The sequence below is a fragment of the Theobroma cacao genome, chromosome 1, assembly GCF_053813885.1.
Source record: "Theobroma cacao isolate CCN51 chromosome 1, ASM5381388v1, whole genome shotgun sequence".
Classification (NCBI taxonomy): Eukaryota; Viridiplantae; Streptophyta; class Magnoliopsida; order Malvales; family Malvaceae; genus Theobroma; species Theobroma cacao.
In genome coordinates, this window is record NC_142639.1 from 35,921,923 (window position 1) to 36,061,843 (window position 139,921).

At 33.8% G+C, this 139,921-nt stretch overlaps 17 protein-coding genes, 1 long non-coding RNA gene and 1 pseudogene across 38 annotated transcripts; 8 read left to right on the forward strand and 11 right to left on the reverse strand.

Moving 5' to 3' along the window:
* The first annotated feature begins 449 nt into the window (after positions 1 to 449).
* LOC148764778 (zinc finger BED domain-containing protein RICESLEEPER 2-like) lies at positions 450 to 2,511 on the forward strand (annotated as a pseudogene).
* A 1,297-nt stretch (positions 2,512 to 3,808) lies between these two features.
* DEG2 (DEGP protease 2) lies at positions 3,809 to 22,817 on the forward strand. 2 transcript variants are annotated; one of them, XM_007050714.3, is made up of 21 exons: positions 3,809 to 4,150; positions 4,832 to 5,011; positions 5,614 to 5,664; positions 6,346 to 6,419; positions 6,612 to 6,675; positions 7,503 to 7,547; positions 8,673 to 8,780; positions 9,373 to 9,450; positions 9,624 to 9,690; positions 9,798 to 9,856; positions 10,388 to 10,487; positions 19,337 to 19,416; positions 20,272 to 20,328; positions 20,585 to 20,688; positions 20,909 to 20,996; positions 21,112 to 21,197; positions 21,326 to 21,350; positions 21,454 to 21,525; positions 21,933 to 21,983; positions 22,058 to 22,118; positions 22,198 to 22,817. In XM_007050714.3, the coding sequence occupies exons 1-21, from the start codon at positions 3,944 to 3,946 to the stop codon at positions 22,440 to 22,442; spliced, it is 1,902 nt and encodes a 633-aa protein (XP_007050776.3). In that variant the 5' UTR covers positions 3,809 to 3,943; the 3' UTR covers positions 22,443 to 22,817. The 2 variants fall into 2 exon arrangements, 1 of the variants encoding a protein (XP_007050776.3); XR_001929449.2 differs by lacking the exon at positions 22,198 to 22,817 and having other exon boundaries at positions 21,454 to 21,546.
* A 216-nt stretch (positions 22,818 to 23,033) lies between these two features.
* On the reverse strand, positions 23,034 to 25,576 carry LOC18613468 (putative indole-3-pyruvate monooxygenase YUCCA10). The gene is made up of 4 exons (XM_007050717.3): positions 24,869 to 25,576; positions 24,438 to 24,671; positions 23,692 to 23,814; positions 23,034 to 23,553 (listed from the first exon to the last, which is right to left on the reverse strand). Exons 1-4 carry the CDS (start codon positions 25,481 to 25,483, stop codon positions 23,389 to 23,391), a joined length of 1,137 nt encoding a protein of 378 aa, XP_007050779.3. The 5' UTR covers positions 25,484 to 25,576; the 3' UTR covers positions 23,034 to 23,388.
* A 6,916-nt stretch (positions 25,577 to 32,492) lies between these two features.
* On the forward strand, positions 32,493 to 33,287 carry AGP26 (arabinogalactan protein 26). The gene has a single exon (XM_018114086.2). The coding sequence runs from the start codon at positions 32,661 to 32,663 to the stop codon at positions 33,081 to 33,083; it is 423 nt and encodes a 140-aa protein (XP_017969575.2). The 5' UTR covers positions 32,493 to 32,660; the 3' UTR covers positions 33,084 to 33,287.
* A 299-nt stretch (positions 33,288 to 33,586) lies between these two features.
* LOC18613470 (protein NETWORKED 3C-like) lies at positions 33,587 to 36,861 on the reverse strand. Of its 2 annotated transcripts, XM_018114085.2 has the most exons (3): positions 36,707 to 36,861; positions 36,056 to 36,180; positions 33,587 to 34,536 (listed from the first exon to the last, which is right to left on the reverse strand). In XM_018114085.2, exons 2-3 carry the CDS (start codon positions 36,156 to 36,158, stop codon positions 33,770 to 33,772), a joined length of 870 nt encoding a protein of 289 aa, XP_017969574.1. In that variant the 5' UTR covers positions 36,159 to 36,180; positions 36,707 to 36,861; the 3' UTR covers positions 33,587 to 33,769. The 2 variants fall into 2 exon arrangements, with proteins under 2 accessions (XP_017969574.1, XP_088665587.1); XM_088809461.1 differs by lacking the exon at positions 36,707 to 36,861 and having other exon boundaries at positions 36,056 to 36,650.
* A 1,795-nt stretch (positions 36,862 to 38,656) lies between these two features.
* Positions 38,657 to 46,357, reverse strand: LOC18613471 (sodium/hydrogen exchanger 1-like). 7 transcript variants are annotated; one of them, XM_088803091.1, is made up of 15 exons: positions 46,345 to 46,357; positions 45,353 to 45,498; positions 45,115 to 45,233; positions 44,748 to 44,845; positions 43,845 to 43,904; positions 43,388 to 43,434; positions 43,103 to 43,297; positions 42,208 to 42,254; positions 41,515 to 41,581; positions 41,283 to 41,383; positions 41,028 to 41,129; positions 40,587 to 40,725; positions 40,447 to 40,509; positions 39,800 to 39,883; positions 38,657 to 39,361 (listed from the first exon to the last, which is right to left on the reverse strand). In XM_088803091.1, the coding sequence occupies exons 2-15, from the start codon at positions 45,485 to 45,487 to the stop codon at positions 39,044 to 39,046; spliced, it is 1,575 nt and encodes a 524-aa protein (XP_088659217.1). In that variant the 5' UTR covers positions 45,488 to 45,498; positions 46,345 to 46,357; the 3' UTR covers positions 38,657 to 39,043. The 7 variants fall into 7 exon arrangements, with proteins under 7 accessions (XP_088659217.1, XP_088659215.1, XP_007050783.3 ...); XM_088803089.1 differs by having other exon boundaries at positions 46,209 to 46,350; XM_007050721.3 differs by having other exon boundaries at positions 45,353 to 45,561; positions 46,209 to 46,350.
* Positions 46,358 to 55,418: 9,061 nt separating this feature from the next.
* TLP3 (tubby like protein 3) lies at positions 55,419 to 60,233 on the forward strand. 2 transcript variants are annotated; one of them, XR_016024726.1, is made up of 7 exons: positions 55,419 to 56,793; positions 57,518 to 57,605; positions 57,900 to 58,029; positions 58,109 to 58,288; positions 58,406 to 58,888; positions 59,621 to 59,703; positions 60,120 to 60,233. XR_016024726.1 is itself a non-coding variant. In XM_088803914.1 (6 exons), the coding sequence occupies exons 1-5, from the start codon at positions 56,446 to 56,448 to the stop codon at positions 58,875 to 58,877; spliced, it is 1,218 nt and encodes a 405-aa protein (XP_088660040.1). In that variant the 5' UTR covers positions 55,419 to 56,445; the 3' UTR covers positions 58,878 to 58,888; positions 59,621 to 59,960. The 2 variants fall into 2 exon arrangements, 1 of the variants encoding a protein (XP_088660040.1); XM_088803914.1 differs by lacking the exon at positions 60,120 to 60,233 and having other exon boundaries at positions 59,621 to 59,960.
* Positions 60,234 to 60,658: 425 nt separating this feature from the next.
* On the reverse strand, positions 60,659 to 61,529 carry LOC18613474 (uncharacterized). 2 transcript variants are annotated; one of them, XM_088803918.1, is made up of 3 exons: positions 61,242 to 61,527; positions 61,037 to 61,193; positions 60,659 to 60,946 (listed from the first exon to the last, which is right to left on the reverse strand). In XM_088803918.1, the coding sequence occupies exons 1-3, from the start codon at positions 61,288 to 61,290 to the stop codon at positions 60,862 to 60,864; spliced, it is 291 nt and encodes a 96-aa protein (XP_088660044.1). In that variant the 5' UTR covers positions 61,291 to 61,527; the 3' UTR covers positions 60,659 to 60,861. The 2 variants fall into 2 exon arrangements, with proteins under 2 accessions (XP_088660044.1, XP_007050789.3); XM_007050727.3 differs by having other exon boundaries at positions 61,037 to 61,529.
* Positions 61,530 to 76,678: 15,149 nt separating this feature from the next.
* TIR1 (F-box/RNI-like superfamily protein) lies at positions 76,679 to 80,499 on the forward strand. 2 transcript variants are annotated; one of them, XM_007050728.3, is made up of 4 exons: positions 76,679 to 77,425; positions 78,504 to 78,999; positions 79,269 to 80,089; positions 80,197 to 80,499. In XM_007050728.3, the coding sequence occupies exons 1-3, from the start codon at positions 76,959 to 76,961 to the stop codon at positions 80,067 to 80,069; spliced, it is 1,764 nt and encodes a 587-aa protein (XP_007050790.3). In that variant the 5' UTR covers positions 76,679 to 76,958; the 3' UTR covers positions 80,070 to 80,089; positions 80,197 to 80,499. The 2 variants fall into 2 exon arrangements, with proteins under 2 accessions (XP_007050790.3, XP_007050791.3); XM_007050729.3 differs by having other exon boundaries at positions 76,680 to 77,425; positions 79,269 to 80,499.
* Positions 80,500 to 82,980: 2,481 nt separating this feature from the next.
* LOC148764779 (uncharacterized) lies at positions 82,981 to 83,962 on the forward strand. The gene is made up of 2 exons (XR_016024706.1): positions 82,981 to 83,554; positions 83,761 to 83,962. It is a non-coding gene; the product is annotated as an uncharacterized LOC148764779 (long non-coding RNA).
* A 2,921-nt stretch (positions 83,963 to 86,883) lies between these two features.
* Positions 86,884 to 88,360, reverse strand: LOC18613478 (rRNA-processing protein). The gene is made up of 3 exons (XM_018114443.2): positions 88,043 to 88,360; positions 87,798 to 87,907; positions 86,884 to 87,322 (listed from the first exon to the last, which is right to left on the reverse strand). The coding sequence occupies exons 1-3, from the start codon at positions 88,218 to 88,220 to the stop codon at positions 87,017 to 87,019; spliced, it is 594 nt and encodes a 197-aa protein (XP_017969932.2). The 5' UTR covers positions 88,221 to 88,360; the 3' UTR covers positions 86,884 to 87,016.
* A 4,713-nt stretch (positions 88,361 to 93,073) lies between these two features.
* LOC18613479 (bidirectional sugar transporter NEC1-like) lies at positions 93,074 to 94,477 on the reverse strand. The gene is made up of 6 exons (XM_007050733.3): positions 94,429 to 94,477; positions 94,291 to 94,327; positions 93,984 to 94,197; positions 93,712 to 93,873; positions 93,436 to 93,555; positions 93,074 to 93,328 (listed from the first exon to the last, which is right to left on the reverse strand). Exons 1-6 carry the CDS (start codon positions 94,475 to 94,477, stop codon positions 93,074 to 93,076), a joined length of 837 nt encoding a protein of 278 aa, XP_007050795.3.
* A 5,295-nt stretch (positions 94,478 to 99,772) lies between these two features.
* On the forward strand, positions 99,773 to 105,848 carry LOC18613481 (CASP-like protein 1E1). 5 transcript variants are annotated; one of them, XM_088808964.1, is made up of 4 exons: positions 99,773 to 100,177; positions 103,848 to 104,088; positions 104,203 to 104,450; positions 105,277 to 105,848. In XM_088808964.1, exons 2-4 carry the CDS (start codon positions 104,032 to 104,034, stop codon positions 105,614 to 105,616), a joined length of 645 nt encoding a protein of 214 aa, XP_088665090.1. In that variant the 5' UTR covers positions 99,773 to 100,177; positions 103,848 to 104,031; the 3' UTR covers positions 105,617 to 105,848. The 5 variants fall into 5 exon arrangements, with proteins under 5 accessions (XP_088665090.1, XP_017969490.2, XP_017969489.2 ...); XM_018114001.2 differs by having other exon boundaries at positions 103,848 to 103,900; XM_018114000.2 differs by having other exon boundaries at positions 103,853 to 104,088.
* Positions 105,849 to 106,013: 165 nt separating this feature from the next.
* Positions 106,014 to 110,168, reverse strand: LOC18613482 (B-box type zinc finger protein with CCT domain-containing protein). Its single transcript, XM_018113999.2, has 4 exons — positions 109,474 to 110,168; positions 108,650 to 108,856; positions 107,188 to 107,471; positions 106,014 to 106,499 (listed from the first exon to the last, which is right to left on the reverse strand). Exons 1-4 carry the CDS (start codon positions 110,011 to 110,013, stop codon positions 106,409 to 106,411), a joined length of 1,122 nt encoding a protein of 373 aa, XP_017969488.2. The 5' UTR covers positions 110,014 to 110,168; the 3' UTR covers positions 106,014 to 106,408.
* A 1,236-nt stretch (positions 110,169 to 111,404) lies between these two features.
* Positions 111,405 to 115,951, reverse strand: LOC18613483 (zinc finger (C3HC4-type RING finger) family protein). Its single transcript, XM_007050737.3, has 12 exons — positions 115,790 to 115,951; positions 115,622 to 115,709; positions 115,402 to 115,458; positions 115,275 to 115,307; positions 115,113 to 115,190; positions 114,989 to 115,032; positions 114,827 to 114,867; positions 113,483 to 113,565; positions 113,300 to 113,391; positions 113,142 to 113,211; positions 112,451 to 112,489; positions 111,405 to 111,768 (listed from the first exon to the last, which is right to left on the reverse strand). Exons 1-12 carry the CDS (start codon positions 115,849 to 115,851, stop codon positions 111,634 to 111,636), a joined length of 822 nt encoding a protein of 273 aa, XP_007050799.3. The 5' UTR covers positions 115,852 to 115,951; the 3' UTR covers positions 111,405 to 111,633.
* A 2,029-nt stretch (positions 115,952 to 117,980) lies between these two features.
* LOC18613484 (membrane-anchored ubiquitin-fold protein 3-like) lies at positions 117,981 to 122,334 on the reverse strand. Of its 6 annotated transcripts, none has more exons than XM_018128458.2 (6): positions 122,123 to 122,334; positions 121,559 to 121,695; positions 121,083 to 121,307; positions 120,357 to 120,527; positions 119,075 to 119,149; positions 117,981 to 118,287 (listed from the first exon to the last, which is right to left on the reverse strand). In XM_018128458.2, the coding sequence occupies exons 3-5, from the start codon at positions 121,213 to 121,215 to the stop codon at positions 119,085 to 119,087; spliced, it is 369 nt and encodes a 122-aa protein (XP_017983947.1). In that variant the 5' UTR covers positions 121,216 to 121,307; positions 121,559 to 121,695; positions 122,123 to 122,334; the 3' UTR covers positions 117,981 to 118,287; positions 119,075 to 119,084. The 6 variants fall into 6 exon arrangements, with proteins under 6 accessions (XP_017983947.1, XP_007050803.1, XP_007050804.1 ...); XM_007050741.3 differs by having other exon boundaries at positions 119,075 to 119,114; positions 122,123 to 122,331; XM_007050742.3 differs by having other exon boundaries at positions 119,075 to 119,114; positions 121,559 to 121,732; positions 122,123 to 122,331.
* A 3,653-nt stretch (positions 122,335 to 125,987) lies between these two features.
* LOC18613485 (Thioredoxin superfamily protein) lies at positions 125,988 to 126,725 on the reverse strand. The gene has a single exon (XM_007050744.3). It carries the CDS (start codon positions 126,468 to 126,470, stop codon positions 126,168 to 126,170), a length of 303 nt encoding a protein of 100 aa, XP_007050806.1. The 5' UTR covers positions 126,471 to 126,725; the 3' UTR covers positions 125,988 to 126,167.
* A 1,632-nt stretch (positions 126,726 to 128,357) lies between these two features.
* LOC18613486 (Thioredoxin superfamily protein) lies at positions 128,358 to 129,028 on the reverse strand. The gene has a single exon (XM_007050745.3). The coding sequence runs from the start codon at positions 128,823 to 128,825 to the stop codon at positions 128,517 to 128,519; it is 309 nt and encodes a 102-aa protein (XP_007050807.1). The 5' UTR covers positions 128,826 to 129,028; the 3' UTR covers positions 128,358 to 128,516.
* Positions 129,029 to 131,093: 2,065 nt separating this feature from the next.
* On the forward strand, positions 131,094 to 133,568 carry LOC18613487 (Cysteine proteinases superfamily protein). The gene is made up of 3 exons (XM_018115203.2): positions 131,094 to 131,223; positions 132,064 to 132,174; positions 132,571 to 133,568. Exons 2-3 carry the CDS (start codon positions 132,074 to 132,076, stop codon positions 133,445 to 133,447), a joined length of 978 nt encoding a protein of 325 aa, XP_017970692.2. The 5' UTR covers positions 131,094 to 131,223; positions 132,064 to 132,073; the 3' UTR covers positions 133,448 to 133,568.
* The last annotated feature ends 6,353 nt before the right edge of the window (positions 133,569 to 139,921 follow it).

Sequence of the window (139,921 nt, forward strand, 5' to 3'; positions counted from 1 at the left end):
TGAAGATTTCAATGGCAAGTGAAAGCGATAATCCAGCTCCAGCTTCTACTCCTAGTGATGCTGCTACGCAATCTACTCCTATTGCCATGCCGTCAGCATCACCAACACCAACTACACAGCAAACTATAGTCTCCACTAATGAAAGTGATGTTGTCAATTCTAAGAAACGGAAAGCACTTCCACCGAGGTCTGAAGTTTGGATACACTTCACCAGATTCGTCAATGATCAAGGTGAACAAAAAGCTAGATGCAATTATTGTGATAGGGTACTTTCTGCTAATACTAAATATAATGGCACAACTTCATTGAAGAATCATATGAATTCTTGCAAAAAGTTTCCTAGTTCTACTAATGATTCTACTCAAACTGAGTTAGCTTTTCAATCAGGGGATGGGTCCATAGGAACTTGGAAATTTAGTCAAGAAGCCATTAGAAAGTCTCTAACTAAGATGATCATTAGAGATGAGTTACCTTTCAGATTTGTAGAAGGGGAAGGATTTAAGGAATTCGTGGCAACTTCATGTCCTAGATTTATTGTGCCATCACGATGGACTGTTGCTAGAGATTGCTTTAACATTTTTATTAATGGAAAGAACCATTTCAAGTATATATTGAGAACATCTTCTTTTAGAGTTTCTTTGACCACAGACACATGGACATCAATTCAAAGAGAGAATTATTTGTGTCTTACGGCTCACTTTATAGACAATGATTGGAAATTACACAAGAGAATTTTAAACTTTTGTCCCATTTATAGTCACAAAGGTGAGGCCATTGGAAAAATGATTGATAAATGTTTGCGTGATTGGGGGATTAGTAAGGTTTTCACTATTACTGTTGATAATGCTAGTTCCAATGATGTTGCAATAGCATATTTGAAGAAAAAAATTGAACTTTTTAGGAAATAGCTTTTTAGAAAGCAAATTCCTACATATGAGATGCATTGCACATATCATTAATCTCATTGTCACTGATGGATTAAAGGAAATAAATAATTCAATTGCTTGTATCAGAGGGGCAGTTAGATATGTGAGACAGTCACCTGCTAGGTTAGCAAAGTTCAAGGAATGTGTTGAGTCTGCAAATATTCAATCAAAAAATTTGTTGTGTTTGGATGTTAGTACTCGATGGAACTCCACTTACTTGATGTTAGAAACAGCTCAAAAGTTTGAAGAAGCCTTTACTTTATTTGAGGAAGCTGATTCTCAATATAGAACTGATTTGTTGATGGAAGATGGGATACCTGAACATGAGGATTGGGAAAATGTTAGAAGGTTGAATCTTTTCTTGAAACATTTTTACACACTCACAGTAAAAGTTTCAGGTACTTCTTATGCCACTATTAATACTTTTCTTGATGATATTTGTGGTATTTATTGCATTTTGAGAGATAGACAAGGGCATCCTGATGTTGAGTTGCAAACAATGACAAAGAAAATGAAAGAGAAATTTGATAAGTATTGGGGAAATATAGAAAAAATGAATAAGCTGCTTTATGTTGCCTCTGTTCTTGATCCAAGGAAAAAACTTGTATTTGTGGAGTTTTGTTTGAGGAAAATGTTTTCTAATGAGCAGGCTTCATCGATTTGTGTGAGTTTGAAGAAAACAATGGAAGAGTTGCTTGTTGAATACCAAAAAAATGTACAACCTCCTCTTGAGAAAGTTGGTGACAATAGCCAATCCCAAGTGAGCCAAATTTCAGAATTTAATGATGATGTTGACTCTAGTGCTAGTGTTGCTCTTTTGACTGAATTTAAGAGATATAAGATTGCAATTGGTAGGGAAGAGGATAAGTCGGAATTGGAGAAGTATTTGAGTTTAAATGAGCCTGATGCAACCGATAATGATGACTTTGATGTTCTCATTTGGTGGAAACTCAATAGTCATAGGTATCCTACTCTTTCCCTACTAGCTCGTGATGTATTAGCGATTCCTCCATCCACAGTTGCTTCGGAATCAGCTTTTAGCACCGGTGGTCGTGTGCTTGATGCATATAGGAGTTCTTTAATGCCTAAGATGGTGCAAGCTCTTATTTGTGCTCAGGATTGGCTACGTGGACCTTTCTATTATCTTCATGACACTGAGAATGATTTGGCAGAGCTTGAGAAAGTTGATGAAGGTAAGTATTTTATTTATATCATCATTTCATTTTTGCTATTTCAATTGTTAATATGTTATTGTTTTATTTCTTACATTCTTGTTTATGTATTGTAGAGTTGTCAAAGATTGCAGTGGACAACGTACTTGATAATCTTTAAGGTAATCAAGTAAGGTTTAGTACTTAATAAATGTACTCCTAAATATTTATCAAATTAACAATTTTATATTATTGTATTCTTGAAAAAGTTTAGCCTTTATTGATAGTCTTTATTCTTGAATTTTATATTTTAGGCTGCTGCTGAAAATCCAACCCAAGCACCTGCCATTGCACTTCCCTTTGTTGCACCACTCTTGTCTCCTGCATCTTTCCTTCCATCTGAACCCCCCTCTGTTGTTGTTTTGTATGTTTAATTATCATGACAGTAATGGTAGTTGTTAGTTGTTGGATGTTCTTGTTGTTGTTGGATCTTTTGCTTTTCTACTATGTTGAAATTTATAAGGATCGAAATGATGCGGGTCCTTTTTTCGTTTTGCATGTCTAAATTGTTGTAAAAGTGCAGCATCTTTCCCTGATTTTTGGTTATAGTTGTGCTGCTGTGGGATATTTCTTGCTCTATTTCTTGAATATATTCAAGGGAGTTGTAAGAACTTTTGGGGTACTGGACATTTTTGTGTATATTTTTGTGTCTCTATTAAAGTTGACTGTACCTTTGTTTCATATATTTTGTCACACAAGCCTCATTTGGGAGTAAAGAGGTGCCGAAAGAGAGTAAATAACATTTAATTTTTTGTTTTGTAAAAAAAAAATTATTAAATTCGATTTTTGGTAACCGAACTAATCGAGTTAGTTCGGTTTCGGGTAGTTCGGTTAGTTTTTTACTTTGGTTCGGTTTCGGTTAGTTTTATATAGGAGTTCGGTTAATTCGGTTACTGGATATCCAGTAACCGAATTAACCGAACTACCCGTTTGCACAGCCCTATTCACGTGAGCTTCAGTCAGCTCATCGCACCAGTAATCAAACCATATATTCCCAACGGATTCCCGAAATAACCGGGCGGTGACGTGTCATTTCAAAGGGTTAAAATACCCTTAACAAACGCCCAAACTCCCTTGTATAAATAATAAAATAATAGATAAAATTTATTTATTTTTTAAATTTGAATCGAAATTGCCTAAAATTTTATTAATTTTAAAAATAAATACTTCCTCTTAAGAGCATAAACACTATTAACAAAAATTATAAAAAAAATAAAATATTATTTTTTTATTAATTTAAAAATTATTATTATTTAAAAAAAATAAAAAAAAACACTGATGAATGCTATCCAAAGAAAGGGAGCATCGATGCTGCCTTAGGGAGCTCCCCCTTAAGGGAGCATCGGGTCCCATTTGGCGAGCATCATATTTGGTGTTTCTTGATGGAAATTTTTTTTAATTAATAAAAAAATAATAAAATTATATAAATTAATTAAGAGTAAAGTTGTTTTTTATCTTTAACATGTTAGCATGTTGATAAAAATATTAACAATTGATTAATGATTAGATTTATATTTTAATAAAAAATATTTTTTAAAAATAAATGTGTACTTTAAAAATTAATGTATTTTTATATAATTTGAATCGAAATTTAAAAATTAGATATTTTACACTAAAATAATTTTCCTTATCAAGGAGGCACCTCATTGGTCAAAATGAAGGAGGCGCCAAAATCAGTAACCTAATCTTACGAACCCAGAGGATAAGGAAAAGTGAGAGTGTATGTTCACTCTCTAAAAGCAAAAATCTCCTTTCCCTCACCATTTTCCTTTTAGCCGTTGCAGCGCTTAAATATATACTATTATTATGGCAATAGCAGTCGCCCACTGCTGCTTCTCCGTACTCAGCTCCACCGTTAAATTCCGTTACTCCGTTTCTTACCATCGGCGTTTAGCCACTTCCACCTCCACTTCACAGGCGTCCCTCGACGCGCTCTCTCCTAAAGCCACCAATGACAAGAAAAGAGCTCTGAAGAGTTGCTCGTCGACATCTCCCCGTAAGTTCAACGTTAAGGTAAACTCTAACCTTTTTCTTTTGTTCAAATTCTCTAACCTTTATTTAAATTTGATTTTGGTTTCCCTTTTTTCAAATTTCACTGAAACTGATGCGACTTGGTGTCGTAAAATTTCACGTGTTATCGATGTTTAATTGCTTATAGTTTGATTGGTGGCGCATTTTTTTTGGGTTTATACTTCGAGTTTTCCTCATTTGAGATTGGGCAATTGGAAATGTCGTTTGTGGTTCGTTTCTGTCGTTTGGGGAAGAATTTAATACTTTAAATCGGTACAATAGCGTAATTTGGTTTGCAGGAGAAGGTGGAAGTAATCTTTTAGGGTTTAAGAACAGCCGCTGTTTGATTTTACTGATTATGAACATTATTGTGCCACAATGCATCAAAGTGAAGTGACCGATCAAAGCTTTTAACAATAAATGTTTACTTGTTTTTTTTTTTTAATTAACCATTTTGTATGCGCTTGCAAAGTAGGTTTTGGGAAAGCTTTTATCTTAGAACAAGATGGACGGGATATGTGGTATTGGTGTTAATAAGAGAATGCTCTGTGTCTGAACCTTTCATGCTATGTTCTGTTGATTCCAATGTAAAATTAACATGTTGGGGTTTCTTTCATAGCACCGTGGTCCTCAGATCAATTTGATCCTTATTAACTGGTCACTAATGTATTATTTTGTATTCAGAAAGATCCTGTTTCCCAGAAGAAACTTCCAGGAAGATCAAAAGATGAAAAGTCCAGTTTATATGCTGATGGAATTAGTGGTAGAGGGGACATGGGGCGTCCTCAATCAACAGGTTTTAAATCATTCGGTACGCAAAGAAAAGACAGGGAGGAGTTTCAGCTTGACCTGAGGGAGCAACAGGTACATTTGCAAACATGTAGTTTCAAGGGAAATTGTTTTACTTCAAACAGTTGCTGAATGTGAAGCCTTTGATTACAGACTTGCATGATTGGATTGAATTTATATTCAGTTGTTGCTTGGCTATTTTTTCTCAAGTAGAAACCACAAGTTTAAGCTAGGTTTTTGCATATGCATAAACCCCATTTTCCAGCCATTCAGGACACCTGGGGTCTAATCAATTTTCTTATGAGTTTGTTGTATATTCTTCTCAAGAAACCTGGATTTCATTATGACTTTCGCATCAATTGTTAACAAGGCCCGTGTACAAAGTTACTTGACTTCAATCATTGTATACATGGCACCCAACACTTACAATGTAGAAAGTGCTAATCATGCTAATGTTGGAAGCCCTTGAAAATTTTTGAGAACTTCTTGTTTATTATCTGGAATAGTCATAATTATAATTTTGTTTCTCAAAATTGCCACAACTGTGCTTAATAAAACTCTTAGCATATTTGTAATACTACTTGCCTTATCACATGCTCACTCCTGTTTCTTTTGTGCACTCTTGAAGCTTTTCTGTAACTCTTTATTTGTTATGACCTCTTTCCATTTTATTTCAGGTTGAACCAGGGAATCTTCAGGATGCAACCTTTCTCAATGCTGTTGTGAAGGTTCAAAATAGATTAAAGCGAAAAAAAAAAAAGACAACTTTTGTTATGTTGAAAATTTTCAATATATTTAGTTTGTTAAACAATAGAGTGCCATATTGCCTTTATCATACTTTTGCATTTCTAATTGTTGCAATTTTGAGTGGCTCATGTGCAAGTCTGGTAGCTTTTGTGTGCATCTTTTTTGCTATAGATGTAGTTCATGTTTATGCTGTAGATGGTATGGTCCTTAGTTTTGAGTTATCATACCACAAATGCACGATCATGATCTACCAAGCCTTATCTGTACTCTTTCCCAAAGTGTCTAACACACATGTGCTATGGAAAATTAAGATGGCTAGGTCATTGGGTGCCAGGATAGTGCAATTGATACTGGTTTGGTTTCTCTGGAAGTTTTTGGGTGTGCAGATTGCTTATTTTAGACTAAAATGCCATTTGACGTTTCTAAATATAAGAGAAGAAATTGTTTTAGCTAAATAGGCATTTTGGATGCATCTTCAAGCAGCAAGCTACACATATTCGTTAGGCAGAACCCCATACTGATCTTTATTATCATTGTTACTATTTTTTGAGAATAAATGGTTATTAGAGTGAATATGTTGGTAAGTCAATAATTTACAGAGCTTTTCCTTTCTGTTTATTTGCTATTTGTTAATTATATTCCTTGTTTTATCTCTGATTTAGGTTTACTGCACCCATACTGCACCTGATTATTCCCTTCCTTGGCAAAAGCAAAGACAATTTACAAGCACTGGAAGGCAATATTCTAACTTGTTTCCTGCTCCTGAAGCATACAGATAGATTTAAGAAAAAATAGAGAAAAAAAAGCAGTTTAGTTGGTTCTCAGGCTTTTCTAATTCCTGTCAAGTGGTTTATTGTCTTTCATTCATCTTATGTTGTATTCCAGGTATTAGATTTTAATTGATAGTTATGTTCCTTTTGTCATGCAGTGCTTTCATGATTGGGGATGGGAAACTTTTAACAAATGCACATTGCGTGGAACATGATACACAGGTAATCTATTATAGTTCTCGAGTATGCAAATAGATATTAAATTATCTGTAAAACTTAATGGAAATAAATGTCAAATCATCATTTTGCTGAATAAAAAAGCTTTGGAGTTTGCTGGAGATCATTCTCTAAACCAGTTGTCACAGCTTATACTGTTTATTGATTTTAGAAAGCTGATTGTACCATTTCTCGTCCAGTGTCAACATAAAAGGAATTGGGCTAGAACCTAATTTAAAGGGAGTTTCTAGATGGCATTTGTTGGAGGATTTCAGATTTTAGGTTCACAATTTACTGACAAGAAACAGGGCCTGCTTTAGTTTCCACTACTAAGAATGCAAGCCCGATTAGTTTAGCATCTTTGGCATCTCCTTTACTTCTGTATGCACTTTTAAAATGTGAAAGAAGAATGGCATATTAAGGAAAGTGAAGATCATTTTTGTATTGATTTTGAGAGTTAATAATTTAAAAATTCCACTTACATTTTTAGTATCCTATTCGTTAGTTGGATATCTGCATTATGCTATCATACTGTCTGGGTTTAGATGCACATAGATTGGGATTTTTAAGTTCTCTTCACTGAGACAAGGAGTGTGAAGTGGTTTGTGCCATATCTCATGGCCCTCACTACCCATGTCACAATGGACTTCTTGACCTTGGTTGTTAAGTGAAGTACATAAGGTCATACAGTACTGTACATATTAGCTATTTCAATTTTTCTCTCATAAGTTGGAGTTGTTGTTTATTTGCTTTTATTTCTTGTATGCTTTGATTGCATTTCGCTATTATGTTCAGTTGGTTATTCTATTTGCTTTTATCATTTTTGACAACAGGTTAAAGTAAAAAGAAGGGGAGATGACACCAAATATGTTGCTAAGGTATTGCTCCTAATAAATATTTAATGCTTTCTCAGAATGTTTAGTCAGCAATGTCTTAAATCTCAGCTCAAACAATTTGCTTAATTTCTATTAATGTGGGTTAACAACTTATGATTTTAGTACCATCTTTTTTTCCTCCATATCATTTGAAGGCATAAAACATTAGCCCAATGTAGAAAGGAGTAATGATTAATGATACATCACTATTGGCAAGAAAATGTAAATCAGTTAGTAAATAGCATGACATTCCAGATATCAATGACTTCAGCAGTTTAGTTGCTTAGGGTGGGTTCCTTTTCGTTCACGTTGATTCTTTTTCCTGGTTTTTGTTGCTATGATTTTGAATATCAAGCCCACCTCCTCCTTTGTCCTTCTAACTGTTTCGTTTTATATTTGGGCTGCAGTCTGGCAATTGCCATTTACTTTTATGTAGGCAAAATAAAGAAATCTAGCTGAAAAAAAAATAATTGTCTCAACCACTCAATATACTTATATATTTTCAAATAAAATATATGACCTGATACAAGTACGGTGTTTATGGGGATTTACATACAAATGATAAGAAATTACATCAGATGGTTTTGAATAGATATAAAATGATGGACATGGCAAGTATTAGCATTTATAGAATCTACCCTCAGGCAGGCCCAAGATCTTGATTTGCCTTTTTCAAGTGCTTTTTTGGTTGCTTCACTTTTACCTTCAGGCATTTTTGTGTCTTTGTGGTCCTCAACTATGCTTGCAATGTTATGACTTCAGTTTTTCATATTTCTTAGCAAATCCAGATTAAGTCTGAACTAGTCTTATGGGTGATTGTTGAACAAGTTAAATTTCATTAGTACTTTAGTAGGATAAAAGTATGAATGAATTTAACCTATATAGGTTTCCTCATCAAATAATAACCTACTTCAAATTATTATATTTGTTTAGAATACCCATAAAAAGGATAATTATATTGAATGAAGATTTATGCATGTTGAAGCACACCATTGACTAGCAAGGTACACCAGTTGAAAATATGATAAGTAACTTCCAACTTCCAAGCTGTTCAGATCAGGAGTTGTCTGCTTGTTCACCGTTATTAAGACCTTGCTGCTTACTTTCTTCTCATGATTTGATGAACAGGTTTTAGCCAGAGGTGTTGATTGTGATATAGCTTTGCTTTCAGTCGAGAGTAAGGAATTTTGGAGAGGAGCTGAGCCACTCCGCTTGGGACACTTGCCGGGTCTTCAGGTTTTGAACAGCCCGTCACTTTTTTCTGAGCATAGAACTATTCTCTCAGTCCATGTTGCAATATCTCAGGCTTCATCACGAATCTTAAAGACAGTTCGGTTGATTCAATGCCTCAATGAAATAAGTATCTATTTGGATTCAGCAGAGGACTAATATATCATAAAAGAAATGCCTATGGTCTTTGATTTTTTCTCTGTGTTTTTATTTCAGTAATATGATCTGCTATTTAAAATCAAACAGATATAGCTGAACAATTAAGAATCTAGCACCATTCTAAGTATTTACACCATTTTGTGAGGTCATCTAAGGTCATAATAAGCTTTGTATATCTGTAATGTCATTGTGAGAAGTTCTGCATATCTGCCTGATCTGTATCAGGCATGGGATATGTCATAAAGATAGAAGGCATGAAGGCCCTCATAGCTTACACTGAACTTCAAAATAGTAACATAAAATTTGCTCCATTTTTCCTTTTATTAACATGACAGCCACAGTTCTGCTTTTTCTAAGTTAGATACAAGGTTTTGAAGCTTTAGTGAATAACAATTTCAAGTTTTTTGAGCTGTTTCTGTTCTGTTTTCTTGATGGGCAGGATGCAGTAACTGTTGTGGGATATCCCCTAGGAGGAGACACTATTTCAGTGACAAAGGGAGTAGTATCCCGTATAGAGGTTTGATTCACCCCTTCTAAGTGATAATGAACAAGTATCTATCAGATCTTTCCTTACCTTATTATTACTTTGATGCCTATATCCATGTTTTTTCTTTTTATTGTTTGTATATTTTCTTGCTCACCAACATGTTAAGGGAATAACAGTATTGAGTTTCTAACTGATATCTTCAGGTCACATCATATGCCCATGGCTCATCTGATTTGTTGGGCATTCAAATTGACGCGGCAATAAATCCTGGTCAGTAGGTCATTGAAATTTATGTATCTAAGCCTTGCAACATGTCACTTTTTGAAAGGCGTTACCCATATCATTGTGATAATCATTGCGTACTTGGTAGATTTTAGGTAATAGTGGTGGTCCTGCATTCAACGAGCAGGGAGAGTGCATTGGGGTTGCATTTCAGGTACATCTTTTGTGTCAATTTTGTTTGACTTTTAATTTGTGGATTTATGCCAAAATCTGTTGTGAGACGACTTTTGTTTTTTAATCATTTATTTAGTTTAGTTCAATTTATATTCCCTTTTTTTCATAAGTGCCATTGCATTCCATTTTTCCTTTTGAGTTGTCTCAAAATGATTGTTCATTACTAAAACAAGCATTAATTATTGATTTTTGGTGTCTTACCCTTGCCTTAATTGAATTAGTTATTAAGGCAAATGACGAGTTAAGCACTAAATGTATAACATGCAAAAGTAAAGTGCACTCCTTAAAATTTGTAAACATGTCAAAGAAGAATAGCAATATGTGACAAGGAGAGATAGTGCTTTTATACTTGCTTCCTTTCAAATTTTGACACACTTGTTGGGCTGAATTTTATTTTATCAACTATTATTCTTTTCATCATGTTTTTTTGCTTGTGCTATGTTTAGTCCGTCTCAACCTTTCTCTCTCCCTAACTACCACATATAATGTTTTGATGGGAGACTTCCTTTAGGTTTACAGATCTGAAGAGGCTGAAAATATTGGTTATGTGATACCAACTACAGTTGTATCCCATTTTCTAAGTGACTATGAGAGGAATGGGAAGTACACAGGTGAGAGACTCTTCCATACGTAGTCTTTTGATACTCCTTTTTTTTTTTTTTTGAAATATGTATTTTGCTTGCATTTAAATCTATGTGCATAAGCAAGTAGTCTGTAGCGTTAAGTAGAGACCAAGGTATTCTAGCCAACTTTTGACTCAAACGCATTCTTGGCAACACGGTCTAGTTAAGTCTGGACTCTTATGGCATACGCTGTCATGCTACATTAACAATGCACGATGAATTGGACTACAACGCTAATTCTATAGTGACATGCAGTGGTTAGTAATCAACTCCATGAGTTTTCTGATGTAGAGGATCCACTGGAATGGTAAGTGCAGAGCATATGAGTCATGTCATTGCTTACTTGGTGTGAGCAGTGGTTTCATACAAGCTACTAATTGAGAAGAGAGAGTAACCAAAAAAAGGAGCTTAGAAAAACATACTTGATATTTTATTAGGGAAAATATTACAAGACTAAAATTTGCTGCCTTCATGGAGGAGTTGCCTTATATAGGTATACATGAGGCGCACCAATACGAACTGGTTAACGAGACCTAAAGTAGACTGCTTTGATAAAGCTTACATCATAAGTTCTAATCGTACACAACTTTTGATAAAGTAGATGCTAAAACACTATAAAGCAGATACTAAAAGACAAACGAGTTTGGACAAGCTATCTTGGATTCCTGTGGTGCACTTCTTTTGATACTATTTCTCGTCTTTTGGTGAAACTCTTTTACTGAGAAAGGCATCACAACACATTGACATATTTAGCACACATTAGCACACTTAATTAAAAATAATTTTGATGATCTTAGGTGATTAGTCCTAATCATTGTTAAATGGGAAATTGAGATGGGAATTTTTTGCTCGAGGAAAATCCATATTTGGAAGTCTCAAGTCATATGAGACGGGAGATTTCCATTTCCTTTTGTGTGGGAATATCTTCGTCCGTGGGTTCAAATTCTTGTTCCATGGTTTTTGGCTTGGTGGAGTTGGAGGTTGCCAAGTTCAAGTTTGATGCAGGTTGCTTGATTGGTCCTGGTTGTAGTTTGTTTACAAAGAAATCTTCAAGGTCAAAAGACTTTTCTGAGATCATAGGGGTTTGTATCAAAAGCATAAGGATCTTGAGAGTCATCCCAGTAGATGGGTGGCTTTGGTTGTGGGTCTCAGATTACTAGAGTTTGCCAGTACGGGTTCCATTTTAATGGCTTTAGACGGGACATTTTAAATTCAAATTCAGGGTGGAGTGGTCTAATTATTGGGTTTGTGAACTTTTGCTCATAAATGTGTCTGTCAATGTTCAGCTGTGTGATGTAGTGATTAAGATAGCCCTTCCATGGCGTCTAGTCTTAAGCTTAGGGCCAGATTTCGGAGGGTATGGTTCTATTGAGCTCACAGAGCTGTCTTTGAATCTCATCATACTCCTAAGGGTGAGTAGTGATTTCATCATGGAGGGAGTATTTTTGACTAGTAAGAATGGTCGTGTAGGGGAAAGTACTAGGTAGCACTTACATAGCTACAAAGGTTGTGAAAAATGAGGATAATGTAAGGTTTGTTTTGTTCAACTTATGGTATGTTGTGATTCATTATTTCCAAATGGGTGTGGGCCAAATCCAATCGAGAAAATGTTTGAGATTTTCATGACTGAGGTCAAGAGGATGTCTTCTGGGCTAGACCATGTTGTTTTGGAATTTTTGGATAGTTTTTAAGAGAAGGTTGGGCAGGAATTCTATGGCAATATAATGGAGGTGATTGAAATACCATAGTTAACAAAGGGTTTTTTGGGGGAAGGTTATCCATTGTCTTGTGGGTAAGTAAAATGGATGGATAAAGGGGTATTTGGGGTGTATTTCAATTGGTGGGATTGATGTATCACCATATCTCATGATAATGCTAGATTTATAGTAAAAGAGTTTATCTTTTGTCTTGAAATCTATTGTTTTGTGTGCGATTTCATAAACGAGTTCTAATGGAGTTTTTTAAAAGGGAAAGATTCTTTGTTTAGGTTGGTGGAGGAGAAAAGTTCCATTATGGCAATGATTGGAAGAATTTTTGAGGAGAAAGGTCTATGTGGAGATATGACGGTTGGTTTGAAGAGCATGTTTGGGATAACATTGTCTTTGCCTTTTATATGCTTGCAAGTGATTGAGTACTGCAAAAATCATTGCACCCCATCAAACCAATTGTGCATTGGGAAAGGTTTTCTTCTTGAAGTTAAGTATGTGTTTAAAGGTCGATATGTTAGGCTCAATAGTGAAATGATGACCAATGAGATGGAACTCAAACTTCTGAATTCCATATTTGATTGCAATTATTTTCTTGAAAGTGGAGTGATGGTGGATTTTCAAATCTTTAAATCTTCCACTTTGTATTCGTAAATCTTTCTTTTTCGATTGATTTCTTCGAGTAACACCATATACCAATATTTATTACTTGCATTTGCTTAGAGGATTCTCTTACCATGCGAGAGAATCTGTAGAGTTGGAAGTGACTAAGCTATAGATTTGATAATCTTGATTGTTTTTGTTTGCTTATGTGTCCACTGAGCTGAGGAATCTTTCTTTAACATCAATTGAAGTGGATTTGATATCTTGACAAAATTTGGAATGAATTCACTTATATAATAATTAACAATTCCAAAAAATTATTAAACTTGTCTTTTTGTTAGGTTTTCATTCAAGAAAAATTGTAGCTTTTCGACAATGTGTGGCTGAGTTATGTATTGCCCATTTTTTATATGCATTCCAAATAAATCTATCTCTTAGTACTAATTATTATCTTCTTTTCAGATAACATGATATTGTTGGATAATAGATTGAAATCTTTTCAAAAGGTCATGATGAGCCAATGTCTGATTGAGCCCATGTTTGGTAATGGGCTTGTGAGGCATTTTACGTCAACAAAAGGTTAGAGCAAGTACGTGGGAAATTATGATTGATCATTAATTATAAGCCACTCCATTTGTTCCTAGTAGATGACAAGTTTCCATTACCAAATAGAAAGACACTCTTTACAAACTTGTCAAATGCAAAAGTATTTTCCAAGTTCGATCTTAACGTAGGATTTTGGCAACTTGGAGTTCTTCAGTCTGAAAGATACATGACAACACTTTGCATCCTCTAACACCATTTTCAATAGATAATAACTTTGGTCTGAACACATCACCATCATTATTTCAAAAAAACATGATTTAAATATTTAGTCTAATTCTGGATAATGCTATTATCTGTATTGACAATATCTTACTGTTCTCTCCGATGAGACAAGTTATAAGTAACTTTTGAAAAGATTCTAATTTATTGTCTACAGTGTGATATCATGTTATCTGAAAAGAAGACGATAATTGGTACCACAAAGATTGATTTTCTTATAATGCATCTCAAAGATGGACAATACATAACTCAACCACACATTACCCATGAGCTATAGTCTTTCCTGAGTGAACACCTCACCAAAAAACAAGTTTAACAGTTCCTCAGAATTGTTGATCATATAGGCAAACTCATCCCAAATTTCGCCAAAATATCAAGTCCACCCCAATTGATGTTAAAGGAAGATTCTTAGCTCAGTGAATATAGAAGCATACAAAAGCAGTCAAGATTCTCACATGATAGGAGAATCCTCCATACAGATGCAAGTAATAAATATTGGTTCATGGTATTTCTTGAATAAGTCAATGTAAATAGATTTGTGAATACAAAATGGAAGATTTAAAGATTAAAAAATCAACTATCACTCCATTTTCAAAGAAATATTTATAGTAAAATATGATATGCAAAGGATCGAGTTTTATGTCAGTGGTCGTCCTTTCACTATTGAGTCTGACATGTTAATCTTTGAATACATGCTAAACTTTAAAAAGAAAATCCTTTGCAATGCACAATTGTTTCGACGGACACAATGTTTTCGCAATACTCAATCACTTTCAAGCATATAAAAGGCGAAGACAATATCATTGTAGTGATGCTTTCCAGACCAACCTCCATTTCTCTGCATAAGTCTCTCTAAAAATTCTCTTGATCATTGCTATAATAAAACCTTCCTCCATTAACCGGAAAAAAATGAATCTTTTTTTTAAAAAAAACTCTCGCCAGAACTCATCTTTGAAATCATACACAAAATTATAGATTCTAAGGCAAAAGATAAACTCTTTTACTACCAACCTTATATTATCAGGAGACATGAGAATCACACAATCAGGGCAATCGAAATTGATCCTAAATTTTCATTCCTTCCTTTTTCGTCTTTCTTATTTGGGACACTTCCCACAAGACCTCTTACCATCTTTGTGGTATCTTTGCCAGCTCCACACTATTGCCATTGAGTTTCTCTAACCTTTCCTCAAGTGGGCCTTCGAACCAAGATCTTGAGACAGCCCCTTGCACACCTTTTTACAATGGTTTCATCCACTCAAAAAATGGACTTTTGATCTGCTAGACAGCCTACACAAGTACCCATACCAAAGTATCTTTTTTTACCTTTTATTGAAAATGGGTTTCAGCCATGGACATGGTCCTACACTTCGCTAAATTATTCCCTCTATGACAACCCATTCTCCAAGGCATTTCTTTACTAGGCGGTGTTACACTCCTTATGCATACCTTTTCCACTTTTTCGAATGACCGGTCCAAACACTATTTGCTTGAGTACTCCTCAACACTCAAAAGATATGCTCTCATCTACTTTGATAAATGTTGTTGTTGGGAGCAAAACTGTTGGTATTATGAACCTCTGCATATCAGGCACGTCAACCTATCACTATTGAATCAATGATTCTAAAGAGAAGTTCAACCTGACCCCATGGACTTCAACGCTGACATGGACCCCTTGAAAATTACACCTCATCAAAATTTTGTTTAATTAAGTGTGCTAGTGTGTGCTAAGTATGTCAGTGTGTTGTCATGTCTTCTTTTATAAAAGAACTTTACCAAAAGATGAGAGAAAGCATCAAAAGAAGTGTCACATTAAAAGAAGTGCACCCCCTGGAATTCAAGACAACTTGTCCAAGCTTGTTTTTTTTTAGTATTTTAGCATCTACTTTATCAAAAGTTGTGTATGATTAAGACTTGTCATGTAAGTTATTATCATGGATAGTAACCAGTTCGTTTGTCTCATATATGCTTATATAAAGCAATTCTTCTCCACGAAAGAGGCAGATTTTAGTCTTGTAATATTATTGTTAATTTATGATATGAATTCATTCTTAAGAATTTTAGAGATGGAGCTTCAATATATTTATTTATATTCTTCAAGGATGTCGACGCATGAGGCTCTTAGTTTAAGAGTCACATCTTAAAATCAAGACATGCACAGTCATTTTAGCAATACACTTCAAAAATAAAAAATTACCTTGAAGCAATGCTGGAAAGTAATACAAAGCTTTTCTATGTATCATCCATATAAAAGACTAAAATAAAGTATTCTTCAAAATTTCCTTAATGAAATTCAAAATGAAATCTGATACAACCAATTTAAAAGTTATCGAGAGAAATAATTCAAAAATAGTAACTAACATCATTTACAATTCATAAGATCTCAAATAACTATTAATATCTCGATACTGAAGTAAATTCCCAAATTTGATCTCCTAGCTCTCTAAAAGTTGAGAGCTTCTCCCCATTTAATCATCTGTAAAATATAAAGTAAGGATTGAGAAACCATAACTCAACAAGTGTAGTTACACACACCTTATTGGATAAAGCATTATGTGTGTGTGTGTGTGTGTGTGTGTGTGTGTGTGTGTGTGTGAGGACGGAACCCCACTTCGACTCACCAAGGAGAAGGTAAGTACGTATATGCACAAACACATATGTATATACATATATACATATATGTATACACACTTTTATATATATGGCATATATACATATATGTATATACATATTTTATATTTATTTATATAAGATCATTCAAGAACATTAGTTGATCAATAAATCATGCTTCAAGTTAGTTAAAAAATCATTATAATCAAAATGGATAATTTCACATGTCAATAAATCGTTGGCAATAGATACCATTCTTCAAATATCGTATCAAGCAAAATCATAGATTCAACGTTTAAAACTCAGTTTCGATCTTTCCTATTGTCATTACTATAACTTGTGAAAAGGGTCATATCGACATTATCATTCTCATGATCATTACGTTAATGAGACTGTGTGCTAAATAACCCATTAGTAGGATTGTATGCTAGCTAGTATAACCCATTAGCTAGACTGTCGAACAATTTTCTTAAAGACTGTTTTAAGAAATCATTTGTTTTAAGAACCCACTATATAAATAAATAAAATAAAAAGTAATCATATGTTTGACCTTAGTTCATATATAAAAAATAAAGAAATAAAATATTCAGTTTATTTAAAACAACTTTTATATAAATTTTTATTTATTTATTTATTTTTAATATGTTTATTTTTTATAACTGTTACTGTCATGCGGCTGGCAGGGAGAACTAGAGAAGAACAACGGCATAGAATACAAAAAGGAAAAAGAGTAGAAGTGGGGGCTTAGATTAGGGCTGTCCTTTTACATTACTACTTGGGCTTCGGAAAGGAGTTAATATTTGGCCCAAATCCTCTCCATTTATGTCTTCTTCTAATTGGGTTTATATATATTAACACCTTAGGGTTTGCATGTCTTGGGCTCTTGTGTAGCTATCTATTTATTTAAATGGGTTTGAGTTGTAAGATCATTAAAAATATATCTAATTTTTTATTTATGGAATGAAACTATTTAGAATTAATAAATTAATTTATGAAAATATTTTAAAAGAATTTTTTTTTGTTTTATTGATAAAGGAAAATATGAAAATAAATTTTATATAAAAACTATTGTATCGATATATATAATAGACGTATTCACGTATTCTTTTCTTACTTTTGGATCCTTTTTAGTAGACTCCACAAGTCCAAAACTTTAAGCAAAAGGTGAGTCAAACACTTAGATGCATACCAGTATTGGACATTCATTTACAAGACCATTTAACTTAAGGTATAAGTACTTGACTGAGCAGCCACCGTATCAATTTGGGTTTTATGTTGGAATATTCCTACTAGTAAGGGATTTGTTAGCAGCAGTGCCAGGGGTAATTTTGGGATTTTACTGAACATTTTCTATTTTGAATTATGGTTTGAGCTATATATGGATGGAAAGCCTATTTCATAGTTTCTAACGCATCAAATGAACCATGATTTCAAGTTTTGTAGCCTAAGATATAGTCATTTTAGTGAGTAGTGTGCAAGTCTTCAAATTTATCATTTGGAAGACTTTGTGTCATTTGGGTGGCTTTATATATAAATATATATATATATATATATATATATATATATAAGTTTCTTTAAATGAATTGAATATTTTGTTCCTTTATCTTCTATATATGAAATAGGGTCAAGCATATGATTATTTTTTATTTTATTTATTTATTATGATGGATTTTGGTTTATGAATGAGATGAAATTCTTGTTATGCTTTTAAAGAATATTTTAAAAAAGCTACTAAGTGACTTTGGGAAAGTGGGATAATCAACAGTAGAATTAGTTCGATGGTTCCGCTAATGGTTTATAGTAGTTGACATATGATCTGCTAACGGATTATAATAGTTAGCACATGGTCCAGTTAACGTGTTATAGTAGTTATAATCCTACTAACAGGTATAGTAGTAATGATGAAGAGAATGATATTGTGATATGGCTTTTGTCAAGCATTATAATAGTAACCATAGCTAAGATGAAATTTTATGAATTCTAAATATTGAATCTATAATTTTGCTTGATACGATATTTGAAAAATGGTATGTGTTGCCAATGATCATGTTATAGATATACACACTTGTTGAGGAGCTATACTTGTTGAGCTATGATTGCTCAATCACTCGTTGATATATTACAGATTACTAGTGAGATAGCTTAGGGATCAAACTTGAGAGCTTACTTTAGTGTTAAGGCATTAGTGGTTATTTAAGATCTTATGAATTGTAAATGATACTTAAGTTTCTATCTGGTTTGGTTTATTTCTCTTGGTGACTTTTAAATCGATTGTATTGGATTTAAGATATAAATTTGACATAAGAAAAATTTCACTGAATACCTTATATGAGAAATTTTACATGGATGATAAATAGAAGGCTTCATATTACTTTAGGATAATATAGTTGGTTATCTCAATTGCGAAGCGTGAAGTAAATTGATAGTAGAGCATGTGGCAGCCTGGTTTGGGCTTCTACGTTGTGCTGATGAGATCTTGTTCTTAAGGAGGCGGCCTTGATTGTGATTGTGATGTGTGGTTTTGAGAAGGGCACCAAGAATTTAAGTGGATGGGCTTGTGGTATTATATCCCGATTCTCGCATTTGATGAGAGTGTGATTGTAAAGACCCTATATAAGGGTCCAAGTCAATCACTACTAACAATTTCAACTTAGGATTTTGAGGTTCACGTAGTTTAGACTCAAATAGTTGTAGGGTTGGTGGTGCTTGTGCCCGAGTCCTTACATTAGGTCCATGTTATTTCCTTCCAAAGCCCTAATTGTAGTTACAACTAGAATTTTTTCCTCAATTTTATGTTCACGTATAAATGTTTGTCTATTTTTATAACTGCACTTAATTGCATGATGAACCCAATATACTCTTACAGAATGCAATGACTTTTCCAATTATGTTCCATGAATGACTTGGATGTCCAGCCATCTCTTACAGCCTGCCACTTGCTAGAATTAACCATTATGCTAATATTCTTTTTCAGTCATTGACTCATCATTCTGTTATTGACTTGTGATTCACACCTAGTACTCAAGCATGAATATCATAGTGATGTGACATTTTCTCCAAAAGTAAATATAAAAACCATTTCTTGAGTTCCAGGTTTCCCTTGCCTTGGTGTATTGCTGCAGAAGTTGGAGAATCCAGCACTTCGTGCATGCTTACACGTACAGTCTAATGAGGTAATTTGCTACAACTTACTCAGCATAGAAAGCAAAAATGCACAAGTGCACTTATACTTACATGCACATGCATATATTTTGTTTGCATTTTCCCTGGGGATAGTGGGGATTTGTGTGCACTTGTGTTTGTCGATGGTGGGATACAAGAATGATTTGCATGGTAGGAGTTGGATTTCAGAATTGTGTTGTAGACCTGCTGAAGAGAGATTCAGATGAAGCTTCTTGGAGGAGATGGTGGACACTAACTGATGTGAAAATTGTGTATGAGGATACTAGGCATGAGAAAGATAAAACTTTGAAAAATGAAAAACGTGCAGCAGTAGATCAGTACTGAGAGATTGTAAAGAAATGTAAATTAGGGCCACATTATTTATAGATTATTGTCTAATGGCTTTTTTTTTTTTTTTTTTGTGCTGACCTCCTATAATTCATTCAAGTTCTGGGCCAGGTTTAAAAGCATCATATATGTTCTTTCTAACATTCAAGAATTTGTTAAAGTTTTAATGAAGAAGGTGGCTAAGTGTCAGTAATCAGTATCAAATGAATGTGGAAATATAAAGTATTCTTCATTCAGAAATTGGTAAGCTTTCGAGCTGGAAACATTTATGAGTGGCTGTTATCTGGGTGGTTTTTGTAGACTCCACAAAGCATTTTGTTTTTCCTGAATTCATCATCAGGCCCCATTTTATTAACAAGTTACCTGTTTTCTAACAGTTCACCTGATACAATTTTGCTATTCATATCTCTAATCTTAATAAAAATTGGTAGTGTCTTGTCTGTTGAGTAGTTCATTTCCTTAAATGTTTTTTGACTTTCACAGGTTCATTTCCTGAAATGTTTTTTTGACTTCCACAGGGTGTACTTGTTCGAAGAGTTGAACCTACTTCAGATGCAAATAATGTTTTAAAGGAGGTAGGTTGGCAATATTCACAAGCATCTAAACATGTTGCACCTTTAGTTGTATTTTTTTGTCCATCTCATTTCTCTGTATTCACACCAGCTTTATTAAAGCTTCAATATATATTTATTTCTAGTTCTTTTCATGAGTCCAATTTTCTCACTGATGATAAGAGAAGCCTAATGATAAAGATTTGTTTGGCTTTCTTTAGACATTGTTTATAATTGTGTGTTACGAAAGGAATTTTTTATTTTACTTTTACCTTTCCAGGGGGACGTGATTGTGAGTTTTGATGATGTTCATGTGGGTTCTGAAGGAACAGTGCCGTTCAGATCAAATGAGCGCATTGCATTTCGCTACCTCATTAGTCAAAAGTAATGTCAAGAAATCGCATGAAAAGCTGCTGACATACATTTTTTAACTCAATTTAACAGTTTATGCAATATATTGCAGAATAAACATTCTTATCTTTTGTGTTTTCCATCTTTTCAATCTCCTATTGTATTTATCACTTTTCCAGTCATTTCTTGCGACGTTCATTCTATATGCTTGTGATATAAGTTTGTCTTGCCCCCAATTTAAGCTCTCTTACAGATTTGCAGGTGATGTAGCAGAGCTTGGTATTGTTAGAGCAGGCAGATTCATGAAAGTTCAAGTAGTTTTAAATCGAAGAGTACATTTGGTATGCAATTTAAGTCTTGTCTCTGAACTAAAAGATACAGCTCCAGTAATATTGGTTGCATTTGCTTTCTTTTTAGATGTTAATGATTCAGATCCTTTTATGGCTGGCATTCTAGGTTCCTTATCATATTGATGGAGGTCAACCTTCATATTTAATTATTGCTGGTTTGGTGTTCACCCCACTTTCAGAACCATTGATAGAGTATGTTTTCTCGTTCCCCACACTCCAGCAGTTTATATAACTCTTTTTCCTGGATGGATTAATGATGTAAAGATACCAATGCTGATCATGAAGTAATCTGTATTTCATTATTGATGTCAAATGTTCAGGGAGGAGTGCGAAGACTCTATAGGGGTAAGTTGAAAATTCTAGAAAACTTCCTGAAGCATGATAAAGTTCCACTTTGATACCAAAATGCTTTTGAGGTTTTACATTTAATTTTCATTCTTCTTCTTAGTTGAAACTGCTAGCGAAGGCACGGTACTCTTTGGCAAGGTTCAAAGGAGAACAGATCGTGATACTATCACAGGTGCGCTGCTTATGATATGAGGTTGGACATTGATAGCTAACGCAAACTATCACTTAAGAATATGCTTTCAGTAACCCTCTAGCTAGTTCTTAGTGTCATAATAATGTTTTTATGTTATAAGGATCAAGTGAACAAGTTAATGATTAGGACGTGCAAATTTCGAACTTGGAGGTCTCCAGTTCAAATTTTCGAATATGGGATTGGGGTTTATGAGATGAGACAGGGTTATCTCTTGTTGAGTAGTCTTAGCCTCCAAGAACCAACGAGTCTTCATGTCCCCAAAGGAAAATTTTTTTATTCCCGTACTATGACGTCATCGTGCCGTGGAACATGGGTTGTCTTGATTGGAATTTGGAAACAGTATTTCAGTGCATGTGACCTGACTTTGTTTATCTTGTCCTCAATAGGTTTTGGCAAACGAAGTGAACATCGGATATGAGGACATGGGCAACCAGCAGGTGGGTTTTCTATGTCCTCCTTACAACTTGCGTATGCCAATTTATTCACATGTACTAAAATGTAAAAATTCCAGGTTTTGAAGTTCAATGGAATTCGAATAAAAAACATTCATCACCTAGCACACCTTGTGGCTTGTAAGTCCTAACATCCATTATCTAGTCTTCATCATCATTCTATTAGGTAGTTCTCATGGCAGTTCATATTCTTGTTCAGGTTGTAAAGACAAGTATCTAGTGTTTGAATTTGAAGACAATTACCTAGCTGTTTTGGAGAGGGAAGCAGCTATGGCTGCTTCTTCCCGAATACTCAAAGATTATGGAATTCCGTCCGAAAAATCTGATGATCTTTTAGAACCGTATGTTGATTCACTTGGAGACAACCAGGCCATAGAGCAGGACTATGGCGATAGTCCAGTTTCAAATTTGGAGATTGGCTTTGAAGGACTCCTTTGGGCATAATTATTCCAAGTCGAAGAATTCAGTTTGATCATCTTGGCTAGGAAAGGTCGGGGAATGAAAGAGAATCCTGGCTCGGAAAAGTTATGACTGAGAGCTTAAGCTTGCCACGTCACTCAATAGCTTTTATTGGTTTCTGTGAAGCTGTTATCAAAATACCAGAGTGCCATCTCGTTCTTTCTTTTCCCTCATCCTCCCCGTGGTTGGTCAGGATTTATGATTTGGTTGTAACATTTTTCCCCCATTTCTTGATTGATTAAGGGAAGCACGGTTGCATGCACAGGATCAGAATGAGGCCGCAATGAGCCTAGAGACCGGAGAGCATTTGATGTACACGTTTTGAAAGAATAAAAAATGTTGGATTATCATCTCACTCAATGCGATGTGAAATATACACAAAAAACACTATCCCCAATGCTTTCATCACGCTTTAGGCGGGCCCAGGCCATGTTATAGGCATGGCAAAGAATATTGCATCGATCTCGCATTTTGTTCAAGTGGCCTTTCCATCTTCTTACAACTTGCAATACATTGCATGCAAATATAAATACATACATGTGTACCATAGGAGACACAGGGTCTCAAATACACGTGTTTTTCACTTTTGCTCTTTTTCCTTGTATTAATTAACACACACAAAGGTTGAGAGGCCCTGACCATCTAGCTGGTTTTGGATTTGAATGCAAAATTAATTACACGTCCATTGCTTAGCTTGCGAGAGTTGAAAGAAACTTTGAACTGGTAGGAAATTACAGGAACTTTCAGCATGTAATATAGCTCATAAAAACTGTCTTAATAAACAATTTCTTTTTCCCCCAACACCATGACATGTCTTTTTATGAGCAAGACTGTTTCAAGTAGGAGAGTAGGGACTCATTAAAGAAGGTACCAAACATTACGCATAAACCATTGATTGCATCATAATAATTCCTTCTGTTGAAGGGACTCCTTACAGAAGTGACTTGATATCATTGGCTATGTTCTGAGCATCAGCACTCGCACCATACAATCCTCTTCTTGACAATCCAACGCAGTACAAACCATTCTTTCCCTTCCAATGGTTTGGGAAACTCGGTTTGGGAAGTCCATCATCGTTCAGCAGGTATTCATCTCCCTGCTCAAAGATAAACTTGTCAAATTAAGGCAGTGTTCAATCATTCTTATAAGGTTTATTACATGCAAACTTGCTAGATTTTGGTCTTAGTTTTAACTCCTACTAGTCTACTACTAATGCAAACTCATGTCATTTTACCTTGAGCCAGACATTCGTGGACCTCTTGAAGCCAGTGCAGAAAATAATTGTGTCGAAGGGATGAGTTACACCGTGTCCGAACACCACCTCACTGCCTCGTATACTCGATATAGCTGGCAACACCTGCACCTCCAAATATTAACATACAAAAAAAAAGGAAAGGGGGGGGCGCTGGGGTATCTCTTTTTGCTGCCTTACTATTTAAAAATAATAATGAAACTCCTCGAAATCAGGCCCATTAATTCTTGTATGGACCCATGCCACATGCATCTTTTTTTCTTAAAAAAAGAAAGCATCAATTGTTGATTGCCCCAACCAAGAAAAATTAAAGACGGCGTTTGCTGATAGCAGATGACATGGCAAAGGTAGACATCAAGTCAAACTCATTTGTTCACCAACAACTTGGTTCACGTAGTTTTTAACCAAAGGTAAGAGACCCTAAATCCTGGCATCAACTCCTCATTCCAATTTCCGATTACCCAAAGTTTAAGAAAGGGGGAAGCTAGCATTGAAGTCAATCTCCATGCCTTCAAACGTGGCACCAACTTCCTCCAAGCAATTAAGCAGCTATAAATAACAAGAACGAAACTGAATAGCTTGACGGCTATGTCAATTTACTAGTCTTTTGCAAAAAATAAACATTTTGTCTACAAGTATGAGAAGAAGGAAGAAAGAAAGGAAACCTATTAAGAATAATGTTTGTTGAAATAATCTAATAATAAGTAACGGTCTTTCTTATTAATTACCTGAATCTCCCCGGACTTGATCTTGTTATAGGTTCCTACATCAAAAACAGGGTATTTGCCATAGGCAACTTTCATGAAAAATGGACCCTCCTTTGGCCTGGTGATCCCGTACTTGGTCAAATCCCCGTAAGCAAGCTTGCTAAGCATGACCATCAACGAGTCCACCATGTTGTGTGGAATATACTTCAATAGAATTAACCCCAAGTACACCATCTCCTTTGAAAGAATGTGAACCTGCGGCAGCAGCATATCCCAAGACAAACAGATCAATCGTCATAGATTAGCAGACTTGAGATTCTCGAAATCTTAGACAACTTGACATTTGGTTGGAAATGATCAACGAAATGAAGAGAAATTATTCAGATCAACTTTTTTTTTTTTTTTGAAAAGTATTCAGATCAACTTAGTTAAATGAGATCAATATCCTTTACCGGACTGCGAGCAACTATGGATGTTTTGGCACCGTGATTTGCCAGGTCCAGAGCGATCTCCATGCCAGAATTGCCAGACCCAACAACCAAAACGTTCTGGTCACTAAATGCATTGCCGTTTCTGAACTGGGTTGAATGGAGAACATTTCCAGGGAAAGTATTCAATCCTTCAATCTCTGGTGTATAAGGGTTGCTTGTTTCTCCACTAGCCACCGCCAAAAATCTCCCCTTGAACTCCTCAACCTCTCCAGAACCCAAGTTCCTGGCCTTGACAATCCATTTCTTGCTTGCCTGATCGAACTTGGCCAACTCGACACATCTCCGGTACAAAGGACTGATCTTAAAATGAGAAACGTAATTATCCAAGTAGCTTACGAATTGTTCTTTTGAGATATAGCTCGGATAAGAGTCAGGAAATGGCATGTAAGGAAGCACGCAGAATTGCTTATCTAAGTGAAGATGGAGACGATCATAGGCATATTTCTTCCAAAGCGAAGCAAAACAATCTTCTCTTTCAAGGATTATGCAAGGGATCGAGTGGAAATTAAGGCAAGCCGCTGTGGCCAGGCCGGAGGGGCCGGCTCCGACGATGATGACCGTTTCCTCTTGCATCATTCGACCGACGCAGTTTGGTCTCTCTCTCTCTCTTTTAGCTAGTGTATGAGAAGCAAAATGGCTTTCTCGGGGTCATGGAAAGATGAGATGTGGGTTACTTTTATGTCATCGTATTAAAACGTTATTAGACAAAAACTTCAATTATAAGTTATGGTTCATATTTGATGTATCTTTCAGTTACAAACTCCAAAAATTCAATACATTGTATATAGATTTTTGTCTTTTTTATGCATGTGTTTCTATTCAAAGAATTACATTTAATATTTTATTTTCAACATGCTATTTCATAAATAAAATAATAAAGCAAATCCTTTTACTTTTTTTTTATTCGGAAAGATAACAAATTACATCTGATAAGTTTTTGCATGCCCATACTAGTTTTTTTTATTTATTTGTAAACTAGAAATGCCCACAAAAAAAAATGTACTACCACTATTTGACAAGAAATATGCATTGCAAAACTAAGTACTTATTTGTCTTTATATCTTTAATTTTTTTAATTGATTAAGCACATGTTTGTTATTCTCTCTGTGGTGAAAATTTTGATAAGAATGGTAACAAAGTAACGTTGGATTCAATTCTTAATTTCCATATTATATTATTGTTATGGGGTGTGTCAAATGATGCCAAAACAATAGATATATATATATATATATAATAGCATTCTTAATTTGTGAATAAAAAATTAATGTTACACATTGATGGAGATTAATTTCTCTCTTTTGTTATAGGACTTGTTTAATTTGCTTTGTTTATAATAATCCATTTCATATATCGTAGGTGAAATTTTGACCAGAAGACCTAGCAAAGAAAAATTTAAGCCATCACTTTATTTGTATTGAATACATTTGATTGAGATGGGTAGACTCTGCTTTGAAAATTTGAGGGCCATCTCCATCAACCATCCTCTTCCTGTAAAATTGAAAAAAGGGGAGACTCTAAAAACAGCAAAAGAATAACAAATTTGTTGATAATGGAAATTGAAAGTAAACGGCCAAATATATTATAATTAAGTTTCCAAACCTTATCCCAATTTCATGTACCAAAAAGTAAAAAAAGGGAAACAGATCTTTCACAATGCCAAAGTTGACATTACTTGACGTGCAATTCAGGCTTATGCATCTACCCAATCGACAAATCCGATCATATAAATTTATATATATATATATATGCAGCATGCAGATGCAGTTATGCTTAGGTTGGTAGATCAATTCAACAAAAATTCAGCTGGGGTTTTATATACCAAGATTAAGACACAATTTCTCAAGCTGCTTTTTCCTACTGTCACTTGTCCATGATGAACCCAAGTTTACGTCTACTGTACAGGTTAGGGTAATTAAATCCATATTCTTATTAATTAATAATGAAAATGATATCGTAGCTTGCAATCCCTGTTTAATATTTTTTACTATATAAAACAAAAGGAAGAGAAAAATAATGTTCAAGTAATGAGGAGATAGCGCAAGCTCTATAGGTAGTAGTAATGAGGAGAAGTAATTTCCTTCTGTTTCAAAACGTCACATTTTGACAATGGTTGCATTGTTTTTGGCAAAAAGCAACAATAATGGCTTGAAACTTTCTGACAATTTTTCAGTAGTACAGTTGAATTTTCCTCAAGGTATGATAATGACGTGGTAGCGGACAGGATTAAATGATGCATGTATCCCACATATGCAATGACACCAACACAGACGTGAGAGAGAAAAAAGTCGCAAAAATTTAGAAATTATGGAATGAAAAGATGAGGGTTGCAAAAGTAGGTACTACAGTTGGTGCGTGAATAATATGCCTTTGAGGTTTGAGTTGGATATGAATTTCGCAGAAATGAAGAGTCCTGAGACGAAAAGAAATGTGCGGTTTGGTGTGGAAGGGAAGCAACAAAAATAGTCTCTTGTTCCCCTCTCTGTTTCCTTGTGGTTATTGATATCAACTTTTTTCCTTCATTGTCTGGTCTCTCTTGCTAGCTACTTTCCTAACAACTGAAAAAGCCAAAGTCAATCTAAATGTTTCTTGTGGGTCTGCAAGTCATACAAGAATCCCATGATCCCTTCACGACTAATGAAAGCCTGAAACACATGCAGTAAAACTGGGTATCTCCTGTCCCGGAGAAAAGCAAAAGGGATTTTTGCAGCCTATTTTCGCAGCAATTTACTGCACCCCACCTTGTTCATTTTAAGAAACCATCATTTCCTTCCAGGGAGCATTTTCCCCTTCTCTGTTTTCCTTTGTCGGGCTTTTAAGTCGTGAACGTGTAGGATCTGATATTGGTTACGAAATTTGTGATCCCTCAGGGCACAAAAAAGGAGATGAAAAAGTTGTTTGTACACATGCTGGTCAATGAATTTTTTTCATACTATGATTAATTTCAGGATTTGTTATGCTGTCGGCCAAGCATGTAATGCATTTTTTTTCCCCAACAAGAACCCATTTTACATTTTCCTGCGCGCTTCTTTAGTTTTTATGTTCAGATTTCATCTTGATTTATTAGCTCATGTGAATAGGTTGACATAAAATCCAATAAAAAAAAATTGGCTTCAATCCCAAAAAACTCATGTTCTATGGTCATTTATTTTACAAAACTTGTCATCTTTTATTACATTCAAATATATTTTAAAAATTTTATTTCACTGTTATTAGACTTAATGTTAATTGATTTGGTTGTTTACATGTCATATGATTTGATGAGTTGAAATAATTATGTGCCAGTTAATGTGATCAAATATATCGAAGTTTGTAATATGTCAATGAAGTAAAAAAAAAGATTAATAAGTATATCAATTAATATTCAGTTTAAGTAATAGTTAAATTTTTTTGTTAAGATTTAAGATTTGTTTTGATCCAAATCAAAATTTAAATACCCATTTCAATTTAATAAAAGAGGAAAAGGTTGTTGAATAAATTATCATAAATAGAAAAATAATTTTGTTTTAAGGTTTATGCCTAAAAAAAAATTCTTGAAATGATTGTCCTTTGCCATAGCCATAGGTTGAATTGGTCCTAGCTTTCAGACTTATCAAGACTTACTTAATTGGTAAAGGAGACAAAGACCTGATTAAAGTGTTGCAAAAGTCAACTTAAAAGCCAGGCCAGGCCGGCCCACCGGAGACTGTGCATACGTTTTTGCATTAGCTTGATAACTCGGCATATATCAAGTCAACCAAAAGAGAGAGAACCAAGGACGTTGCTTTTTTTCAGAAGCAAAACCCATTCATCAAAGTTTCAAACTTTTGCTTGCTTGTCCATCATTAGCATACCAAATGGCTTTTTTACTTTAATTAATTATTCCATCGCAGCTCCCCCTCCCCTGTTTTGAGCTGGACCAAGCTCTGTTCCTAATCAATAATTAAAACATTATTGATGATGGAGTTTAACCAGGGTCTTTGCTGCTTGAGAATAATTTGGTTGAAATTTATATATATTTATATATATTGATTGTGGGGTAGAAAATCTGACATTAGTTTAGTTTAGCCAACTACAGGATATATTTCAAGAACCCCATGTTCCTTTACTTCAACTGCCAGTCAAATGGAGGCAAAATTTTCTTAACAAGCTCCTTTACAATCACAAGCTATATGGCTGGATCCTAGGAGTTGACAGAAGGAAGTCATAAATTTGATCTCATTCATTGCACAAGTGAGGGTACACCTCAAATATGAATATGGATCTTTAATTTTCATATATATATATATTATGAAAAACAGATCATGATCTTCACTTCTAGATGTCAAGTTACGTTGCACTTGAACATTTACTTGTTCAAAAAATAAAATTTAAAGTTTTTCTATCTTCTAATATATATAAAAAAAACTGTCAAATTGTATTACAATTCATTCGTTATTAAAAATATCAATAATTAATTATATCAATATTTTTAAAATAATTCAAAAATGAAAATAATTAACTCTTTCCTCAAACACGACTCGTAAGACAATACGTAAAAATCGTGCCTTATTTAAGGATAGATTATAAGAACTTCTTGAGTAGAAAATTAGTGCTATAACATAAATTTCACAATCACCATGTATGAAACTCAAATGAGTGATATTTTAAGTTGTGTTGCACTCATATTTACTTGTTCAAATTGTAAAGTTTAATTTTCTCTATATTCTAATATATATATAAAAAATGTCAAATTGTAATATAATTCATTCATTATTAAAAATGTCTACAATTATTTCACTAAAAAAATGTCAACAATTAGTTACATAAATTTTTTTAAATGATTAAAAATGAAAACAATAATAAGATAATATGTAAAAATTGTGCCTTATTTTAAGGATGTATTATAAGCACTCCTTGAATGTAATCGAGTTATGATATAATAAGTATGAGTAGAAAATTAGTATTATAACATAAATCTCACACCGATTATATGTATAAAACTCGAATGAGTGATTTTTCAATCATCCAATGGCTTAAGACTTAGACTTTTTCATAAGCATAAACAATAAAATGATGATATTTTCAAAATTGTTTTTTTTTAAGTTAATATTTTCAAAATTGTTTTTTTTTTAATTAATATTTTCAAAATTGTTTATGCCTCACATCAACATTATATATATATATAGATAGATATATACAGGCATGAGCCATGTTAGGGGTGATCCTTGTATCCCCTTCTTTGGGGATGATAAGGATGGTTTGATTTCAACTCTCTGAAAAACCCAAAGCGAGTAACAAATCTAAAATCCGAATAAAATCAAGAACCGATATGCTGATGTTCTCAAGAATGAATGCCTCTTCATAATTAGCTGACCAAAAGAGTTGAACCAATTTTATATACACTCACCAATTCAATGTTTTTGGCAAGTTGTTTGTGAAGTAAAAAAACTAGGCATTTAGCCTTGGAAAGTGGAAAGGGGTGGAAGAAGAAACTCATCATCACTCATAAAGCATAGGGCTCTCATTATTCTGTGCTGTTCTCTATAACGACATACTCGGTCCATTTACAGCCATTCTAATCAGCTACTGCCGGGTTTTGAAGGCCAAGAACTTTTACAATCTTAGCCAACAAGGAAAGCTCATTTCTTCTTAATCTTTTATAGCAAGCAGACTTCATTTTCCCTCTCAGGTTTTTTTGACATAGATCATACTTAAGCCAACCCTGTCATCAATATAGTCCAGAAAGAAAGACGACTGGGTATGGAACTGTGGGATATACCAAGAGTCTCGAGTCCACAAAGAAACTTCATTGACTGCATTATCTTGCAAGAATTGACCTGTTTCTTAGCCAATATGCAAGGCACTAACATACTGCGTTACGTATGCATATTGTCCGGAAAGAAAGGGTCAAAGCATTTTTTTAAAGGCACTAACTAAGTCATTAACATATCTGGCCGCCAATCTATGAGCCCAAAGATTTTCATTTTGTCTCGTGAACTTTTCAAACAAGTCCAAGCCCAATCCCAATGCTGGGACACTAATGTTGTCATGATCTATAGCTGTAGGAATTGGGTTTGTCGTCATTTCATTATCCTTGCAGCTTAGCCCATATTCATTTGGAAATTGGGAACCTATCTAATATATAAAAGTCTAACCAGGGTAAGGAAACTGCAATTCTCGTAGACTCACGTTTTTAACTCATGGTTTTTTATCTTACTTAATTGTAGGATGCTAACAATTGCAAGAGTTATATGCTCATATTTTTAACTCATGATTTTTTATCTCACTTAATTGTAGGATACTAACATCCTTGTTACAAGGACTCTTTATTATAGAGGAACTTATAAAGTCAAGAGACCCTTACATTAGTCCGAATTTAATTCGATAAAGATATTTTTCATGTGAACTTACATTAGTGAAGATTTAGATTTGCTTTGATACCATTTATCATTGATTCACATTTTTAATTTAAAAAACATACTTGATAAATGAAAAAATACTTCTATTTGTAAAATTAAAAACTACTCTATCTCTTACTAACATAAAATTTGTAATACAAAATTTCAATTTAACAAATTACAACTGAAAAATACCATTTTGTTTTTCGATGTTTAGGGCAGAGGCCAAGGGCTAAGAGCTGTGACCTTGAGAAAACGATGTTGGAGGGAAGTTAAATCGTTAAATTAAACATTTTCATGGACTGCAATTATATGTGGACCGTAGCCAGGTAGCCAGCCTTATCGAGGATTATGTGGGCTTTCGTTTTGGGTGTTTCCACCAAAAGGTTGATTTCGGTACGAAAGGACAAAATTGTTGAACAGTCCAAAAGCTGGATCTCCAACCTGTCCTTGAAGCAAGTTATATTCCTAATTACCTTTTTGTGAGCTTAATTTTGTTAAGAACATTAACAAGATAAATAAACTACTTGATTGAATGAAATCTCTTTCAATAAAGTATACGATGCAATAAATTAAGCAAAGTTTTAAAATTTGAACCTTCCACTACATAAACTAATGTCCTAGAATGCAAATACTAGAAGCTGTCCACAATCATAGCTTGTGTCCAAATAATAAAACAAGGAGAAAAAGTTCAAAATTTTTCCCTCTTTTCCATAAAATGGACTTTCTTTCTTCACTTTTGTTTTTATCTCATCTCTTTTTTCAAATCACACAACAATTATTTGTCTAATCATTGACTTGCCAAGTTGAGTCCACCATTAACCCTTCTGTTTAACCACTTAACTTTGGATGTTTAAGCTTCAATCCTGAGCAAGCAAACATAAATCAGTTGCTTTCACTGACATTTCCTTTCCCAATTTATTCATCTCTGTTAAGCCTAAAAAGAAACTCTAGGCAACAGAATGAAATGGCACTATTCCGAACTAGACATTACTCAGACCAAATATTAATCAAGGATTTTCGGCTCCATTGTCACCTAAAGCAAGAATGTCACGGATGGAACATAGCAAAGAAAACAATTTATAAGAAAAGGATAAAAGACACCCTATCATCATGTGCTCATGAAGAAAATTACATATCCACATTGTCTCGTAGCCAAACTGTGGAGCTGTATTTACCATAAAAGTTGCCAACAATCTTTTGACATACAGCTCCATCTCTCTCTCACTAAGTCCCCACCACTACTCTCGGCTAACTTTTAAGCCTTAATCATGAACCTCATCACATCCTTCTCATAAGTCTTTAGCATACTCTCTCTCTCTCTCTCCCTCTCTCCATGTATTCATTTATTTGAAGTTTCATAATAGGAGAATTGATATACCATTCATCATCATTCCATGGCTTCCCTTTGCTCACTCTGGGGAATTTTCATGGTCTTCATGGCTTATTTTTCTTCACTAGCTTTTTCTTCATCTCAGTTACATGTAAAATACTCCACTATATCAGCTGCACCCGCATTCTTGCCAAGTGCTCCTCCCGCCCATCCTCCAGGTGCTGCCCCATATATTGAACCTTTGTTCCCTACCCCTCGAGGTATGGCACCTTCTCCAACTGATTCGTCACTGCCTACCATTCCTTCAAACCCCAGTCCCCCGAATCCGGATAACATTTTGGCTCCTGGCCCTGGTTTTGCACTTTCACCATCTGGCTCTTCGCCGGCATCCACTTCGGTTTCTCTAACTTCAGCTGGAGCTCTGAATTTAACATTGTTTCTTGGTTTGTTGGTGGTTTACTTATTGCAGCAGCTTTCTGGTGTGTGAGGTACTGTTGGTGGCTACTCCAATTATTGTTCCATCTTTGTGGTTTTACTCACTTTTTATGTACTGTAGATTTCTTTTTATGTTTTTTGGAAGTATATATTGCTTTAGTGTGATGTTAGGTATATGAAGTGTATGGCATTGTTGCGAGCTTTGATTAGATAATAATGTCTTAAATAAATGAAAGTGATCTCCATTAAAGCAGAACATACTCTTGAGAGAAATAAAGATCTGAGAAGGAATGAAGATTACAAAACAGAACAGATATTGCTTAGGAATTTTTAAATTCTTTAACTAGTGGCTTGTGTATGTCGCTTTGGTCTTACGCTGCACAATTAATCTACGCTCCAGCTCCTCATTTCTTAATCTAGAACTACATAAATCGCTAGAAATGCATACAGGCTTTCTGGTCACCAATAGAAGCTCTGTTTTGTTACAAAAATGCTTATATAAGAAGCACAAAGGCTACATAAGAACAAATGCTTAAAAAAAGTGAAGAATAATAAAAATCAAACAATCGAGTAGCATAAACAGATAACTATTTCAGAAGGTAACACATATTAACTAAGTTGAGTTCAAAGGGGATGATTCCCCCACCTTTCCCCTCCAATGTACAACACTACTTCTTTTGTCAACTGCTATGTTTCTACAGGATATATGCTACTTGCTTTAATGCAACCTAACTAAAACTAGAGAGCAACAACACTGGGATGAGACTTTGGAGATCCATTGAAAAACATCCCAAAAAGTCCTCCTTTTAATTTGCTGAATTCGAGGGGGCTCCATTTCCTGGGTGATTCTTTAACAATCCTCTTCCTGAGCTCCATATTCTCATCCTTGAGCATTTGGACAGCCAAACTGAGTTGTCTAATCACCTCTCTCTTCTCTTCATCTTTCTGCATCAATTGAGCCTTCTGAACCTTGTTCTCTGTTTCAAGTTTCTCTATTTCTTCCCTTAACTTCATCACTTCATCATCACAGACCTCGCTTGAAACTTCTCTTTCTTCTTGTTCAAGTAGGGTTCCATCCTCTTTTTCAACATCTCCTCCTTTCGTTACTGTATTGGTTTCGTATTTGCTTTCCAGCTCAGGATCTGCAACTTCTTCCTCAGTTTCATCTTCATGTTCAGGGTCATCAACTTCTGATTCAGCATAGTCTTCAGTATCAAAAGTAGTCTCAGAGAAGCTATCATAGATTTTATCCATCACATTTGTTGTCTTCTCTGCGCAGAACTTCATGGACGAAAATGGGGATCCCAATGTTGTTACGAGCCGAGTTCCAGGGTCTGATTTAACTTGGTCATACCGCTCAGCCAGTGAACGATGGGCTCGGTAGAAATCTTCAACCAAGCTAATCAGTTCTGGCCGTTTTTTGTAATACATTTCTGCACGTTGGGCAAAGGAATCTGCATCTTCCTCGATCAATTTTAACATTGCCTTTGTCTTCTTGTCCAGCTCTGCCATTGATATAAACTAGTCCGTCATTTAAGTAAATGAAGAGAAAAAAAAACAAGGCATGCTAAAAGGAATTCATTTTCGGAAAGTTCAATAAAGTGGAACTGTTATTGTTCCTCCCTGGTGATCTCCAACATGACAACCACAATGTTCTGGACTTTCAATCAAGCAAAGATCTTTCAGATCGCAAGCATATACAAGGGGGGGAAAGGAGAAAGCAGAAAGACTTGCTGATTAAAAAAAAAAAAAAAAGAGAAATAGCAAGTGCCGATTAAAATATGAGTACAGGGCCCTAACTACTTTTTCAGTTCCTACAGAATCTACATATTTTTATTTAGAGTAATCCCTTTGTGATTAACCAGATTGTAATGGGTCCAATTCATTATTAGCTCATAAAGAGTGCATTTAGAAGCCTAATGACTGGAGCTACAAAGGTACTCTAAAAGTTAATTGGAAAGAGGAAAAGGTACGAAAGACAACAGCGCTTGGTGGGATTTCAATTTCAGGGTCCAATATAGATTGAGGGCCACTCGTATGTACATAACAAGCCTGTCAGATCTCAGGCCATAGAATAGCCGCCCGAACCAAAGTCACGAAGATTAAGATATAAACTCTCAAAACAGGAAGGAACTATAGATCACTCATCCCAGTACCAGCTCATGATGTCTTTGGACTCCCTACACCGTCAGCACATCTGTGGCTCAAAGTCAGACTCCAGTACCAAGCAATTTCACTCCACCAGCTCGTCAGGTCTCTAATTTCAAAAAGTTGTATCATGAACCCTAGAACTAGATTCACTCCTAGCTTTACTGTTGAAATTTTTGAAACAGATAAGATACTGTGTACCGTAAGGATACAGTACATGTCTACCCATACAATAGTACTCCTGGAGAGAACAAACAAATATCTTTCAAGAAAGATAATGACATCTCAGGTTTCCCTTAAGGCTCTACTGGTGGAACCTTCTGTTACCCACATATGGAGTGACTAATGAATCAAAAAAACATAAGGCCCTACCAACCAAGCAGTCAATAGAACACTTCTTACAATTGCTTAGTAATGTATATTATTAGGAGATAAATTAATTTTTTTCCTATCCCTTCAACCCTCCAATTATTATCATGAATCCAGTACAACCCCACCACAGACTACTTTCCCTCGTTAACAAATCCCAAGACCATATATATCTTGTTTTATTCTAAGAAAAAAGTGATCTACCACATCAAAGGGTACCAGACAGTCTTCATTATTTCATTTCACTTGTAAGTCAAATCTTTTTACATGTCCATAAAGTGACACTGTAGATAAAGCATTTCAAAAACTTTTGAAATTTTCAAAAGAAGAAAAAAAAAAGCAAATGCCCCCAACGGTCAAGAAACAAGAAACATCAAGAAAGTTTCAATAATAAAGGGAAACCTTGTATTCCAACTGCTAGTAACAAATGAGGAAATTTTATAGCACAAAAAGAAAAAGAAAGATATCTGAGATAATAAATAAAGTACAAAAGTGAATGGGTTTTACCAGAAAGAGTGGATTGAAGCCATGGAGAGCGCTTGGAACCGTTGTGATGGCTATCAAACCACCACCAGCGTGAAGTTTCCATCTTGTTCATCATTTCCACCATCTCTCTCTCTCTCTTGTCTCCTCTTTACCACAACATGAAAGAATTTTAAAACCAAATGGAAATGCCCAAAGCTCAAAAGCTGAAACTAACCCTCCTTATGCTCATAAAAGCGACAAAACAAGGAATAGATTACGCATGAAAAAAAGAGAAAGAAAGGGCTAATATAGTCAATTTAGACATAAAATCAATATTCAAACCTGCCAAATACAAAAAACCAATCACTCTTAAAAATTTACCACATCACAGAAAAAAAAAAAAAGAAACAAAAGATTTGTAAGGAAAGACATCGTCTGCTTCAATCTAGTATGCCATGGTGACAAAGTCTTATTACCACCCAAGAGAAAAACGACCACGTCACCGCAAAATCCCATAGTCCCATTAATGGAAGAGAGTTCCAACTTCCAAGTTTACGAAACCAAAAAAAAAAAAAAAAAAAAAAGAGAACCCTTCTACGCTGCTACTCAAGAAAGGCTTGTTGCAAACAGGCCAAGTGAATAAGAACAAAAATGTAAAAGAAGAAGAAAGATGGATAGAGAAAAGACGGTTACCAGTAAGACTTCGCTGTCAGGTTGAGGGGCTCGGAGAGACGGAAAATGAGAGGGAGCGTTCCTCGCTTGTCTCTCTCTGCTTGCAGCTTTCACTAAGCCTACAGACACAGAGAGAGAGAGAATACTTGGTTTTAAATACGCCTTCCTCGGCTTTCAAATTTATTTTTGTCTTCTTTCACTGCTAGGATTGAGGTCTGTCCAATCAACTTTCACCACATGTTAAAATGCCGAAGAGTTCGCATGCTCCAATGCCGTGAAAAAAAAAAGATTAATTGAAAATCACTCCCTTTATCTAGTTTGGCTTATTCCTTTTACCAAACTACCCTCCGTATGCCCCTCTATTTGCACCAGGCCCATCCAATTAACTAGCTGGTTAAGTGTGATTAACCATGAAAAGGTGTCTTTGCCTTTGGGTAATTATAAAATAAAGGCATTGGGTGGATGAAAAAACCGAGGTCTAGAACATGGCTGACAGGTTAATGGTTCCGGTGGATCTTACTAAAAATTCTAAACCCTGATATTGTGGTAGTGTCAGTAAGGATGTGCAATTGGGAAGAAAGGCTATTTTGGGGGTTTCAGGTTTATAATTTGGCCGAAAATTGAGTCGGAATTGAATTGTTGCAGGTTTGGACCTCCAGCCAGCGTACATCACCTGGAGCGTCCATGGGCTTAGAAAATGTTTGGGTAACGGTCGAAAATATGAGACACAAGTCAGAACCTTCCGATTCCTGAGTGAACCCAGAAATGGGGACCTATAATAAACGAGTTTATCCCTGAGATCTGGTCGTCTGGCATGAATTAAGAAAGATTAATGCCATACTAGTTGTGCATTAGGATAAACTTAATACTGGGTTTTGCATGTCGTGGTCAGTGAAGGATATAATATATATATATATAGGAAAAGAAACAAGCCAAATGTCGACATCTGGGTCTTAATGGACCAAAGTGATTCAAAAACCAATTCGAAAACTATTAAGAAATATTGAGAGAAAATTGGGGAGCTTTCGATATTCACACTCTTGCCAGACGAAAATGGCAAAAAAACATAGTAGAATATTTGGTACCAAAACAATTATCAACATGGTTTTGCAAGTATGCACATGCAACAATATCATTGAATATTTTAGGCTAAAATATCTCCAAATTCTTGAGATTTCACCATAAGAGTTTAGGAGCAGTTCAAACTCAAACCAACTTTCTAATTTTGAAAAAAGTAATCTTAGCCCTTCACCATGCAAGATCAAATGCAGATAACTCTGAACGATTATACAATTTAAGACAATGATTCTTCAAAATGGGAAAAGATGGCAAACCTCTGGGTGGAGTCCTTATCAGCAGAGAGACAATTCCCGATTGAAATGCAGAAAAAGTTTTGCTTACTAGCAACAAAAGCAGAGCATGGGATTTATACAGCAAGACGGAACCTTAGTGTCTCAGGAAGGTGTGAAACTTTGACCAAGAAATTTGGCAAGTAAAACTACCTTACAAAAGTGGTGATGTTTTTGATGGGTTTTGCTCAACTTCATAAATGCTTCAGATTTTTTGAATCTTTATCCAGATTCGAATTGAATGAGTTAAGAGTTTGTTTTGTATCTGTACAAAATAGTCTACTAATTTACAGTAGGTAAGGTTGTTTTATTTGCAATAAGTATGTTGTGGCAGTTTTATTTACACACTGCCATACAACGTTTTATGTCTTTAACAAACTCATGTCTACCAAACATTTTTTCTGTTATTTTTTAACAGCAAAACATTTTTTCTCTTCTTTCTTAATAACAAGATTTAATTTTGCAAAATATATTATTTTGATTAATAGACCTCACATAAATTATGATCAAACTCTAAACCTTGAAAATAATTTACTCAATATTTTACACTCTTCTTTTTTTTTTTTTAAGTACAATAAAAATATTTATTTCTAAAATAACATGTCAGTCAAAAACTCTAAAATAACGATAAACGCCTGCAAATGATTTTTCTTTATGTACACAGAGAATAAGAGTTATGATTTTATCCCACTCCCGGCTTCATATGACATTCCTCATAAGTTATAACTACAGTCTAGCATTCACATTGAAAATTATAAAATGCTGAAGCCACCTAATTCTAGAATCGAGTGAGTACAAATGCACCATCATCTCTCTCTCCCTCTCTCTTTGCATTTTCTTCCACCTTTCTGTATTCTTTCTGATCAGTCATATTTACACAAGGCAAATTTTATATATATGGGTGCATATATAAATATATATATATATATATATATATGGGTGCATGCACACACGTATTTACACGAAGCAATCCTCCAAATCCCATTGTTTTCAATATTCAGCATTGCAATCAGTGAAGAAGTGGTTCTGTTGGTGAGCCAGGAGTACATGGCGCAAATCGTCTCCCACCAAACACAGGACGCATGACACTATCATCGAACTTCCGCCAGTAGTAGTGGACAGTATGAGCCGGGGTAGTAAGGAGCATGCGTAGGCTGGCTGGACGGAGAATGTCGTCACCACCCATTTCAGAATCTGCAGTTTGCCCATTGGCAATAAGTGGCAGATTCATTGGCTTAGGCAGAAAAGATTCAGAGGACATAGCGCTGCTAAGGTGCTTTCTTGGCAACAGCAGTCTCATTAGAGGCTTAGTCATTAACCCGAACACCTGAAACCGACACAGTCAAACTTCCAAGAAATGAACATTGCTAGTTAAATTTTGTGCAACATTATCTTAGAGCATTCTTCCGAGGATTTGGTTTGAGACAAGCAGTAGTCCACAGATATTCAAGAGCTCAAAAACAGAATGTTATACAAAAATCTCTGAATACAATGGTAAGATATATGTATGTGTTAGTAAAAACATGGTTACTAATTGACCTAGTGCCAAGCAAATAAAATGCTATTGATGAAGAAATTTTACAAGTAATCACAACCAAATGCGACATCAAATTTCCAAATCAAACTATCAAAACTTGGGGGAGAAGTACGGGTGGAGACAAACCCAAGCATTAGGCCAAGCTGATAAAGATAAAGTTTATTTTAACAAAATTATGCAGAGTAGAATTACTGAGAAACAGTCCCAACTTAAGGATAAGTCCCTTACCACAGTACTAAAAAGAACCACTGTGATGGTGCTAGTTATCATAATGGCATTTCCACGCAATTGAGTATGGCCTGATCTAGTAAACTGCATATACATCAAAACAAAACTTTCAACTTAGGGGAAAAGAACTAAAGTGAAAAAAACATAAGAAAACAAATCAGGCGACTATGTCACAATTATTTAATTCCATTCATTCAAATAGAAAAGGATTGTATCCTTGTATAGAAAAGAGTGTTAACTGTAACACACCAATGCAAATGCACATACCAATGACTGCAGTAAATGTATGGAGGTTGCCCAACAATTCACAAACTTTAGGTACAGATTTCTCATTTTACAGTAAAAGCATGATATAGCATTCCTCTTACTAAACATCATTATTTGATCAGGCACTCAGATGCCAAATTGTAGCCATATTTTTCCTCACACTGCAAATCATTATCTCCTCACATGAGGGGAAACATTCAGAAAGCCAGCCAATTCGTGCTGAGAACATAAAAATTCTATCTTACCACTATTATCTTACAATATTGATATTGATGTCAAAGAGACAACATTTTGAATTGACTTACATTCACCAACTTTTGCACAATAAATCCATCAAACTGCAGAGGTTATGAAATCTTACATCCTAGCACCCAATTTACCTGATTATAAGCAAGCGCCATTGACACAGAACCTCGCATGAGACCTGCCCACCATATTATAACCTGTTTGACTTGATAATGTCAGTGTATCAAGTATGTCAGCAGGAAGTAAAACTCAAAAAATTACTCTAAATACTAACCTGTTGCTTGAACGTAACTTTACCACTCTGAGACCTTTTACTTAAATTGGATATAAAGGATAGAGGGAATACAGAAGCTGCCCTTCCAATTAGAACTAAGCCAAGTAGTATTGAGCTCACCCCAGCAGATATTCCAAGACTAAGAAAATACATGTTGGTTATCCAAATTAAAACTGGCTACTGATAGACATATTTCATAGATATTCATATTATTCATATTACTAACTGATACCATTTAAGGAAAACGAAAAAGCACATAATGGTAACTGATGCACATACTATTTTGTGCTATCTCCACCACTTCACATGAAATAATGAATTTTTTTAGATGGTTAAGACTAGGGGTAAAAAGATGCAATATGCTGTAATTATATATGCAACAGGGTAAGCCTTGGCAAGACAAGATCTAATGCAAATGCCCTTTGCCAAAATAGACAGTACCTTTTGCTAACAACTTTCCACTTCTCAATATCCAAAGCATCCATACCAACATACAGGAAGATGAAAATCTCTGATATGAAAGATAATGTTGCAAAAGCATGCCTGCAATGATCAATAATCAGCACAAGAATGTCAAAATATGTCTGTTTAGGTTTGACAGAGGATACCTAAAGGAGGAAATAAGGGAGAGAAAGAAGACAAATATAAACAGAAACAGCATTCAAAAATTGGGAAATAAATTCCAAATTGACATACTTGGTGGTGATTCTTGAACTTTCAGTCACATTGTGCCATGTGTAGTGAGACATAACAATCCCGCAAAAGAACACTGTAAGAATGCTGCTCAAATTGAACAACTGAAAAAAAGAATACAGTTGCCAACTTTGTTATTAAAGAAGATAGGGATATGACACTAATGTAAAGATAGTAGCTGAAATATTACAAAAATAGATCCTTAGGCACGTGACTTGTTAAAGAGAATACTTACTTCAGCCATCATATATGAAAGGTAAGCCATGAGAATCATGAGAGCAACTTCACGATCAGTAGAGTGCCTGAATTTTGGTAGAATATATTAGCTACTTTTGTTCAAAATGAAAAGGAAATATTAACTGTATAGAGCCCTAGGATTCACATGCCAAATGGACAGATAAGATGTCAACAGCAAGCCACTGAGAGGGGGTACTAGAGAGAGAACAACAGATTCTGATGAGAGTCCTCAGAGGTAGCATTGTGGTAAAGTTTCTTAAGTTTTGAGCCATCAAGAGCTCTGCCTACCATCTTACTAAAACAAGTATAACCTAAATTTATCATGCATAAGTTAATAATCCATGACAAACAATCTATTCTGTGAAACTCTAAATTGGTGATAAGAACTTTGTTGATCAGTTTCACAGTTCTAGACAATTGCTGACATCAATAGATTTGCAAACATTTGACAAGCAAAAATATTATAGCTCGTTAAAGCTCTGAACAGAAAATGCCTACCAACAGAGTTGTGGAATTCCAATCCACACATTGAAGCACTCTTAACATAGAGTTAAGTTAATGCAACCGACTAAAAGTTCCAGGCATTTTCATTTTTAACACAATAAACCACATAAACAGGGATAATAAAGTAACTTGCTTTGTCAAAAAGGATGAAACAACAAGAAAAGTTAATTATTTGGCCTTAACATACCTGCCAAAGTACAACTTCTTTATGATGTATGCACTTATTAATCCAACCTGCAAGTGAAATTTATGTTATGGTGCATGCATATATAAAATAAATGCATGTTTTTAATCTCACATAGCCAAAAACCCTTGAAAAAAGAACAGATCCAATATGCAAAGTTATTTATAATTGAAAGAGAACATATAAGAGAGCAACAGATACCACAAACCAGGCTTAATGACACAACAAGAATTGCAATAACACAGTAGGATACTCAATTTATCATCAAAGCAAAGTTTTCATGGAGAAAACAAAGAAGACTTCTTTATGGTTCAAAATAAGCAAAAAAAGCCTAGATTCTCAAAATAACTTCAAGCCAAAGGCTAGTTCATTGATAATCAAAAGATAAAAGAGTTCATTGTGATGGTAATTGGCACTATTTATATGAATAAACCCTAAGCATGTGTAATCACACGTTAACAATGATTAGAAGAAAAAAAATCCTATCTTCTAACAAGTCCAGATTGTACTGAACACTAACTTATTTAGGTCTTTCCTTGGAAAGGCTAAAAGTTTGAACTAGAAATCTCCTTGGAACACCAGCTATGCATCCCTGGCAATAAATTAAATGTAAAGATGATTGCTGTACTTTCCGTTTCAGTTAATTGACTGGTCATATAGGTCAGATACTAGTTTTGGCTAAGGTGAGGATGCAATGTGCAAATAAATCTTCAAAAGATTATAAAAGAAAATTTTATGTAACATAACATTGAACTTAAAGTGTGGATTACTTAAACAAAGAATATATGACCAAATCATGAAAAAAATTTTGCAACCACAAAGAAGATAGAATGCATTTAAAAAGATAGGCAGATGCACAAATGGAAAGACACAAAAAGAGACAGAGATAAGGACTCACCACTACTCCTAGCAATGTGCTAGTAGTAAAAAGGTATACGAAGTTGCCCATGAGTTCCATAAAAATGCTTGAGGTGATGTGAGAGAGATCAAATTTCTGAATTGCATTAAAAAGTACAATTGATGTGGCATCATTTACCACACCTTCACCAAACACTAAACTGTACAGAAGAGGTGTCTCATCCTGATTAAGCACCTGTCACAGCAAATACAAAATTTATCTACAATGTTTGTTCAAATATTCTTTTAACTTCCATAAACAGAATATATATATATATATATATACCTGCAACGTGCAAACAGAATCTGTGGCCGAAAAGATTGCTCCAAGTGCTAAAAGAAGAACGTTATGTTAAGAGCCAAGATAGATAGAAAAATCAAATGAAGCACCAAGTTTGATAAGTTTCATGCCTTTAATAAAAATATAACAAATCACTATGAAAAGTAATATCAGAGCTGGTTTTAAATAAAGCATATGTAGAATGGTTATGTATATGGTTGTGTGTATACACATGTTTTTTGCATAAAATATCTAACCTCCAGTGAGATGAAAAAGTGCATGGAGTATATAAACTAATAATGTGATTCAAATGAAAAGGAATTAAAAATCATTTGTTCCTGAGCTTCATAATGCAAGGATGAACAATCTACTCAAACTTTGAATGAACACAAGGGCATATAAGTTGAAAGTAAGCTTTAAACAAAGAAACATTGGCAGTATTAATTAAAGATGCAGATGGTACCAAGATAATCTCCGAAGTCCAGGAAACCAACATCCAATTTCTTAAATAACTTCATTGAACCTGAGACAAGAGATAAATGTAAAAGTTACAACATGATTAATCCTCAAACACTCTTACCAGGTACAAATCAGGGAAAGATAAATTGACAACCAAAAGGTAGTATATACAATCCTAAGGAACTTGCAATTACTACAGTCAATCTTTGTTTTTGACTAGTACTCAATTTCAACAAACAGTGTGCCATACTAAGATCCTGATTATAAACTTAAACAAGCAGTTGAACTTATGAAGGCAGTGTTTTATAAAAAAACCTTCCTGGATTTAATTGAACATCATCCCATGAACACCTAGAGCACCCATAAATAAAACATGTTTTATTCCTTGGGAAATCCTGACAATATAACTATAATGCAAGACCTCATCTAAGAAAGTGTACAAAAGTGCCAGATATGTTCCAATTCTCAACATCACTTAGAGACTTGTTATACTTGTACGCTTTAGAGGTGAGTAGCCTAAATAAACAACTTTTAAAATATTTCACAATCAACAATCTGAAGATAATCCTTCCTTTGCCAAAAAAAAAATATATACCCATCAAATTATAAGGTTTCATACCACTTTTTAAAGTAACTGTAGGTTAAATGATCTTTAGACAAATTTCTTTGGTTATTCAACAAAATTTAGGACACTAAAGCTTAACAAGGTGCCTAGTCAGAAACAAATTTTGAATCTAAACTCTTGAACATAGCATGTATAAACAGATGCATGCTAATACATGCAACAAGCAACCAGTCAAACCGATAAGGTAAATACATCCACACATTGGCTTCATAACTGCATGAAATTGCAGAACATTATTGAGATTTTGTTAAAAACTAAAACATTTGAAAAGTTTGGATATACCTATGGATATGATGACAAACGATATCAAAGTTCCAACAGCACCAAACAAAATGATCATCACAAAGTTACGGAAAAATTGCTTCTTTTTAACCTGGAATCTGGTGGATTAGAAAAGATCAGATTATCGAGCATATCAGTCCAATAATAATAAGATAAAAAAGGGCCATAGGAATTTCAATTTTCAAGAAAGAAAGTAGCCAATTAAACAAGCCCAACAGTTAAGTTTCCACAACCCGCAAAATTCTTGAACCTTAAAAGAAGAGAAAAAGTAAATATGATGCATCATTTCAAACGATATTTGGAATATAAAAATGTTGAGGGCAGACAAAACCAAAAGATTTGGTAGTTCAGCATAAGTGAGACTTACCCAGCATTGAATATGATAGGAGGAAGAAGATATATAAAGAAAAGCTCCTCATTAAAAACAAGAATGTGCGATCTCCTTCCTTCAGTGGTAAACAGTATAATAATACCAGTACAAAGACCCTGTAATCACCCCCAAAATGGTCACCAAACAAAAAGCTTCAAAGATCATTAAGCAGCATTAATCCCAACCTAACATGACACCAAGGTTAATTAGTTAGGAAGTAATTTGAACAGCTCACGATGGCAAGTGCAGTTATCGACTCATTAAACCATCGATTTTTCTCAAGAAGATGACCAATCACAATGCAGGAGCAGAGGAGTGCCACAAATAAAGTAATAGAATCCACCGAAGCTTGGTCGGGCTCCAGTGCCATCCCTATATACTCTGGAAAAACAGAGCCCTCAAATCAAATACCATGAAATAGCTGCCTCAGTCTGGATAACTCCACTGCTCCAAACACAAATATTCAACTCAGTTCATCATTTATAAAAAATTGATCATATCTCATAAAAATTAGAAATCCAAATTACTAAAACAACTCTTCATTAAAAGTAAAGATAATAAAAACAAGCATTGATCATCACTTAGGTACTATCAAATCATTAGCATAAATGCGTTAAACCATAGAAGCGGCTTGATTTTTTTTTTTTTTGGTTCCCTTAATTTTTAAACTACGTAAACTATATCTAATAAACAAAATTGTAACGACTTGGAACGACATGAGAAACAAAATTCGACTGAAGTCAAGGCAACTGTTTAACGGACCTAAATGAAGTTCATTTTACAGCGGGCCACACGAAAATGAAATAATATTAAAATTTTGAAGTATCTTTTTCTTTTCCACTGCTTTCTCACAAACCAAACAAGAGAAAGAATCAGTACGATAACTCACAGAGTGAGCCTAAAACAGCAATTTGAAATCAAAGGTAAATAACTTCATTTTCTTGGCTACCTGTCCTTTCACTTTAGTTATTAATTACAAAAAAGAAAAGGGAGAGATTAAGGAAACTTAACGCCCAAGTATTCTTTCACTTCTCTCAGCATCCAAACAAAGAAAACAAGAAAGGAAAAGAGAAAAGAAAAAAGCAAATTACCACGAAATTACTCTGCGACTTCGGAGGAAAGCGACAAATTCAAGAGGATTACTTTTTTTTTTCTTTGTTTTTAATGTGAAAATGGGGCTATCTTGAAAAGAAAAAAGGAAACAGCAGAGAACGAGTGGGAAAGCACCTGTAGACAGAATCCGAATGTAAACGAAGACCGCGAAAGGAATGAACGGGAGGAGTTCTTATAAGGTGTGGTTGCGGACACGTGACGCGGTGGGGTTCCATTGATCTATACCGTAGGGTATTTGGAACCAAATCTAATGATGGAATTGTGTAGAATTTGGGGTTAGGGTGGGACCCTCGGAGCATCTTGATGTGGAGTTTACGCTAACTATTGCCACTCGTTAAAGAAAATGTAATTTAAAAAACTATTGAGGTTGTTGAAGTTGAACTATTGACAGTAAAACTCGAAGTAAACGGAGTTTAATCTATTTTTCTTTTTTTGAATGGCCGTATTTAATCCTGGAAGAGATGCGAACTTGTCATTTTGCCTCCTTGCCACTTCACCTACTCTTCTTCTTTTTTTTTTTTTTTTCTTGATTTGTTTTAACTTGGAAAGTCTTCAAAGGATAGAAAAGAGTAAGCATTATTAATTTAGTTAAATCTATTGTCCAAAGATAAGTATTACCTGTAGTTATGGGAAGTTGTTTTGTTTGTGAAAATCAACTTAGTAAATTGTTAGCAAACTTTTTATTTATTTAAGTAATTGTTCTATCTCTAAAATAAAAAAAAAAGGTGAATTTCATTTAAATGCATTTTGGTTTCAATTTTTTTTTTTTAAATAGCACTCTCTGGTTTCTTTTTCCTTACTAGTACAATGTTAATTTTTTTTCAATAAATATTTTGTGGATAACTTCTAGTCTTATAAGGGATTTGGTTGTTAATTTTATTTAGTAAAATTATAAAAATACCTTTTAAGTGTGACGAAATAAATAAAATTGAATTGAAGATATTTTGATAATTTTATTGAATAAATTAACAGTTCTAATTGAAAAAAAATAAATTCACAAAGTATTAATTGACAAAAAAAATAAAGTATCATATGAAAAATTTAAAACTGTAACAATTTTAATGAAGTTTATCATAAAACAAATTGAGATGTGACCTATTATCATTAGATATTAAACATATTAAAGGGCCGTCTTCAATAATAAAATGTTGTTAAAACATTTATTGATTTTTGTTTTTGCTTGTAATAATAAGAATCAATAAATAGGGTACTTTAATATTTAATCAAACAAAAGTCAAGCACACATGTAGAGTTAATCAAGAAAAAAATTCTTTCAACTTTTTTCTAGCAAGCTCTGCAGTAAGGTCATTATTTTGACCTTATTGTAAGGTCAATTAATAAACACCGTTTAATTTATGAGATTAAATTGTGGTCATTGATTTGAAGCTGATAAAGAAACCGATAAACAAATTCAACCGGTTAATAAAAAAATTAAAAAGTCAGGAGAGATGAGAACTCTCGCTAATAGAAGAGTTAGGGGAGATGAGGATTCTCCCCAACAGACTGTGTTCTCTCTAAATGGAGAAATTTTTTTTGAATTATTTTATTATGAGTTTCCTAGCCAAGTTTATTTTCCTTCACCCTCAATTAGCAGGCAATTTTGTTGCAGCAAGTTTACAATAGCACATTTAGATGGCACATTTGCTTTAACTTTGGTACATCCTGACGTTTACATTTTATTGAAATTGGAGTTCAGTGAATATAATGCAATCTTAGTAGATGCACAAAAGAAATGATACAACGTTCCTATTAGCAAGCTTAGAACCTTATTTGATTAACACGCTGACATTGTGACCCAATAGCATAAAAAGCATAGAATTGGTTTTGTTTAGTTTTATTATGACAATTCTTTTTACCATGTGATCTGTAGTAAATTTTTTTTTGTTTGTTTGGTAATTAAGGGAAAAAGTTGTTAAAAGGGAAGGCTTACACGTCAATCTTTTGTCTGGTCAGTCATTATTATCCAGCCAAATTATGTTGCTTTGATCAATGCCTGAACAAGTTTACATAGTCTTCTGATTGTTCTTGCTCAGTATCAACAATTCTTAAGGAAACAAACGAATATTGAAGAAGCAGAGGCGAAAATCATTATCATTAGCAAACAAAAAACATACCAAAAACTATGCTAGAGGGCCATTTTCCTTTGCATCGCCCAATCCAATGGGGGCCCCTACTGATGAAACCAAATAAATTCTTGATTAAACATATCATGCAACAGTCTAACTTCTAACTAAAACTCCACGCTAGATTTACATGACTTGCATAGATATGTATTTTATTTATAAAATCATAAACATGATAATACTATTTAATTCATGGTGATTTAGAAAATTCCTGGATCATTGTTACTTTCCTATGTTTGAACTCGCTGTTCTGAGTATCATTCATATCAACAACTAACTTATGGAAATTGATTTAAAATTTTATGAGGATAGTCTGCATCTGAGCTATTTTTTTTCTTTTCTTTTCTATTAGAATTTTTTAAAAATAATATGGTTTATAAGTTAACAAAAATCTGATTGTGTTTGAACATCATTACTGTATAACTTCTTAATTTATGCTTTGGTATTTGTTATTGATGTTTGTCACAACAATTATTCAACTCATAATCCTATTTAAAGTTGGTTATATTCACTTTGTAATGCAGTTTTATAGATACCGCTGTTAGAAAATGTATGACAACAATAATAAGAGATGTTGAGATTATGACAAAAACTTCTTGCATGGATTTCGTTTTGGAAAAATGTGAAAACCATGAAAACATATATGGCAACAAAGGCCAAGTCATTAACAAATCTTGTCATCCAAAGCGACTTAAGAATGCCTTTGTTTTTTACTAGTAAGTGTGTACATATGTTACTTTTTTTTATTTGACATAATTGTAAGTATTATTGTTCATTACATTGTGAAATTTATTATATATTGATGTTTATGTTGACGATTACATTTAGTTTATAATAATTATTTTTTTCTTGACAATGAATGCATTTGTGGTGAAAACAAAAAAAAATAAAAAAAATAAAATTGACAAATAAGGTGTATAAATATGCCCTTTTGAAATGTATAATTTTAATATAGTTTCAAATTTGAATGAATGATTGTGAATAATTCTTTTATCTTAATTATCTTTTAATAGGTTAAGGGAGATATTGCAAAAACTTTTGCATCTTTTCCTGATGAGAGGAAGTTAGTTTTTAAAATTTAGCAACAGCAGACCATTTGCGATATCTAGAGAAAAAAAAAAGAATTCAATGCTAAGGTAAGTGTTATGTTGATTATTTTATTATAATTTAAATATTTGAATAATATACATTTGAAGTGATATATATTTTTAATAATTTATTTAGTTTTTAGGTATGTCTAAACAAAGTTATTGTTTTCTTCTCAATTTTTTGAATGATTTCATTTTTACTTAATTGTTTAATTTTTATTAATTTTATTAAAGAATTATAATTATAAAATTAATAATGTTGGTCGAAAAGGTAAATGGTGAATGCTACAATACATTTTGTTTACTCATGACACTGATACTATTATATTATAATTTTTAATGTAATGTAGGATTGCTGGGATACACGGTGTAGTCCTTTCTAGTTCTACAAGTTGTTGCAAAATATTGATTCTGAATATAATGATTCAATTCTTAGTATTGGACTTGGAGGCTTGATTCATCTACAAGAGTATAAACTAAACAGAGATATTTGTTTGTGGTTGATTGAAATGGTTGACTTAAATAAGCGATGTTTGAAATTATATGATTATGAGATTCCATTGACATCTGAGACAGTGTCAATCATTATTGGTTTGTCAGCTGAGGGGACTCCTATTACTTTTGTGGAAGATGATCGTACAATTATAAGTTTATGCAATCAATTTAAAATTATTAATAATGGATTCATAAAATTTAGTGATTTAGAAAAGGAATTGCCAATGTTACATAAAGATTCGGATGAGTTCAAAGGTAAATTTTTTTTGTATGCAATAAGTCGTTTGCTTTGCCCATCGGCATCTATCTATATAGAAAAAAAAAATACATATCTTGCCTACATAATATAGGTTGTAATACAATTATGAACTTATCGAAGTATGTGTGTGAAATACTGTTATCAAGAATATCAAATTTTCGCAATAAGATGAGAAGAATGTTGGAAAAACAACGTAGTTGAGTGGATATGTTTTGATTCTTCAGGTTAGGTGCTAAAATAATTTTTTTTTACATTGTGTTATGATATTGTATTTTTTATGAAAAATTTATTTTGGATATTGTATTCTTTTCCTTTTGTGATATTTGTACAAATAAATTTTTTGGATCAAATATCTAATGCACGATTTGATAATAAATATGGTCAATATTTTTTACCTCGAATCGCTGTATGGAACCAAGAAAAGATTGATGGATGGTTGACTTGTATAAAAGATTTTAAAAATCCAAAAAATATTCAGGTGATGTGATTAATCTTTTTTTACAATAAAAGTTAATATAATTTGGTTTAAATATTCTCTCATATTGAGAAGTATATATGTTGGTTGAATCTGTAGGCATATCATCACACAAACTATGGACATGAAATTAGAGGGAAAGTTGTCATTTGATGTTCATTTATCCTCTCAAATCAAAGTACGTATTTATAATTTTAATTTGCATTGTTATAATTGTCATTTACTATAGCTAAAATTTTATATTTCATTTTTGTAGAATATATGTAAGAGTTAATGTAACAAGTCAATTAAGTAAATTTAATTTAAATTTAATAAAAAATAAGTATTTAAATTTATATTCTCGAATAAAATGTTTAAAGATGTACAAATTTTAATTTTTAAATAAAAAATAATAAGGATAAAAATACTTATAATTCAAAGTTGATATGGAAAAGTCTTGACGTAAAGCTATAAGAATTGACGTAAAAACTTGTAAAAGTGAAATAACTAAATTTTAAATCTTAACGTAAATGTGTGAGAATTAACATAGCAAGTCAATTAAGTGAAAACTATCTAAATTTAATGAAAAATAAATATTTAAATTTATATTCTTGGGGTTAAAAGTGTTTAACTATATACAAATTTTAATTTTTAAATAACGAATAATAAGGATAAAAATAAGAGAAAATTGTGAGGAATGACCTTTCTTAATAAAGACATTTTAAAAATAATCATCAAAATAAATTTAACTGTTTTTAACCATATTTAGTCATGACTTGCAAAAATACTCTTTAAACTATTTCAAATAAATTAAACCATTCGTCACAATTTCTCTCCATTTGTGCTTTAGATTTCTCTCTCTCACCATCCCACTCTCTCAAATTTTATCGATTTCTCTCTTTGGCATTCATCTGCTATGTTTTCGATTTCTCTCTCCTACGTTTTAAGATTTCTTTTTCTTGCGTTTTCAAGACACCAAGCAATGATTTTGACGTGTTTGGGTGGGTGGCTATTTGAAAAATTCAATTTTTATGTATTTTAGATAAAACTAAAACAGTAAAAATAATCACAGATGTATGAAATAGCTTTTAATTGAATTAATTCGGGACCTAGACACCAATAAACTCAAAATTTTGAAATTTATAAACCTAGATTTTTAAAATAATTTTTTTTTTATTTTTAGTCAAAGTAAGTATTTTAAATTAAAAAATTTGTATTTTGATTTATGAAAACATGTTAGAAACACTTTAATCGGTGCCAAATTGTCAAAAAAAAAACAAAAAAAATGAAAAGAGTTTAGAGGATTTGAAATTTTGGTTCGTAAGTAACAACAACATTTTAAGCATTAAAGTGTAACAAAATGTTTTTGAATATGTCGTGTAACAACAATATTTTTTCAACATGGCGTGTAACAATCTTTTTTAACTATAGCATGTAACATGTTATTGTACATGACATATAACAACAGAATTTTTTTTCAACATGACGTGTAACAACTTAACCATGACATGTAACAACCTAACCATGACGTGTAACAATAATATTTTTTTTCAACATGGCGTATAACAACCTAACCATGACTTATCACATGTTATTGTACATGACGTGTAACAACCTAACCATGGCTTATCACATGTTTTTGTACATGACGTGTAACAACCTAACTATGGCTTGTCACATGTTTTTGTATATGACGTGTAACAACTTAACCATGACTTGTCACATGTTTTTGTACATGGTGTGTAACAACCTAACCATGGCTTGCTATATATTTTTATACATGGTGTGTAACAACCTACCTATGGCGTGTAACAACCTACCTATGGCGTGTAACAATCTAACCATGACTTGTCACATATTTTTGTACATAGCGTGTAACAACATAGCGTATAATTTCATTAAGGGTAATTTTGTCCAACTTAGCTAAAAATAGTTAAAATTATAAAAAGAGTTATTTTTTAAAACATCTTATCTTTAAGAGTTATTTTTCAAAATGCCCCTAAATATAATTATAGTTCAAAGTTAACAGGGAAAAGCCTTGACATAAAATTATAATAATTGACGTAAAAACTTATAAAAATAGAATAACTAAATTTTAAATCTTAATGTAACAAGTTAATTAAGTAAAAATAATTTAAATTTAATAAAAAATAAATATTTAAATTTATATTCTTAGGCTAAAAGTGTTTAACGATGTACAAATTTTAATTTTTAAATAAAGAATAATAAAGATAAAAATAATTATAATTCAAAATTGGTATAGAAAAATATTGACGTAAAAACTTGTGAAGGTGAAATAACTAAATTTTAAATATTAACGTAAATGTGTGGGAGTTAACATAAAAAGTTAATTAAATAAAAAAATATAAATTTAATGAAAAATAAATATTTAAATTTCTATTTTCTCGAGTTAAAAGTGTTTAACGATATACAAATTTTAATTTTTAAATAAAGAATAATAATGATAAAAATAATTATAGTTAAAAATTAATATGAAAAAGCTTTGACGAAAAACTGTAAGAATTAATGTAAAAACTTGTAAATGTGAAATAATTAAAATTTAAATCTTAATGTAAGTGTGTGAGAGTTAACGTAACAAATCAATTAAGAAAAAATAATCTAAATTTAATGAAAAATAATATTTAAATTTATATTCTTGGATTAAATGTGTTTATTAACATACAAATTTTAATTTTTAAATAAAAAATAATAAATATAAAAATAATTATAGTTTAAAGTTACTACTAGAAGGGTTTGTCGTAAAGTTGTAAGAATTAACGTAAAATCTTATGAAGGTGTAATAAACAGATTTAAAATCTTAAAGTAAATTTGTAAGAGTTAACGTAAATAAATTTTATTGAATTAAATTAATTATATATTTTTTAATATTAAAATAATAATATTTTTATAATTTATAATAAAAAACAAAATAGAATTAAACGTTCAATAACTTAAAATAAACTAAATAAGTTTAAAAATTATCTACGTTATGATCTTAAAATAGATAAGTTTAAAAAATAAATATTTGGTTTATCTGTTAACTTGTTATACAGGTTTTTATTATTTTTAAAAATTTTATTAATTTACCTTACAATAAGGTTAAACTTATTGTAGTGTTCACCTTTTTTTCTTCTTGACTATAATACCTCTTAAGTAGTTAAAGAATCTCAAAAATATTTTTTATATTTTGTTTTAGAAATACAATTAAAAAGTAATAATATTTACCATTAAACTAAATATCCAAATATCATTATTGAACCGATTTAAAAACCTGTTTTGGTATGATGAGTCGGTTTGGATTTTTTTTTTTTTGAAAAATATTTCACTAAAATATTAAAATTCTTTACCCGAGCCACGCTTGGCTTATAGTTTTCACACAGGGTTGGGCTTTACCTAAAACTTGGGGTAAATTGAGACGGGCTAGCCCACAGACGCCTCCAACCCATTCTCACGCGGTTGACTTTCTCAGATTGGGTACCTCTCCGTGTTATTTTATATTTGTTGAACATAGAAATGTATGACGTGGCACACTCATAACAAGAAAAATATAATAATCAAATATAATAAACTATATATATATATATATATGATTATAGTATGTTATATGATCATAATTTGCCATTATATAAATATTTTGTAGTTCAAACTATGTCCACTTTGTTTTTTTTGTTTATTTTTTAGTTAAGTAAGTACTCTATATATATATATGTGTTGATATGAAAAAATTTCATTAACTCAAATATTGTCGCATGCACATTTGTACACCTTTCTCTGTTTTATACATAATCTTAGCATGTTAAAACTTAAAGCTACTTTTCTCATGTTGTCCTTGTTGAGTAAAATCTCTCAGTAGAACGTTTTACACGTGTACTTGGTAGATACAATAATTCATGAGATAAAGATTAAAATAATTTTATATCATGTCGGTTTGGCAAGCTTTCTTACTTTAAGAAAGATGTCGGATGATTCAATTTTCATATAACATAAATTTGTGGGTTAAATATTTTTACTTTCACATTTACTAATATTGCTTATCTTATTTTTAAAAAATAATTATTACATATGGGTATATAAATATTTATTATGATTAAAATTTAAAGATAAAATGAATGAAAATTTTCCAATAAAGGAAATCATATTCTAATGAAAATCATTTAATGGAATTAAAATTCTTATATGTGCATTAGATAATTTTTATTATTATAATTAAAATACAAATATATTAACGATGATAATTTAAAATTAAAATAAACAAAAATATGTTTTTACTTAAATAAAAACTATATTCCTACTTTTATGTTTTAAACATATAACAAATTATCTTATTACCAAGGACTTATATTTTTCTTTAAAATCGTGTATGATACAACAATTTATATAGCAATAAAAGAAATCATGGTATCCTACTTTTAATTTCGTAAATACCAATTTATGTTTTATAGAAAACAAATTGCTATATACCTATAATTTAATTTAATCTTTTTTTTTTGTTAAATCTTATCCTATCTAGTCATCATCTTTTTCGATTTAAATGAACTTACTTATCTAGTATTAATGCCAATCTTAATTATGGGAATATTATCAACACTTGCCAAATAATTTCAATTCATCATATAAAATTATAAATGATATTTAATTAATAATTTTTAGTTTCTAAAAGAAAATTATTTAATTCTTCAAAAAGCAGACGCAGAGAAGAATTCTCGAAAGCATGCAAGCACCAACGGATTAACCAAAGAATGCAGACAAGGTAAAATTCGATTTGGAAGTTCATTAAGTAAGAGAGGAGCGAACCCAAGGTCCCAAGGGAAAGCCGGATCCGGGCGGCCTTAGGCTTAGGAGTTAGGATCAGACAAACAAAGGCCGGTATTGGATAAGGAGCATATGGGACCCATTCTCCCATTGAAATTCTGGTCGAAGTCCCTGACCCCAGTTCCACACTCCACCACACAAAAACAGCACCAAACCCACCGTAACAAAAAGCCCTAACTTTCTCCTCTCTGCAACCGCTATTGCAACAACTTCTTTCTCACTGTCCAAGGACCTTAGATTTCATCGAATCTAAAAGGAAAAAAAAAAAAAACCGGGTCGACCCCATGACCCGAAGCCCGATCCATGTTGACCCGGGATGTTCCTTCATGTGCTTTGATCTTTTTAAGGTTTGATAAATTGTCTCAATTTATAACATCTGGTAGTATCATGGGTCTTGGTTAGTTAGGATAAGGGGAGAGATCTGCGGGTGTTTGTTTGATTATTGCTTTTTTAAGTTTGTTGATCTTTTTTCACGGCTGCGTTTTGTTCAGTTACTCGATTTGTTGCGAAGGGTAAATTTTTGTAGTATACATACAATTCTAAGTATTTGATGCTTAGTTTTGTGTCGTTGTGTTACTTTTAGGTGTGAGTTATGGTCATCTACGTGGTTCTGGAGGGGAATTGGTGATGACGGGTTGCTGACTCACTTCAATTTTTGGATTTTAATCGAGCTTATTTAGACTTCTGGATCATGTTGTTTAGTGCGTATTAGCTTATTTGTGTACGAAGTTTAAGAGTTTTTGGAATGTGGGTTGATTAGACTTTTGGGAGGATATAAGTGCCAAATGCAAATCTTTAGTGTTCATTAGGTTATATTTTTGCGTATAAAATCTGCAATTTTGGGATTTTATGTTGTTCGGTGTAGAGAACTGGAAGCAAATTGGATGTTTTTAGGTACATTGTTAAGTTATTAGCATATTTGGAGGTGAAGTGCGTTGTTAAGTTATCATTTAATTTTAGAGGGTTAGGAGTAAGGAGGTATCAATGTCGTTTAAGAGCATCATCCAGGACATGAAGGGGGAGTTGGGGAGTATATCCAGAAAAGGGTTTGATGTAAAGTTTGGGTATGGTATGAGATCAAGGTCACACAGGGTAGTTCAGGATAGCTCAGTTACAGTTGATGCATTCAAGCAGAGTTGTTGGGCAAACATGCCACCTGAACTGTTAAGGGATGTGTTGATGAGAATAGAGGCATCAGAGAGTACTTGGCCTCCACGAAAGAATGTTGTTGCTTGTTCTGGTGTATGTAGGAATTGGAGAGAGATTATGAAGGAAATTGTGAAAACCCCAGAAATTTCAGGCAAGTTGACATTCCCGATCTCATTGAAGCAGGTAATAGATTTCAGCATGTACTTTTTTCTTTACTCTTAAGTATATGTTATTTATTGTTTGGTTGGACAGCATTCAGTTGGTTATGCATTGATCGTAAAGCAATTCTGTTTAGCCTGGTTGCTTTGAATCTTAATTGTTCTTTTTATTCAAGTTTGATTGCAATAAGAATGTTTTAGTAGCATTTTCAAAATAGTAGCGATTCCATGCTCCTGTTGTACTTCTTGTGTAGTGCTTTCATAAGTAACAGTTGAATGGTGCTGACAAATGAGAAAAATGATGGGCAATATTTTCCTGCTGCTGGTTTGCTCAAGTTGTGGGCTGTATTGCATTCTAGGACTGCTTGGTTATGCTCTTTAGGAAGTGTAGGAATCTAAAGCTGGAAATATGTTAGGTATTGTATCAGCATCCTGCATCACTAGAAGTTTTCTTTTAAAGTTATTGCATCATAAATTTTGAATTCTAGGTGATCAATTGAGAACACGAAATCCTCCTTCATGATGTCCTGACATTTCCAACTATTTGTGCTCTTGAGATGAATCGTGAACTTAAGAGCTCTTTGGCAGTAAAATTGCTTGAAAAGGTATCTGCATAATTTAATATAAAATAGACTATAGGCCTTATGTCCGTACTTGGAATAGTTTTCGTTATTCATCAAATTATCCGTGAATAAGCATCTTCAAAGTTAGGGCACATGTTTATGGTCTTTGGTTGTTTTGTTTTGCAGCCTGGTCCAAGGGACTCCCTCCTTCAGTGCTACATAAAGCGGAATCGTAGCAACCAAACATATTATCTTTACCTTGGCTTGAATCAGGGTGAGCTGCTTTTATTTTTAATGTTTCTTTTGGGGTGGGGGCAGGGGTTCGTGTTGAGAGCTTTACTCTCATTTATAGTCACTTGTGCCTCTTGGTTCTGTTGTCTTCTGACAGAGGATTTTACTTATACTTAATGATTGAATTGAAAATATTGATGGATATTTTATGCAGCTAGGTTCATAGAAAGTTAGTGCCTTAACTATTTCATAATTGTACTGAGGACTTTTTTGTCTCTGTATATCTTCCCTTAGCTGTATATGTGAAATTGTTTTGCTTTGTCTAATTTCTTGGCAGCTTCAAATGATGATGGAAAGTTCCTTCTTGCTGCAAGGAAGTGCCGCCGTCCTACCTGCACTGATTATATTATCTCATTAAATGGTGATGATGTGTCAAAAGGAAGCAGTACCTACATCGGAAAGTTGAGGTATTGTCAACTGGATTATAATTTGACTGATACTTCAATCATTTCAGAAACCTAAACTTACCTTGATTTGCTTTAACAGATCAAACTTTTTGGGGACCAAATTTACAGTCTATGATGCACAGCCTCCAAATGCTGGAGTGAAAGTTACTAAAAGCCGCTCCACCAGGCTAATTAATATGAAGCAAGTTTCCCCTCGAGTCCCGGCTGGCAACTACGCTGTAGCCCACATCTCATATGAATTGAATGTCCTGGGTTCTAGGTAAGTTGTATGTTGAAAGTTACACACTCTCTCTCTCTCTCTGTGCTTGGTATGGTCATCATTCAGCACCTCATTTTTTCTTTTTTGGTATGCTCACTGAATTTAAAATATTCTTAGAGGTCCAAGGAGAATGCAGTGCGTCATGGATGCCATCCCAGCCTCTTCTATTGAGCCTGGAGGTGTTGCTCCCACACAGACTGAATTCCTACACAGTAATCTGGATACCTTCCCATCCCTACCGTTCTTTAGATCAAAATCAACCCGTACAGAGAGTTTCCAATTGGGACCTTTATCTGGCCAGAAAGATGGAATGCTAGTGTTAAGGAATAAGGCACCTAGGTGGCATGAACAACTCCAGTGCTGGTGCCTGAACTTCAATGGACGGGTGACAGTTGCTTCGGTCAAAAATTTTCAGCTGGTTGCATCTCCAGAGAATGGAGCTACTGGGCAGGAGCATGAGAATGTCATTCTCCAGTTCGGTAAAGTGGGGAAGGATGTATTCACTATGGATTATCAGTATCCAATCTCAGCTTTTCAGGCATTTGCCGTATGCCTTAGTAGCTTCGACACTAAGATTGCTTGTGAGTGATTTGCAAACAGGTATGAGTCCAGCTTAACTCTTGAACTTTTAACAAATTAAATCTCAATATAAACATTATCAAAGCATTTTTAATTTTTTGGATCAGGATAAATAGTTAAGCCTGTTTTGCTATCCATTGGTATACAAAATTTCAACCTTTCTGTACTCTGTTTAGTGATTTGTTGTTTTCATTTTTTCTTTAGGGTTTCTTGTTTGCCTGGGAATGCTAGATTATGTGATTTAAACATCCAGATATTAGATATAATACCGTACTTAAAATATCTATGCCTTAGTAGCTTCGACACTAAGATTGCTTGTGAGTGATTTGCAAACAGGTATGAGTCCAGCTTAACTCTTGAACTTTTAACAAATTAAATCTCAATATAAACATTATCAAAGCATTTTTAATTTTTTGGATCAGGATAAATAGTTAAGCCTGTTTTGCTATCCATTGGTATACAAAATTTCAACCTTTCTGTACTCTGTTTAGTGATTTGTTGTTTTCATTTTTTCTTTAGGGTTTCTTGTTTGATTATGTGATTTAAACATCCAGATATTAGATATAATACCGTACTTAAAATATCTATCCAGTAACTGTACCAAAAAAGAAAAAAATCTATCCTGTGACGTGGTTAGCTGTAAAAGTGACTTGCCAATCCTGCTACTATGCAACTCCCAGTCAGCATACTAATAGTAATCCTGCATTTCCTAATGGATCTTAAGTAGTTGAAGCTCCTGGTTTTTAACTGCAGGTTTTGCCAGATGCAAAATAGTTGGTTTGGAGGGTAGTTGTCATGCTACGGACTTGGAATGTTCTGTTACAAAAAATTTCTAGGTACTTCAGTGCTTTCTGGTTTCTATATGAGCAGTTAGGATTTAACGTTTATTTTAGTTCTTTGCTGTACATATAACCGTTTGTATTAAGAGCGAGATATGACCATGCTGTCGGTTCCGTGCTTTGCTAACATGCTCCTCTCTTTGATCACTGAGTGAGAAAACTAGAAATCTGTTGAGTGGTTTCTTGATTTGTTAATGGGATTCCTTGTTGGAGACTTTTGTCCATTTTAAATGTCCACTTCCTCATTTTGCAAATTGTGCCTCTTAAATGTTAAATCAGAACTTCTTTTGACGGTTTGGCAATTGTTGATGTTTGCTTTTCAAGTTATGGGTGAATCTTTTGCCTGTCCTCGAGGCAAATAGTTGCTTTAAGTCAGCCTCCTCAAGCTTGAGACTTTTTTTGTTTTATCACAGGCAGATGGTTTGTCATACACTTTACTAGTGGACGGTTTAATCAGGCAGTTATGGTTAAACGAGAGACGCTATAATCCATCCTTTTGAATGTGAATTTGGTAAAGATGTTCATCCCTTTGGGAATGTAAGATTGGAGCGGTCCTAAGTCATACAACACGCATTCATGTGAAGCTTAATTATATGAAATAGCCAATACCAGAGAAGATAAAGAGGAGATTAATTAGCTGAAAGTTCAGTCAGCATCTCAATTTTCAAACAAATTGGGACTACCAAGTGCCAAAGAAAAAAAAAATATTCAAGAGCAGAATCTGGTTATTTTGCCTGGACATCCACTTATGGAATTTCCTTTAACCTAAACGATTACTCTTTATACTTCCATTCGGGTCTCAAACTTTCAACGTGGGGAATTTCTTTACAGATAAGCAAAGGGAGATGTTGTCTATGTGGCATTCTAAGGTGAGTTGGACAAAAAACAATAAGAATAAAACAGTAAATTCATTGTTTGGCCAACTCCAAACCTCCAATCAAACAGCATCAACTTCCCCAATTGAAATCAGCTTACAACATTTATTAATGCGGATACCAGTTTTGCATAGTAATAGATGAAAATATTGACGATAACAACAACGAACGGAACGGATGCAGTGAAGAAAGAGTAAAACTAGATTGTAATGTTCATGTTTATGGTAAGGCACGACTAAGCAGCAAATGACCCCTGCTACAGCACACAAAAGGAAAGGGATCAGAATGGGGGCCCGGGAGGACCATAACCGCGGGGTCCACCAAAGCAGTCCTGTAGTAGCCAACAACAGCATAGACAGTAGAAGCTGCAAAGCCCAAAATTAATCGGGAATTTAGTGAAAAATCAAAGCGCAGTTAACTAGAGCGGGCATAGGGGAGAAAGATTGATTGCTTACCAAGAAGATATCATGTTGCACAAACCATCAGCAAAGCCACCAAAGAAGCCACCAGGCCAAAAACCAGGGCCTCCAAATCCAGGGCCCCAGGGACCTCCCGGCCCCGGACCAAAGCCGCCAGGTCCCCCTGGACCAGGACCCCAGCCTCCAGGCCCCCCTGGACCAGGACCCCAGCCTCCAGGCCCCCCTGGTCCTCCCCATCCACCAGGTCCTCCTGGCCCTCCTGGCCCTCCTCCCGGTCCACCAGGTCCCATTGCTGTTAATAGCTTTCTAGTCCGTCTTCAGTCTACGCCACTTCCCACCACCGGCAAGCGTTGGCAAAGAGAATATCAAGTCTGCAAACGCAGGACCGTAAAAGATAGAAATATCAAGAGCCGATCCTCCTCCTGAAAATATTTTCAAAACTCTGCGAACAAGTTTGGACGCATTATGCAGAAATAGGAAGGGAGTTTACTTAAGGCGGAAGGTTTAAGTTGCACCATTGTAAAAGACAAGTGCTCGACTAACAAGTCCACCTGTATCTCACAAGACAAAACCTACCAGTCTAATTATGTATTTAACTACTAGTCTTTCATTGACCTATCCATCATTCAAAGCTACACCTATATCAATATATTTATGCACAAGTTACACTTGCACGGGGTTCGAAATTCACTTTTTTTTTTTGGAAATTTGTCCAAGAACACAATATTTAACCTCACAAATCAATTATAAAGAACTATTGATTCAAAGCCTTGGCAAATTCTCGTTGGTCTTCACACGTTAAAATGCTTGCCAGGCAACGTACTGGTTTGCTGCTAACGTAGTGAAGATTGAACTAAACAGCTATGAAATCCTCTTTTAAGTTAAATTCGCGAGTTTGGGTACTAGGTTCAGTTGAGTTGACCTAGGTAATTGCCTAAACAACTTGATCCTCGTATTGGGCACTCTCTCCCTGTAAAAATACTCAAATGATGTATTGCTGCTTTATATATCCAAAGCATGTCCAAATGGCAGTTTGCAAATTCGACAGTCACCTCCGGTTCACTTAAATCAACTCCACCACATTATCAGTAGCTCTTCCCAATTTCTGTTTTACATTTTGGGATGCATATCTTCATTGGACTATCCCCTCCTCTATGTTTATAAAGAGTTCGAAATCAATTAGTAAAAGAAACCACTCGCAAGCCACAAAACCATTCTGCTTTCAACACAAGTAAATATATCTGATTGTTTAGGAAAACAAACAAGCAACATCTTAACCAGAAAAGATTAAAAAGAGATCAGAGGGGGGGAACAATAGCCTCAGATTAGCATATTGGCACATTCATCAACGCAAACAACAACCCGTGCAGAAGGATCAACACGGTGCGCATAATTTGTTGCTGCAGCTCTGCCTCATACGCTCTCATCATCAGCTTTTATTATGTTAAATAATCCACTCTGAATTTCTAAAATAGTTTATAAGATTGAAAAAAAAAAAAAAAACAGAAGAAGATTAATTAAAAAAATCGGATGAAAATTTCAGCTGCACAAAAATCCAAACTCAGCCCAATCCCAACTCTAATTACCCGGCTAACGAACGACGGATTCACATTTTGAGCTTCGGCTGCGATTAGCGTGGAGAGGAGAAAATCAAAAGCGGCCATATATAGAAGCTGTTGGAGAATCGGGGTTAGGGTTTCGTTTTTGGAGTTCGAAACATTTTGGGCTTTGAGCCCGCCCAATTTGTTTTAGCAAATTTGGGCCCTTCTTGGTTGGTTGGGCTTTATGGGATTTTAATAGTTCTTTTAGTACTTTAACCATTCAGGCCCACTATTAATTTTTATTTTCATTGGGATTTATGAATTGTGAGTAAGGAATTTGAATGAAGGAAATGTTGTTTTTCCTCAAAGCCGATGCAACTTTGATGAGGTATCAAATAAAGTGATAGAATTTAATTTGTTGGATGGTAAATTAATGTTGCATTTGATGCATAAAATTACTGATAGCATTGAATAGTAGGACAAGCTATAAACATGTAAAGCCATATACAACAAGTGGTTTCGTGTGACAAAAAAGTTAATATTTCTTATTTTTTCAATGTAAATTTCTTATTGATAATTTTTTTTGCAAAAAAAATTAATATTTGATGTGAGAAGAACTTATAAACCTGTAAAATCAAAAATTATATTTGATTTTGTGCAAAAAAACTTATGATGTACGTTTGTTTATCGATGCAAACTTATTATTCTTATAGATTTTATGTGAAAATAAAAATATGATTGACACGAATAGAACTTATAGAACATGTAAAACCTCAACGAGAAAGTGACTTTTGTATCAATAAAAAAAATATATTTCATATTAAAATAATTATTTAAATCTCGTTATTTTTTTTAATTTTAAAAAAAAGAGACTAAATTGCATCCGAACATTTGATTCATTAATTGACGCATGATCTTTCTACTTAGAGAATAGGTTCAAATCATTCTTCACTTAATAATAAAAAAAAAGTAAGTTGAGAGACTCAATTATACTATATTTTATGTATTCGAAAATGCTTGCCTCTAATTTTATATGGTCCAATTCATAAAAACACACAAATTGTTAATTAAGAGTTATGTAAATATACGATTATATCAGATGAGGGGCAAACTGTTAATTGCAATTCACAAAAACTTATACTAGTAGAATGAAAATGATTTACTTATATAGCTCCAATATATAGCGCAACCGCATGGTTTCATGCAATATAGTTCAATTTAATTAATGAGGAAGATCTCAATACTTAAAATGTAAAAATAATATATACCGTTTATAATACTATCATTGTGACTTTTTTTTTTGTTAATTAAACCATCTTTTTACCTAAAATTTAACTCTTATATATTAAATTTCCAAAAAATATTGAAATCTAATTTTTTGAATAAAAATTATGTAGTAATTATTTAATTAAATGTTTCTAAATTATAAGTCTTTATATATGCGCAAAAAATGTAATTAAAAGCCTAGAATTGCATCAAAATTTTGAAAAATAAAATAAAATCATGCCTGGCCTAGCCTTTTTACCATGATCTGCACATGACGCGTAGCACTAATCGTAGGGACAAACATCCTGGCAGGCAGCCGACCCGACTCAAACTAATGCACCTTGTACAATTTCTTTTTTTTTTTTTAAAGGGGAAAATATAGCCATTGGCTAAAGCCATGATGGCAACCACAATTTGCCAGGGGAGCTTCTGATTTGAGTATTTATCAGTTTTAAGCCTACAAAACAGGAAATTTGTCTTGTTCTCTAATTCAACGATTTTTGTATGCTCTACTTAAAATTATCTTGTACAGTACTAGTAGTATACAACTCGTGCACAGCTAGCACTCTGACAAGTACCTCTAGTTATTTTAAATAATGATGATCAATCATGGTCACCTAATTAAACAATACTAAATTATTCAAAAAGAAAATTAAACAATACTAGTTTCCGTACACCCAAAAACAATCCTGGAAATCCCACTGCTGCGGCTGACCCCTGAACTCATTCCATTTTTTCAATATTCTTTCACATCTGTTCTTATGCCTGCCCTGCAACTGTTGAAACTCCTACAGATCAAAAGAAAAATGATAAAGGAGTAGCACTAGTACTATTACGTGCAGAAAAATTTTGGTGAAAATTTTAATTAGATAGATTTTGGCCCCGTCGCTTAAGGCTTTAATTGCTCGGAAAAGATATGTGCCTTTGTAGAAGTTTCAAAGCTTTGAGTAGCTGACACCTGGTGCCAGTCTATGGGGGCATCAAAGATCTCTCAGTTCCTCATCACCATTGGCTCTCAATGCCCCCAAGGGACCCTACTGCTTAAATGGGTTCTTTTCTCTATGATTTACGCTAACTCTTACCAATCTCACATTTGCATTTCAATCACAAAATTATATAAATATTGCTTGGCTATGCTTGGAAACAAAACTTCACTGATTGTGAGTTTCCCTGCTGGGAAACGACAGGAGAGACGGGGAAGAAGTCTTTATGCGGAACCTCATTTGTTTCTTTTATGTAAATAAACATGGAAAGGACGGGTTAAAAGTAAAGACTGTCCTAAGACCGAACCTAAACGGGGGGCTCTTCTTCTCGGACATCAATATCAGAGTGCATTGTTAAGTGAGAAATAAAGAAACCATCAAAATCAATGACAAGAGAGAGAGAGAGAGAGAGAGAGAGGACCCCGTTGGCTTAAGTATCGGGACATATTAATCTTTTGAATTGGATGCGTGGTCCAACTTAGGGCACCCATTTACGGCCAAAAGTAACTTAATGAATTATAGCCATTGGATTGTAGGAGGAAGCGTGGCTCGATTGGGATGTTCAGCAATCAGGACCACTAAAAATTAGCCATTAATTGAACTAAAAAAAAAAAAAGAGTGTGGGCAAGGCCCATGATAAAAACTGCTCGTATCCTACAGATGGAATTGATAACTCAAAGCTAACATTTTGGTGTGAGGGTTCACCAACTGATGGTCCCATACACTTTACCATTGTGGCAAATGATGTTACCCATTAACAATATTTGCACCCCACGTTAGCTGGTTGAAGGTTTATGAGCATTTATTGTCCAAATCTAGTTCTTTTAATTCATGAAGTCTAAAGTCATTGAGGAACTTGGCAATTTTCGTGGCAACACATTGGGTAGAAACTACTCCCCCCTCCCCCCTTCTCTTTTTTTGCCAATTGAATGATTATAACATTCCAAGCTGATATAGTAACTGATAACTAAATGATTAATAAGCTCACTATAGTCAATAAACATATGCTTCGAAGTCCAATCATATAGTATTTGATAAAAGACACACATGACAAATGGTTATTGATTGCCAAGTAAGACAACTCCACTGAATTTTCCAGCAAATTTTGACGGCCTGCCAGTTTTTATTCAATTTCTTTTTCTTTTTATTCCCCTTTTATCTTTGCCCTGTTTGTTTAATCAATTGAAATTGCCTCAACCTCAAGCATGCTGAAGCTAAACTTGTCATCTAGTGGACAAAGTTTGTAAAGAACTTTCGAAAAGTCTGTCACCAGAACATGATGCTGCCACTTTTTTGGGCTAGCCATGTACTGCAAATTAAGATAAGATAATGACTGATTCCAGATTTATTGGTGAAAATTAAATTTGCCTTAGAACCTTCAAATCTCAGAGTAATTTAAGGCATTGAAATTGAATATTCTTCTTTCTTTGGTCTGATGGATTTATTCCTTCATGTACCCATATTTTTTATTTTAATTTGAAAAAAATAATATTTAAATTTGATTTTTTGAGTAAGCCAATGCATACATATATTATCAAACCAAATACCCAACATATTTGAGAGGAACCTAACTCATCATTAGATTAATTCGAAAGTCAATTGTCTTAGTTATTTGATATGTGTTTCTTGGTTTTTTATGCTTCATTTGTTAAGCATGAGTCGTGCTTGGTTTGCTTTTAGATATAGTTTTGACTTTATCAATATTTGATGGGATTAAATGTTGTAAAAACAATTAAACTTTTTGGTATAGAAAATCACATCAATGTTGAAATTGAAACAACTTATCCTTAGCATTCCCATGTGAGTGAATAATCCAAACCTAAAAAATCAATCTATTCAGAAAGCCTAACTAATTATCACAACCTCATAAGTTGATTAGCTCAGAGCTAACACAATACTTAACCAAAACCCGTCTCATCATTACAATTATGTATCAGCCGCAAACCATGCATGCATTGCTCTATTCATGGGAAATTAATGCGGCTTCTTTTTCTTTTTCTTTCTTAAATTGTACGTATTTGTCGCATTAGGTGCTGGGTTTGGTGAGTGAAGTCTTTCTTTATTGTTTAATATATTAACTTCACCTATTACCAGTATGCATTATTATGGTTATGGAATCCAATTTGAACTGAAATTTTACTTTCAAAAAGCATATAAAACATTATGGCAAAGTAAATTCTTTTGAATCACATATATCTATACATATCATATATAAAAGCTGTCCCATGCAAACAAGTCAAAGCTAATCGGTGAACCCAATGCCACAACAACCAATACCCACTCATCTCGCCATCTTCATTTCAATTATGGAAATTTCTAGTACTAGGGTTCTAATGTGATGGCGCCAGAAATCAGGTAACATCCCCAACTTTGCAAGCAACTTGGTCTTTTGAAATCGCGTGACAAAGGGTAATTTCCCCACGTTTTCTACACCTTTTTTTCTTTGTTTGATAAAACTATAATTACCTTAGATAAACAAGAACGAAAACAGCAGTCAAACTGTGAGGAGATCATTTTATAAGAATAGAAAAGAAGAGGAGGTAGCGAATCAAATGAGGACACGCACGTACGACCATTGGTTAAAGGCCAAGACGGGGTTGCCTGTCGGTCGGTGATCATCATGTCATTGCTGAGGGGGCCTGTTACTTATGTAAAGCTTTCTTTTTCTTTTTCTTTTTTATACATTTCTTGCTTTACGTATATACCATATTTTTGGCCTCTAATTCAACGTTTATTTTAAAATTACATAAAATTTTAAAATGAGAAATGTTTTATATTTTTAATTATAAATTTCAACGAGAAATAGCATCAAATAGATATTTTATTTAAAATTAATAGAAGATCATATTGGAAAAATATATTTTATTTTTTAAAAAATAAGTATTACTTTGAAAATTCCCTCTAATTGATTTTTATTTTTTTCATAAAAAGAATAAAATTTACAATATAAAAAAGTAAATAAAAAGTTAAAATAAATACCAGAAAAAAATAACAAAAATATTAAAAGAATTAAAAATGATAAAACAAACATGCAATAATAACAAATTTTCTAACTTTTTTTATTAAAAAAAAAAGAAAAACAAAAAAGCCTTGGTCCGAGGCTTAAAGCCTAAAGATGAGGTTGCGTTGGATGCGAGTAAAAGGGCGAGGGAAGGGGGCAAAAGTTGGGTGTCTCAACTCACACTGCTGGAGTTGATAGGACAGTGCAGGGGCGGCAGTAGGGGGGCAGACTTTGGCCGCCCTCCAAGTAAAAGTCGAGCCAGTTTTTGTTTCATTGCAATGTCCCTACACTTCTTGGGCTTCTAACCTCTTCGGGTTTTAATTTTTACTCCGCACTCAAGTATATCAGTAACCCTTTTATTTTTACTCCTCCAGTTTAGAGAGCGGGCGTATTCGTCCTAGTACAGTACATTTGGATTTTTAACTGTTCATTTTTTTACTTTATTCCCTATAAAATTTTTCTAGGGCTTTTGGTTTTCTTTTTAATTTTAATTTGATGCATAGTACCCAAAACACAAATATTTCTGCTTTTATGTGAGATCACTAATATGTTAACACTCTAGTACTAATTTCCATTGTTTTCTTTTATTATATACAAGATGCTTGATGTTACATCTCTCTGTTGCGAAAGAAAGAAGAAAAGAGTAGAAAAGGTGAGCTATCGCTTTGTAGAAGTCAATTAAGTCATTGACTTTCTTGGAAAGCAATACATAATAACTCACAAATTAAAAAACAATTTTAATTTGTATACATGCATTTATAGATAACTATACATATACACATGGCCTAAATAAATATAATAAAAAAAAGAAATGGACTGGGAAAGATTAAAGAGTAAGAGGGATGTAATGTTGGATGTTTATGTGAAAAGGACCTGCCTTGGCTACACTTCATGCAAATTAGTGGTCTGAAAATGCCAAAAGAAAAAGGTCGGATGTATATGACAAATTATTAAAATCTATCGTTTCACAAAAATTCAAAATAAAAGATATTCTTTCATTGATAGTGCCAGCCATATAATATATATATATATATATGTAAAGTTCTATGAGATTTTTTTTGAAAAGGTAAAGTTTTATGAGTTGATGTAGTGAACAATGTCATTTTCTCCCCCTGGAGTCAAAAATAATATCTATCCTCGACAATATTCATACAGTCAATGGCTTTTCCTACAACTAGTCCTGCATGTCACATGCAGGCGTAATCATGCAAAATTGCATTTCTATCGTACAAAATTTATCCATGTTTACTATATTAGTCAAACTGCATATGGTTTTCCATTATGATTTTCAGATCTTATTGTTAATACTACTTTCTTCTTACTTTTATTATATTTCATTATCTTACAGGAATTACATACCTGTCTATATATCCTTATTAAGACTACATAAGTCCTATACGCTTGAAATGAATCATATGCTGTCCAATTTCAATTAATAAATAATTTTATAATTTTTTTAAATAAATACTTAATTTTTAACATTTAATAAAGCAAAAAGATTTATCAAGTCACATGTCCTTCTTTTTCTCTTCCTCGCACCTTAGACATGAAAATCCACCATAAGGATGGGGTAAGAACAGCGGCGGAGTTAAAGCATTTGCAAAATGGGGTTAAACAGAAAAAGATATTAAATATTTAAAGAAAATTTTATATATAATTTAATTATCACTCATGTAAAATATTAAATAAATTTTGAAAGATATTGAACATACAAAAAATACACATTAATAGTAATGTTCGTGTCATTTATATATATATATATATATATATATATGACTGAATGGAATTATAAAATAAATCTCTCTTACACTTTACGTGCAAGAATGGAAGAGAAAATAATTTTTCAAATTTAAATGAATTGTCCTTTTACTTTATGTGTCCTAGCTCTCCTCTTATTTTCTATGTACCTCTTAAATTGCTAATTAACATATTAGGTTATTAGATTATATTATTGAGATATAATATATTATGATAGACTATTAGGTTTAACTGTTAAAATATAATATGTTATAATAGGTTTAGATTTATATTAAAACTTAATGGGTTCAGATTAGTAGACTCACTTTTATTTTTTTTGTAAATTTGATAGGCTTAACATATTAGTTTAGAATTTATTTGTTAGGCTTAACTAGCAATATGCTAACCATAATGACTCTAATTTTATCAAACAGTTTGAAGAATAAAATTAATTATTAAATAAAAAAATATTTTGAGAGCCATTAAAAATAAATATAAGAAATAAAATTGTATTGAAAGAAATACAATTATTTTATTTTATCAATTTATATTTATATCTTTGTTACTTAAAGTTTGCAATATACATATTACAATGCATTGATTATTCTGAATAAATAATGATATATTGATGAAATTCTAAGTAATAGCGCAACAGTGTAACTTATATTTGAAAATTATATAATAATTTATTTATTTTTAAAAATTAAAATAATAGAAAAAAATTCACATAATAGAAATAAGAAGAACATAACAAGTAAAAGATAGAATCCACATATGACATAATAAACAAGAAAGAAAAAAAATATGATTGATGGTTTGTATAAATTTGTGAAAGAAAATTTATAGAGATTTAGAATATATGAGTAAATAGAATAAAAATCAATAAAAAAATAAATAATAATAATAATAATAATATAAATTTAAAAAAATAAAAAAATTTAAAATTGAGTGAAGCATATGAAATTATTTTGTTATTCTTTATTTGTATTAATTATTAAATAAAATTTATTTTGGGAGGGTCATTAAGAAAGTTTATAAAAAAAATTTAAAAATTTATTAAGTATGTAAAAAAATTTTAAAATTTTGGGGGGCTTTGTCCATGATGAGGCTCAGCCCCTAGGTAAGAATATAAGATTTACGCAAAACACACATGAAAAGAAAAAAGAAAAAGAAAACGAGGTCACTGCAAGCAAAAGGACCCCAAAATTCCTTTGTTTTTTGGTACTAAGGAAGCCTCAAGAGAAACTAAATATAGCCGGCCTTGCACAAAGCCTGACTCATCTTCTTCATGCAAGTTCAACACCTCCTAAATATACACAAAATTTGATCCGTTTAAAAAGTTCAATTGATTTGATAAAGTAGTCGATTAAGTGAACAATTATGAACTGTTAATTGACTAAATCTTGTTGTTAGTTAACTACCATGATGCAGAGGCGAATTGGAAGATTTCAAGACTAAATTATTTGGTTAAAACCTTCAAATAGTCGATTAACGGTCATACTCAAAAGTAAAAATTTGGTTCTAAAGCATGTTAGTCAACTAATTAGACTAAATAAATCGAATATTAGTTAAAAATCTAAAAACTTTCAAAGGGTTAGTCGATTAGCATTAAAAAAATCTGAATTTTAAATTTGCATGATTATTTTAGAGTTATAAGTGTTTAAACCTTTTCAAAAAGTTATCTTTATATCATAAAGAGTTGCTAATATATGGAACTTATTGGCGTTCAAAAGGTATATTCTCCATATTTATAATTGAAAAAGAAAATTGGTCCAACAACCACCAATTAAATATGTGTCTCTTGAGAAAATTTGTTATAAATATCCAAGATTGAGACCATTTCAATATACAACAAAAGACAACTAGTTTTGATATCAATCCTTTTTTTTTTTTTTCTAAATAGATCAAATCTTTTATACATCTTTTATTGCAAGAAACCTTGTAAGAAGATTATTCTATCTTTCATCAAGAAGTGTTTAGTCGATTGATTTCACTATTACAAAGTTCGGTCTAATAAATATATCATTGTATCATAAAACTATTCGATTAAATCCATTGCACCCGATAATTGGTGAAAGCAAAATACGTATAAAGGGATGTGGCATTTGCAACATGTATTGTTAAGCCATTTCTTTCAGGTGATAAATATACTTTCATCTTATTATTAATAATAATTATTTTTTTGGTAAATCCTACGTGTCAATTTACATGATAATATATAAAACTATCATAATTTTAAATAAACAAAAGTGTCTGATACAAATTTTAATATACCAAACTTGATATAATTTTAAAGAATTAATAGAATAAAATAAATATTCTAATCATAGTAAGTTTCAACTTTTTAAAATCAACATAAATATTTAAATTTAACTAGTTAAAAATCTCTAAATACATAGATCCTAGTCATAAGGGTATAAATAGAATAATAGTATAAGCGGGAATGGAGAGGGACGAGGTAAACTATATACCATAACTACCCCGCCCCACCTATCAAACAAAAACAATCGCCATGTGAAAATCCAATGTAATTTAAATTATTAAAAGAGAGAGTTGTTCTTAACATTATATATATATATATATAAATTTCATTTACAAAATTCAAGATTAAAACATTTAAAATTAAATATATTAAGTCGTAATCATTGTGGTGTTACTTGAAAACATAGTAATATTTTAAAAATTAAGTAGAGAAGAGAATTGGGTAGAATCACATGGCTTTTAGGAGCAGCATTCATACTGGTGGGGGTACAAACTATTCTAAGTTCCAAGCTTCCAATTCAAACCAATACCCATCAAAATGGGATCTCCCAATAATTGGGTAAACGCTTGTGGTTACCAACTCCCATCTACCTTTTGGACATTGCGTAAAGCCAAAGCACCTACCCTCCAAAAACCACACACCTTGGGAAGAGACTTCTACTTAAAACATAGCTTTACATTTTAGGCAATGATATATATGGGAGTAAAATCAAGATTAGTTGGATAGAATAATCTAATCATCTCAGCCTTTTTCCTTATTGATATTTATGTTTGTTGTTAACCTTGAAACGTTTCTACTTTGATGATTATAACCTTTGAAATTTTTCGATGGTTATATAATCAGTCAATGATAACATTAGCTTTTGTAAAGATTCCCCCAAGTGGGAGCCATCAAAATACAGTAGGTTCAAGTGCGTGCCCCCTCCCCTCTCTTTCGTTTGTTTTCTTTTCCATTTGTGGTCAACAAAAGCTTTACCACATCGCATCCTAGTTTATACAAATTGGCCCCACCAATTACCCACTTGGCAAATAAGCTAAAATTAACTTGGATAAAATTGAATTAATTTTAACATATTTTAATTGGATTATTATTTTATATATTGTTCTTTTTTGAAATTTTTAAAATTAAATAAATATGTGACAACATTTTTAATCTCACCTCTGGAGTTTAAAAATTTAATTGCATGTGTATAAAGTATTAATCCCTTCCAATTTCCAGTTACGATTTTAGTTTAATTTTTAATTCAGTCTAAAACTTGATTACTGACTGTTTAGTTAGTTGGAATTCAATTAAACTTATAATATCAAAATGTAAAAAGTTGTTCAATTCTCACTACTAGCACTAGATGAGTATTTTCTTTTTATGATTGAAAATGAAATTTGGTTAAAGTTGTTTTTTCTCTTAACAATTTAATATAATTATTTATGAGATAAGAAAGCATGGTGAAGACTCTTCCACTAATTAGGGCCATTAACAATAATAACATTAACATAATCGAACTTAGCTTTCCATCAGGTGTAGCACATATATTTTATATTATCATTTAAATCATTTGATGCGCCAAAGAGTCGTGGACTCATGGTTTACAATAAAGTGACAATTTATTATTATTCCCTTTTTGTGAAAATAATTCTTAAACTTCTTCGTATCTCTGAAGTGGTGCCTATTGGCTTACTTACTTACTTTTATTTTATTTATTTTTAATTTAAGACAAGCTCCTTTTCCTTATAAAAAATTCATGATCAGTCCTTGTCATTTTTTTAAAATAACACTTAAAAAACTTTAAATTTGTAAAAAAATTTAAATAAGTTCTTATTTTTTTATTTAGCTCAACCAAATTTTTATGTTATTATTTTGAACATGATAAGTTTTTATAATTAATAATTGATTAATTGTTATTAATTAAAACGTAACTTATCATTATATGTTATGTGACTTTGATATGTTATATTTGATATTGATGTGGCATGATGACTTAATTATATAATGTTTTTCACTATCCACGTCAATGTTCGATTAAAATAAAATGACAAGTAATATTTTAATTAATGATAATTAATCAATTAATAATTTTAAAAATTTATTTAATGTAAAATAAAAATATAAAATTTGATGAAATAAAAATTTATTTAAATTTAATTAAATAATTCAACAATTTTTTCAATAATGATACCTTTTTTTTTCCCCTATGCTTCTCTTCACCGAATTCTAAGATTGTTAACATTAAATCTAAGTTAGTTGCATATAAGGGCTATGCGAGTAATGTAAATAATTAAATCACACTGTCCCTACTACATAAATGTACAATTATTATTGTTTGTTGTTTGCTTTTGAAATTATTATTATAAAGTAAAATTAAAAAACAAAAAGCAAAATATAAAAATGTTGGTTATCCATGGGAGAGCATTAACAAGTATTTATTGATCAAAGCATGATAAATGCATAGTAAAGTGACAAGTTAAGTCTGGCGTTGTTGGGGGCATGATTAATAATTGGTATGAGTATAAGCAGGAAGTATTGGTATCAAAATAAATTGGCAATATAGGAAAGAGAGAGAGTGCATTGAATTTATGGGGCAGTGTCAAAAAATATTTCGTTGCTTGAATGTCATTTTCAAGTTGATACATATATTGACAGATGGGGGTGGGGAGGTACTCAGAATCCATCAGTAAATGCATATTGTTGAACTTTGTCATCAAGGACTCCATAGTTGGAAACACCATTAATGCTTAACTTCATTGTCACCGCTACCGGTCTCCAGCAATTATTGGCCCTCTGTACAACCGTCGTTGGTGAGAGTTGAGCTTTTCACTCCCCCTCTCCTCTCCTCTCCCCCACGTCATTTACATCCTTTGAAAGGCATTCGTATAGATTTCTCTCTCTTTTGGAAATAGAAATTATACATATAAAATCATACGTCAGAATCAAAAGCTAAATCTCATTAATCTCCGTAACTTGCGAATGCGATATGTGTGCCCTCATGGATTTCGCTCCTCCGTCAATGCTAACAAACCTCGTTATGCATTTATTTTATGTTTTTTCTCCGACCCTCAACGTTGGATAAAGCGCTTCACGTGCGAAGGATTAACTATATTATTAAGTTGGTATAAAATATGAAAAAAAAAAGATTATATAGGGTTATAGACTGTTTAATGATAGGACCAAAAACATTATAACAAAGTCTTTAATATAATCATCGCATTAAACAACTCAGTTACTTCTCAACGAACAAATCACTCCTCCTCTGTTACTTGTTAATCTCATTCGATTTCCAAAAACATTTTGAAAATAAACGGGTGGGCGGTATCGCTACCAAGCGTACAGCAAAGTCCAAGCCATCCCCACTCGAGGGGGACGAGAGATTCCCGGAGAACCGTGCGTGGGCTTAATAATCAATTACTATTAATTAATCATCATTTGTTAAATCTTAATCGCGATTTCTTCCTATTAAACAATCAGCTTTACGTGCAGGACAACTCAGCTCCCTAATTATTTATGGGATTCAATTGTATTAAACAAATTATTACCTAAATTTCTGAGCAAACTATTCAGAAATTAGTTTTACAAAAAATATCATTAGCAAAAAACTAAAGAGGGTTTCTTTGTTTGCCCTCTTCAGTATAGTACAGGTAGAGACAAGCTTTTACGGTTGCTATCGATAAGGACGCCTACCCGAAGACGCCATCCAACGATTCAGATCTTACCTTTTACCAACTTGAAATCGGGACCGTTGACGTTTTTAACTTCTCTCAGCTTTATCGACATAAAAAGGACAGCTCTATGGACTCCATGCCGAGACAGTGCAACCCCATAATACCATGTCCTTTTCACGAACTGACAACACTACCCTTCCTATTCATGAAATGCCAAGGCCAAATTCTGTGGTCCGATTAGGGATATTTTCGTCATCTCGGAGGGCAGTAAAGAATCAATTATTTTCCCTGATGCCATGTACGTGCAACCTGAGGTAATTGTGGGGACGTTTTAACCTTTTCTTTTAATTTCCTTTACAAAAAATATTAAGTTTTTTTACCATTTGCAGGAAAAATATTTATTACTTGGTGAACTTTTTTCTGGGTTCTGTAATTCGTCCGTACACTGTGAAAAAGGGGCCTGATCTGACGGTCTTGATTAAGATGCATCGTGCACTATTTGTACTTTATTCATTTTTCTGGACTCACCCCTTTTTTTGAATATGAGAAAAAAAATTACAGATGAAAAACTGCTATTTTCGATTTTGAAATATATTTTTACTGCTAAGGGATTTTCGTTTTTTGTTTTTGGTTTAGACAAAAATCATCATCATCATCAATAATAATGAAATAAAATGAATCAAGGCCGTTGGAGATGAATAAATGGGGGTGCAGTTCGAGGGGTGAATGATAGCGTGATATTTTGAATGCAACAGTTGAATATGATTGGACGGCCATGATGTCATGATAACCAGATTTCACATCAGATCATTCCTCATTATTTATTTTTAACCCCTTTCTTGTGGTCCCCGCAATATCCGATCCCTCAGATCCAGCCGTGCTACGCGAATCATGAGATTCCTTGCACCACCACTCTCCCCTGTACATAATAACACTTTATCAGCTCCTTTCCCGTCGTCGACCTTCGCTAGCTACCCCAATATCTCGTCCCTCTCCCTTACGATATATTTCCCCAAAATCTCGCCCACCTCCGCCCCCACACTCTCTTACATACACCCGTTTTCTGCGGCTCCGCTTCGTCGCCAACGGATAAGATCTCCCCCTCCCACCGCCCATCCTACGGCCCACATCTCTTCCCCACCACGTGTCTCTATCCTAAACGTCCATCAGTATCCCCACACAAAAAAATTGAAACCCCCTCCCTTCTTCCTCAATCTTTTACATGACTTATTTAACCATGGTTAAAATCTAACCCTTCTTCCCAACACAAAAATAAAAATCCTTATCCTCTCTTGTATATGTCTTTCACTTCACTTTCTCTCTCTTCAGCTCCAACCTCTCTGCTCCCTATAAGCTTCGTTAATGGCGTTTCAGATCTAAAAACGAACTCAAAAGCTTAACAAAACGCAAATTTCAGCGAAACCAAACAGCAAAAAAAGAGAATTTTTTTCATCTTTTCAATCAAAAGGTTTCATTTTTGTGTGTGTTTTGTTTTCCTTTTCGATTTTTCATTAATGCAGAAGAAAATGGCGTATTCGTTCCCAGATGAGGTGCTGGAGCATGTCTTCTCGTTCATACAATCAGATAAAGACCGAAACGCGGTATCGATGGTGTGCAAATCGTGGTACGAGATCGAACGGTGGTGTCGGAGGAAGATATTCATCGGGAACTGTTACGCTGTGAGCCCTAGGATTATGATCAGACGGTTCCCGGAAATTAGATCCGTCGAACTGAAAGGGAAACCGCACTTTGCGGATTTCAATCTGGTACCAGAAGGTTGGGGTGGTTACATCCTTCCGTGGATCGTGGAGATGGCCGGCGCCTATCCATGGCTCGAAGAGATTCGGCTTAAACGGATGGTCGTGACGGATGAAAGTTTGGAGCTTATTGCTAAGTCGTTTAAGAATTTCAAAGTGTTGGTGCTTTCTTTTTGCGAAGGGTTCTCAACTGATGGACTCGCTGCCATTGCTGCTAGTTGCAAGTGAGTTTGCTTAACTCATTTCTCCTATATTTGGAATTTTTTTAGCTTTTGTGGTGAAAAATAAAAGTTTTAAGTTTGAATCTTTTTGGGAGTTGAGCTTAACTCCAATTTGTTTGGTTTTAGCTACATTTTTCTTAATGGAGTAGTTTTCATTCTGTTTTCAGATGTCTTAAGAAAAGGTAGATTTTTGTTTGGTTTAAATGTCTTATAATGCAAATTGATGGGAAAAAACTGTTCGAAAGCTTTACTTGTAGATTTGAAGCATTGTTTCTTGACTTAGTTGTCTTCTCTTTGTTTTTCTGCTTTTGCTTTTCTCAGATCTGAGATAGGCTAGTTTTTGTATTCTTTTTAAGAATATCTAATGTGGGAAATCTAGCCAAAACCACTTGTTCTTCTTTTCACCTATATGATACCTTGTTTTGTTCGTAATCAACGGATTCGTTTTGGGAGTTTTTTTTTTTTTTCAGATTTTCGATGGTTACTTCCTGGGAATGTGAATTTCTTCTTGCTCTTTAACTAGATTCCTTCTCTCTTGGGATAGTTATAAATGATGAATATCTTTCGAAAACTTTTGTTGATTTGGGGTTGGAGGGAATAATTTTCCAAGCTGGTACTGAAGATTCTGATGGTCTTTTTTTTCCCCTAGTTTTTCTCTTTTATTTGGTCCATTTTGTTTGTTAGAGAGCAGTAAATAATTATGTTATGTTAATCCCGTCTTGGAATTTCTGGATTCTTTATATTGGAGAAACTATATTTTCTGGTTTAGTGATAGTTATGGTTGACCGAGCAATCAGACACGTAAAGAATATTTAACTTTCTTTTCTTGCAAGTTAAATTGTAAAAAAGAAAGTAACTTTAGCGTGGTAGTCTGGTCGTTTTCAATGAAAATGACATTGTTGAACATTCAATTTTGTTCAACAACCTTAATGTTCTTGATTTCCTATGTTTCATTCTTGGATTTAATTTAGTAAAACTATTGTAGTATTTGATTTGGTGGTTTTTCTACGTACAAATTGTTGTTTTTATTCCTTTTTTGTGTCATGTATGTTATTTTTATGCACTCTGCTTGCTGATGTAGGAATCTGAAAGAGCTGGACTTGCGAGAGAGTGAAGTGGATGATTTGAGTGGGCATTGGCTCAGCCATTTTCCTGAGACGTACACATCCCTGGTGTCTCTTAATATTTCTTGCTTAGGATCTGATGAAGTTAGCTTCTCAGCCTTAGAGCGTTTGGTAGGTAGATGTCCCAACCTGAGGACGCTTCAGCTCAACCGTGCAGTGCCTCTTGATAAAATTGCCACTATATTACGTCGTGCACCACAGCTTGTTGAATTTGGCACTGGTACCTATGCAGCTGAGCTTCGACCAGATGTCTTCTCAAATTTGGCTGGAGCTTTTTCTAGTTGCAAAGAACTGAGGAGCTTGTCTGGGTTTTGGGATGTGGTCCCAGCTTACCTTCCAGCTATTTACTCTGTCTGTTCTAGAATATCGTCATTAAACTTGAGCTACGCTACTATACAAAGTCATGATCTTATAAAGCTTGTATGCCACTGTCCAAGTTTGCAGCGCCTATTGGTAAGCTTGTTATGGTATCATTTTTTTAATCTTTTTGTTTATGCTGCTCCTTTGCACTTGACTTGCTATCTATAATTAAAAGATTGGACACTAGCAGGAGTTAATTCCAACCCTAAATATATTGTGAACTTTAAGTGGTCCAAGGATCCCATTTTAACTGGTCCCATAACATGTTCGGGTAGCTGATTGCATCTTGCTTCTCTGCCTATTTCTGAATACTTGTCTCTGTTTATTATCTTTACTATAGCTAAGGAAGGTTATGCTTACAGGTACTTGATTACATTGAAGATAGTGGCCTTGAAGCACTTGCATCTAGTTGCAAGGACCTACAGGAATTACGGGTGTTTCCATCTGATCCATTTGGTGCAGAACCAAATGTATCCTTGACAGAACAGGGCCTTGTCGCCGTTTCTTTGGGTTGTCCTAAGCTGCAGTCAGTTTTGTACTTCTGCCACCAAATGACTAATTCTGCCTTGGTCAATATTGCCCAGAACCGTCCAAACTTGACCCGTTTTCGACTTTGTATAATTGCGCCAAGAAAACCTGATTATGTGACCCTTGAGCCACTTGATGTTGGTTTTGGAGCCATTGTACAGCATTGCAAGGATCTCAGGCGCCTTTCCCTTTCTGGTCTTCTCACTGATCGTGTGTTTGAATATATTGGGACATATGCTAAAAAGCTAGAGATGCTGTCTGTGGCTTTTGCAGGAGATAGTGATTTGGGACTCCATCATGTGCTTTCTGGGTGTGAAAGCCTCCGGAAACTGGAGATTAGGGACTGTTCCTTTGGGGACAAGGCTCTTTTGGCCAATGCTGCAAAGCTGGAGACAATGCGATCCCTTTGGATGTCTTCTTGCTCTGTGAGTTTCGGAGCATGTAAGCTGCTAGGTCAGAAGATGCCCAGGTTGAATGTGGAAGTTATAGATGAGAGGGGACCTCCAGATTCAAGACCAGAAAGCTGCCCAGTTGAGAAGCTCTACATATATAGGTCTGTTGCTGGGCCAAGATTTGACATGCCTCCATTTGTTTGGACGATGGATGATGAAGATTCTGCATTGAGGCTTTCTTGAGAGATCCCCTGTGAATTTAGGTAACATATTAAAGCTCATTTGATCTCAAGAAGGATATATCAGGTACATGCTCCTTATGCTACTCATGGTTCCCGATTTAATTTTATGTAGCGTAATATAATTGCAGAACTGATTGGAGTGGGAACATAATTTGGAGGGTATACAAGGCTTGAGAGCTCGATTGCCATTCATTTTACTCTTGGCTGAGCTAACGGATACCAAGTAATGATTAATAAAGAGATGAAAACTCCAGCTATTGTGTATTAATCAGAGTTTTATTTGTTTCCCCATAGTTACCATGTATACTATTTGCAGACTTCTGTATGTTTATGCATTTGTGTCACCTTTTTCGGGGTAGTAATTATCTTGTGGACGTAATTGTGTCATTGTTAGCCTTTCGGAGTAATAAAAGTTCAAAGTGTTCCATGCATCCTTTTTATTATCATGCTTATGATGTTAGAATTGCGCTTCAGTTGCTCTTAGGTTTTTCCGGCTCTTGCTTCTTTGAAACCTAGCATTTACTTTTTGGCTTCATCACTATCAGATAAGTCCACGTTATGGCAGATTGCTTGTGTTAATCTAGAATTTGTGATGATAGCTAGTGATTTAATTGTTTACGAGTAGTCTTTTCAAAGTTTTAATGTAAAGAATTGGTTCTGAATCCATACTTGTGCGGCCAGCAAGTAACTAATTTGAGTACACACACCTGGTATGGCATTTAGATATCTGTCAGCCTCAGCTGAAAGAGGCCCCAAATACCACCATCTGCCATTTATTGTTGTATGCGCTGTATTTCTCCCCCTTGTTTTTTATATTCTCCTTTGAACCACGGAGGCATCTAGGAGGAGCCAGTGTCTGCCCTAGGTTATCATGTTATTTCCTAGAAGCAGAGAGAAAAACAAAGAGGGTGGCTAAAGTCATGTTAATAGTTCATTGCCGCTGGTCTTCAAATCCTCTCGTCATGTATTTAGTCAATTTGGAGAACCCGACGCTAATATTCAAAGGTTGTTGCAAAAGCTCCATTCCTTGAGCTATTTCAATATTCACCAACTTTGCCATCGTTACCTCGCACTTGGAAACATGATTGAAGACACTTCCACCAGGACTAGAGTTTGTGGGAATGCATGCGAAGCTAATTGTCAAAGGCTCAAAGTTTCCATGGAGTTTGAAATCAACAAAATAAAGCTGTCTTTCTCTGCCAGAAAACCAAATGACTAGGGTTTTTTCTTCCTCCGAGTCCCCCCTCGTTTCAGGGGAAAAAACGGCTTTGCATTAGGAAAACCAGAAGGACTTTTAGAGGATATGTTTGTACGGAGTTTTTGTTTTTAAAAAAACAACCAATAGTACATAATCTAACCTGTTAGTCTTATGATAATCAAACAAAAAGGCAACAGTCGAGACATTAATGATTTACCTCCTCCACATAAAAAGTTTTTACGGAGACAGCAGAATCAGAAAAAGGAGGCAAAGGTGGTCTCAGCTCAGCTTCTGAGATCAGGTATGGTAACTGTCACTTTATTTTCCTTCCTTCAAATTTATGAGCCTCGACTGTTGCGCCACGTGATAGATTCGGTGACATTGGTTAGCGTCCACAACTTTTTGCTTCATTCACGCTCTCTTTTCTACACCACCACCTGCTCTCTGATGACCACTTACCCTCCTCCCGCCTCCTTGGGCTCTTTCATTTCATCCTCACATATGTATAACTCTAAGCATATGATGAAGATGACGATGCCACGGTGATTTATCAAAAAGGCCAAATACTATTCATGAATTAATTTATACGACATTAATTAGAGACAGAAAACAACATATCACAAACACCTTCCCCAACCCCCAACCAATAGCCGACCTAGAATATCTTATAACATATATAGGAAATAGGAGCATTACAAAGTAAGTAGGTACAAGTAAAAGGGATGGGATTTTATCATTTGTGCGTGTGAAAGTAAAGTGGGGAAAAAATGAAGAATGAGGATGGTGGGCACACGTTGGGTGTATTTATGATGTTCTGTGTTACTTATGATTGTTGCTGATTTCATCTCTCCGATTTTTTTTACTGTTTCTCACCCCCATCACGATATCACACGGTCAAATTCTTGATGCTAGTGTGTGCAGGACATCAACACTTATGATGGGTTCAGTTCAGTAAAAAGTGATCCGGTATATAATAAAGAAAGAGGACCCAAATCTATTTAAGTATTGAAACAGAGGCGCCCCAAGTTGCTGTAATTAGAGAATCATGATTGTACAAGGTGGCCTCCCAGGCTGCCAAAATAATTATTACTAATGATAATAACTATATATGCTCTGCATCATTTTTGTTGCCTTTTGCATAGCATTCCATTTATTTGTTTATTTACTCTCCTATTTATTTTTGGCCTTTTTACGTCTCAGGGACAATAAATTTGTGCCACGTCAATACGTAATCACGTGTAGCAGATGGTTGCGACTTGCCAGTTATGACTGGTGAACTTGGGGTTCGTGGGTTGCCATGGAACTCACTGGGCCCTGGCCAACATTTGGCTTGTTTATTTTCATTCAAACATACTGTTGCTGTAACCAATCAGATACTAAATGAGGTATAAAGAAAATGCATGATGTAGTGTACCCATGTCAATACAATGCACCTCAAAATTTTACATTCAGAGACTAGACCAGGACGTTGACATTGATGTTGAAACATAGAGGGTAGACTTCAATTGTGTAAACCCAGATCGTGTTTCATCAAAGTTCAATTGAATCCAAATCGTATTTTCTTTTATAGTTAAGGTTAAATTTTAATGTCACGAATTTATCTTTTTAATTTAAAATATTATTAATTTTAAAAAAATTATTTATAAATATAAGATTCATCTTATTTTTTTTTTAATATAGATGATATATAACACCTAAAAGGTGAAGAATGCAATTCAAACTATATCAGTTAAATTATTTTATCATTTCAAATAAACTAGTCACAACTCACACCTCTAACTTTGCAATAAAAAATCCTAGGCCTCCCATCTATATGCCTATACTTTCATTTTGCATAGCAGTGTCATTGAATTTGCTTATTGGCTTATATTCTCATCTAGTCATTGTCGTGTAAATAGTCAGGGAAAGTCAAGAATTTGCAGCTAACAACCTTTGGAATTTTCCCGGAAGGCGTCCTATAGCCAATGAAACCGAACACTACGATCAAATTTTCCATATCTGACTTGACTTAATAAAAATTGCAAGAGCCGCCTCAACATGAATTAAAGGTGAATCCATTCTCTTCTCCTAAATTCTCCACTGGGGCAAGAAGAAAAAGAGAGGAATTAGCTGGTTCTCATACCGTCGGAGATGGGGCAGTTCTGCATAGATTTGAACGTGGATCTCATGGGACTTTTGCTAGCACTAGTTATCGCTATCGCCCTCATGCTCACCTGTGTCAGTCAACCTCCCCGGCGAGGGCCAGCTATGGTTGTCACACATCGTATCGGTTGACGAGGTTGTGAAAGGTTTTTTCCTTTTTTCCATCGCAAACTTTCCCTGAATATACGTAGCTGTTTCTTTTGGACTTTAGTTTTTTTTTTTTCAAGTTTGTAGGCTTGTCATATGTTGAGAATTCTGGATGGTGCGGCTAATTATATTGGCTTATTTATCTTGTAATGTCTGATACGAATCTAAATTTGTAACAGAGCTTCTACTTGTCCTCTTATTATAGGACATCGGAAGACTGAATTTATCTCGTCCATCACGGAATTCTATGTTCTATGATTTGGTGAAATTTAAGGGCCTTGAGTGATGGATAGTACAAACTCATGTCCCAAAATTTGCATGTTAAGGTGAATTTGTTGATGTAAAACAGCTGTAAGAGGTAATACAATAAAACCAAATTGTAATAAAGTTTGTTTGATGTGGACGAAGAGATTAACTGTTACTACTTGTAAAGAATAAAGGGGATTACCACGCACTGTTACAGATGAAAGCAGCCGGCCCCGACTTTAGCATAAAGCCACCAATGCTTTAGGTCCCATAATTTTATACGTTTCATAATTTTATATAATATAATTAATTATGTTATAAATATATAAAAATTAAAATAATTAATAAAATATTTTTTAAATTAAGTATTTATTAAATATTTATTTTCTTTCACTTTCAATTTTTTTTATTAATTTTTAACTATTTATCTCACTTTTCAAATTATGTAAAAATCAAAATAATTAATAAAATTACATATTCTTTCACTTTCTCAATTATATATCTAATAAATCTCTATTTTTTTTATCATTTTTCAATTCTCATAATTTTTAATTATTTTTTTATTTTCATTAAACGTAATATGTTTGTAATGATATCGAACTAACGATATTTTTTTAATTTTCATAAAAAGGATCTTATTTGAATATTTAAACACTTTACCCTTTAAAATTATCGAGCCACGTACGTGGCTTTCGACCACTTAATTTCAACACACTTAAAAACCTGGAGTCCGAATGGAAGACAATCAACTAAAATATTGCCGAAAGTTTCACCTAGTTTACGGATTGAGAAAAATCAAACAGTCCTAATACATGAATATGATTACTAAAGATACAGAAGAATGCTCAATATTTGTGGAGAAACAGAAACCAAAGGCTTTTTCATAACTCATAAGAAGTGTAGGATTTAGATTCCCTCTTCCTCCTCTCTCTTAGCCTCCCACCATTCACTAAATAGGATGAAAGGAGCCAAGGTTACTTGAAGCCACAAGTTTTTCTTGATGTTGAGATGTTAGCGCCAAATAAACTGACAACTTGAAAGATGCTAGTACATTATGCTAGTTAGGAATTTAATTAACACAAATTATCATTAAAGAAGACTAAGCTTGAAGTCAAAATCCACTGATTATGACTCTGATTTAATGCCAAGGGTGGTCTTCATCTGGCGATGTGCGTCGGTTTGACGCTTTCACTGTCTTGCTTTTCCACGGCAGTCCTTTGAACCTACGACGAAGCCATTGGTTTCTTTCTGTTCATTATCGTGTAGTCATGGAAAGTCCACATTTCGCAGCTAACCTTTTTTTGAAGCTTTCCCAGGAGTTTACATCAAACCAATGGAAACGCAGTTAGAATAAAATTTTCCATATCCTAGTTGACTTCAAGTCCAAGCAATATAAGAACCATAAACATGTATGGAATGTGCATTCCTTTCTCCCAAGTCTCAATTCCAAGCCCTTCTTTTGGGACAGAAAACGGGTAATCGTTGCTCATCCTATCGAAAATGGGGAAAGTTATCTGCTCCGAATTAAACGAAGGCAACGGTTTGGATCTTATGCGATTTCTAATGGCGCTGGTTATTGCTATCACCCTCATGCTCATCTGCATCCCACCACCTCCTCGGCGAGCTGTACTTGTGGCAAGGCGTATAGCCTGAGAAGGTTCTTGATGATATTGGACTGGACAGGAAGGCTCCTGGTCACTCACTTCTCTTCCAAGTTAGTTGTATCAGGGAGTTTTATTTTCTAGTTTATTTGGGGGGAGTTGTCTTCATAAATGTTACCAGAACTCTAGCCTGGTTTACCTTTAGATGGGTTATGTTCACCTTAATCTTGTGGTATGTTCAGATTATGATAGTGATATAGGTTTTGCCATCCTTTCCGTTTAGATTCTTGCAGTGATAAAGATAAACCAGGGAGGTTTCTTGTGGATGAAGACCATGAAAATGGACTCTGCAATCTTAATTCCAAATTTTTGCTTACAAAAATTCAACAATTCATGCAACACAGTTGCATAATGGTAAAGTTTCTTGAATGTGAATAGAAAGATTACCAGTTCTGACTTTGAAAATTGAGTAAATTTCCTAGCAATATTACAAATAAAACTGGAACTGCATTATAGGGAATGGTAAATCAACATCAGCGATAAATATGCAGACAAACTGCTCCTGTTTCATACTTTATATCAAAAAACCAACATGATGGTTTTAGATTTGCTGTGAAAACCCATTTTGGTGAGATGGGAATGTCCGCCAACAGGGTGGTTCAAGTTTAACACGGATGGGCTGCTAGAGGATGCCCGAGATATTTTGGAATTGGGGGATATTGAGAGATGACAAGGGGGCAGAAAAAGCAATCCTTTCCAAAAGGGCGGGGTGGGGGGACGCGAACTTAGCTGAAGTTTTGGCTTTACGAGAGGCATTAGTGATCTTTGTAGCTTCTGCATGGGTGTCTTCAGGCTGCGCTAACATCCAATGTGAGTCCAAAAATGCTGTTACTTGGATAGACAAACCGGATTCATCACCCTGAAATTTGAGGCAATTGATCTTGCAAATTAAAGCCCTTCGAGAAAGAGCGCTTGGCTGGCAGCTTAGATATATCCCACGGTCAGGAAACGATAAAGCTGATAATCTGGCCAAGTTAGGTATGGATAGAACCAATGATTTACTGTGCATTTATCCTTAACTTCATAACGCCACGGCGACATGAAAATGGGAGGTCAAGAGGAGCTCCACCCTTGAACGTTTCCAGGAGAAGTAAGAAGAGGAAACAGGCCACAGGTCATGTTTCTTACTCATACTTGTTCTATTATGGTGGTGTCTTTGGTTTACTGAGACTGCTGTTTACCCTGTTGAGATTTTTCTTGATGTTATGAGTCTGATAGCAAGGATGTGGATTTATGTGCTCTGAGTAGTTTAACAGGTTGTAGCCTGGCTGTTTTTTTGTAAGCCATCCTAAGACAGTAATTGACTGAAGGATCACCAGTTGATCACTGTCTTATTTTGTAAGTAATAGTTCCTTATAATGAAATGATCTTCCTTAATTTTCAAAAACAAAAAAAAGCCATCCAAAAATTCTACAGCAGCATGAAGAAAAACCCCTTTTATGGGCAATTAATACCACATTGCTGAAATCCCCCTGTTTCACCACTATGTTCTCTAAATCAGCTACTGTTTGCACTAATAAAGTACAAAACCAAGAAACAACAGATTCTAGATTACTAATTTTTATTAACTGACGCGCTAGATGAACTTTGTATGGACTGCAAAAGGTGCTGTATTCTGTATTTCATTACCGGTTGACCATGTCGTGTCTTTTTGAACATCTGCTTCTTTCCTGCCTTCCTCTGAGCTTCAGCCTTCTCTTTTTGCTCCTTCTTTGCTTGAACAATTGCCTCCCTCTCCATCCTCGCCTTCTCTTTCTCCTCCTGCTGCTTCTCATACAATTCTCTCAAACTGTGCGAACTATTCTTCTTCTTGTTCCTTTTGTTGGTCCTATTACTATCATCTATGTCTTCATTCTCATCCTGTAACAACCCTTGCATTATTAGACTCAGTATGTTCTAAAAGCAGATATGCATCAAAGATTGTGTCTAGATGCGAGCTAGGTTTTGATATAAAATTGGGGTTAAATGTTTCCAACAGAATCATCTGTCCTTTCAGCTGAACGAATCATCAAGCATTTCATAGAAAATGAATAATTTTTGAAAGACTCATTCAAAGAGTAATTTCAATTTTGGTACTCAATATCATGTACCAGATAGCTCCAAATTCACAAATCCTATATGCTTGCCATCCAACAATATTTCAACGTGAAAGTTAAAAGCTTGGTCATTCATCTAATGAACACTATTAAAGGTTAGAGCTTAATGCAGGAAATTTTTAACAAATTAGGTCTCAACCCAATTAAGAGCTAGACTGTTCCTCCTATAATTTAAACAGAAAAAGAAAAAACATAAAGCATGCTAATTATAATCTAAAACGAGTTAGACGGTAACAAACCTCTGGGGGTTTTACTGCTGAAGGAAGATCATTCCCCTGACTTTGTTGCTTTAGTGACTTTCTATACTTGTTAACAAATTTCGCATTCTTATAGAACTCCCTTTTCTTCTCTGAGAAAAAACAATTCCCAGTAAACAAGATTAAAATAGAAACAAATAAACAGAAATCATAAATCAGGCCAAAAAAGAAATTATCAATATATCAACAATCAAAACCCCAAACAAAGACAAGAAGGAAATTTATACTAATTAAGGCCGGATTGTAGTGATTGGTGGTGGATTTGGCATTAACGAATGCTTGAAGCGAAAGACCAGTTCCTCCCAATCGCTTCATGTTCTTCTGCTTCTTCATAGTTATCGGTTTCGGGCCCTCCATATCAATACGGTCGCCGTTTCCTTTTTCGTTCGGCTTCCGATTCTTCATTGTCGGAAAAACAAGAGTGAAAAACTAAAAATAGCTGAAATTTAAATTGTCTGAGATTATTCAATGAAAACCCTAATTCTTTTCACAGAGGGTAAGTGTTTTGGGAACCAATAAGATCGTCCGACCCGAATCGAGCCCCGTCTCCTTGCCCCAACTACCAACATATATGCCACGTGTTTGATTGGTTGAGTATATTTTTCATTAATTCTTTTTAATGGCACTTGAAAAATGTCACCCGCGCTTTGATGCGACGGTCCCTTTCTTTCCTCTCTGGCTGAGAAATCCCTCCCTGCCTCTGTCTTGCCACAAACCGAAACTCCATTTTCAAGCAAACAATTTATTTTTAAATTTTTTCTGGCTTTATTTTTGTGATTTCTAGTTTTATTAGCATATATTAAAATAATGGCTTTATTTTTTTATTTTGCTTTGGTTTAAAATGGTGACTCTATTTTTTTATTGTGATTTTGCTTTTGTTTTTTGATCGGGTTTTTAGTGGATTTATGGTTTATATCAGAAATAAGTTTTTTTTACAAAATTTTGGTGCTGCAATTTGATTTTTGATTAATGTTTGATTATTTTGTGTCGGAATATGATTTTTTGTAAAAGTTTGTTTTATGTGTGATACATTTTGTGGTTTTGAAATTGTTTTAAATTTGGTGTGGAGATTTGATTGGATCTTATGCTTTTTTTCTTTACCCTTTTTTTAATTTTTAATTTAGAATTTGCTAAAATATAGTGCTTCTTCTCTTTTTCTCTCTCCTGAATACTTTTTTTTTTTTTATCTAGATATCAATTCATTTTGAGATATTTAAATTCGAACAAAAATTGTCTGTCCTTTCTTTATATCCTTTTCTTGTCCAATGTCCAAATCCGGACAAAATATAGTATATGTGACGACAATTTTAAAATTAGAACATAACATGTTAATCAAGGGACAATATATACGATTGATTCATGAGTTTGGGATTACGATAATTCAAGTAAAAAGAAAAGAAAAATGAAAGGACTACTTACAAGAAAAACTACAAAAAAAAAAAAAAAATCTTTAAGATCAGTTGATTATATATTTTCTTATGTTTCTTCTAAAGTTTATAGCAAGTACGATAGACGTTTCATTTTTTTCTTTGTCAGATGCGCTGAACCTGATTCCTAGTGTTATTATTTGTGTTACTAACTTGTGTATAACAATAATTAATTAGATTTATTATTTCCATACATTGTAATTTAGTTAATAAATTGAAGTCTATAACCAAGTATTTTCATGTTTTAAATTAACAAGTATACATATGGAAATTTAATTGATTTTTTTTTTGTTTTGAAACGTTTGCTTTTTCCAATTTAAGCTTGGTGTGGACAACAAGAAAGCTTTGAACTCCATAATTCTCAATGCTTGTCATGTCAGACACTAGAACATTTTTTACCTTTTACTGTAGAAAAAATTACAACTATAAGTGAAAAATATGCTACGTTAAGTTAAAAGCTACACTCAGAAAAAATGCAACTTTAATCAATATATGAAAAAGTTTAATTGCATTTTTAATAAAATTTCAATGTAAAATTAATATGCAGTCATATACTATGTAACTCCAATCTTAAATTATATGATAACATTTAAAATATGCAACTAAAACATATATGATAGTAACACATAACTTTTTAATATGCAATAAAAAGGTGTAAATTTTACAGCAATCTAGAGAGTATAAACCATGTAAATCTTACAAAAATTTATAGCAAATATATATATTTTTAAATGGCATTCTTATAGAACATATATATAGTGAATAGAAAATAGAGCCAAAGTAACTGATAAAGAAATAAAGACAGCAAAACCTAGAAACAAAGACAATATCCAGATGGTACAAGGCTCAGTTCCAAGAGACATGAACAGGGCTCAAATAAAACCAAAAACAAATAGAAAAACAAAATACAACAACCATCAAAAGGAAGCAGAAATCAAATCCTGAACAAACACAAAGTAGGAAGCTGAAGGGAGTAGGAGAGGAGATCAGACAAACATCACCAGTCAGAATCCCAAAATAGTTTGCTGCCATGTGGATAAGAATATATTGCAGAAGAGGCATTACGTAGTACCCTGTAAGTTACAATATTAATTATTACTTTAGCCTTCTTAGTCTAGTTGGACGTTTAAAGGAAAGTAAGTATATTGATCATAAGACATTTCAAAAATCCAATATCATAATTGACAAGTATAAGTTAACAATTAAGAAGAGACTAGTGGCAGTCATCACTATCAAGCTAGCTTCTTTAATCACAAATGCAATCCAAACTTTATTTTTCTATACATTTGAATCCCAAATTCAAAGATATAAAGTGATATTGAAATCTAGATTTATCTTTTAGATGCTAACCTTTGCTTAGATACCATGATTTGAGAAGGAGCATAAGGGTTTGGTGATGGTGTGATCCTAAGAATGCCTATCCTTGCTTAGAAAGCTAAATAAAACAAACCATTTCTATCTTCTTCCAACTTAATTTTGTTTATATGTAATTACAACTCAAATAAGAAAATAAACCAAAAAACAGAAAAAAAAACCCCATTTGTGCTCAATGTGAAGTGCGTGCTTTATTATATAACACTATTTCACAGCTATTAATTTACAAATTCACACTATTTATATTATAATAAATTAATAATATAGCTAGCATTAGAATCTCAAGTTACAGAAAACAAAGAGTAATTACCTTTGAAAGTTCTTTTAAATCAGCCTCTTCTGTAGCAACCTTAGTTCTTAGAAATCTTGATAGAGATGACAGTGAGGACCATAAGAAAGAAACTCGAATAAATTTCATGATACTACCATGTTCTAGGCAATTTGGATTAATCAAGAACGAAAAATTGACACATGAACTACTAAAAACTCCAAAAAAATTCAGCTTAGTTAAATGTAGAACATGATTGATAGTAGAAGATGATATGATAAGTGAACCATATGTTGTTCCATATGATGAGAACTCAATAAAGATGTACCATAGATAATTTGGTCATAAATATTACTGAAGACACTGCCATCAAATCAATTCCCCACATCACAGGATTTTAATTCTTAAGCAATTAGCAAAAATAAACATAAGAACTTATTACACTTGAATTTATACCTTAATTGTTAGATATTTGAGGCTTTTCGAAGTTGTGCTTTTATTCTTCAGAGAAAAGTTGAGGAACATTGACTTCTACCATCTTAAAAAAGTAAAAATGACTTCTCAAATCATAAATATTAAATCATATTACAAATTATAACCTCAATATTGTAAAAAATTTTGAAGTGCTTTCAAGTTACTAATCTTACAAATCTCATGTAGAGATATATTATCAAATATTTGGTAGTTGATTATTTGCTCCATTTTTTGGCAACCGGTCAATGATGACTCATTAAGCTTAAACATATTATAAGTCAAGAAACTTGGGAATCAAAAGGAAATAAAAAATAGTTGCAATAGATAATACCATTTGTGAAGAAGTTAATAGCTTGGGATATTTCCTCAACATTTCTCCTACTAAATTTCTATATGGATAAAAAAATAAAATAAATTACTAACAAAATAACTTACAAGGTAACAACATCATAAATAAAAAATACTTGGTATAATGGAAGAGAAGGGGAAAGATGTAAAGGAAAACACATCATTTGCTTCATCCTTTGTCAACCATAAATAATGTTTGATGCATGATAAGGAGTACCTTAGTAGCTGATGATGCATGAGAAAAATAAAATAAAGCTGGTTGGAATTTAAACATCCTAATTGTGTTTCTTACTTAACTTAATCACCCTAAGACAAAATAATAAAGAATGTACTAATAAATCAGACTAAGGAAGCTAGTCTAATGGCCTATTCATTCATAAAAGTTCACATGGCAATAAAGGAACTAAGTGACTGTTGGTATAAATTAAGAAATAGATTAATGGAAGATAGAAGAAAGAAATGAAGAAAAGACACAGATATGGGATAACTTACAATTAAATTAAAAATAATTAGTTTAGTTTCTTTATTATTTTTTTATATGAATTCATTAATTTGCATCTGATGCTTTACTATCCTCTAGCTTCCACCTTCACAAATGACAAAAAAACTTATTAGCATAGCTAAATCCAGTGTCATTTTGACTTCAACATTGCAAGATACTTAGCTGTCTTTTTCTTTGTCAAAGAATGAGAATTCTTTCTACAAGAAAACAAGTAAAGAATGTGGTACAAGTTAAATCAGAATCTGAAGAATGGAACAAATCTTGCACATTTAAATGTATCATCAAAGTATGTGAGCAAACCCCATTTAACTAGTTGAAACAAAAGGACAGAGATTTCTGTTATACGAAGATCATACATCCCCGCCTTCCACTTCACTTCTCCTTTTTTTCGGTTATTATTGCATAATTATAGCGTTAACCCATCTCTACTTTACAGCCAAAAAATTCTGTAAGCATGACAAAGGAGTATAACTTTTTGAGTTGGAAAAGATTAACTATTAATTAAAATCCATAATCTCATTGAAACGGTTTCCTCCCCATTATTTAATTTCTATATTGTCAAGCATTATACTCAGTTGGCTCATTGATTAAGTAATGATTGAGTTTGACATGTCAAACAGATGTAGAATTCTCAATTTAAAACTAAAGTATCAAAGCAAATTTCAATCCAACAGTACTGTTGAGCATCATTGTGCCATTGTCATTATGAGACTACAAGCCTTGGAATTTATACTTGTGCATAATATTTTTAAGAAAAAGAGGCTACCGTTCTAGTTCTCTTGTCTATATCAATTTCTGTCCGGCCCAAGTGGCTACTAGAAATTTTCAATTTCTGACCGATATATGCATCTAATTAGTTCGATTTTCACACGTTGGTTTCACTTGGCACAATCTGTGAGTTGCTAATCATCCCTCCAACTCCATTATTCATGGCAGCTGCTTCTTGATGCTGGTTTAATGTGCTAAGTTGGACACCATTAGCTTGCTCTTTAGCCTTGCTCTCTGGCAAGGTTTCTTGTGCCTTGATCTCTGGCAAGATTTGTTCTTTTCGTCCGCCGCGATACAGGAGGTATAATATCATCTGAGTTATCCCAAAGATGAATCCCAGAATGTTTGGTGTCTGAAACAAAATTAAGAGATGAAAAATAGATAAGCTAAAAAGGATAGATGATATCTAAACAAGTATGGCCAAAGTTTAATGGGGTTGGAAAGAAGTTTGATTCTTACTGCTATGTAGTAATCTCTCAATGAAAAGCCGTAGAGGAACCACGTTACAGCACAGAGAGTCAAGAAGAATGACAATGGGAACGGCATGTATTCAACGGTCTTCGTTTTGATGACTAACCTCTGGAGTTTATAAAGTAAAATACCAAAAAAAATAAAATGTTATTGCTTGATTATATATGGAGCTTATTATTTTGGAGTAATCACCTTTATTTGAAAAGCAGATGATTTTTTTTTTAATTTTTAATTTGGTTAGATGTTAATTAGTGTAACGCTTACAATGATGCTAAGTGGAGCAGCAAAGACACAGACAGAGAAGACGGCACAAATCCACCCCACAACGGAAATTCGACTAGAGCCCTTCGAAAATATGAATGTGAGTAGTATGATTGATCCTAATGCCCCAAGGTTGAAAAATATGAGCAGCTTTGTCGTGTATACCTGCAAAGGAGTGAACAGACTTCTTTGTAATGCCAGTTGGTTTAAAACATGATCTATGGTAATGAAGATGAATGAAAGAGAGGGTTTAATGGAGAGGAAAAAGGAGCTACCCTGGCACTTTTGGTTGCATAAACCATGTACAATAAGAGATATATGGATTCAATGAAGCAGCCAATTGAATTGATGGTGATGAGCATGAATGCATCATGTTTCTTGAGGAAGGCGTAGTAGAGCAACAACATGGCACTGAAAAGTGCTACTGAATATGGTATGGATTGAAAACCTTCTGTTGATTTCTTCTTGAAAATCCTGTAGAAAGTTGGCCTTGGAGAACGCAAAAGAAAGGAAACATTGTTAAATACAAACAAATACTAAAAAACACTCCATCAATAGTACCTGAGAAAGCAGAAAACCTACAATGGAGCAAGATAAACGAGGAACGACAAAATATTGCCTGCATAAAAGGAGAGTAAAACAAACCAGGTGAAACACATATGCAACTAGCCTAGTACCATACTTGTTTTGGAAAGGAATTAAAACAGGTTGAGTGTGTACCTAGAAGGCCAAAAACAACAGAGAAGCCATGATCGTGGATGTTTGCCATTATTCTTGGTGTGAAGCTCTTTCTCTTAGCTTGGATATGGGGCAGCTTAGAGCAGAAGAAAGAGCTTATATTTATTTCTTGCATTCAGCTCCCATATATATACACGAGAGCTTTGAAGGTTTTAAGTAGACGATGGCACACATAACTTGCTTTCTTCATTTGGCTTTGATGAACAAACTGCCCCGGATATTTTGTGTGGGTAAAGAATTTGTTGAGCTGGAAACTTTTTCCGGCCGTTTTAATTTCACATGTACAGGGTTTTCGCTTTTGCTATATTGATTGCTATTATATATCTCATCACTCCAAAGGTTTCAAGCTTCAGCCTTGTAGCCGCGTATACTTCGGCTGTTTCAAGTGTGAAGCCCCTGCATTCCCAAAAGTGAGCCCCATGCATTTTCTTTTGTGCTATTGCGCGGCTGTAGTTCGCCAATGCCAAGTCCAATGCACTACCTTAGCTAAAGCCACATAAATTAATGAGACATAGTGGAACTAGCTTTTTTTTTTCTCTTTTTTTTTTTTATGCAAAGCAAAGCAGTTCTTGTAAGCATATAATGATATAAAAGAATGTGGGAAATGAAAAAAAAAAAAATATCATTTGTATCTTGACTATCATTATATAAGGTTTTCAAGTTGGTACTTTTGCCAAAAGGAATTGTTACAAGTACAATTGCATGTATCATTAAACATGAATGTATATTATTAGTTCAAATGTAACATGCATGGTAGATTAATATCGATAGTACCAAATCTTTTATTTTAACTGTTTTTAATTAAAGTGAGATTTTTAGTTTTAATGTTTTGAAAATGTTTTGTTTCCATATCTAACTTACTTCTTATAAGTAATAAAAATTGCAACTAATTAAAGTTCATTACTCTTTTAATCTTAATTTTATGCCAATATTGGAGTTTCACATTAGTTATTTACAGATTCTTTCTCAAATGGAAAAGTAATATTTTTTTTAAGTTAAATTCTTTAAGTTACAGGAAAATTTTCAAAATAGAGATGAAAAAATTTCCACTCAGCTAAAATATTTCTTTCCCAATAGTTTGGAACTGTCCTTGTAAAATTTCCGCCCACTAATTATTACAAATTATTTGAAAAATAAAGTGTTCGTTAATTAAATGAAAACGTCTTTTGTGTCATATTATTCACGCTATTCATATTATTATCAATAAAGACAAAATTTTACACGTAATTTCACTATCAACATTTGACTTTTTTTTTTTTAAATCTTGAAATGAAAAAAGAAATCATATATGAAACATTTCTTGAACAACGTACAACTTACATCAGCATTCGTTCTTCCCTCATTAATGGGTATGTGTTTATATAAATTAGCATTTGAGAGAGATTGAATAATTTCTCATCGTAAGCAGATTTGCAAGTGTAAGCTAGAGCGAGCAGCATAGCTTGATTAGATGGGATGGGCATATGTATGGAAGCGGCTTGAGCCGTTTGATGACGTGAAGCAAATGATTGAGAAGAGAAAAGACAAGAAGTGTAATAATTAAATGGGCAATGGGAAGTTGTTTTACGTTTGCCTAAAAGTAAGCTAAATAAAGCTCAAGATGTAAAAGCTAAGGTTGCTCTTTGCACGTGAGATGGCATACCCCACTAGCCGTTACGTTTAAACGGTCTCCACTTGTACGCACCGTAGCTTTTGCCCGATTTTGTATTTTAATTCCTTTTGTTTCAAGCACGCTTTTGGTCATTTCCCAAACTTCAACAAAGATCTGCATGTGAAGATTAATTAATCATCATATCAAAATAATCTAAAGTCCCCGTCATATCAGATTTGTTAGCTGCACATTAACAAATTCGATCAATACACTTGCGTCCAAGTAATTGATCGATCGTAGTACACACATCGATTAGCAGGCTCAATTATTTTCGTAATTTCTAACTTCTTTCAAGAAATCCGAACTCGATTTAGATGGTTATAAATGCCTATAAAGCATGTCCAACAGATCTTGTCTTTCAAGGATCAGAACGCATTGTATGCATACCTTATTGTATGAAATGAGTAATATTGATTTTAGAGATATATAATGCCATATTTGATTCCTATAGTTCAAAAAAAAAAAAAAATCTAATATAGTAACTGTATTAGAATAATATTTAATATGATATCTAAAATTTTATTTAACTTTCGATGACTCTTAACGTGTAATTTTGTTAAAAGAATTTGGTAATATGTCAATAGACTAATTAAAATACATCACGTGAGTCGTGAGTAAATAGATGTTGTATCTAGTTGTTTGATAGTCGCATTCAACTCAAAAAAGGAAGATCGGGAGATAGAAAAGGGAAGGAGAAGAGAGAGAAGGAAAGAAAGGCAAAAACATTGGGATAGGGATGTAAATGAGTCAAGTAACTTAGTAAGCTACTCATATTGACTTTATAAATACTCAAATTCAAATCGTTCATTGTCTAGATGAGTTCAAGCTTGAGCTCGAGTTACTTGAGCAAGGAGTCGAGTCGAGTTTGAGTTTTGTAATATTCAATTTAAGTGACCTACAAATCTTATCGAGCTTTTAAATTTTTTAATATCATATACATATATAAAAATAATATAATATTTATTTATATATTTTAAAATTTTATTTGAGTTTTTATATTGAATTCAAACTTGAGCTAAAATCTAGTTTTGAGTTTTTTATATAAATTATAATTATAATTATAATTGAGTCTAAGTCAAGTCCAACTCTAATAGCTCGATTATTTTTCGAGCTGAGCTCGAGAAAAAAAAAGTAAAAGCTTGACTAAACTCGATTCTCGAGTTCTTTAGTCAAATTTGAGCCTTTAGTTTTATAAGCTTGAGCATGACGCTGAATTGACTTGACTCATTATTTTGAAACGTATTGATGGATGGAATGAAAGTACATATTGTTATCCTATTGAATATATTTTTAATACAAATATTAAATTAGGCAATTATTGACTATAAAGGTTCAACGAGATATTATCCTTGATTTTATATAAACCCTTTTTTTTTTTGAAAGAAAACGATCCAAACCATTCATTAATCTTATTTGGAAACAATGTATAGTAGACACAACCATACAGACAGCCCGATCAACTTGCAATGCAAGTCTTGAAATCCAAAAAGCAAAATGAAAGTGCTAAAATTAACATCCAAGAAAAGATCCACAGTTATGTGATTGATCTGTCTGACAAATGAAGAAAAAGTGCTAAACTCAGAACGATGTGTGTCCAACAGGCCATCCGTTGTCCTAGCAATGCTTCTTTTCGAACAGACCATTTGGACCCCCACGGGAACTCCTTGTTGCGAAAGGGCAGATATGGGTACGCTGGAGACTCTTGATGGTGTTGTTGATTGACTCAAATTAAAGGATATAAATGCAACACTAGATTTGCACTAGATATAATGAAAGACAAGCCAAACATTCTTTGAGTTTACTAATTATACCACAACGGAAATAAACAAGAGAAATGACATAAATATTATATGAGCAACCAGTAAAACCTTCGTTTGTCATAATGAATGGAACTAATAAAGGACGTGTATCATCACCAAGTTCGCGAAAACAAAGTCCAAAGTCAATGTAAAATGTTGGGTTTTAACTAGGCTTGGAGTTGTGGCTTTGCTCATTCTAAAAAAGGTTGAGGGGGGAATGAACTAAGGTTGAAGAGTTGTGTTGCAATGGCTCAACGAGAAGTCCTTTTATCAATGGTAAAGCGAAGGGGCCAGAGAGATATATATAGACAAATACAGTTTCGACATCCATATGCCTTTTTGTCCATTTTGTCACTCTCACGTACTTACTTTAAAAAAGGGTCCATGAATGACTTTTAAGAGTCGGCATCAATTGCTGGCAGCTGGCTTTGGCATCATCCAACCCGAAGAAGAATTTCCTAGCTAGGGAGATTATGCAATACAAATGGACAATGACAAGTATTTGGCAAAAGTCTTCCTATCGGGGAAGTTAAACACGATATGAATAAACTTTATATATATTGCTTTTTGGTTTAAGATTTGGAAGTGTTATTTAGCCTGCCTTCTATAAATATATTCTTCTCCTTTCTGGTTTTTACTCAATCAAGGATAAGAGCAAACCTTGATTACCATATATTTTGGCTACTGATCACCTCAGAGCTATGATGTTGATATTCCTGGAGTCTGGTTTCCCTTTTATGGGGAATGTTCTGGATCTTGGGATATGGAATGGCTTGCCAATTAGCTAAAATCCTGCCTCAGTTGCCAACTATGTATACTGATTACTCACCGAGTCCTTGCCTCTATACCTACCCAGAACATAACATGAAAAAGAAATGAAATAATGAACCCTGGAGGCTGGAGCTCCAACTCCTCATCGGGCTGGGCCTGATGATAAACTTCGTGGTGTCGTCAGTGATGAAAACCCAACCTAGCCTTCATTCGTACTTCAGGCTTCAGCCCACATCTTTTATGGTTTATTATCAGTTAATGACCGCAAAATAGTGGAAAAAAACAAAAAAAGAAATTTTGTCATTCTTTTTGTTCGTTCCTTTATTTATTTTGTTTTCATTGAATTGTTGTGAAGCTAAGAAGGGGTAACGAACACGTCAAATCTACTTGGAACTAAATCTATATTGAAAGGATTTTACATGAATATAGCTTGCAAAAATTATGAGCTATATATAGATGAATATGTTTTGGGGGCTCATCACAAGGATAAGAGACGGTACTCCTTAGCTGGTTAAAAATATGCCTAGTGATACCAACTAATACATGCATGGATTTATTAACTGCGGTTTTGAATGCTTTTTGATTGCAAGATTTTTCTTTTTATCGAATAGATCAAATTAAATTAGAGTGCTTTATATTGAACTTTATATATAATTAATTTATACTAATTTAAGATATACTGGAATGTTATTTGGTGCCTATGGTGGGAGTTTTCTCAGTGAGCAAAGGCTCGGGAGGGTTGGTTATCTTGTGGGAAGTCATTTGGGGAGTTGGGTTGGAGGTAGGATTGGTTTGATGGTTTATGATGTGGTTAATGGAGTACATTACTTGCTTCAATTTGTTCAAATGGAAAAAAACGAAAATCATGAGGCTCTTGTTTATGAAAAATCGAAAGTTTCTGAGGATTCCTATGTTTATGAAAATTCAGATATCTATGAATCTCCACCTGATGAGAGCTCCGAATCAGAAGAAAGTTGGGGCAGGCCAGCCCGGAGGGCCAAAAAATTAAATTAAAAAAAAATGGCCCGTTTCAATTTTCATAAATTTTTTTTAATGAAAAAGAAAATAAGTTACCCAACCCAACAGGCCAACCAGTTCAGCAAGTAGCAACCCGTTCAACAATTCGATTCGGTGTGCCCTTCCCCCTTCTGCCGTTCTTTCAGCCTACAGAGGAGCAGTCAAGTTTCACTTTCTCAACCCATCCCCATCCGGCCATCCCCATCGCCGATTGGCTTTCACTCTTTCAGGCTTCAGCAGTTCGGTTCAGCCCTTCCCCCTTCTGCCTTTCTTTCAGTCCACAGAGTAGACTGAGCAGTCAAGTTTTGCTTCCTCAACCCATACCCATCCGGCCATCCCATCGCCGATCGACTGTCAAGCTTCAGCAGTTCGATTCGGTCCTTCCCCCTTCTGCGATTCTGCCGTTCTTTCAACCTACAAAGCAGTTGACTTTTGCTTTCTCAAGCCATTCGGCCATCCTATCGTCGATCAGCTTTCAGGCTTCAGCAATTCGGTTCGGCACCCCTTCCCCTTTCTGCTGTTCCCCCTTCAAAATTTTTTTTTTGAAAAATATGGGCTGGCCCAGCCCGACCCATGGGCTACCAAGGGGTGGGCTGGGTTGAGAATTTGGCAGCCCATATAAAATATGAGCTAGCCGGCCCTAACCCATATTTTTTCAGCCCACAAGGGTCAGGGCCGGCTCGGCCCATATTGACAGGTCTATTAAGAATCCATATTTCATGTGTTGTTTTCATTTGTTAATCACTTTATTCTCTACTTTATATAGTCTAAGCTTGAAAGAGAAACACTTTATGATTTATATATTAAATTTGTGTGTCTACCTTACATATCTTGAGATATACTTTATGTGTCAAAGACATGTCATTAAGACTATCAATTTATGTCCCAACCTATACTTAAAACTGACATATGTTTTAAGTTTTCACATATACAAAAATGTATATATATATATAAAATCAATTTATGACTAATTAAATATCATTGAATAATCATTATTCATAATAAATGCAAATACATCATCGATGACATGGTTCCAAACAAATTATGCATAAAGCATAAAATAATGTCAAATTAATACTCTCACTTACCAAGTACATTAAAAGATTCCTCAGTACTCATGTCAAAATATGTTTCTTGAAATTGATGAGGAATGGTTCCTTGATCAAAGGATCAACTATCATGTCATTAGTTCTAATATCTTGTACTAAAATGTAGCCCTTTTTCAGAAAATTATTAATTTTAAAATATTTTATCTTTATATGCATAACCCTTATGGTATCTTTATTTTTGCCAATAAATAAAATTATTACAGTATTATCACAATACAATTATATAGGTCTAGAAATAAAGCCAACCAAGAATAATTATTTAATAAGATTTCTCAACTAGACAACTTACATAACTGCTCTACGACATGCTTTAAATTCTTCTTGCATAGTAGATGAAGTCACAAGTTTTGCTTTATATTTTTCCAAGATACATCACCAATCAACATAAAAAAATGTATCTCAATGTGAATTTCCTCCCATTTGAATAGCTAGTAAAGTTAGAATCTGTATAACTCTCTGGCTTAAGATTTTCAACCTTTTGATAAACTAGCATATCTTTAGTTTTATTCAAGTATCTCATCACTTTTTTTGAAGCTTTGTTATCACTATTGAGATTAGATAAATACCTTCCCCAAAAACCCATTGCATAAGTAATGTCAAGCCTCATGCACACTTAAGCATTACATCAAGCTAAAGATTTCAATTATTTCATTGATTCAACCAATTTGTTTACAACACTTAGTTAGCTCAATAAACTTTCACTGACCATTGTGTGACATAGATTACATCTTATATATCCCTCATTGTACCCCAACACAAATCTAAGTTAGAACTAGAAATAACTTCTAAAAAAGTTACTAGATCAACTACATGGCCAATATCATAATTACACTCTTTAGGATAGAATTCATAGATGTTTAAGAAAAGACCAATCTTCCTTACCCTTATGGATTTTCTTTGTGGCACATTTTCTACAATATTCTAATATTGAGTGATCTCACCAGCAACTAATTGAATTTGTTTTTGTTCCCTAACTAGTGTATATGTCATAATATAATTTTTTGTAGGTTTATGAATATTTAAGTCTCAATATGCTTTTCTTCATCTCTATCATGAGAGCAATTAATATTAACCATATGTAAATCCAAAAACTTAGTTGTTTTTAACTTAAAAATTTTATCGCATCTCTACTTAAACAATAAAATTTAATTATAGCCCACGTAATGATTTGGATTCCTAATAAAATAGCAGTGAGTGGAACAATATTGTACCTTAGTTTTTGTGGATCATAAAGGCGCACATCTAAAGGACATCTATGAACATGTAATTGATTAAGATTAGGTTTCCAATAGGTATAAAACTCATAGGAGATTTCAGATATAGATTTAGTAGGGATTCCATTTAAGATAAACAAATCTTTTATGATTGTTTCTCCTTACAAAAATTCTAATAAATGAACCCTACTCATCATACTTCTCATCATATCCTTTAGGGTATGAATCTGCCTTTCAACTATGTTATTTTGTTTAGGATTACCAAACACAATTTTCTAAATATTTGGCATACGGACCCTTTTACTATCTTATTATTTCATATCTACTATAATATTCACCACCTTTACTAGGCTTGAAAATCTTAATGGCTTTTCTCAACTTTAGTTTTAAAATCTTAAATTTATCAAGAGCTTCCAGCTTTTCTTTAATTAAGAACATTTAACCACGACAAGAAAAATATAGTCTGGATATATTGTTTGAGGTCTTGTCCTTTTGTGTTGCTCTGGTGTTGGAATATTCTTATTGCACATTGCTGAATGAAGAAATATTTCATAATTTTCAAGAAAAAAAAATCCACAATGATAAAAATCATGAATAAGTGTAAAAAAAAGCGACAATTACAGAATAGTAGGGGTATATGATCCACTTATGTGAGTTCTAAAAAATCGAAATTTCTATCTCATCTCTTTCCCTTTATCTTGGTCATTTTACCTCTACATGAGTCAACACATGTTTTTAAGTTATAAGAAATAAGAATAGACATTCCTCGGATATGCAGTCAAGTCTTTTATGTTATAAAATAGAAAATGTCTCCTTTATGTAGGATCTTTCCACAAGAGACATAAATATTACTAAAACCCAAACATAATCTATAAAATTCACAAGTCAAAGAAGTAGCTCTTTTAAGGGTAATCCTTCTAACCTCAATAAATTTTTTTTTTTTTTTGCCAATATTCACAATCTCCCCATTCATTTCAACCATGCACATCTCTGTACCTAATAAAAGTAAAAGTATAATCTTTCACTCTTCTTTTCCTTGGCTGAGTTTGGACCTATACATTTATTACTTTCTCATAGTACAAGCTGAAAACATCTCGTAGAGCTTCCCATGGCACCCTCACACCAAGGTTGTCAACGTGCAACACTATGTGACTTAGCCTTGCAATCGGAACTGTAAGCGGTGCTACATACCTTTCCAATCCCTTTCTTTCTCGGTGACTATACCAATCGTGCCAAATTGCCTTCCTCATTTTTGTTTTTCTGACATTCTTGTCAATTTGAACTACTCCTATCTGTTCTGGACATGAAATGAGAGATGCGACTATATATGAGATCAGTCCACCATTATACCTTTTAGCATTTGACCAATTTAACTCAAATTTGATTAAAATACATTAAATATCTTCTTATTCTATTTTTCTAATATAGATTTTTTTTTTTAAATCTGTCGACACGGTAATAGGACAGATAAGAGAATGCGACTCCATTGCATTATTATTTGGAGTTGTCTTTTTTTTTGGTACCTCAAATAAGTAAAAATTTTAAAAATAAAATAAAAAAAGAAATAAATAGAAGAAAGAACAGACCATATACAATGGGTATGAAATACTGTAGCTCTAAATGATTTAGGAGCCTCTTTAATTTCAACAGTAAGTTTACCCAATACCAAATGAATTAACTTAGTTAGAATCTCTTTGACTCGACGAAGCAAAGTAGCTTTCATTAGTTGGGTCCCAACCAAGCAAGTCAGTGTCATCGGATACTACAGTGCATTTGGTACGAATGTTACGTGACCTTTCGGCTTAATGGTTAATGTTTATAGTAATATGTATATTGACAGGGCAGCCCCTGCAGCATCGGTGACCAGGCCCAGCTCCAACATGGCGCAATGAAGTACGTAATAATCCGACACTGCTTCGCTGGTGTATGCCACAAGCTCTACCCGTACACACCAAATTCAAGCCAAGCATGCTATTCGTCAATCCCCTTCTTTAATACACAGCCAAAATGACCAGCTGCCTTCAATGCACCCCCCAACTTCCTTCTTTATTCCAACATCCACCTCCATTTACTCCCCTCTTGTACGTACATGTCCTAAAACCAGACCTTTCTTAAGAATTAGCCCTTCAGCTATAATCTTTTTCTACCTCAAAACCTTCTTTTATATGCTCAACTTTCTGCTTGTTTTGAAACAGATCGAGAGAGAAATAGAGCTTCGAAACATGGATGGAGTTGGGAGCAATGTGAAGGTGGTAGAGAGTTCAAGGAGAGTTACACACTGTGACCTGATACTAAGGATTCTGGGGCTGATCCTTACTTTGGTAGCTGCAATTGTGACGGGTGTTGACAAGGAGACAAAGACTATTTCTGTCAGTATCACCAAAACCTTGCCCACCTTGCACGTTCCTGTTACTGCTAAGTGGCATTACATGTCTGCCTTTGTGTAAGCTGTTTTCTTATGCTTTCAGTTCCGTCAAGGTTATGTTCAACTACAATTTAGCTTCTTTTTGCATTTGGATTTTGCTATACAAATGAACTCTCGTACCATGCTTCCATATCTACGTAGAACATGCATAATCGATGTACGTTCTAGGACCTTGCAATTCTTTTTCTAGTAAAACGACTTGACAAAATTTTTTACTCAAGTTGAAAAGGAGGTTTGAAACTCTATATTCTGCACATTATTTATCTTCACTTTTGTTTTGTCCCCAGAAATTTGCTTATAATAGTATTCCTTGCACTATTATCCTTCTTGTCCTTCAACTTAGTTAAATAATCTTTTTCAAATTTCCTCCCACTTCTTCTTCTTGACTGCCTCCCTCCCTATTTTGCCTCTATCTGTCCCTGTTGGCGTGGTCTGCCCTTGCTCCCACAGTCCAACTCTTCTATATTTGTTGCCACGAGGCCCACGACCTAGCCATTAAGACCTAATAAGCCATAAACCTTGGATTGGTATGTCTCTAATCATTAAACTAAGTAAACAATGACTAATGAATTCCTATTCCAACGTAGATTATCTACCATTTCTCATTTTGGATATCATGTTATGCTCTTGCAGCTCTCAAGAGACCAGCATCACTATGACTATATTCTAAAATAACACCAGTACTCATAGTTAAAGTTTCTTCAAAATATCCCATTTTTATACTTTAATTGAAGGCAAACAAAGGCCTCACCCTGAATCTAATTTTAAGTAGTCCACTCTACATCATAATAATTTCATTCCGAGATGAATCATATGCCTGATTCGGTCATATCCTTGCTGTTAGGTACTTCCTTATATCAAATGCCGTAGCATCTTTGTACGCAGCAGCATCACTGGTAGCATCTATGGCAGTCCGGACCTCCAAAGAAAAGGCAGCAATGGCTCTCGTCATTCTGGACATGACCATAATGGGGTTGCTGTTCTCTTCTAATGGAGCAGCAATTGCTGTTGGGGTCTTAGGCCAATATGGGAACTCACATGCGCGATGGAACAAGGTCTGCGAATTGTTCGGTGGATTCTGTCACGAAATGACTGCTGCTATAATCTTATCTTTGGTAGGATCGTTAGTTTTCTTTTGGCTGGTGGCACTGGCCATTCTCAACCTTCACAAGAAATCAAGGTAGATGGAGTTAAGAAGGTCGATGGGGAGTCACTGGGGTTACTAACACTAGTATTTACAAGTGGCTGAAGTAGGAGAAAAGTTTCTTTGATGTAGTACATGGGTATTTAATTAGCTTTGGATGGCGTTAAATTTCAAGCCCTGGTTGGTGCGTCTCATTTCAGTAAACATTGAATATTCTGAACACAGGACGCACAATTTCCCCAACCATTGCATCAAATGATTCTACGACAAAAGATGCAAGATTGCAAGTAGTAGTTGACACCCTGTAATTAATGCAGAAAGAAGGGTTAGAAGGAAATAAGGAAAACATAACTTCACCAGCTGTGGCCAGAAACCAGCATTTCAGTGATCAATCCTAGCCCAAAATCCTAATTATTGCCCTGATTTCTGTCCAAAACTTCCAAAAATTGCATAGTTCATATGCTTTTCTTTTATTTTCTGCACTAACTATCAACTTACAAGTCCAAAAATGGTGACAGGATGAGGATCTCACCCCATTCTACACAGCAAGAAAGGAGATTTTCTAATAAAAAAGTGAGGATAACTAATAACCTACATGATGTGCAGCTATGATATCTAATGCTTCAGGCATCATATATAGGTCTTACAATTCATTATAATGGGTATAAAAGCTAAAGCCTATTTACAAAATTCATATTTTACAAGTAAGGAACCTAGTATATCTAATGCTTTAGCTTCTAGGAGAAAGGACTAAACAGAAGGAAAATATTTTCTAGTTTCAAAAATGACCCAAGTTCTAGCGATTCCAGTCTCACAGTTCTTTACCAGTATCTCAATGCTCCACCTTTGCAAAACGCCCCTTAATTCTTGTCCTGCTTTCAGCTCGTACCTTTCTTGATTCATACCTGATGTGCTTATCATATCTGTCACATTCCACATGCAGCGTTTGCTTAAGAAATGCAGAAGAGACAGAAAACTATAGATGAAGATTTGAGAGGAAAGATTGACAAAATGTTATGACTGACTGCAAGTAGATGCCTTACGGGCATGGGGTGATTTAACATGCCATATTAAAGAAGCTATATTGGAGGCTTACATACAAGCCCTCACAGTTTTCACAAAATTGATGATGTGTTAACCATCCAGACTGTCAAAGAACCACTTGACCTAAAAGGCTAAGCTTATTGAACTTAGGACAACTAGATTACACAAGCTCTAAAACCATGTCAAAGAAAAGCTTGAGCTTAATAGTTAGGAATTTGCAAGCTAGGGCTGAATCAAAAGCAGTGTCCAAACACACAGAATACAACACACAACTTCTTTTACCAAATACTGTCCCCCCAACAGAAAAAATGGAAATATCAAATAAGTCCGATTATTAATTTTAAATCATTTTGATGTCAAATTCTCAAAAATCCAAATTAATGTGTTAAGGTTGGTTGACAATTCACCAATGTAGTTTCTACATGCTTGGGTTCCAGCGAACCATTGCAACCAAAAGTAAAAGAATCAATTATGTATCATTGTTTTACATTTTAACTTTCATTTCCTTCAAGAAACCATTGAACAGATTAATGAGGTCGTAGTATGGAACAAAGAGTGGAGCAATACCTTCTTGTTTTCCTTTTCTCCTTGTAGCGTGAAATTGCAGAGTCTCTCTCTTGGCTATTTAACTCATGGACAACAATCTTTGGAAGCGCTGATGTGGTTCCGGCAGCAATTTGATGTTGTAGTTGGTCTTCAAGACTATCATTCACATGTGCGGTCCTACTAGTATCTAGATGTTCATTAGGAACAACAGCACTTTCCTCAGTGTAGCCTCTTAATTGTGAAAAAGGTAGAAATACTTGATTGGCCATCTCGACATTATCACTGAAGCACTGCGGTGCACTTAACTGCATGAAGGGAAAAGAGATTTTTTTTTTAAATTTCATTTGCATTCATCAAAAGGGAACAATTGTTCACCTCTTTACACTGATTTTGTAGGGCTATGCCCCATACAAAAGGAAAGGGGTACACCGACACAAAATCCTTCAAAAAAAGCCTTAATGGCCTATACAATTGCCAATATAAAAACCGCTGTACACCGCCAAAACAAAGACAAAAAACACCTGCAACCTAACTATCACCTTCTCCGGGGGACAGAACAAAAGAGATTACTGCTCCATTTTTGACAAAGGAGTTAATCAAGAAAGCAAGAGTTCATATTTAAAGATGCTCTCTAACTATTGGACAAGTCTATGGAAGACATACTCAAAGCAGATTGAATGGTGTAATTCATCACTTGTTAATGTCATCCACATGTAAGCTGCATCAGACTTATGATACCTGAATATATGATTGATTTTCGCAGAAAATTCCATTAACTCAAGCAACCATGAGTTCGCTTTTTGGGCCACAAAAGACAGAACAAACAACAAGATTCCTCTTTGCTGACCTAATTGTCAACTTAATCTCTCCTAAGTGACAACACAGGCCAAAGGACAAGACTCTAAGTATGCTGCACATCAGACATCCCTAAACACAGTCAATGTCAAGTTGCCTACACTTATCATGTTATGAAGGCTTCTGCTTAAATTTTCCTTCTTTTCTAAACAAGTTTTGCCACTTTCTTTTCTGACCAGTGAAAGAAATAACTTGCTGGATGTCTAAAACTGTCTAATTACATCAATAGTTTCTAGCAGCCTTATTTTCTTCTTCCCCTTTTTCCCACTTTCAAGGGAAGACAACCCATCATTAATGATATCTCAGTCATGATAAAATAGCAGCCTTGCATCCTTAAGGATGAAGACAGTTTAAAATGCAATTTGTTCACAGTATTGCTCTCACAATTAAAAAAAAAATCACTTTCTCCGTAGCTTATTTGCATCGTCAAGCTTCAGATCCATTGTTTCTAAAATCTAGAAGCAAAACTGTGGCACATTCTTTGACAAAAGAAAAACTCAATGTTCTACTTGCATGTCCATACATCAACATGTAGACATAGGAAACTTACATATCAAGAAAAAAATTACAATCAAGGAAGCACAAAAAAATATCTTAGCGATGTGAGAAGAAAAGAAAACATATATACCTCATAAGTAGGAAATGGAATTGGATCTTTATCATTTTTGCAACTTGTATGCACACTTCCTGGCTGCGAATTATAAGTATTAGGTAAAAGTGGCAGGAACCCAGTAACATTTTCAAAATCAGTGCTGAGGTTGGGTTCTGACTTTGCCAGTTCACGAAGCTGAAGAAGCATCTCCTCCTTATGTCGTCCACAAGAAGCATTACGGTTCTGAGTCAAAAACAGTACACTGAACCATGTCATATAGTCACAATACTTAATAGACAATATCAGCAAGTATATAACACCAAGCAGCCACATTCAACCGTAAAACAAGTATAGCGAAAGCTAAGAAATTTGCAGTTAATGGTAAACAATCATTCGAATTTTTTTTTTATTACAATTTCTAAACAACCATAACCAAAATAAAGGTAGAATAGCCAAATCAAAAAAATCCAGGAACCTAAATTAAACTTGGACATGCAAGGTTTAATCACCCTAATAAATCAGCAGCACAAAAAAAAAATTCAACCTTAAAAGTAACAGAAACTATCACAACCCTCTCACTGACATCATTTTCGGAATGAAAAAAGAAAAAAAGATTTAGATTTGCCTCTTTAATTTGAATAGAGAAGAGTTTGAACCCCCAAAATTCCAAACTTCAGCGAATCTTCAAGTAACTATTTGAGTTCTTAACAGCATAGAACTCATAAAAATGCCAACCTTTTAACGAGCTTTACTTCTTTTTTTTTTTCCAACCAAACAACACATATGCACTACTTAAGAAAAGCACCATACAAAGAAGAAAAAGAAATGCAGAAGACTGAAAGAATCAACTTGGTACTTACCTTACGCAGAGGAGGAACATCAGTGGGCTTAAACCCATGTCCAAAATCACTCGAAACAATCAAATCATCAAGGCTAGAAAACTCAGGAGTTTCCCAACTTAACAAATCCAACAACCCATCATCTTCACCACCATCTCCACAGCCAACTTTCTCTTCACTCAAAAACAGAGTTTTGCTACCCAAATCCTCAATCCCAAAACTATTAACCAATTCACTAACAGAAGGACACCCAGAAAACCCTTCTATGGGCCTCCTATTATGCAACGAAGATGAGGAACACTTGTGGCTTTCCCAGTCACAATTTGAGCAAAAAACAGATTGCTCTGTTTCGCAAAAGATGGAAGCAGGGGATTTGTCACAGGCGTCACAGAGCTGCGACCGAGGGTGCCTGGTGAATAGTTGGTTGGCTGAATGAACTTCCCTGTCGCATGAAAAACATAGCTTGGCCGAGTCAGCTCTGCAATATAAAAGAGCTTTGGATTGGTTACAATAATCACAGAGTCTCCTCTGTTTTTGGTTATTATTTTTCTGATCAGTCATGTGTGGTTGTTGGCTTGGGTTTGGTTTCTTCTGCCGGGTTTGGTGTTTGTTTGATTGGGATTTAGGTAATGGAGGAATATGTTAAGAAGTCAGAGAGTAATATAGCATTGAATTGGCGCTAAGTTTTGGCTGCTGCTTTGCTTAAGAAATGATTGAGAGAGACAAATCTTATCGTTTCTTTCTTGCTATCCAAGCCTTCAATGAGTTGGCTGATTTTTTTTCCTGCTCCCCTTCAATTGGAGAAAGTGATCGTTTTAACCTTTATGATCGCTGTGTACTTTTGGTTGGGAAGATGGCCTTTTCATTTTTCTTAATTAAAGATATCCGAAAGACAAAAGACTTGACAAGACAAGACACAAACAAGTATGGGTCGGGCACTGGAAAGATTAGACCCGTAAGCACGAGCATGGGTTTGTCAACTGGTCCTCCTCGTGAACCACTTTGGCCACGTATTGTCATTCATGCTAAGATTATGACTTTTATCTCTAGCGAAATAAATAAAACCACATGGAATTAAATTTTAGACATTTTTAGATGAAATCTAAAATGGTCTTTCCCCGTTTTTTAAAACCAATATTCAATAATCTCTCAACAAAGCTTGTCCTTTTGTGTCCTATTTGCTGCCCTGGTAAGTGGGTCGATGACTGACTACCCTCTTGTCTTTGGAAAATCCAGGTTGAATGGTGAGGCAAGGGAATATGAATAGTAATAGAAGCGAAAAGGAAACAACTGTAGAATGTACGAGGATGCTGACCATTTGCGAAAATTGAATTGAATGGTTCATGATAACTTTGAGACAAAACGAAATTCACGATTGATCACGAGGCAAGGCAGACAAGAGCGGAAATTTCATGAACACCTGGTCCGTACAGAAAGGTGCAAGAGACGTGTACAAGGCAAGGGACATCTCTCATATTCAGTCCTTCCGGGCCCTGGTTCAGGAACTTGGCTTGAAAGTGGGCTCAGCCTAGAAAGTTCGTCGCCATATCATTTTCACATACATATCGCTAAACTTGGTTGATCAGCCGTATTACCGACACAATGCAAGCTAGAAAGTTTGATAAAATATCAATATTGAACTTCACAACGCGTGACTCATACTCAATGGTGGGCCCAACGTCAAAACTAATAGTAGACATGACACTCGTGGCAACAACCAACGAGTATAATCTTTTCCCAGCGTGGAAACAACACAAGGTTCCAGATGACAAGCATTAGCTGCCGAGGATAACAACACTGTCGACTCTTCTTTGTCACTGTCAAAAGGGACAAGACCTCGAGGAGAGAGTGACACGGAGGGAAAAAAGGTACAACTTCCCCAAGGCTCTTCATAACAATATCCGAATCAACAATATACTATTGGTATAAAAACATGACTTTTCTGAGGGAAATGATGCAAGAAGCCTACCTTGTGTTTTGTTCCAAAATTCAAGTGCATATGTATCCATTACTACCGTCCACATGAAGCACATGTTTCACATCAACCATAAACAGCTTGTGAAAATCTCAATAGAAGTCCAAATGAACAATGAAAACAGATGTAAGAACTAAAACAGACATGTTTTGTTTGAGATTTTCCATACAAGAGTGTCAAATGTGCATTGCCAACCGATTAAACTTTCAGTGTGTATCACGAATGATTGCTTGGTTTGCAATCCTGCGGGTGTTATAAGAATTGCATCTTCTGCACTTGAGACCCAAAATATGAAATTGGACTATGCTTTTACTGTTGCAATCATTGCAGAGGATTGAAACCTGTAAAAAAAAAACCTCATCAACTAAGTGCGCAAACATACATGCATCTATTGTTTTGACTACAACCTATATCCTTGGATCAACAATTATGTTAAAAAGTACAAGAATGATGAAGAAAAGGGTCAACAATGCAGAACATTACGTATATATGCCAGAGAAATTCCTTTCAGAGATTATATGAAACAATGGAGGCTTAATATCCAAGTCACTTGATGGGAAAATAATTGCAGTGCACTAGCCAATTCACTCTAAACACATGAAACCCTGAAAGCAGCTGCATAGGAACAGCAATATGAGCACTAACAAAAACTTGCCAGCTGAAATTGTCCCATCAATTATCGTTTAAATTTTTAAGTGAATATGAAGAATTTGCCTAATCTGTTCATTTATTGACATTTTGTCATTGATTTGGTGATGAGAATCCATGAAAAAGAAAGACTGAATGCATGCTATTTCAAATAAGGAAGTTCTACATAGCAATATATCTCTGTTCCACCCAAACCCCAGGGAACAGATGGATACTTCCCAGTGCCAATAGAAGTCACTCTTACAAGATGTAACTTGTGAATGAGACCAAAATTTACGAAAGTTAGTACATGCAATTTAAATTGATGCAACAATTAGAATTCTTTTTTTGCTCAGTAAAAAAAAAAAAAAAAGAAGTAAAGATATGAGTTCCTACCTCAAACTGATACTCCGCAGGCATTGAAGTAGCATCAATCTGTCAACAAAGATCAAGATCACCAATTAATGGCATATAAAAATCATAGAAACAGTGAAAATAATTACTTAATCACAAAAGCAATTGTTTTTTGAATCAAAATCAAATTAGAAAACAGAAGCTATTTTGTTAATATTCCAGAGAAGATTAATAGTCTCAATTTCTAGAGTCAGATACAAGAAGGCAAAAAATTCTGATTGCTATACCATCACTGTCCAGGCCCCAAAGAAGGCTACTTAAGCTCAATTGAAGAATTTATAGCAAGTTCAAACTTCAGGACATGCGTGCAGGTGCACACACACACACACACGAGAGACTTAAAGTGCTGTTTTTCAAGCTCCAGCTCCAGCCAATTCAGATCAGTCAAATTTATCCTGTCAAAATGACTGGGCCACCTTATGCCCACTGCTCATACCAAACTTATAATGCACACTATGAACACTATGAAAGTAGTACATAACAACTTCTACACCAAATTTTTTTTTAAAATATAGGCTTCTGAGAAAGATTGAATGTCCCTGAAATCAAAACTGAACCCATGGAAAAGGCATGTAAAATTCCAACAGATGAACAAGTGTAACTAACACACAAATCACTCAGGTCAGTAGAAATTTAATATACAATACTATGATTAAAAGAAGTAGGTTTATACATCCAGATCCAGAACTTCCCAGAAAGCAGTCATATCAAGCACTGCCTTGCAGCAGATGGGACATCGATACCTGTTTCATGAACAAAACCAATACTTAAATGTTAAACCGTTCCAAAAAAAAAAAAAACCTAACAATTAGCAAATTAATCTGAATTTACTGATTTTGCATAGTCATCTGAGAAAAGCAGTCCATATGCATTGTATGTCCACAATTCAAAATCCTCGTGCTTTTAACTGAGTCAAAAAGATACTGCAAGCATTGCAAGAATGTCTTAAAACAACAAGTTCTTATGAAATTTCAAAGAATACTGAAGAAAATAGTCAACTCTTGAAGCTCAAACCTCATAACAGATGGGGCAGTCAGTCTTCATGGAGTTCTCCACACATAAGTGATTGTCGTGCAGATTCACCATATAGCAAGAACCTGTGCCAACAATAGCATCATAAAGGAAAATGGAATAAATGAAAAACAACTAAATGGAATTAGATAATTTTTAAGACAGCACTAACGCTAATAAGGGCACTTTAATGAAGAATGGTAAGACACACATCGGCAACTTTGTATTTTACATACCTAACTCTGACAGTTGACTTGCTTTAAACAAGGGACTTGATTTTTGAGGAATTGGGAAATTTCCTAGATAGTCAAATGAATTCAAGAAAACAGAATTGATAGGGAATTACGAATTACCAAAATTCCCTTTGAATACATCCTACCAGGTCAATAAAGCATTTGCAATGCATATTTGCTACTCTTACCATTCAAACACGAACAAATTAATATCATCACCTCCACCCTCCCCCTCCCTAATCCATGCTTAGAGGTGCTCACCATCTTTTAACATTAATTTCTATCAAAGATGGGCAAAAAGATTAGGGGTAACAAGTAAACAGATGGGGGCCCTATTAAGCATTTTTCATTGAGCTTTACATGACAATCCAGTTCAAATTTAAAACTCAGTGAACTTCAGGAGTCTGAAGTAACCCAGCATGGGACACTACAAACTTGCAAAGACAAGCTACCTAATGGAGTCAAAAACTTATTGGAAGAAACCAGATGTCTTAGAAGTTGTCTCTTTGAGCTCTATGTTTATAGTGATAATGGACAGGCCTAGGAGACATTATGGAATTGCAACAAGCTTCAATAAACACCCTGGATAAACACAGCCAGTTAAACAACAGAGTAAAAAGATAAACAAAAGAAATACAGAAGGGATCAAAATAGGATCTTATTCACCACCTACTGTGCTGCACTCTGGAAAATTACCACAAAAGTGGCATGAACAGTACCAAGAGGAGGATTCTAAGGCTACATTTTCTTACCAGCTTTGCTACTTGCATTTTTTATATTTTCTTTTTGCTTTCTTAGATATTGTTTTCTATGAAATAAAAGAAATTAGTGAGAAGCCATATTTGGTTAAAATGAGCAAATAACGAAAACATATTTGTTGCAAATAGATATAAAATTGTGTGTTTTATCCATCATGAATGTCAAAACTTTAATATGTAATTCAGCAATATTTTTCCTTGATCTTTTCTCTCTTTTGCTTTAAAATGCATATCAGGAATAGCATTTGCGCCCCATAAAAACATGCTATAACTCCAAACTCATACAATTGAAATGGCAGAAACCACCTCTCAAAATGAATAAATCAAGAACCAAGCATAGTAATAAGACTGCATACCGCATTTCTGACAGTGAAAGTAATTGTCACGACCACCCACCCTGGAAACCACAGATTAGATCAGAAAAATAGTTGACAGAAAAAGACACAAGCAAGCTATAAAAACAACCGAAACTAAATAAATTGGGCGCAAATAACTTAACCCACAACATGCTAACTGACCTACAAATTCCACAATCATTGCAATGGAACTGTTCCTTCGTGGTCTGCAACAAACATAACTTAAAATCAGCATGCTTATAAATACCATACCATAAAATTAAATAGAAATAGTACAAAATCTTACATCATCATCGTAGAATTTGCAAATGTTGCAGAAATATTCTCCCATATTTACCCGACAATTACAACAAACTTGAGCAACCTGAAACAATGAAACAGATGTGCCTTGAGAGTTGAGACTTGAGACACTTAGAGTTATTACAGAATAAAAACCAGCAGGGCATACCTCCTGTTCGGTATTGCAAATTGAACAAATAACCTGATGCATCAATTCTATCCCGTTATAAACAAATTTTTATCAGAAGAAAAAAAAAGTTACTCTAACAGAAAACTAAGTGTCAAGTAAAACATACTTGCTTAACATCCTGCCTGACAAGGTCGTGATGATCTTTTGGGTTGCTAACTGAGTTCTAAATTTATAAAATAAATAAAATTGAAGGGAAAATAAAACATCAGATTAGAAAATTTTGATAATCACGACAGGCATTCAAATACGTACATTTACAGGGATAATAAAGAAATTAACAAGCAAAAAAATAAAAAAAGACATGGACGAGAGAAAGGAAGAAGTACTGCGGCCTCGTTGTGGCAATGGCGGCATGGGAAGATCTTATTACAGCAAGGAGCACGGATTTTGCATCGTCGCTTATAGTGCTCGCATCTAAAGAAAACAAAATCAAAAGCATTTAATGACCGGAAACCGACAGAGAACACAAAAGAAAGAAAGAAATCAGAAGATACCCATGTTCGAGATTTCCGAAATCTTTGCTTCTCTGAGGTGCAGATACAGAGCCTCCCGCCATTGGTTAGGGGAAGAAAGAAACAACAAAAAGAATAACACGAAAATAACGGGATTTTCTTTCTTTCTTTTATTCTGTTAAATTCTCAACTAAGTTCCAGTGAAAGTCAATTCAGAAGTTATCTTTTTATGACATTCAAGTTCTTAAACTTTTATTTTAAATTAAATAATTTTTTTTCTAATCGTTGATTAATTTTTGCTAATCAACAATACACATGGCAATTTTATATCGCATCATTTAATGCGGAGTAGGTTGACGTTGTATTTGGATGACATCACTATTACATGATAGATGATGTCATGTTAAATTTTGTTAATTATAATTTGTGTATTTATCGTTTTATTTAGACACATGTCTAAAAATATTGATCAAAAATTTAAAATAAAAAAAATAAAATACTTAAATTTTTTTAAATTTTAATTAAAACTTCACATATGATGAAACCGTTAACAAAAAATATAAAAAAATTAAAAAATATTTTTTTTTAAACAATGTGACCAACCAGTGTACTCTCATTTGTCGACCAAGCATCCTACCAGGTAGGTGCTTCCTAAGAGGATGGGAGCACCCTTCGGAGCAACTTTCTGGTCCAAAAGAATTTTTTTTATCAAAAAAATTCAAAATTAAAAAATATAATTTATATAATAATAATTTTTAAAATTAATAAAAAATAAAATTATTTTTTAAAATATTACTATGTTATCAAATTAACGAAAATATTAACAATTGACTAACCATTAAACTTATATATTTAGCAAAAAATATTTTTTAAAACGAACTATTCATTTTGAAAATTAATAAATTTATGTAAAATTATAATTAAAACTTAAAAAGTTTAGGTATTTTACTAAAAAAAACTAATTCTTTTTGTTTCATAATAAAAAAAGATAAACTTTTTGTATTTAACAAAATAAATCATCTTATTTCGGTTTGATCTCAAAAACAAAATAAATTATAAAATTTGAAAAAAAAAAAAAGAGATGAGTTAGTTTGATCCCATTATGAGCTAATCAATTAATTTTAAAGATTTAAATCCAAATTACATGACAAAACTAATTAGTAAGAGAATTTTTATTATGATTCATTAAAAAAACATCAACAAAATCAAAACACTTTCTTAAAATTTTTGTATGTCTTATTATCATCATGACGGTCATGGCTACATTTTATAACACTCAACGGACAAAAGAAATCAAAATTAAAACTTCTTTTATCGTTCCCTCAACAAACAAAATCACTAAGACACTTGGTTTTGGATATGCTTACAATAAAAAAACTAAGCATCGGAAACAAAAACATTGTTAACACTGGCTTTGGACGGTTCTCTTTTCTTTGTAGGGTTAACAATACTTAGCCGTTGGCAAATGCAATCTCTCAAAGCATCAGACCTTGATTTCCAATAGCAATCCAGTCCTTTCCTTTGACATGGCTTTTTATCCTCATCTTCATATTTTATATACTCATTAGTTGCTAGGCAGCGCCTAATAATAATTGAAAAACATGTAAATTTAAGAAGTCGAATATTGAAAACCTTAAATTATTTTGAATTCAATTTGTTTTTATTTTTAATTAAACCCGTTTGTCCAACAGATTAAGAAAAAGGTAATTAAGTTTTTTTTTTAAATTCTTAACACACAAATTCTAATCAACAACATTTAATAACACGTCATTTGCCAAATAATAGTGATATCAATAAGATGCAAATGCCACATGTAAGGTTAACTAACAGAAGTTAGACAATGATTCGGAAGAGGAGGTTTATTTAACTTGAAATAAAAATTTAAGAACTTATTTAAAAGTAATAAAAGAACAGAAGTTGAATTGATTTTTTTAATATAGTTCAAGAACTTATTTGAGTATTTAACATTTTATTTTTTATTTTTTCTAAATCCTAAGAAGTATGGATTACCTAAGCTTTGAATAAGAAAAAGTCAATGTGTTAAAAAATCCTAAAGTATTATTCTTTAAAAAATCCATAGCCACAATATATGATATTTTTAACCGTAACTTGTGCAAATTAAAACTTTTTTAATAATTGTTATTCATTTTATACGTTAAAACTCTTTTGAATATTTTTACTTATTATATGTATTAAGAATTATTCTGGAGTATCTAATTCTTCTTACCCTGTATAAGAAATTTTGATAATTCATTTTGACATGATAAAATTTCTTGAACAGTGCCAAGTACACTTTCACGCTCTCTCAAATTCTTTTCTTCCTTGTATTTTCTTCATCCTATTCTCAACTTTATTCTGCTACTTACTTATCCCCCATACTTTCTTCACCTTATTCTCCGCTTCACTCTGCCACATACCTATTCTTTACACATTTTCCGTCCAAAATTCTCCGTCTTACTCTGCCACTTACCTATTCTTTTCCATCTAACACAGCATTTAATTCTTTAGTCTTCCATCCTTTCGTATCAGAAGAAGTTAATCTGCAAAAGTAGTAAAAGTTTCTTTTTCAGGCATTGATTAACATAAAGCAGTGAATTCATCATTTGCTCTGTCTCCTTCCTTGGCGAAAAAATAAAAATTTTGCAATTCAGACACATTTTTTATGTAATCTAGTGGAGATGTATGACACCAAAATCCTGCAAAATATGTTGCATCAATTGAAAATAAAATGTCCAATAAGCTATTTGCAGTAACCAAAGAACTGGAATGTGATATTTACTTTCTTGGTTATGGCCTAACAACCAAAAGGGATCTAAACTTCCATTTCTTTCTTTCAATTTTTTTTTTTTTTTTTTTTTTTTGTTATGGAGTTGGGTTGAGCGCATATTGTGTCAACATGTGCATGTAATCCTCTCAAGACATGGTATTCATTTCAGCACATGAAATGCTTTCCTTCTCTTTATGCTTATGACTATTTGTTGCAAAAGTGAGATGGAATCCATTACAAATATTAACATGACACTCAACACAGGAACAATTAGAATTGGATGTATCAATGTCAAAAGGTATTTTGCTGCAACCTGCATTGTTATCATCTCTCTCTCTCAATTGCATTGATTCATCTGTACAATCATAGCTTATACAAAATGTGTTTCCAGGTATCCTAATTTTACCGGTAAGAGAGGATGGTTACAAAAAGAACAATGATACTTGAGTAGTCAGAGTCAGAACGCAGCAAGTATACAGATGAACACCATTTCAAAAGCAAAATCGGACTAATACAAGGTATAACTACAGTGAATGTTTATTGATCAAAGAATAACACACCCGCATGAATTCAGCTTTTGCATCTCCTCCTGGCTCTTTTCTGCAGTGCACCAAGACAGATGGGAAAATGAGACACTGGACAAGCTTAAACCATCAGACCCTAGCTACAGATGAAAGTGTTGGTATAATTTATGCAGTTGCCAGAATCCAAACTGAAATAAAACCTTGAAATACTGCACTGTACTCCAAGAATAAGGGAGACATAGGAAAGAACTCATTCATATCTTTATTTAGTAAAAGAAACTCCATTGAGTGTGTTCTTTACAGACTACATACTAACATTTTGGGACAACACCTTAATAAATAAGGCATCCTGAGGTTTGATCATATGTGAACAATTTTTAAATAGGTATAAACTCTTGAAACCCTAAGCTAAATCAACTCTACTTTTTCATAATAATGCTAGTGGTGAAAAAGAAAAGAAAAAATCAACTATGAGTTCCAATTGTCAAATAACTTGCTCTGCATAAGAAACTTACGTAGTCAGATCAGTATCGAAATATTAAGTGAAGAATATAACATAGAGACACAAAGATGTTTCTTACTATTATCTTTTGCTAATGGCACAAAAAATTAATTAAAATGAATAGTCTCCAACATGGTTATATGAAAGTCCATTGATGACAAATCTAGTGTTCTTTCTGGGGATGACAAAGTGAGACATAACCAGGAATTGTTTGCATGCTTTTCCTTTTCAGAAGCATGTACTAATAATTATGTACAAAGCAACTCAAAGATTAAGATCATTAATGCAACATCATCTGTTTATTTCTGAAAAATACTTCAAAGCAAGCATCCCTTAACCCCCCCCCCCCCCCCCCCCCCCCCCCCCCTCTTTGGGAAAAAATTGACAACATATACACGAGGAAAACAGAAAAAGGCAAATAGGCCTTGGGGGCTTGTTACTGAAATAGGCAACATAACAAAACTTGGACTACTTAAATATCTTGCTTTTCTGCTAGCCTCACAATTACTTTATAAGGTTTATTAAAAGGACTGCTTCGTATGCCTGCCTTACTTAAGTATATGACAACCACAGAATAATTTCATTTTATTTCTCCATTTTAATTTCCTTTTCCTGAGAAATATGTAGCAGGAAAAGGGTGGGAGGGTTTCGTAGACAGATTTATGTACCATGAATTCAGAAAGGATCTACATGCAAATTGTGAATGCGATGAAGAAAATAAAGACCTGTTAATTCTCCGAAAAATTAAATCCCAAGACGATTTCATACAGTACATTCTTCCAAAGAAGTTTTTTCAAGAAAGAGAACTTGACAAACCTGTCTTATTTTTTGCTATAGCAGGCTGCACTACTACGTGCATGGTAATAACACCAACGGGAAGGTCACCAAATGTTATCTTGGAATCAGCAAGCGTTTTGTTGTTTTCCAGAACTTTACCAGCATGTATAAGTTTCAAATCATTTATTGACTTTGGTGTGACTGTTTTGTCTGAAAATACATAAAGACTCCATTAACTCAGACACTTGTTGTAGGAAAGAAGCATCATCCAAGAATATTTAAATTCAAATTCCTTCGTATTGAACATTCATAAACATGCAGTATATGCATATGAGTTCATATACAGTGGCTGACAACAGCCCTTTTCTCCAAGCTGAACGAGATCATCAAAATGAAAATTGAAGCCTGTTCTGCTTACGCACATTCAAAGTGTGTATATACCAATGTCATTCAAATGAGTATAAGCCAACACGAAAAATTGTTTTAGCATACTATATAGGCAATGCTCATTACTAAAATGATGCTTATCAATGACAGGGTTAACAAACATTGTAGAAAAGAAACTCAAAGCAAAGACCAAAAGACAAAAGAATTGAGCACATGCCCCTCAAGCAATGCTTAGCTCAAAAGTGATTAAATAAAAGATATGAAAAACATAAACAACCACAATCAAACTGAGCACCAATGATGTTTATTCAATTTCATAATTCAGCAAGGAGTAAGTTACGAGGAGGAAAACATGTAAACAGAAGGTAGACAAATAACCTTGGGGCCACTCAGCAACAATCTTTTGCTTAAGAGTTGAAACAGTCATAGAGGATGCGTAAGTACTGTGTGCTATATCCGTTCCATCATAAATGCGGAATTTAAGCTCTATAAGCTTCTCCCCCTCAGCCATGGTAGTCTTAGTTCACTGTTTCCCAGCTTGCAGGTCGAATGTGATAGCAAATGAACAGTTTTAGTCCCAGAATTCAGTCCTCCCTCACTCACCTGCACAAGAATTCCCCATATCTAAAACTCAACCCCTAAATCTTCACATTCTTAAAAATTTTTCTTGCATAATCAACACAATGGCCTATTCCAGTTAAACCAGGCAGAAGCACAAAGGATTACTATATATTTTCAATCATATCACCAAGAAAGCAAAAAAATGGAGAACTTCTTGTTACTTTTTATAAGATTGTTTTCACACTCATGAAAGAAATGCATAATCTAATTCAATTGCATTATATTAAACTAACCTCGACTAATCCTTCCAAAAAATTATTTGGTAAGAGTGCACGTAAATCAACTGCCTAAGAACCTCGCCAACCGAGTGAGCACTTCATATGATCTGATAACTGATAAGGTTCCGGTCAACAGCTCTCAACCAATGTTCCTTTAACAAAATGCAGAACTCAACCTCAAGAACCGAACTTATGACCAAAATAAAATTAAAAAAAAGGATCTCAGATATTCTGCTATATTCTGATTGAAAAAGAAAATTAACATGAAACAGCAAAATTCCTATTAAATATTATCGAATTGACAAATAGGGAAAAAGAATCTGAAAAGAAATGCAATTGGAACCTAATGGAGATGAATTCAGGTGAGATTTCCGATTATCCATTCCTCTTTTTCTTTTTCTCTTCTTTGTTTTTTTTTTTTTGTTTTATCAATTCATAAAACCGATATCACAACAAAAACCGCCGTTTTCTCTTTCTTTTAGTTTTCTTTTTCGTCTAGAGAATCAAGGAAAATCATCGAAAATGATAAAGGATCAGACAAAAAAAGAAAAAGATCGAGAGAGGAAATAAGGAAAAGACCTGATCAAGAAGCCATTGACGGAAGATCAGTAAGAGAGAGTCGAATTAAGCAAAAGGCTTTTTCTAGCCACTGCGTCGGTGTTTGAACAAAAAAAGAGAGAAGTTTTCGCTTCTTTCCTTGATAGTTTAAAGACAGTTTTTCTTTCCCTCTTCTTTTTTTTTTTCCTTAAAAAAAAAGAATTCTTTTTCAAAAATCTCTGTGATAAAGATGTAAAAAATCGAAGTAGATAAAACGGTCGATCTAATCCAGAGCCAACTTTACACTACTACAACTACTATTTTTTACAGGCTCCATTATCCTGTGAAGACAGTAGAATGGAACTCCTCAAGCATGCATTCTTTGTTTGCCACGTCGAATCAATGACTTGCTGGAATGACTAAATTAACCTATACCTACACGTGGCATTTTGGAATTGGATTCTCGTATAATTAAGGCGGTCACCAACAAATAGAGAAAACGGAGGTGGCCGTTACTGTTAGTTACTTTCCCCTGGAGCAACTCATTCATTTTCTCCCTTTTTCTTTTATGGCCTGAGGAATATAAGAAAATTTGAGTGGCAATTTATACTAGTAGAAATTTAGTTACTTCATGTTAGAAAACTTTATAAAAAAGATTATTTATAAATAGGAGAGTTATTGGACCTTCTAAATGTTGGGCATGTGACGATCATTGGACCAATAATCTTTGGTTAAAGACATGATTTACTGAAATAACACTTGGATTGTAGGATAATCAAAGATAATTAATTAAAAGAGTAATAATCTTTAAGCTAATTAAGCAAAAAAAAAGAGTAAAAAATGGACCACAATATCAGTCAAGACCCGAGAGTTGCAACCTAGATATTTATGCAAGCCCTTTTGGGCCAAAAGAAGGAAGTATGGTGTTCCCATGCCAATATTTCTAGCAAATTAATGGCCTCTGCTGTCAACTATCAAGCTTTTTCGTGTATTATATACTACTAGTAATTGAAATGTTTAGTCCCTTGGTACAGCTTGACCATTCCTGTAAAGCAAAGAGAGAATATAATCCTGAAGATGGTGACTATGACAACCATGATGCGATTGGTAGTTGCAACCCACCCAAGGCAAGTGAAAGTGGGTGGGCGGAGTGAGGGGAGGCTGCAAAGTGCTTCCTTCAGACAGCTTTATCTCCAAATATCCAGATCTTTTTTTTGCCTGGTGCTGTCTTACTTTAGTTGTTGATAACTGATATGTGTGTAATATATGTACATAGGCGTATCTACGTATTGGTATAGTTTAACTGAGATTCTTCAACTCCCCTAGAGAGAAAAGAATGCTTAATTAGGGGAAACTAAGCAGATGAAGCAGAGAAACAAACTAAACCCCCTTGGTCAAATGAACCAGATACACTTTCTCAAACTGATTTTGGTGTTCTTAGCACCCTATAGTCGAGTGAGTCTCATTGTTCTTTCAGGGTCATTAAATCCCTACCAGTTAATGAACCTGTTCAGCCTGTGGAATAGCTCAGCTTGCTATGGCAGACAAACAAACAATGAAGCTTGTTTCAAAGGTGTCAAGAAAAATAAGTTGAGATTAGATGGAAACACATTTATTTTGGAAAGATTTACTTACAAAGTTCAGTAGCATGGTGGTAAGCACACAGTAGTTAACAAGAATATGGAACGTAATGTAACTTCTTTGCATTGATACACAGCCAATCCATCGCTTGATTGGAAGCTTTACAATTTAAGTACAGATGATGGGATTTCTTATACCGTCTTGCTGCAGTTTATTCATCCACTAACATTACTTCACTCTGTAAGCATCTGACTAATCAGCTATCAAAGCTTCCTGGCTTTGTTTTATCCATGCAGACAGGTCTTTGCAGAAAAAACTAGATGGAACCGAACCTGTCTGGGTAAAACTACGAAAAGTAGCTTACATGAGGTTTAGTGAAGAATTGTAGAACAAATGTCATTATAGAATTTTGTTTTAGTTGCTAAATAGAAATGAAAGTCAGTATTAATTTTTCATGAAGAACATATGACAGTACAAGCTAGTATGGTTTGCAGTATCACAGCACAGGTTGGTAGGTAATGTCTGATGATAGTACAGAGTGGTCAAGCGGTCCAACCTCTTTTCTTGATGATCAAAAGATCCAAACCAGTTGCAAAGGTCATAGTCCCCACACAGCATGATCAAGACTGGCGAGATTGACTGTCAGAAAGCTGAGGAGTTCCAATATTGTGTGATTCCCTTTGTAGGACTCCACCTAGCTCGATTGATCCTGCTTTTGACTTCATTGACAGCATTCATATGCTTGTCTCCATATACAATGGAGGAATCTTCTGAAGACATTATTTACAGTATACCTTTTTTTTTATTTCACTGTCCCCTTGATCAATAGAATAATGCAATAACTAAAACATTTATGGCCATGTAAATTAATGATCAGCTCAGTCAGGAAGATACCTATTCCATATATCATCTAAAGTGGGGGGGGGGGGGACCGATCATAGCCGAATTTCAGCGCCTGTGGGACTTGAGATATCCTAATCTTACAGCCATCATGATTGTTATCGGCTTGTTTTAGACTACTACATTCAGCTGTCATGCACATTCCAGTTAATTTATTTGGTTGTAGTGATAATTTCCAACATGCCAAGAGCACATATAAGCACAGGTGCATTTAAATTAACTAAGAGGTATGGGTGTGTTGATTTCTAGCTTCATTCTTTCTACATCTATTGAAGTGTTGACCAAAAGAATATATATATATATATTACTGTTTATCTTTTTTCTCATTAGCATTAACATGGAATTATTCTCATTGAAGGTGAATTGTCGAATCTCTTCATTCTGTAATAAGGCTGTTCACCTCAGAATGGTCTGCAAACATTGCTGAAACATTTGAAGCAAAGCTGTAATTACTACTGCATATAATATCGGATCCCAATATTTGCAAATTAATTCAAGAGCACCTACTGAGCACTATTATTTGATGTGCTAAAGAGAAGAATATGGCATGGGGAATATCATTAATGCCATCGAGATGCTAGCGAGTTCCCTACTGATATATATCATCAGATTTTACCAAGTTTTTGTTGCAAAGTCTGAGGGGAAGTTTTCTACCATTGATATTGACTGACAACCACTTGTCTACCATTGCAGAAGAAAAAGAACAAAGTAAATTAAAACAAAGAATAAAAGGCAAGGAATGTAATACCTTTCTTTATCCAAGATAAAGTGGAAGAACCAATGGTAGCAGACAACAGAAAAAGTTTAGAATTTTCCTTTTGAAAACTTTTTTGCATGTGGAGGAATGCAATAGGGGTTTCCAAAGTTGAGGAACTCAACTCTGGTTAGGTCCCTCCACATAACAAGCTTTTGATGTTTCGGGATTTTTTCTATTTTGTACTACTATTAGTATTTCTCATACATTGATCCGAACTGACTCCTTTTCGGTTGTTCTTAGGATGCGTATATCAAAAGATTGATCATGGGGAATTTCATCGGGATGCTTCAATATAAAAACCAATCACTTTGTCACCAGTATCTGGCATTTTAAGATCTTACAATTCGGTGTGTGGACCATTAAATAAAAGATAGCATATTGCTTTGCTGAAACTACCATAAAGTTTATTCAATTTTGGGGTTCAGACTTGAAACACACACTCACAAATGATATATATTGTGATATGGATGGAAATAACTGTAGATATGTAATTCCAAGAAGTGGTGCAACAATGAGAGTTTGTTCATGTTCATGTTTAGATTTGCACATTATACAAATGGCTTCACAAATGAATGCTTGAATGAAATAATTGTAGGAAGTTTCTTGACGGAGAGAAGCATCCATATTACATACAGTAATTAAATTCTGTTGAACCTCAAAAGCAGAAAGTATATAAAGTTAACTTCATAAGAAATAGAAATAGATTACATGCTAGAGCTAATCCAAAGCTACAGAGAGCACATGAGACATATAGAAAGCTACACAGACTACACAATACACAGCTCACTAGAGACTACTGATTCATTCGAGCCAATTTTATTCTTTCGGTGTGATATTGAAATACTTAATTTAACACAACTGATAGGGCTTGAGCAAAGGTATCAGCCCTCCACTTAGATGGAGGGACATGACTTCATTGGTGGAGCCCACCAGCTTTCCTCCAATGAAGACAGCTGGAACAGGCGCGTTACACCCCAACCTCGTGAGAGCTTTCTCCATATCCCTGCCTTCAGGGTCTTGGTCGATCTCATGAACCACTGGGCTTACCCCAAGCTCTTGGAATAGAATTTTGACTGCATAACACAGGCAACATGAGCTCTTGCTGAATAGCACTACCCCTTTCTCTGAGGCCAATCTCATCACCTTGTCCATGTTGAATCCTGATTGACAATGTTTGCTTAATACGTGCAAAGTTCTCGAGTGAAGACAGTAAGTAACACGGGACAAAGAAAATGTTTAAGTTGGAGAAGTCCCTTGGTTACCTGTCGATTTCACTTAAAGCTTAAAAGACCATCGGATCGAATTCAGACTGCATTTGATCCAATGGTAGTGGGAGGTTGGACTTTGAGAAGGGGAAGTGGGAAAGAGAGAAAATAGTTCAAAGCTTAAGGTTGCTGAAACTTAAGCTCCCATGCTAGAGTATTTATAGGGACAGCATAGAGTAGACTCCTTTGTTGAACAAGAACATATATTCAAAAGAAAATGTGCTTTACCTAGATGCCATAACTAATAAAGTTACTTTATGGGATAGTGACTACCGTGTTTCCATGGGCTCACTCAAAAATTTTCTGCTAAATATTTACTCAAACCATCAGACTGATTAACTATATATATATATATATAAGCCTGTTAGCCATCTGATATAAGCACTTATTGAAAATACACGGTTCAAAATAATGATCAAGTAGCAAGATTTATGTAAATTGTTTTTGTGACCAACGTGTTTAGCCTGGAAACCATTTATTCAACCTTTTTATCTTTTTGTAGATTTTAAGGACATGAATACTCTCTAATTTCTATCAAGATGTAACAAAAGTAGAAAATTCTGAGGCTAGTCAATTTACACCAGATTCTCACAATCGCCTCCTTTGAATCGTTATGCAGAAAGATTGCGAATGAGATTGCGAATGTGATGGCTTTCGGTGGCTGTAATTCTTTCTGTCGCGCCCACCAACTTGTACGATTCTTCCCACATGTGAGCACACATAGGCTCACTTCACTTCATGCATAGCTCTGCTTCTCTTTCAGATAGTGCCATCACATGTGCGGGTGAGCCTGAGAATGGCAAATGCTCACACGTGCATGACAACAACTCTTCCTTGCTCAAGACGGGACAGGATTCTCCATCCTCATGCTACATATCTTACGGCAAAGAATATAGGTAATTGGCTTTACAAGAAGCGCACATTGTAGAAGAGTATCCATGAGGTAGCTAGGTACAGTAATGGTACACGTTGGCAAAATCATGAATAATTTAACAAATGATGTTTCATGTATATCCAGAACTACATAAATGTTTGTGCATGTGTGGATGAGTATCCATGTACTACAATAAAAGTATGCATGTGCATCAAGGAACTGCCATCCACAATGTATATTTAACTTTTTGGCCTTTAATTAATATTTAGATGGGAAGGAATAGAATGGAGGCATAAAAGGTTTGCAGCATCAGCTTTTTGTCCCTAAAATAAGCCCATATACTCATCATGGTACAAAGTCATTAACTGAACAGTCTAAACTTGCTAACTGATAACTGATATCTGGTACGCCAAGTGTCTAGTCAATGGGGTGACAGGGCGAGAAAGTAAGGAACCAACCAATTTGACGTCACTTTACAAAGTGATTAAAGAAAAGACTGAAAATCTGCAATATCCTGATCAAGAATTTCATCAACAATTTTGCTATAGTCAATTCATGATACAGGGGATTGCTTTTTGGAAGTGGATAAATTTTCAATTGGATTACCAAAAGAACAGTCATGCATCCTGGTTGTGGGAACTTTATTCTATTACTGTTTAGCTTGCATATGTAGGTAAAAGTTTTAAAATATTCTTTAGTGGGAGTTCCCTGTACACCGTCTGATCCTAAATTTGACCTAAGGCCATGCATTACGTCAGATTCTGATAGAAAAGAATCCTAAAAAGTGAAAAGCCTTCAGAAAGTCTGTTTCCTTGCGTGTTTTCATATCCATGGAAATGGAAGCAGGCACCCGTAAATATCCAAGATACTATGTACTAGTATTAACTATTTAGGCTATAATTCTCAAGAAGTGTCATGTTTTCATACAATGTACTCAAGGAACTCAAGAAAAAGCAAAGCCCCTAATACAACATTTTCTCTTTCAACAAGGTATTATAAATTTATTTTCACAGTACTACTAACTTTGCCAATTGAGTAGGTCAGTTGATTTTATCATTGCTAGAACCAGATGGCCTTTGCATCTATAAGCATTTGTTTCAGTGATCCATCTACATGAAGGGATATGACATCTTTTGCTGAGCCTACAAATCTTCCACCTATGAACACAGCTGGGACCGAGGGATCACACCCCAGCCCTCGTAGAGCCCATTCCATATCTCTCCCACTAGGATCGTGGTCAAGCTCATGAATTGCAGGGCTAGCACCAAGCTCATAAAAAAGTGTCTTGATGCTATAGCACATGCAACATGAGCTCTTAGTGAATATCACAGCAGCCTTCTTCGACGCCAGATCTCTTACCTTGTCCATTACGACAAGCTTTCTCTGCTTTTGAAGAAGTAAAAGTGACTAACAATGCAGCCAAATAGCAAGAGAAGGTGTAGGAGAAGCTTGAAAAAAAAGGAATTAATTTTGCAGTAAAAAGAACTGGCAGGCAGGCAGGCAAGTGAGCAGGCTAAAGTGTAGGTGTAGGAAGCTTGTATGTGCAAAGGCTTAGCTCTGGTGGACTTTGAGATTTCATCATCTGGTATTTATACTGCCTGGGAGAAGAGGGGATTGCATTGTTTAATGCATAAAATAAAGAACATAATGAAAACAATGTAAAAGGATAAAAAGAAGGAAGTTCCTTCAGATATTTGTTTGGATAAGAAACCCATGATTTGCTTGATAGTGACGACCCTGTATGCTATAAACAAGTTGAAATTAGTATCCATCATATTGGTAAATCAGACTTTCAGGATTGTTGTCCGTACGAGTAACATGTGCCGGAATATAATCAAGAAGTTAATCTTTAAACAGAAAAAAACACTTTCGGCTCTGGCTGGTAGCATCACAAATGAGAAATATAATATTATTACATTACAAAATGATCTCAACGCAACAAGGGAGACAAGAATAATGACACTTTAATGGTATCAAATTATAAAATACTACTAATTATAATCTTTCAAAAAAAAAAATACTACTAATAATACATAGAATTCTTTTTTCTCACTGTAGTCAATTCGGAATGTCAATGGCCCTACAATAGAATCACTTTCTCTGAGTTTGAGACATTGATTTTATCTGCAAATTCTTTATGTAGCATGACAATGCTAATGATAACCTAAAGAGGTTCCTTACCCACCATCAAAATGCCATTCTTCCTGCAAAAATAGAGGCTAATCCTTTTGACATGGATTGACAAGAAAAGATCATGTATACTTGCATTTAAGTTCAACTGATTATATTATTACATTCTTGATGAAGTTGCAACAGCATGGCCATTTTTCTAAACTGCCTTTTTCTTTTGGTTTCATGTTATTTTTTGGTAGCCTGTCAAGGTGGAATTGGCTGGCTGATGTGGAGAAAGATACGAGTTTATCCAATTCATTCCCACTTTGTTGCATTGGTCCCCCTCCTCAAATTCATGGTATATGAAACATCAAGAAAAAGGACAAGGGATTTGGGAAAGCAAAATGACATGAAGAAAGTAATGCACAAAGGCAATTAAAAAGATCAGTCATCAGCAGGAAATTGCAACATCAAAATTGCTGCTTCTTCATTTTTTTTTTTTAATGACTCTTTCCAGTCTTCCTTCACTTAGTCACAGAACTGATGGCTCATAGCTATACATATTGCTGCAGTTTAAATAACTCTGAAATGGCTAAAACTTGAAGAAAATTATCTCAGGGTTCATTCTTCTAATCTTTAATTAGCTTGAAGAACACATTTGTCTAGTGATTTAGATATATAGATTAGCTTTGTGTTGTCACTGAAGGAATATATTGGGGCTTATCCGTCGATCCCCTATAAATTGGAGGGATAAGTTGTCCTTGCAAAGATGGCAAAGGCCAGCATATACTTTAGCAACAATTCATGAAAAAGCTAAGGAGAACAAAAAACAAGACTACCTACTTGGCCCTTCCATAACCAACCGAATCTCCATTGGCTAGGCCATAGGTGCATCTTCTTCTTTGTTCTGCGTCATCACTTTAGCATGCAAGAATCCTTGTTTTTCACTCTCAGACTCACAACATGACACGCCACACACTTCACACCCCACCATATATTCATTATATACGTACACACATGCACGAATCTGTGCGCATGATCAACATTTAAATGCATACATCAATTTCATCCTATATATGTTTGTCATAGCAATGACATCATCTATTGCATCGGGGGGAAAAGTTCATAACTTCAATCTAACATATATATACATACATACATGTATGTATTTCTTCCCTATATACATCAAAAGATTTCTTAAGCAATTTTTATTCTTAATTCTTTTATATCGTCTGAAAACAAAGTGAAGCTTTTCAATGGAATAGAGCTAATGCCAACTTGAGCAAGCAGGGAGAGATACTCAAAAGCCATTGCCTAAATTTTGATTTATCATTTTGTTTATTGAAGCCAGTAAAATAGAGCCTAGCAGTGCCTTTGGGCCAATCTTTAAATTTTTCCGTTATGGGGCCAAACTGTAAAGACATTGAGCAGAAGAAACTGGACGGTGAGCCCAAAATTTTACGTGCCCATTCTGCCCAATAAGCATTTTTCTTGCCCTTTTTTTCTTTGTTTTTTCTTTCTAAATTTTTTCCCCCTAAAGTTCCATGACAGCATAAAATAAAAAAATATGGGATTATTTTAGATTTCTAGGTTGTACGCGTACGCGAACAAGCCCTAGCTTACTCCAGCGGATTCTCAGCTCTTCTCTCCAAAGGTTTGCTTTTTCACTGTATTTCACCTATTGGTTTGGTTACACTAGGAAATTGAAGAAAACAAAAGAAAATTATCAACGGAATGCCAATTTTATGTTTCAGTTGCATTGCTTTTGTTGAAGTAAGCTCCATTTCTAGCACGCACTTGATCAATTATCAAAATAATTTTTAAATTTTGATTTTCTGGTTATCCATAGTTGCTAGGATTTCTTTCAGATTGGAGTTCTGAGCTGCGGTTAATGGCCGCTTGGTTATACAAGTGGGATTTTCTGTTGCTAGTTTCTTCTTTCGCTTGCAGTTTAATTTCAGTTTAATTCACGTTTGGAAGGAATAATTTGTGGGTTTTTTTTTTTGTTTTATACTTGCTTTTTGGATGAGAATTGATGAATATATAATATTGTTTAATTGGTTACTTTGCTCACATGAGGAAATTCATCAATAAGAAACAATTGTTATAAGAGTTTTTGTAGATGCATGGATGTAGAGTTTCAGAGAGAAGTTGTGTATCTAAGCATTATTTTTGAACCCGGTTTTATGAAAGTAAAAGTTATATGCTTAGTATAAAGCATCTAGAAAGTTTATGTTGGAAAATATGTTGGTTGCCTTCACAGATAGGTTGATAATCTTTGTTGGTTTCTAACTAACCATTTCACATTAGGAAAGCTGAAATTGAAGATGTTTGTGGCTTAGGCAAAGCATAGCTGTTGTTTGATTATTTGTAGCATATTATTTACATGTGTTTTTCGATTCCTTATTGAGCTATCGGAATGTCCTTGCCTTTTATCACATTTTCAAGTTCGAGATTATGATTTCCTCTACATTATCATCTACCATGCTTTTAGGTTTGTTGAGATGGCAGATGCTCAATACATAGATGGCAAACCATGTGAAGAAAATTTTTCCTGTACATCTCCAAAGCCGGAAACTCGAGCTGAAATGCTTTCTAGGCACAGGTAATATGTTGTTCTTTAATTTATGCTTTTCTTTCAAATTTAATCTTGTTAATTAATCCATCCTATCTCGATGTAGATGTTTTAATAAGAAGGCGAATTTAATTGCTATTATGAAATAAGGCTGATTTGTAAATAATACTATGCCCTGATTTGAGAAGAGTAATTTGAACCAAAAACTGCATTTTGCTTGACAGGAATTAGTCCATTGGATGTTTACTTGGATTTTTTTTTCCTACTTAAGTAGTATCTTTTTTATCTATAGTATTTATTATTTATTTATTTATTTGGGGAAGACGGATGCAAACCTTGTACTTTGAGCAGAGGGATACATGCACCAACCACCGAGCCAAATGCTCGAGGTGCAACAATACTTATTGTTCTCATCCTATTCTGCAGGAAGGAGATATCGCAGCTGCAGAACAAGGAAATTGAGCTGAAAAAGGCAGCAGCAAAGGGTAGCAAGGCTGAACAGAAGGCTAAAAAGAAGCAGGTGGAGGAAGAGATCTCTCGGCTCTCTGCTAAGCTTAAGGAAAAGCATGCCGAAGAGCTTGCTTCCCTAGGCTACAGTAATAGTATCGGAAATGATAAAAGCAATATTGACAACTTGGTGAAGGCCATAGCCGGGGTATCTGTTACCACTCAGCAGGATCATCCAAAGACCAGCAAGGGTGCAAAGAGACGTGAGAAAAGAGCTGTGCAAGAAGCGGCTAGAGAACAACGAATTCAAGAAGAGCAGAGCAACATTGTGAGTGATAGAATGATTGAAGATGAGAAATTGGAGAAAAAACTCGAACCCCTGGGATTCACATATAATGAAATAAAGCCAGATGGACACTGCCTCTACCGAGCTGTTGAAGATCAATTGGCGCTTCTGTCTGGAGGTTCTTCTCCTTATACATACCAAGAGCTACGGGAAATGGCGGCTGCTTATATGAGGAAACATGCATCTGATTTTCACCCCTTTTTCCTGTCAGAGAATACCATAGATGGAGATTCTGATGATTCACTAGTAGAGAGATTCGAGAACTACTGTAAAGAGGTGGAGTCAACTGCTACATGGGGAGGACAGTTAGAGCTTGGAGCTTTAACTCACTGCCTGAGAAAACATATCATGATATTTTCAGGATCGTTTCCTGATGTGGAGATGGGAAGGGAATACAAATCTGATGGAGGGTCCACTTCATCTAATGCGACTATCAGGCTGTCATACCATAGGCATGCCTTTGGGCTTGGAGAGCACTATAATTCTGTCATCCCAAATTCAATCGGATAGTTATAATTTCGTGATTTGTGAAAAGTTCCTTTCTATGTGCATGTTTTCACTATAATGTCTTGAGAGGGAACAAGAAAGTGTTGGGCACTAAATTAAATTTTGAAACTTAGTTTTGATTGAAGCCGGTTGATGCATTATTATCTTACCTTATTTTACCATGAGTTGGTAAATGAAGTACTACTAACTCGATATAAGGACGGGCCCTGAATACAAGCTTGAAGAAGGAAGAGCCCTGTACTTAAACCAAGTTCAGAAAGGGACTACGATTAGGGAATGAATGTAATTACTTGTTCAACTAAATTGGAAAATAACCCAAAAATGGAAAAACCTAAAACTGTTACTTAAAAGAATAATTAAAGAGAAGAAAGAAAGTATTTAGGAGGAAAAAAGAAATCTTATTGAAATAAATATTTACAAATGAAGTGAAAGGGTTTATTTATAGGCTAACAATCTCTTGAATCATAATCTTAATCTAATTCTATCTAAGAGTTCAAATCATATTACATTTCTTATATCCTGCCTTTTAGGCAATTTGACTTTGTCTGCACTTCTTAGGTCATAATATAATGAACATTTACATATTTATTCATAATACTCCCTCTTGAATGTCCATTGTATTAAAAATATGCCTCGTTAAAACCTTACTAGGAAAAAAACCTCATGAAAAAAAAATCCGAGTGGAGAAAAAATAGTACATAATTCTTTTCAAGAATACACTTTTGAAATACTGCCTCATTAAAAACTTTATCAAGAAAAACTCAGTTGAAAAAACCTTGATGAAGGAAAATAGTACAGTGCGTATTTTACTCTCCTGATGATTGCATTAAAGAGATCTTTAAAATGATGCATTCCAATCTTTTCAAATATTGCAATAAGAAGGCCTTTGGTGAACAAATTTGCTAGATTATCACTTGACTGAATTTGTTAAATACTAATTTCACCCTTTTCTTGGAGATCATGAGTGAAGAAGAATTTTGACGAACTGTGTGTTATGTTCAATCTCCTTTAATATATCTTTTCTTTCACTGTGCTATGGAAGCAATATTATCCTTATATAACGTTGTTAGAATTTTCTTCTTGATTGACAAGCCACACGTTTCTTGAATATGTTGAGTTACAGAACTTAACTAGACATATTCACGATTTGCTCATGAGTTATTAAAAATTTTGCATGGTTAGAAGAAATAACAACTATAGTTTACTTTATAGAACACCATGAAATAGTCGTAACTGCATATATGAATAAGTAACATATCTAAGATTAACCTTTGTGTGGATCTAATAAATATCATGCATCTGCATAACTGATTAAATTTTATTTTGATACATTTGAATAATATAAGCCCATATCCATTGTTCCTCGGAGATATCGAAGTATACATTTAATTCAATTTCAATATCTTCGAGTTGGAGAAGAACTATATTTTGCTAATAAATTCATAACAATTGATATATTAAGTCATGTATTGTTAGCAAGATATATTAGTACTCCAATTGCAATAAGACACAATACTTCAAGACCAAGAAGTTCTTCATTATCCTCACGAGATCGAAAATGGTCTTTTTTTCACATTTAGTGACTTTACAACCATTGGTGAACTCAATGAATATGCTTTCTTCATATAAATTCGTTTTAACACTTTTGCTATATAATTAGATTGATGGACAAAAATTTCATTTGCCAAGTATTCAATCTAAAGACCTAAACAAAACTTTTTTTTTTAAGTTTTTTCATCTCAAATTCTCTCTTTAAGTAATCCACGGCTTTTAATAACTCTTCAAGAGTTTCGATAATATTCAAATCATCAACATAAATAGTAATTATAATAAATTCATATCTAAACCCTTTTATAAAATACATGGGCATATAGGATTATTTCTATAGCCTTCTCTAAACAAATATGCACTAAAGCGAATATACCATATATATCTAAATTGTTTTAATCCATATAAAGATTTATTTAATTTAATTAAGTAAATTTCTCGAGAATTCAAATTTTGTACTTCAGGCAACTTAAATCCTTCATGGTTGTCATATAAATGTCGATATCAAATGAGTCATATAAATAGGTTGTAACTACATTCATTAGACGCATTTTAATTTTCTCATATATTGCCAGACTAGTTAATATAGAATTGTAATTGTATCTACCATAGAGAATATATATTTTCATATTCAATACTAGATCTTTAGAGAAAACCTTGTGCGACAAGCTGTGCTTTATATCTCATAATCTCATTTTTCTCATTTCATACTCGCACAAATATCCATTTATATTCCATTGGTTTAACACTATTTAGTGTACGGACTACAGGTCCAAAAACTTCATGTTTTGCAATTGAATTCAATTTCACTTTGATTGCGTCTTTCCACATTGATCAATCATTTATATGTCTATATTCTTCAATAAATATAAGTTCAAGATTCTTGTTTTTCTTTCATAATATTGAGCTCTATATTATATACAAAATATCGTCGACGTTTATTTACTAGTTCTATCTTTTTCCATCATGACATAATTTATTGAGATCTTTTTATTTTCACTGATTTCAAGTACCTGAATTTCTTCTAGAATGTTTATCAATTATGTCAGGAGTCTCTTCTAGAGTTTCTACTTCCTCTTTCTAACAATCTTAAATATTTGCTATTTTTTTTTCGAGGATTTTATCTTTGGAACTGATTTGTCTCAACGCTTTTGGAGTGCCTTGTCTTACAAGGACATTAATGTTAATAGAAGCATTTGCAGTTGGTATATAAGATATAGTTATTCCCTTTAGGTCAGTAAATATATCTGGGAACTGATTTACTATATTTTGTAAAATAATTATCTTTTGAACTTCAAGTTCATATTGATTTGTGCGAGGATCAAAACTAGATAATGATAATTTATTATAAGAAATTTTCTTTTGCAACTGCTTATTTTTCTCCCTCCTAATGTTGAAAAAATTGTTTCATCAATATGACAATTGACAAACTTTGTCATGAATAAATCTCCTACTGATAATTTTAAATATTTAATTACAAATAGAGATTCGTATCCAACATATATTTCTAACCTCCTTAGAGGACCTATCTTTGTGTGTTGTAGTGGAGCAATTGAAACATATATCGCACATCAAAAAATTCTTAGATGAAAAATATTTGGTTCCTGACCATAAACCAATTATATAAGGAGAATTTATAATAACTCGTTTGGCTTGATGCATACAAATGCTGCTGTATCCAAAATGGCATGCCCCCCAAGCAAACATTGAAAGTTTGAATTTCATAATTAATGGCCTTGCAATCAATTGGAAGTGTCTAATAAATAATTCTGTTAGACCATTTTGTGTATAAGTATAAGCAATAGGCTATTCAATAGTTATTCCAACTAATATGCAATATTAAATTCTTGAGATATAAATCCACCAGCATTGTCAACACAAATAATCTTGATTATATAACTAGGACAATGTGCTTGCAAACGAATTGTTGCAAAGGCCAAATTGCAAGCTGATAATAAACACACATGTGACCATCTAGTTGATGCATCGATTAAAACTGTAAAATATCTAAATGGTTCACATGGTAGATGTATGAATCCACATATAACCTTGAATATTATTAAAAATGTAGGAAATTTAGTCCCAACTTTAACTAGTGATAGCTTTATAATTTATTTGCCTTCAAAGTAAGTAGTATATAAAATTCATTAGATTAAAAAATCTTCTGGTTTTTCAATGAATGATCATATAAATTTTCAATCATTTTTTGGATCATTATTGATCCAGGATGGTCCAACCGGTCATGCCAAACATTAAAATCATTAATAAACTTCTGGTTTACTATGAGTTTCAAATATTCTAATATTTGTATAGTTTAATTCTAAGAACAGAGTGAGTAATTTTTTTTCAACACACACTTTCTACTTGAGATAATAGATGTAATATAGAGGTATTAAATATCTCTTTTATTCATTGTCTCAATATGATATCTATTCAGACGAATATCTTTAAAACTTAATAAACTTCTTTGAGACTTAATAGAAAATAATACATCCTCAAGGTAGTAAAATATTAGCCCTTCTGAAGCCTTCTATTAATTTTGTACTATCAGATATTAAATTGATATTGATTTTTTTGTCATTGTCAAGTAGGAAAAATATTTATTGTCTTTAAATATAATGTGTGTTGTAGCAATGTCTGCTAGATATATATTTACATTATTGATTTTAGATCCAACAAGATGAATATCTATCTTTTTTCAAATAAAATAAAATATATACAATAAAGAAATTTACAAGTTAACATGAAATAACATTAAATATATAATTAAAACATATAATAAGAACATATCATTTAAATATAATAAGAACATATTAAAACATCATCATAATATAGTTATACTAAAATATATCAATTACTATTAAGTTCATTCTCGGATATTCCCATTATCAATTAAATAATCAATTCCTCTTTCAGGACAAGAATATTAACAATGGATATTTTTTGTACCAATCATATAATTAATTCCTCTTTCAAGGTAGACAAATATCTTGATGTGCTATATTAACTTGACCATGGCTAAAATCATCACAAGATATTTTAGTTTTCAGTGATGCTTGATAAAATTTAACACTTACAACATGTACGTAACCAATGATTTTTGTGCCACATTATCAACAATACGTTTTCTATATTCCTTTTATTCTTTTCATTTTTGTCTTTTCATTATTTATTCACTTCTGGTGGGTTACAAGTATTCATCTACTTCTTGATGGGTTATCCACTTTTAGTGGGTTCGTGGGTTAAGGTATCTATCCACTTTTGATGAGTGATCCACATATGATGGATTATCCACTTTTCGTGGATTATTCATTTTTTAGTAGGTTACGGCATTCATCCACTTTTGGTGGTAAATTATCTATTCACTTCTAGTGGCAGAATTATCCTTAGATTCTAATAGTAAAATTATCCATCCACTTCTGGTGGTAAAATTATAATTAAAATTAAAATAGTAATAGTGTAAATTATTAAAATGACTTCTTTTATATTCATGATTATAATTATTAAATGATGTAGCATTCACTTTAAGGAATAGATAGATTCATGACCATGATCATAATTATTAAATGATGTCACATTCACTTCAAGGAATGGACAAATTTATAATTTTTTTATTAGTAACTCGTTTGTCACATTTACTTCAGGAAATGAACATTATGATTTTTTATTAATAGTTATATAATAGCAAATTCACTTTCCAATCAAGAGATAAAATATAATATATACAATATGATAGTAAAATTCATATTAAGGTTGATTTTAAGAAAATGAAAATATTAAAGAGATATCAAGTCACTTACCTGATTTTCTAAAATCAAAAATCAAAACTCAATCATTGAAATCCTTTTGAAGTTTGAAGATAATGAAAACATAATAATTCTAAAACTTGAGAGATCAGATAATCGTGCTGATAACGTGTTATGAAATAAATTTTAAAAAAACATATAAAGATAACTTGAAAGAATAATTAAAGAGAAGAAAGAAAGTATTTAGGAGAAGAAAAAAAAATCTTATTGAAGTATATATTTACAAATGAAGTAACGCGGTCTATTTATAAGCTAACAATCCCTTGAATCATAGTCTTAATCTAATTCTATCTAAGAGTTCAAATCATATTACATTTCTTGTATCTTGTCTTTTAGGCTGTTTGACTTAATCTGCACTTCTTAAGTCATAATATAATAGATATTAACATATTTATTCATAATAAATTGGATTCAACCGTGATGATTGATCTGTTTGATTTATTCTTTTTATTGTTACAATAAATTTGATTTTAGTTGGATAATACTGAAAATGATTTGGTTTGATTCAGTTATAGATTCTGTTTCTGAATTCTGAATTGCGAATGTTATTTTAAAAATAAAAAATGCAAATGGTAACATAATTTACATGGTAGTAGTTTATTTTTTGTTGATCAGCAAAAATTTATACTTGAGGAATATTTTTTCCACCTAAACGTTCGAAATTATGGAAATAATTTTAAGTTTTAAATTAAAAAAGAAAACGAATACTTTCAATTGGGGTCAATCTCTTAAGTATGAAAATCAAATCAAACCAAGATATAGCATCCCTAGTGCTTGCTTTGAGCCTTTTATGTAGGTCTGATTTCCTCAAATTTAATACGAACATTTAGCTTGTTTTGTCAAGTGTCACACCCAAAATGATAAGAAAAAAGAATGGCCAAATTGCGCGGAAGGGTATCAAAGGAGAAAGACCAAAATGGACAGCTGCAGACCAGACCAGACCACACCAGACCAGAGTTGATACGATAAGTTGATAACAGATTGACAATTACAAAAGTAAGAAACTAAGAAACACGTGCCGCAGGCCCAACCTCATCAACTCTCACATCAGGCATAAAGTCAAGAAACATGGAATAGTGAAGCACGTGGTCCAAGCAAAAGAAGAAAACAGCCCCTCGATCGG

Coding starts and splice junctions, on each gene's coding strand:
- DEG2 (XM_007050714.3), top strand. CDS start 3,944: ATGGCAATAGCAGTCGCCCACTGCTGCTTCTCCGTACTCAGCTCCACC. Junction 5,665..6,345: donor TTCTCAATGCTGTTGTGAAG/GTTCAAAATAGA, acceptor TCTCTGATTTAG/GTTTACTGCACCCATACTGC. Junction 8,781..9,372: donor GACACTTGCCGGGTCTTCAG/GTTTTGAACAGC, acceptor CTTGATGGGCAG/GATGCAGTAACTGTTGTGGG.
- LOC18613468 (XM_007050717.3), bottom strand. CDS start 25,483: ATGATGCAAGAGGAAACGGTCATCATCGTCGGAGCCGGCCCCTCCGGC. Junction 23,815..24,437: donor TCAAGTCCGGGGAGATTCAG/GTAATTAATAAG, acceptor TTGGAGGTGCAG/GTGTTGCCAGCTATATCGAG. Junction 23,554..23,691: donor CCACGAATGTCTGGCTCAAG/GTAAAATGACAT, acceptor ATCTTTGAGCAG/GGAGATGAATACCTGCTGAA.
- AGP26 (XM_018114086.2), top strand. CDS start 32,661: ATGGCTTCCCTTTGCTCACTCTGGGGAATTTTCATGGTCTTCATGGCT.
- LOC18613470 (XM_018114085.2), bottom strand. CDS start 36,158: ATGGTGGAAATGATGAACAAGATGGAAACTTCACGCTGGTGGTGGTTT. Junction 34,537..36,055: donor GCTTCAATCCACTCTTTCTG/GTAAAACCCATT, acceptor TATCAATGGCAG/AGCTGGACAAGAAGACAAAG.
- LOC18613471 (XM_088803091.1), bottom strand. CDS start 45,487: ATGGCACTGGAGCCCGACCAAGCTTCGGTGGATTCTATTACTTTATTT. Junction 43,435..43,844: donor GGACTTCGGAGATTATCTTG/GTACCATCTGCA, acceptor TTCTTCTTTTAG/CACTTGGAGCAATCTTTTCG. Junction 41,130..41,282: donor AGTTCAAGAATCACCACCAA/GTATGTCAATTT, acceptor TGATCATTGCAG/GCATGCTTTTGCAACATTAT.
- TLP3 (XM_088803914.1), top strand. CDS start 56,446: ATGTCGTTTAAGAGCATCATCCAGGACATGAAGGGGGAGTTGGGGAGT. Junction 56,794..57,517: donor TCCCGATCTCATTGAAGCAG/GTAATAGATTTC, acceptor TTTGTTTTGCAG/CCTGGTCCAAGGGACTCCCT. Junction 58,030..58,108: donor ACCTACATCGGAAAGTTGAG/GTATTGTCAACT, acceptor TTGCTTTAACAG/ATCAAACTTTTTGGGGACCA.
- LOC18613474 (XM_007050727.3), bottom strand. CDS start 61,290: ATGGGACCTGGTGGACCGGGAGGAGGGCCAGGAGGGCCAGGAGGACCT. Junction 60,947..61,036: donor TGCAACATGATATCTTCTTG/GTAAGCAATCAA, acceptor TGGGCTTTGCAG/CTTCTACTGTCTATGCTGTT.
- TIR1 (XM_007050728.3), top strand. CDS start 76,959: ATGCAGAAGAAAATGGCGTATTCGTTCCCAGATGAGGTGCTGGAGCAT. Junction 77,426..78,503: donor GCCATTGCTGCTAGTTGCAA/GTGAGTTTGCTT, acceptor TTGCTGATGTAG/GAATCTGAAAGAGCTGGACT. Junction 79,000..79,268: donor CAAGTTTGCAGCGCCTATTG/GTAAGCTTGTTA, acceptor TTATGCTTACAG/GTACTTGATTACATTGAAGA.
- LOC18613478 (XM_018114443.2), bottom strand. CDS start 88,220: ATGAAGAATCGGAAGCCGAACGAAAAAGGAAACGGCGACCGTATTGAT. Junction 87,908..88,042: donor CTACAATCCGGCCTTAATTA/GTATAAATTTCC, acceptor GTTTTTTCTCAG/AGAAGAAAAGGGAGTTCTAT. Junction 87,323..87,797: donor CAGCAGTAAAACCCCCAGAG/GTTTGTTACCGT, acceptor GGGTTGTTACAG/GATGAGAATGAAGACATAGA.
- LOC18613479 (XM_007050733.3), bottom strand. CDS start 94,477: ATGGCAAACATCCACGATCATGGCTTCTCTGTTGTTTTTGGCCTTCTA. Junction 94,198..94,290: donor CTCGTTTATCTTGCTCCATT/GTAGGTTTTCTG, acceptor GCGTTCTCCAAG/GCCAACTTTCTACAGGATTT. Junction 93,329..93,435: donor TGAGAGATTACTACATAGCA/GTAAGAATCAAA, acceptor ATTTTGTTTCAG/ACACCAAACATTCTGGGATT.
- LOC18613481 (XM_088808964.1), top strand. CDS start 104,032: ATGCACCCCCCAACTTCCTTCTTTATTCCAACATCCACCTCCATTTAC. Junction 104,089..104,202: donor CCTCCATTTACTCCCCTCTT/GTACGTACATGT, acceptor GTTTTGAAACAG/ATCGAGAGAGAAATAGAGCT. Junction 104,451..105,276: donor CATTACATGTCTGCCTTTGT/GTAAGCTGTTTT, acceptor CCTTGCTGTTAG/GTACTTCCTTATATCAAATG.
- LOC18613482 (XM_018113999.2), bottom strand. CDS start 110,013: ATGACTGATCAGAAAAATAATAACCAAAAACAGAGGAGACTCTGTGAT. Junction 108,857..109,473: donor ATGTTCCTCCTCTGCGTAAG/GTAAGTACCAAG, acceptor TTTTTGACTCAG/AACCGTAATGCTTCTTGTGG. Junction 106,500..107,187: donor GAGAAAAGGAAAACAAGAAG/GTATTGCTCCAC, acceptor GGAATGTGACAG/ATATGATAAGCACATCAGGT.
- LOC18613483 (XM_007050737.3), bottom strand. CDS start 115,851: ATGGCGGGAGGCTCTGTATCTGCACCTCAGAGAAGCAAAGATTTCGGA. Junction 114,868..114,988: donor AATGATTGTGGAATTTGTAG/GTCAGTTAGCAT, acceptor TGTGGTTTCCAG/GGTGGGTGGTCGTGACAATT. Junction 113,392..113,482: donor ACTGCCCCATCTGTTATGAG/GTTTGAGCTTCA, acceptor CAATGCTTGCAG/TATCTTTTTGACTCAGTTAA.
- LOC18613484 (XM_007050741.3), bottom strand. CDS start 121,215: ATGGCTGAGGGGGAGAAGCTTATAGAGCTTAAATTCCGCATTTATGAT. Junction 120,528..121,082: donor TGTTGCTGAGTGGCCCCAAG/GTTATTTGTCTA, acceptor ATGTATTTTCAG/ACAAAACAGTCACACCAAAG. Junction 119,115..120,356: donor TATAGCAAAAAATAAGACAG/GTTTGTCAAGTT, acceptor GGTGCACTGCAG/AAAAGAGCCAGGAGGAGATG.
- LOC18613485 (XM_007050744.3), bottom strand. CDS start 126,470: ATGGACAAGGTGATGAGATTGGCCTCAGAGAAAGGGGTAGTGCTATTC.
- LOC18613486 (XM_007050745.3), bottom strand. CDS start 128,825: ATGGACAAGGTAAGAGATCTGGCGTCGAAGAAGGCTGCTGTGATATTC.
- LOC18613487 (XM_018115203.2), top strand. CDS start 132,074: ATGGCAGATGCTCAATACATAGATGGCAAACCATGTGAAGAAAATTTT. Junction 132,175..132,570: donor GAAATGCTTTCTAGGCACAG/GTAATATGTTGT, acceptor CCTATTCTGCAG/GAAGGAGATATCGCAGCTGC.